The 121,896-nt window shown below is 51.9% G+C and overlaps 5 protein-coding genes across 12 annotated transcripts; 2 read left to right on the top strand and 3 right to left on the bottom strand.

Moving 5' to 3' along the window:
- The first annotated feature begins 35,615 nt into the window (after window positions 1–35,615).
- Window positions 35,616–48,988, top strand: CUEDC2 (CUE domain containing 2). Of its 2 annotated transcripts, XM_069864299.1 has the most exons (10): window positions 35,616–35,703; window positions 36,711–36,838; window positions 41,989–42,082; window positions 42,884–43,027; window positions 43,324–43,385; window positions 44,802–44,935; window positions 46,057–46,227; window positions 46,563–46,624; window positions 48,253–48,313; window positions 48,694–48,988. In XM_069864299.1, the coding sequence occupies exons 3-10, from the start codon at window positions 42,009–42,011 to the stop codon at window positions 48,838–48,840; spliced, it is 855 nt and encodes a 284-aa protein (XP_069720400.1). In that variant the 5' UTR covers window positions 35,616–35,703; window positions 36,711–36,838; window positions 41,989–42,008; the 3' UTR covers window positions 48,841–48,988. The 2 variants fall into 2 exon arrangements, with proteins under 2 accessions (XP_069720400.1, XP_069720401.1); XM_069864300.1 differs by lacking the exon at window positions 36,711–36,838 and having other exon boundaries at window positions 35,632–35,703.
- On the bottom strand, window positions 47,513–53,319 carry FBXL15 (F-box and leucine rich repeat protein 15). Of its 3 annotated transcripts, none has more exons than XM_069864298.1 (4): window positions 53,301–53,319; window positions 52,109–52,359; window positions 50,858–51,360; window positions 47,513–50,457 (listed from the first exon to the last, which is right to left on the bottom strand). In XM_069864298.1, the coding sequence occupies exons 2-4, from the start codon at window positions 52,289–52,291 to the stop codon at window positions 50,268–50,270; spliced, it is 876 nt and encodes a 291-aa protein (XP_069720399.1). In that variant the 5' UTR covers window positions 52,292–52,359; window positions 53,301–53,319; the 3' UTR covers window positions 47,513–50,267. The 3 variants fall into 3 exon arrangements, with proteins under 3 accessions (XP_069720399.1, XP_069720397.1, XP_069720398.1); XM_069864296.1 differs by lacking the exon at window positions 53,301–53,319 and adding an exon at window positions 52,715–52,764; XM_069864297.1 differs by lacking the exon at window positions 53,301–53,319 and adding an exon at window positions 52,678–52,704.
- Window positions 53,320–55,690: 2,371 nt separating this feature from the next.
- Window positions 55,691–100,441, top strand: PSD (pleckstrin and Sec7 domain containing). 5 transcript variants are annotated; one of them, XM_069864269.1, is made up of 17 exons: window positions 55,691–55,810; window positions 65,442–66,324; window positions 66,404–66,506; window positions 66,990–67,458; window positions 73,258–73,701; window positions 82,783–82,977; window positions 83,477–83,557; window positions 84,114–84,226; window positions 85,030–85,088; window positions 85,601–85,690; window positions 95,453–95,496; window positions 96,824–97,002; window positions 97,835–97,905; window positions 98,469–98,626; window positions 98,959–99,103; window positions 99,447–99,590; window positions 99,847–100,441. In XM_069864269.1, the coding sequence occupies exons 2-17, from the start codon at window positions 65,569–65,571 to the stop codon at window positions 100,084–100,086; spliced, it is 3,291 nt and encodes a 1,096-aa protein (XP_069720370.1). In that variant the 5' UTR covers window positions 55,691–55,810; window positions 65,442–65,568; the 3' UTR covers window positions 100,087–100,441. The 5 variants fall into 5 exon arrangements, with proteins under 5 accessions (XP_069720370.1, XP_069720371.1, XP_069720372.1 ...); XM_069864270.1 differs by having other exon boundaries at window positions 96,827–97,002; XM_069864271.1 differs by having other exon boundaries at window positions 82,783–82,971.
- A 1,071-nt stretch (window positions 100,442–101,512) lies between these two features.
- On the bottom strand, window positions 101,513–109,862 carry NFKB2 (nuclear factor kappa B subunit 2). Its single transcript, XM_069864274.1, is given in 24 exon segments — window positions 101,513–102,091; window positions 102,180–102,291; window positions 102,369–102,541; window positions 102,643–102,712; window positions 102,874–103,076; window positions 103,215–103,317; window positions 103,468–103,637; window positions 103,728–103,935; window positions 104,126–104,240; window positions 104,386–104,527; window positions 104,662–104,844; window positions 104,927–105,046; window positions 105,123–105,261; window positions 105,383–105,468; window positions 105,607–105,711; window positions 105,818–105,976; window positions 106,110–106,216; window positions 107,036–107,187; window positions 107,430–107,528; window positions 107,633–107,673; window positions 108,164–108,242; window positions 109,283–109,378; window positions 109,380–109,397; window positions 109,663–109,862. Coding segments are annotated over 24 exon segments (2,847 nt in total). The 5' UTR covers window positions 109,708–109,862; the 3' UTR covers window positions 101,513–101,969.
- Window positions 109,863–112,942: 3,080 nt separating this feature from the next.
- On the bottom strand, window positions 112,943–121,619 carry TMEM150A (transmembrane protein 150A). Its single transcript, XM_069864302.1, has 7 exons — window positions 121,518–121,619; window positions 120,016–120,063; window positions 117,728–117,799; window positions 117,515–117,582; window positions 117,267–117,394; window positions 116,155–116,332; window positions 112,943–114,570 (listed from the first exon to the last, which is right to left on the bottom strand). The coding sequence occupies exons 1-7, from the start codon at window positions 121,580–121,582 to the stop codon at window positions 114,326–114,328; spliced, it is 804 nt and encodes a 267-aa protein (XP_069720403.1). The 5' UTR covers window positions 121,583–121,619; the 3' UTR covers window positions 112,943–114,325.
- Window positions 121,620–121,896: the final 277 nt, after the last annotated feature.

Raw genomic sequence — 121,896 nt, forward strand, 5'->3', positions numbered from 1 at the left:
CCACTAAGAAACACGTTTCACATCAACAAACGCTAATAGAAAATGTTCCCCACTGCTCACATGAAACTGTTATGCAGATGAAACATGTTTTGTGCCAATAACGACAAGTTACCTGCAGTTAAAACAGCAGCTAATCAGCTTTCCTCACCATTACTGTGAAATGAACACAATGCTAAGACTACAAAATGTTGGATCAAAACAACGCTGGTAGTGAGCTGGCTATACTAAGTGCAAAGTTCTTACCATGTTCTCTAAGCACCATAAGCACATGATTTGAAGACTGCTTTGTTACACTTAAGGCATTACTGGTGAAAGATGCTTATTCATAGTATCGGGCAGGAGGAGACTTATCTGTGGCTTTCACTTGCTCTCCTACCTAACATGCATTACCCTTTATTTTCCCTTCTGGTAATACAAGCTGCTTACAGGGTTGTCCTATCCACAGACACTGGTGACCAACAGCCTCCCCCACTCAAGCCAGACTGCCTACTTGAAAACAAAGTTGAAGGCATTTCACTCCCCAGAAGCGAACAAGTAAATTAATGTCCAGTTCTTTATCTTAGTTCAGCATTTTGATCCAAATGAGATGATTACAAATTTCACATATGTCAGGTGGCATTTTGTCAAGAAAGATGACATTTAATCATAACAGTTGGCAGTAGAAGTCCTCTGTAAAAATCTAACTCCAGTGTCCCAAGTTCCTTGCTACAGCCATTCATGTTACAAATGTAACTAGCAGCACTGGAACAGGTCATGATCAGACATGCCAATGCCACTATACTTGATACTGAATTAAAAACAGAGACACTTACAGTTGTTCCTTCAGTCTCTCCAAGCTCCATGACACCTACCCCACCGCATTCTCCAGATGCTGTTCTCACACGCTAGCTCACACCTCTGCCCAGAATAAATAATACACAAGCCCAGCAGAGGCACAGGGATATAGCCAAAAGCACATATCATTTATAGATCAGTCTCAATTTTTACTCAGCAAGGCTCTACATACACTCCGGCATAAAAGCACAAGGATCCTTTAACCCTTACAGAAAAGCAGCTTTAGGCACTTTCACTCTGTATGTACCAGACCATATCTACCAGCTGGCATAAATCAGCACTGATCCCCTTCAATACAAAGAAATTACATTACTTATTCACCACTCAAGGGCTGAGATCACTTATTTTTTGGGAACTGAATTTTCTCTTCTCTGTAGCCAAATCTTTGAATACACAGATTATCTGTACTAGAGTCACTCAGACAGCTCAGGTTAAGTAGGGTCATATCTCAGGTGCAAGGCTCTCCCTTAACCATGCAAACACAGCACTCTGGTGTCAGTTGACTCAAATGTCTTATTCCCAGTTTTGAAGCAAGGGAAAAATGTTTGGTCTGTAGTAAAGGCTGGAGTTTTTGTTAGGAGCAGGATTAAAGAGATGTGGACAGAGATCTGGATATTTGTTGAATTCTGCAAGATAAGATAGCACAAGTAGATTCACATTGTCTAGTGGCAATAAGAGTATAGTGCATAATGCTGGCATGTTTGGGATTTGAGTTAAAATCAGGGACAGCAGGACCTGAAGAGCCAAATTTGTTACTGACCTCTGTCAGACCTCTAGAAGAAAACCAAGGTCTGATACCACTGGATGAGAATGCCAAATTCCGGGTTTCTAAGCTGTGGTCAAAAGCAGGATTAGAGTTGGGGATGGAGTCTGGAACAAGAGAGATTAGAGAGGAAAATTAATTGTCTAAATCTTTAAGACTCACAAAACCGGGTGAAAGTTGGTGTCGCTACAGTCAAATATTTATTCTTTATTTTCCACTGATAGCAAGTGTCTGGGCAGAGGTCAAGGCAGGGTTAGGATTACAATTAGGCTCTAGCTTAGCATTCCAGAAATCAGGATCCGCTAAACAATTTTTATTGCTCAGTTCTGCCAAACCTGCTCAGAGATAAGTACATTTAAATGTATCATTTTTAATTGTCAGACAGAATGGGATTACTGAGCCATGATCAACACTGGAGCCAGAATGGCATTGTTGCTTGAGGTAAATCAGTGGCAAAATCAGTATCAGCATATTTAAACATCTTCTGATTCACTTTTGGACATAACCAAATTTCTACACCATCACCCGTGCCAAGAATAAATTGAGGACTAAAACTAAGATTTAGCATAAAGTTCTGTGCAGTCAGGTTTACTGATGAATTCTGTCCAGCCTGTGGTAGGATTGCAGCCTGCCTCAGTGGATTTGAATTTTTCATAGTTAACGTTCAGAGATCAATAGTTCTTTGGTCATAAATAACGCTGCAAGTAGCACACATTTAGGGTTTGGGACAGGAGGCTCTGCAGTCTCCATTGCAGAATTCACCTAGGTCCCCAGTGATAAGATAAAAGGCAGATAGTCTCAGACACTTTGAATTTAATTTTTGGGCAGCACTACATCCCTTGTACATGACCAGTGAGGTTAGGACTTGGCTTGGTCTCAGGATTCACGATGGGAGGTTTTAGTGCTTAATTTTGTCCGGTCCTTGAAGAAAAAACTAAGTGCAGCTGCCAGTACATTAAAATATGTTATGCTGAGGAAGCCATGCACACCCAGGCTCTGAACAATTTTCCAGTTAGAGATGGCATTAGGGTTTTATCTGGAGTTGAAGGCCACACAGAGACAGGTCCGTTGCTACATTTTCATAGATTCATAGATAACAGAGAAGAGCTCTTACCAGCAAATTCATAGACCTCATCCCTAAATTTCAGACACAACTGAATTCCCACACTATTATACAATCGCCTAGGTTGGAAAAGACCCTTAAGATTGAATCCTGCCTACTCTGTCAGATACCAGTGTTTGGGAAAGCTTCAGCAGAGGACTCTGGACAAGCAGGCACACAAAACAAGCCTTGTGACAGGAGCTCCAGTGTTGTACTGCTTCAGTATGTTTAGCCTGAAGAAATGAAAATGAGTGGTGCAGTCAGCAGGGTCGACGATCTAAGCCACACGGGTTTATGAACACTCCAGTAGGGTTCATGGGATTACTATTCGGGATAGGATGCTCAGCAGCGTGCAAGAAATTACTAAATTCTGCCTTGTCTGCTGAGGCAATTTCATGGCAAAACATAGAAATGTGCCTTAAAAAATACAAAGCACACCCAGCCCTGCCTTGCTTCTGTATCCTCTTTGTTGGGGCACAGTTGTTGAATTTCACACTTCGTGCAGGTCTTGCGAAGGTTTCACTGTGACGAGGCATTAAGAAGCCGTGTCTGCGCAGAGATCAATACCAGTCTGGCTCACTGCTACTTCAGACCTCGTTGCGTTGTTGAGACACGCACCTCGTTTTTATCTGGCATCCTAACCCCCGCTGGGCTCGGGGTTTGGGTCCGAGCGGAGCCCCCGGCGCAAAGCGCAGCCTGCGGCGCCCCCTGCTGGCGGCCCCGCCCCGGCTCAGCGCCCCCCCCGGAAAGGAGCGGATACCCCGAACAGTCCGGATCCCCCTCCCTCCCCCTCCATCCTCGTAGCGCTAAAATAGCAAGTTTGCATGCAAAACCCCACCTGGCCCCATTTCACCAGATGCACATTCATTTCTATTCCTTTTCATTCTTCACAGAACATGTTATAATCTTTGATCATCATTTGTTTAAATTGTATAAGTAATCTGCCCAGTTTTAATAGGATTTTTCTATGAATCGGCAACAAACCATGAAATGTGATATTTTCACCATGACCGACCCAGGAAATTAGTCAACTTTGTCCTTGATTTACATGGGGTCTGGCCAACTTCTCACACACCACAGTGGCAGGAGCTCACTGCCTGCTCCCTCTACATTTCCATTATTTCTTTATTTCCTTCCTCTTTTGGAGCAGTGTTATATACCACAGAAGCCCAGACTTGTCATCCATAAATAGAGCCTGAATTCAGCAATGTCTCCATGGCTGCTGAAGTAGCCCAAATTAATGAGCAAGACCCCAGAAAATGGAGATTGGAGAAAAGCACCAGAGATTTATTATTAAATACAATACATTGGGAGATCTTGTTTCCAGCCTTTGCTTCTGATCCTTTTAAGGCCAATGGGATAATTCCTTAGAATTTCACATAGCAAGTATAAGAACAGCAAGCTTCCTTAAAAGAAAGCTAAGATTCTTACATTATGCTTCATTCTAGGACTTGAGGCTTACAGGAATAATAAAATTGCAGCAGTACTCAAAATAAAATGTTGAGTCACTTCTGGGGCAGATACAAATATAGCTGTTTGAGCCAATCCTTCTGTCCATCCATCCACCCAAGTGTTTTGCTTTACTTCAAATAATGTCAAATTTCCTTCCTAGCCTATATGAAAATCACTTTTATTTCATCACAACTTCAGTTTGTAGGCTTGTTCTTTCACCTTGTTGTTTGATGGTGTGTGTCCATGCAGGATTTTGACAGAAAGGAAAGCTGCAAAGCAGTAATTTGGCACAGAGACTGTCATGCAAAAACATCCAGCATGGTCCCCAGCTGGGTAACAAGTTCCTTAGCCTGGGCACACAAGTTCAGTGCCCCTCATGCTGACTGGTTCCCAGTTCCCATGCCATACTGCTCTGCAGGAGACTGTGGCTGTACGGAGAAAGATGTTCTTCCAAACACTCAAGGCTCATGAGCAACTTCCCAAAGAATGTAAAGACACTGCAAGGCAGCCTGGACAAACACAGTACAGCCTGCAGGAGCCTACTGCTAGCTATTTAAACCGGTGGGACAAAGAAAAAAGTGGTCTTTCAACTACTTCCCCAGGCAGCCACAGGACAGACAGCACGTCTGCACTGAAAGAACAGGAGGACACATTCCCACTGATGTTCAGTAGTGCTCAGCCTCTGTGATCCTACCCCAACAGGCACCTGGTGTGAACAAGCAAACACTAAGAACATCCCCAGCTGCAATGTGAAATTATTACAGTAGAATATATCACAGCTATATTCAAAGTTTTCTTCCCTCTCCTCACACAAACGTAGTCCCTGTGCATGTGTTAGTAAGCAGCATTTGTTCTAGGTTCCCCAGTGCAGAGTCTAAGCCATTACAAGAGCTGCATCGGTGGTCTAGTAGGCAGCTCATGCAGCACTGGTGGAGCCAGGATTCCGGGCCACACTTTGTTCCTAGAGCCCCTTCTGAGCTCACATCGTCCATTTCCCTCCACTGCCTATTTCAGGTTAAAATCTCTTGCAGACAGGAGCTGTCTCTCACTGTACCCATGTTAGTTACAAAGCACACTAGGGACTGGCCATCAGCTGACTCCTGGGGTGCTTCTCGTGTCCCTGAGCTCTTCTTGGCTCACCCAGAGAGGCCACTATGTTCCTCGTCACCTAACCAAAACAGGAGTGCGCTCCTGCCCCTTCCTTCCCATACTCAACCTCAGCTCTTCGAGGTGACCAGATTCTGTGCCCTGGAGGCATTTACAATTGGACCTTCCAATCCAAGCCTCCCTGCCCCCACATCCCATGTGCCCCCCAGTGCATCACCCTTCTCTGCTCCCCAGCCTGTGAATAGTCCCTAAGGTTAGGTTTTATATTTCTTATCCGCTGGCCCCTCCACTCCCACCAAGTCAAACTTCAACCAAACAAAAAAGAAAACAGAGGGAGAGAAAGGAAGAAAGAAAGGCCCCAAGAGTCTCCCGGTCGTTCCAATCAGGTCACTGTTTCCATACCAATTAGGACAGATGCAAAGCACATTATTAAAAATAGGTCTGCAGACCCATCTATGTTGATTATTGTCCTCCATTTCCGTCCCCAGCCAACTCCGTTAATTAATAAAGAAACTGCCAGAGAAGGAGGGGGAGAAAGGGTGGCAGGGATTCCCCTGACTGGAGCCTCCTGTTCAGAGAGTTCAAGAGAGAAATTGGACACTTGAGCCCCTCTGCCATTTTCCATTGTGTGTGTTTTTCCTAATGAACGGTTTAGTGATGCAGGGCTGGAAGTCAGCTTTACCCCACCCCCACTAACTACCATCCATCATTAAGTGACCCAGTAAGAGGCATTTAGTACTTAACCCTCTCTAGAAAAAGTCAGATTGTTACAGGGCTGGCTTTTCCTTCTCCAACCATCCCTTCACTTCTCCTCAGTTTGTCTGTCTCTGAAACCATCTTGGCTTTTTTTTCAGAGGGCATTGTTCTTCCTTAGAGGAGCCCTAGAGAAAAAACAAACAGCAGTAGCCACCCCATAGCCAGCCTTTGTACAGAAAAGAAAGCACTCCTGGCAGAAAACCAGGGATGAGATCCTGGCTTTGTTGACATCAGTGGGGTCAGGATTTCGCTCTCACAACTGTAAAACCATCTACCTGTGATATGGCAGAGAAATTGATGGAGAGATGCCCCTGTAGAGTGTGCAAGGGATGTTGCTGATCAATATACATGTTGACTTGCAAGAGAAGAAAGAATACATAGTCAGTAAAAGGAGGGCTGTGAGAAACATAAGTGATAGATAATACTTGCAACAGAGAGCATGCTTGTCTCCTTCTAATCCTGCTAGCCCTGCAGGACTCTTCTCTGGCCAAAACTAATTTATCTTCATAACCTTTCCACAAAAAGCAGGACAGTGTTATTAGTCCCGTTTTGACAGTGGGGAAACTGAGTCAAGGACAAACTAACCTGGCCAAATCATTTAATGAGTCAGAGCTAAAAATGGAAGTGTGCAGTCCAAGGTTTCTCAGCCAGTGCCTTTGCTTTAAAGCAGAAGTTAGGGGGAGGCAGAGAGGTTAAATGAACCATTATCATAATTAGACTTGATGAAAGCAAATCTGGGGTTGGGCCCAAGATGGCAGATCACTTTTACCTTAAATGAATGTATGTCAGTGCATCTCCTAAAAATTCTCTATTAAAATGCCCTCACGAGCTCTGAACCTGTGAGGTAGAAGTCCCAGATATAATTTAGAGTGCAAAAGGCCCTGCATGATCTCGGTCGCATCACTTGATCTCTAATGACCTCTACAGGCTCTGTCCATCTCTAAAACAAGGGCTGTCACATCCATTTGGACTGTAAGCTATTTTTGCAAGGTCTGTTTCTTACTAACACACTTTTACAACACTCATTTATGTGATATTGGGAACTGCTGATACTTCTGGAATAAGAACAGCCACAAATTGCAGCCATGTCTGCACCTCTGAGCTGACAGGCAGAACACATTCACAAGCACAAGCAGGAAGGAGAACTGTAAAGCATAAGCAAAACACCCACCTGCAGATGCCAGCAAGGCTGCTCATCTGCAGACTGACTGCAATTTCTAATTAAATACCAAGCTACTTTCACACAGACTGTTCTTTCGTTAGACTGAAGGGTTTTGTTGTCCTTTTCCTGAGTCACTCTCTACTAGACTTTCCACATCACATGTTTTATTTTTCACAAGGGCTCTAATGCACCACATAATAAAAACTCATCATGAGTTCAGAAAATCCACTGAAGGCTTCAAAAATACACAAAAAAAGAAGTTTGGATAGAAGTTTGGGGGGGTTTTCAGCCTAATCATTTTTATGGCACCCCACACCCAGCAAACTGAATTGCTGGAAACATCAGATGATTAATTTAACTCCGAGGTGTGATAATGTGCTTTCCTACATGACAGAACTGAGCTTCTAGTCTAGTACCAAGCTTCCTGTCATGGAGAAATGCTACCACAAACAGAGAACCACTTACCCCGACATCCACAGTTTTGTAAGAATCACCACTAATAACTCACGATGCCAACAATCAACAGTTAGCATGGATACATTTGAAGTTCACCTGAAAAACATACATGATGAGAGATAAGGTACTACTAGAAATCAAGAGCATCCACAAGATGCCTATAGAGGAGAAAATGGTCTGGTAAATAACTGCTGCAACAACCTGTATGCTAGAAGTGAAATCCACCTGAGTATGATGAGACACTTCCATGTATGTAGGTGATAAATTGCAGTCAGTCATCTAGTCACAGAAACAAAAGCTACAGGAGGTCTGCATGTGCCAAGAAGCAGTCTTTTGATCCTACTATACTAAAGAACTGTTTATTTTCATCATTTTGGTTTCTGCAGGGTATAAAATACGTGTGAAGATGGGTACTACATTTTCAATAACTACACTGGAAATATACCAGCTCAGCCTTGACATCTGTGACTGAACCAACACCTAGAATTAGAAACAGGACCTGTATTCTTCATGACTCAAGTCCAGAGAAAGAGGAGAAAAAAAAAACCAAAACAACAAACCACAACCTGTAACACATGAAGGGACCACAGAAACATGGATTATTCTCTGTCCCACCTGAAACACATCCCAAGATTTGGGATGTCTTTCACTCTTCCAAATCTTTGAATATGGCCACTGGGAGCGAAAACTGTACGTGACCCCCTCCCTCATGCACAGGTTGCTGTTTCATCTCAACAGAGAGCTCTCAGAACACCTCCTTTTTCTCCTTCCCACAAGCAGAGCCCTTGCCCTGGGAGTGGGACTCACAGATTAACCTTTCTTTGGCTGTCCACAAGGTGCAGGGCTGGAAGAACCATGGGAGAATCTCTTCTTCCTTGGGAAAACTTTGTCCTTTGCGTCATTTTTTCTGGAGCCAAGGCCTGGAGTAGCCAAAATCTGATACTTAAATGAGTCAATGGGACACCTAATCAGATGGGGAAAACAGCATCATCCTGCCTTACATTTATCTTGTGGAGCCAATTTCAGGGGCACTTCATTTCTGAAGCACTTTTAGGCTCTAGTACAATTTACGCAGGGCACATTCTGCTCTCCAGCTAAGTAAACATTGTTTTGTTTTCCTTAGCCCTTGAGAGCTCTTGCCTCCAGCATCCCCCCAAGGGGAGAGGAGCAGAGCCTCTTGTGTCGGTTGAGTGCTCACATGAGAGTCTGGTAAAGCAAGTGGTCCCTCTTGGGTCATGTACAGAGGAAACACAACACATGATGCAGTAAAAGATGCAGAGCTTATTCTCTGTCTGGACCTGCTCACTGTCTGTTTGCTCTCCTCCTCCTATTCCGATTTGTGAGCAAGTCTCTGACTTGATTGTAACAAACCCTTCAGCAGATGCTTCTGTAACTTTCTGAGAGGCATGCTGGTGGCTCCTTGTTGGAGAGCCCTCAGATCAGGCTGAGAGCATCCAAGTGTGTCTAAAGCATACAGGAGGGCCCTTCAACCACAGAGAGCCTAGCCATCCTCCAGCTGCTAAATAAATACAAACAACAGAGTCAGAAACCCAGCACTCTGCAAAATTGTTACAGGATTTGCCAGAAAAACTTAATACCAGCAAGAGCAATCTAGTGCTGAGGGGGCCTAACCGCCAGCATACACATCCTACCCTGCCCCTCAGCCCTTCTCACTCACTACGTTACACAGGCGTCCATTCCCGTGTATAGCCTCCTAACATCTCTATGTGCCTGTATTTAACTCATATGTCTGAATTTCAGTGCAAACAAGCTGCCCAGAAACCAAGCAGTGCAAGGCCTAAGCTTTTTTGTGGATTCAGACCCTAAACTTTGTGCTTCATTTTCCTATCTCTGAAACAGGAATAGCAGCAGATAAAGATGGTGCAGTGTTCAGGTGCTGTCATTATGCAACGGAACTCCGTAACTAAGCTACCAAGTTTAAGGAAGGGAAAATTAAAATCCCAGTAAAACAGAGAGAGGAGAGATATTTCCTGATTCTTCAACCGCACCGTAGCCTTTGCAGCATACTGTCAGTTATGTGCTCTCCAGCACTGCCTCTCTCATACGAGAAGAACCACAGCTCCCACCCTACTCTAGTGAAATTTCAATGACAGGACAAAATAAAAGGGAAGCCAGAGGTTTTATTGAATTAAATATTATGGCATTGACTTATGACTCATTTTAGTACTCCAGTCCGTAGAAACCTCTAAAGGCAGCTGCTTTCCCAACATACTCATCTTTTCACAGAATCCAATACTATTACTACCACTTTTGCCACCTGCACACGCTGCATCAAGAATATTCAGACCTAATTTCTCATTACAGTTTGCAAAATCCCATCCCTTCCTCTTCATAATATATATACAAGAAATGTATCAACAAAATTGACCTTGTTATGTAGTTATGTCCTGGATAGGATTTGACTTCAGAGACCTGGATTCAGACACCCTGTGTAATAGCAGCCAGATGATCATGTTTCAAAGCTCAGAGTTAACAGACATCCTACTATTATTTCAATGGTTTTTGAATGAGACTCTTAAGTGTTTTTTTCCACTTAAAATGAATCGTGTATTTACAGAGTTAGCTCCCCCAGGCAGAGACTGTAACTTTTGGCACAACTGAAATTTAAGTGATACTTAACTATGCTCTAGTCCTGCTGCAGGGTACTGATTTGGGGACTGAGAAGGGACCAAAAGGGAGCCCATAATCTTTAACACATTTCCTGCCTTGAGTTGTATAGCCTTTTTTTTTTTTTGTAACTGAGTAAACAAATGCACTACAGAAACAAGTTTCAAAGACAAAATTTTAAGTCCAGTGCTCTATGATCTTATTCCTGCACTAAGGCCATTAGATCCAACAACTCCCGAAGGAAATTCAGGGTTGACATTGCTGCTCAGAACTTCAGGAAAAAAACTGTGAGTGTCTTATGTCAAAACATGCAGGCCATAAGAGTATAGTGATCTTTGATTACTGTTGGTTACAATGCTAATTCACGGCTCAAATCACAGTCCAGCCCTTGAAAGTAAACAGTTTTTGACCCTGTATCTGCATGTTTGCTCTTGCCAAAAGCATGTGCACAATTTAAGGAGAATTAGCTCCAGCACTCTCTTCACCAGCAATTTTATGTATGTTAAAGTAAACCTGACTTTTCCTTCCTCCCCAGTGTCACACCTTTCCTCCAGAATTTTCCCTGTGTTCCCACTCTTCTTCCCCTAGTGAATACAAACACAGCTTCTTAAGTCCTGCCAGAAAACACAAGGCTGAGCAAAGCCTGGCCCACACAAAAAAGTCCCAGAATGACTCCTGGGCTTCAACCCACCACCACCTGCCCCTGTGGCCCTAGCAAAGCTGGTGACATAACAGCTGGAACATCACCCAAATCTTCACTAATTATCCCCACAGACTTCAATGTCCTCCAGAACCATTTGGAGGATCTTCCTAATTACTAGCCAGACAATGGAGAGTGGAGTCAGGTCCCTGGGATCCTCCAGCCTGCCAGTACCAGCCATGCATGTTCCTATTTGGCCTCTGGGGCTGACTGCTCCATGTGGAGACCTCCACCCCACGCTCCTCTACTCCCATCTCCACCCAGTTCCCTCCCTGCCCCCCCCACCACCCCCCCCAGCATGTGGATTTTATGAATGAAACTTTCTGACAGTTATGGGGTTGGCAGAGTCCTATTCAGCAAGCTGGGGAATGTGTGAACATCAGGCTTCATTAGAGACTTCTCCCAGTCAGCTGATAGCTCATTAACTTAAAGTGGCCTCTTGTTTTAAAACCTCAGAGACCGGGAGGTGGGGTGTAGAGAAGGGGGGGACAGTTCTCATTGTTCCTCTTGCCTCTCTCCCCCTCTGCCCCCTGTGAGATTAGGCGCCCTTGGAGGGGAGAGAGAGAGGCTAAAACAACTTTAATTAGTTATTTTCAAAGATTTTCTCCCCCTTTCTTCCTTTTTTTGTGTGTGTGGGGAGAAGGGGGGGTCTCTCAGCTGGGTTTTTCTGCATGGAGGAGCTCACGTCATTATGCTTAAATCCAGCTCCTCCGTCCTTTGTCTCCTGGCCAACAATAGAAGAGGGCTTGTAAAAAGCTTCTTCCAAAACTCCTGGAGACTGTCTGAAAAGGAAGATGGGGTGAGGACTCCTCTCTTTCCTCCCTCGGGCACAAAAGTGACAGTCTGATGCTTGTGCCAACAGCTTTCCTGTGTTAGGAGCTAGTACCGGGGTAAGTAGGGCAAACAGAGTGCTCATTCCTAAGCTGCTGCTGTGTCAAATGAAAAGTGGAGCCCAGATTCACATCACAAAATGTCTAGTAACTGTTCTCTATGTGGATTTAAGGTCGGGCTAGAGCTCTGGACATCGAGGTCAGTTTTACAACTTTATCCTAAGTCCTGATCCTCCTCCGTCCTTTAAAGAGGTCACTGAAGCCCAGAACAGTACCCAGTACACTAGAGCAGCAGTTGCTAAGTGCCAGCCTCCAGCTTCTCTCATAGCTTGTCTCTCAGTACTGCAAAGAAACATTTCTTCAAATCAATTCTCTTCAGGCCCATCCATGAAAGAAATGTGTCTCTGAAGAGGATATTGGTTGAAGTTTCACAACATCTCCTTCTCCTGTTTAAATCTGGAATTCCCAAGAATTTGGACTAGTAGACTGCCAGCTCTCAAACTTTATTCTTAATATTCCAGCACAAACACAATAACGGATGAGTTGGTGAACGCTGCAGTTGAAGGTGATACCAAGGAGTAGGTGCAGATTGCCTACCATGGCTTCATGAAGCAGATTCAAAACCAACAGCGTGGACTATAGACTTTTCAGGGTAAAAATTTCTACCGCAGTTTTAAGTACTCTATACCCAATTTGGTCAGCTTTCTTACATGAAATTAAATCAGTTTTGCAAGTTCTTAGAAACAAGGATCTCCACTCCCTTCCACCTACTGCAAAAACAGAGCATAAACCTGTTCCCTTTCAAGTCAATGGCATTCACCTTTTACTTTTCTGGGGAAACGGAGGGCACGATTTTGCCTCAGTTTAAACACCTACAGGCCAAAGTGGTTTGGAGTAATTTGTGCTGTGATCCTGCTAGTTCTTACAAACAAAGTAAGACTGGCTGGCTCACTGCAGTCCTGCACAGAGCACTGTGTACAGCAATGCTGCTAAAGCAGTGAGTTGGTGTCTCAAATCAGTGGTAGAAGGCACCATCCTGCAGGACTTAAAGACTTCCCACTAAGACTGTAAACTTGAGGTTCTTGCAATGTTTGTTTTGCAAGTCTTTACAAGACTGTTCTTTTTGGAAAGGGTTGCAAGAATAATGACTCTTTCCCGCTGTTGTATGTCTTTTCTTCTATTTTTCACCTCATAGTTCATGGGGATTTTTTAAGAGAAAGACTTCCCACATCCCATCCTAGAAGTCACTGTATTTCAAAAGTAGTAAACATGATTCTCATATACTAATCAGAGGCAGAATCATGTTCTGTCATTGGATGTCTAATGAGCCTGGCATCTTTGAATTAAATAAACTCTGTGAGTATTACTTCTCTTTGCTTTAATGAAAGCACAATAAAGTCTCTTCCCTTGCTGACTGCAAGGATTTTAAAACAGATTCATTTGTGTTTGTGGAAATTTCAAATTCTCTGCCCACTGCATCAAAAAATGTACTACATTTTGTGACAAGTCACATCTATTTTCACTTGCCATGGAGGGGTAGACCCAAATATTTCCAGACAAGGCAACTCCAGAGATTTTGTTACATCATTGTTGAATTTAGAGCAAGGAAGCCTTCAGCTCTTTGCTGCAGTTACCACCAGAAACAGCTGTACTTATCAAAATACTGGGTTTTCCCCCAAGGAAAGCTTAAGGATTACTCACAAGACACTATAAATATGATTGCAATCTACTTATAAGAGGCAAGCAAAGACAGTAGTACTATAAAAGTTGACAGAAAGGAGAGAGCTCTACAACATTATGTTTTGTTTATCTCTCAGTGATACAGAAGCATGCCAATATCATAATGCATTAAGTACTACACATGTGCAGTTAAAAGACAAGCCAAAGATATATTTAAATATGGGTGGGGTTCCAGCCTTTGGATCTAAACCCAGAAGCCCACACAACCTTTTTTAGAGAAAGAAGTCTAAAGATGTCTAACTGAGAGAAGAGCAGCTCATCAACCCAGGCTGTGGCTCACTGATGGGAAAGGGACACTGCGCTGAGCAAGTCTGTGTTAGACAAGACAGAAAAGAAGAGAGGAGGAACTGTTAGCTTCCTCACTTTACATTTGGGAAATGCAAAGACAGAGCATGTCTTCTCACAATCAAGCAGCGTGGCCAGCAGGACCAGGGAGGTGATTGTGCCCCTGTACTCAGCATTGGCGATGCTGCACTTCAAATCCTGTGTTCAGTTTTGGGCCCGTTATTACAAAACAGACATCGAGGGCAATGAAGCTGGTGAAGGAGCTGAAGAACAAGTTTTACAAGGAGCGGCTGAGAGACCTGGGGTTGTTTAGCCTGGAAAAAAGGAGGCTGAGGGGAGATCTCATCACTGTCTACAATTGCCTGAAAGGAGATGGTAGCGAGGTGGGAATTGGTCTCTTTTCCCAAGTGATAGGTGGTGGGATGAGAGAGAACGGTCTCAAGTTGAACCAGGGAAGGTACAGATTAGACCTTAGGAAAAAATTCTTCACCAAAGGGTTATCAAGCACTGGAATAGGCTTCCTAGGGAGGTGGTTGAGTCACCATCCCTGGAGGTATTTAAAAGATGCGTAGATGAAGTGCTTAGGGATATGATTTAGTAGTAGACAGGTACGGTTGGGCGTGATGATCTCAAAGGTTTTTTCCAACCTAGTGATTCTATGATTACGCACATGTGTAACAGAACCAGAAACAAAACAGAATCACAGAATCACAGAATCACAGAATAACCAGGTTGGAAGAGACCCACCGGATCACCGAGTCCAACCGTTCCTACCAAACACTAAACCATATCCCTCAGCACCTCGTCCACCCGTGCCTTAAACGCCTCCAGGGAAGGTGACTCAACCACCTCCCTGGGCAGCCTGTTCCAGTGCCCAATGACCCTTTCTGTAAAGAATTTTTTCCTAACGTCTAGCCTAAACCTCCCCTGGCGGAGCTTGAAGCCATTCCCTCTTGTCCTGTCCCCTGTCACTTGGGAGAAGAGGCCAGCACCCTCCTCTCTACAACGTCCTTTCAGGTAGTTGTAGAGAGCAATGAGGTCACCCCTCAGCCTCCTCTTCTCCAGGCTAAACAACCCCAGCTCTCTCAGCCGCTCCTCATAAGGCCTGTTCTCCAGCCCTTTCACCAGCTTTGTTGCTCTTCTCTGGACTCTCTCCAGAGCCTCAACATCCTTCTTGTGGTGAGGGGCCCAGAACTGAACACAGTATTCGAGGAGCGGTCTCACCAGTGCCGAGTACAGAGGGAGGATAACCTCCCTGGACCTGCTGGTCACGCCGTTTCTGATACAAGCCAAGATGCCATTGGCCTTCTTGGCCACCTGGACACACTGCTGGCTCATATTCAGTCGGCTGTCAACCAACACCCCCAGGTCCCTCTCCTCCAGGCAGCTTTCTAGACAGACTTCTCCCAGTCTGTAGCACTGCATAGGGTTGTTGTGCCCCAAGTGCAGGACCCGGCATTTGGCCTTGTTAAACCTCATGCCGTTGGACTCTGCCCAGCGGTCCAGCCTGTTCAGATCCCTTTGCAGAGCCTCCCGACCCTCCAGCAGATCGACACTTCCACCCAGCTTAGTGTCGTCCGCAAACTTGCTCAGGGTGCACTCGATGCCTTCATCCAGATCATTGATGAAGACATTGAACAGGGCTGGACCCAGCACTGAGCCCTGGGGAACCCCACTTGTCACTGGCCTCCAGCTGGATTTCACACCATTTCCCACCACTCTCTGGGCCCGGCCATCCAACCAGTTTTCCACCCAGGAGAGTGTGCGCCTGTCCAGGCCAGAGGCTGACAGTTTCTCAAGCAGAACGCTGTGAGAAACTGTGTCAAAGGCTTTGCTGAAGTCCAGGAAGACCACATCCACAGCCTTTCCCTCATCCAGTAGCCGGGTCACTTTGTCATAGAAGGCGATCAGGTTAGTCTGGCAAGACCTGCCTTTTGTGAACCCGTGTTGACTGGGCCTGATCACCCGGTTCTCTTGCATGTGCTTCATGATAGCACTCAAGATCACCTGTTCCATGACTTTCCCTGGCACTGAGGTCAGACTGACAGGCCTGTAGTTTCTTGGGTCCTCCCTGCGGCCCTTTTTGTAGATGGGCACAACATCAGCCAGCCTCCAGTCCAGTGGGACTTCCCCAGTCTTCCAGGACTGTTGGAAGATGATGGAAAGGGGTTTGGCCAGCACATCCACCAGCTCCTTCAGTACCCTAGGGTGAATCCCGTCCGGCCCCATAGACTTGTGACTGTCCAGTCGGGCTAGCAAGGCTCTGACCACCTCAAAAAGCTACATTGCCTGACTCCCACCCCACAGACTTCAATGCTGGGTCCTGCACTTGGGGCACAACAACCCTATGCAGTGCTACAGACTAGGAGAAGTCTGTCTAGAAAGCTGCCTGGAGGAGAAAGACCTGGGGGTGTTGGTTGACAGTCGTCTGAACATGAGCCAGCAGTGGCCCAGGTGGCCAAGAAGGCCAATGGCATCTTGGCTTGTATCAGAAACAGCGTGACCAGCAGGTCCAGGGAGGTTATTCTCCCTCTGTACTCGGCACTGGTGAGACCACTCCTCGAATACTGTGTTCACTTCTGGGCCCCTCACCACAAGAAGGATGTTGAGGCTCTGGAGCGAGTCCACAGAAGAACAACAAAGCTGGTGAAGGGGCTGGAGAACAGGTCTTACGAGGAGCAGCTGAGAGAGCTGGGGTTGTTTAGCCTAGAGAAGAGAAGGCTGAGGGGAGACCTTATTGCTCTCTACAACTACCTGAAAGGAGGTTGTGGAGAGGAAGGAGTTGGGCTCTTCTCCCAGGTGACAGGGGACAGGACAAGAGGGAATGGCCTCAAGCTCTGCCAGGGGAGGTTCAGGCTGGACATCAGGAAAAAATTTTTCACAGAAAGGGTCATTGGGCACTGGAACAGGCTACCCAGGGAGGTGGTTGATTCACCTTCAATGGAGGTGTTTAAGGGACAGGTGGACGAGGTGCTGAGGGTTATGGTTTAGTGTTTGATAGGAATGGTTGGACTCTATGATCCTGTGGGTCTTTTCCAACGTAGTGATTCTGTGATTCACTTAAAAATAAAGATCCTGTAATAAAGAAAACAGGACAAGGTAGAAAAAAGCCTGGGTTTTAGACCAATGGATATACTGACATTATTTCAATCTACAAACTTAATTTACTCATATATTTAGAGCATCGTAACTGCACCAAAATACTGCTTCACTGAAAAACTGTATTCATCACCTCTTTTTTAACATTTTCCACTGTAAAATGGAAGCTGGGCAGAATCTGCAAAGCAGTATGACAGCTCCTATTAGGCTAGCAGTTAAGAGACTGAGCAAAAGATGGGTCAGAACATACCAAGTAGGAGGCAGTAGTTTTATGCATAACAGTGACATTCAAATAGGAATTGTCCAAAAACATACAGCACTAACATTTTAAAATTATTTCCCAGCATGAAGGTTGCATCATGACATGATCCAAATTTAACCTTGATAGGTTCTATGCGGCCACAGCTGGGATGCTCCCAGTTCCCAAGTTAGCTAATGCAGGCTTTGCTGGATTGATTTATTTCTTAGCACCAGTCAGAAGCCCAAAGCATCTTTTACTTCTCAATCAAATGCACAGTTTCTGCCATATAGAGGCCTAGGCTGTTATACTGAGAGACTTTAGCCAAGATGAGGACCGTCTCCCATGCTGGACGCATGCAAAGGAAGAAACACTTCTTACTCAAGAAGTTTGTGATATGAGCACACTAAACAGGACAAGTCTAGACAAACAAAGATTTTAAATGACTTTCCAAGGTCACTGGGCAAGACATTGTTATACCTAGGTCAGGGCTTAGCTGCCCGATGCATCTGCTTCTACATTAAGGTGCTCCCTGGAACACAGCTGCTTGGTGCACAAAAACTCCTCACTCCTCTGAACATCGTTTACCCAGTAATGGATCTGCTACACGACTGTGCAACACAATCAATCCCTCCATGCACCTGGCAGACTCCAGGATTAGCACATAGATAACCACTGCACCATCACAGGCTATGTATTATTGCTATGCTATGCCAGATAAGAAATTTACGTAGGTACTGGTAGCTTCCCTAAGGTATGCTCAGTAAAAAGATGCTAAAAATCTACCAGCATCTCCCAGGGCACTAGACCTCTCTTCACTATGAGCACTTTATTCCCCACCCCAAGCACTTTCTCATTTCAAATCCCCAGTCACAGGATATGAAGAATGGAAGACAAACCTAACAGCTGAACCAAAATTAGTGTTCTTGTATGAGCTGTTAACTGCTCTGACACTTGATAAGGCTACTAGTATTTGATTTTGGTTCTCTGTTCTCACTGCAGCTCTGGAAATGCCCCAGCAGGTGCTGGTCTAAGGTTTATAGGTATTGTCCCACTCATCTAACTTAGGAATTTTCAATGAGTATCACAGCTGTCTTTTTTCTTTTACACCAAGGTGTAACATTCACTCTTCTTTTTTCCCCCCCTTCCCTCTCATTCAGTCCCCCCAAAACAAGCATGGTACCAATCAGCATGAATCCTCTTATATCAGACAGTGCAATGCATTCATCTTCCCTGAAGATGAAAACGTGTCTCATCCCAAAACTGGCTAGAGGAGGAAGATGCTCTGTTTACTGAAGCATCTCCTAGCTGGTGGAAAGTGACATACATTCTCTGTACCCAAAACTACATGAGGATGAACTTTTGACTTCAACCCCTGCCAGGACTGAAGAACTTGAAACTTCTTTGTCATCTCTTCTTGTAAAACAATCCCTTTTTACTGTGATGTCTGTGCAAAGGTGGCAAGTAAGGCTCAGTCTTCTGTCATGGCCCATATCATTCCAGATTTAGCCTGACATCATCAAAGCTCATGCTGAACTGCCAACTTCTCTCCTTGTATTCATCAATTTGATGCTTTTTTTCTAAACATATCCATGTGTCACAACTCTGACGGCATGCCTTTCCTAGCTGTCTTTTCCTCCTCCACTGTCACTATTTCATTTATGTATACAAAGATTCCTAGATCAAATACAGATCACTCAACATCCTGACATTCTCAAGAGCCGGCTATGAACTCTGATTATCACGGAAAATTTATCCTAAACCAACTATCAAACAGAGTCTATTCTCTTTTCTCACTGAGACCTCAGCCAGCATAATCCTGACACATAGAACTTCCAAATGCACAGCCACTGGACAACACTAAGGCATAGGGAGACAGTGAGTCATCGCTCAGAGCTGCAAGTTTCTGCAGGTGTGCTGCACTCACAGGGAACGTTGAGGTCATAGCTAAGAGAATGGTACATTACCAAAAATTATACCAAATTGTGACAAAAGGCAATTACAAAACCCAGCATACTAGTAAAATGGAAAACAATGCTATGCCCTCACTCCCCAAAAGTGACTTAGGGGAGCTCAGAACCCTTCAGAGGAGATGGCATTCCCAAAAACACAACCCTTCAAGTACAGAAGAGCTGGCAATTGCACAATCAATAAACAGTGGCTGTATAATGAAATATTTTCCCATATCCCATCAGCTAATATTAAGGTGCAGTGGAATGCTTTCTATTCAGCCCAATTCAGGCAAGTTCTCACAACATTTGGCTAGTTATGAAATTCTACTAGGCAAGAGGAAACATTACTAGTAACACGCCTGTCACCAAAGAAAGCATAAGAAGAAAAAGTCTGCCATGAGGGGGCACTGAAAGAAAGCACCAGCACTGTAGCTAGGGAAAGGGTACAGACAGGATTCCTGCAGAAATATCATTATGAGGGATCAGGAAGAAAAGGCCATCTACTTGGTGCCTATTTTGAAGGATGGAATGTCATCAAGGAAGAAACCAGAGAAGGAAAGAAAGAAATAAATCAATATGAAGTTCTTTCAGGAATGCAATGAGCACAGGGGGTGCCTCTGTTTGGCAGCCCCAGGACACTTGCAGCCCTGGCTTGGATTGTGTGGATATGTTTTTGACTTGTCCCGGTCAGCAGATTAATGGCATTAACGAAGTTTCCATTAGCATCGGAGATTGGGGAGGAGGGTGAAGAGACAGAGGCGTCCAAGCGGAAAGCCACATGACTGCAGAATTGATAAGGCTAAAGATGAAACGGAGCTTCATTGGCAGAAGAGAGGCCAGGAAATGCCACTACAAATTAGCCCCAGGCCTCATTTCTTTTCCCTTCATTATCCAAACCCCTTCAGGAGAAGAATGGAGGAGGTTATGACCCTCTCCCAACACACACATACACAGATATTGAGTGAGTCTCTCTCAATGAACATAGACGTGGGTATATCTGTGTGTGTCTAAGGGTCTGTGTGTGTGGTATATTCATGTCTAGGCAAATCTGTATCAATATATTTAGTAAAAAAAAAATCTGTATCTGCATCAATATATATCTACATTTCTGTGTATGTAAGGGCATGTGTTCTCATATCTACCACCTTTGCAGCTGAAGCATGTATTTTTTTCCATATTAGTGAGCTTTTATTTAAAGTAATGCTATTGAAAGCAACACTATTGAAGGCAAAGCCCTTGCACAATTCAGTGAAAGTTCCAGCACCTGAACATGCTGTGTGCATCCTCAATAGCCTGTGTATGACTTACAGAGGTACTGGGCAGATACAAGTTTTGACATATGTTTTCCTGCAGACTTATCCCAGTACCTGCTTCTGAAGGTCTATGTACAGGGCGTTCTCTGGGGGCACCTACATTCTCCCACATTCTTCTTTTTCTATGTATGCTTCTGTATGCCACCAATTATGTGGTAGCTTTTATCTGTGTCCCAGCTATCTCTCTCTTCAGTGCATGAGTGCCTTTTTCAGAAGTCTGCATACCTCAAATAAGTTCTGGTCTGTGTATGCACCACTGTCTGTCTTCCTGTTTGTGCATCTTTGAGTTTATGTGCATGGGAATACTTGTGTCTGCATTTGTGAAAGTTTTTCTGTAAAACTCTGGACAAGTTTTGCTGCCTGTCCCTGCACATATCAATCTTCAGTAAATACAACAAAATTCTATTTGTTGTTATTGACTACTTACTACTCCTGAAAATTAATGAATACAGGTAAATACAATGGTGAATACTGAGAAATGTTTGCAAAGAAACACACAAATTCCATTATACGGGTATGATAACTAGCTAAGTAAACAGAGCAGAGGATGTGATCTGTTTTACCTAGTCATACATACTTGGAAAATGTAGGAAGAGGAAGATGATTTCCTGCATAGATTAAAGAATAACATTTCTCCAAGTCTAATGACATCTATGTGTTGTTAATAAGAAAGGTAGCTTCTCTTCAAAGAGACAGTTAGCCATAGGCTACTAACATGAGAGACAACTTTGCTTAGGGGTAAACAAGAAAACAACCTCCTCCTGCTTTGGAAAACAAAAAGAAGAGAGGAAAAAAGCCGGGGAAGGATGTGTAAATGGAGCTTTGTGCAATGGTGCTCTGTTATGTGAGCTGTATGTGACAATAGCCCTGAAACCCTATGCGAGCAAACTCATAAAAGAGGTCACTGTCTCTTTAATTAAAGCTCCCTGGTTTGAGGTTAAAAACAAACCCAGTGTTTTATGACCAGGTGTGCGTGTGAAAGAGATGGGAACCTGATACCCAGCCCAGTGGCACAGCATCAGAGAGGAGATAAGGGAGGAAAGGTTTTTATTAAGGTGTCGCTTGAATGCTGCACCACACAAGGGGCACACAGCCTCCAGGGCCAAGGCTGCAAGGGCACAGTACCATGCAAGGCAGATGTTGGAGAGGCAGGACAAGCCCCCAGAACCAAGCATTCCAAACCATCAGGAACAGGAGAGAGGGATCTAGGAGCATCAGCTGAAAAGGGAAAAGGAAAAGCACCAAGAAGGTATGGAGGAAATAGCAACTGTTACCAGTCTGTAAGACCTATAGAGGCAAAGAGGACAGTGACCATGTTGTGTATCTCTCAGTTGGCAAATAACAGGGGAGCAAGAGCAATTACAGAGCCCTTGTTGGTGTGGCTTGAAGGGGGCTAACCCTTCATAAAGCAGTCTGCAGGCAAGAGCTTCATATTGTTTGTGGAAACAATAGGGACTAAACTGATCCTAGCATCTAATAAAATGCCAAACCAAGATAAGAAGCAGAGAGGTTGCACCCTCTTCCTGAGCCTTTCCTGTCAGTGATGTATATGTTGCTCAAGATATTCATGCCCATGACACCATTACTGACAGCAAATCACACTTGGAAAGTGGGGCTTCCATTTGCTGTATAATCTAATCTTTAGATCTCGCTTCTAAGGTACCTGTCACTATAATATTGAACTCTAATGAAGTGCCTATATCCCATGGGTACATTTGGTTACGGGTCCTTTCTTTACAGAGCCTCCAGCTGTCAGTCCCTGTCCCTAAAACTTATCAACAAGGAAAACATCAGTCAGTTCTCTTTTATGCTGGCACTGAGAGCTACAAATGCTCAACTCAAAACAGGAGGCAGACCAGAACCAAGTCCCTGGGTTGCAGGCCACAGTCTCTCCTGGGTAGAAATATAACACAAGCCTTATATGCCACTGCCTCTAGGCACTTGAAACCATACGTTTTGAGGCACGAAAGCTGAATTCCAACTTCAGCATTGCCATAATTATTCCAGAAGTTGAAATGACACAGCTAGGAGATCCTCAGCAGACAAACTTGCTACCGTAATTATTAAAAGAAAGCTGAATGTAACATCGAACAAAAAAATTCTTGTGAACCTTCCATCTCATTACACAGCCATGTAAACAATAGCAACAAAATATGTTCTTGAAGTGTCATATTATGAACAAACAAAAGGGTAAGATATTTTTCTGATCGAATGCATGTGATTTTGTCTAATTTTTTTCCAATTTGTATTTTTCTTTCAGAAAACTTAGATAAAATTTTAGTAGATGCAATCAGAAGATAGTAGAAGGTCAGCATATCATTTACTGCATTCAGTAAGAATATCAGATACCTATGGATGGGCAATGCAAAATGAGAAATACAGAAGAACAAAAAGGATAAAGGAGATAGCCGACTACAATTAGAGTGATATTTTACTCACGTTTATCAGTATTCTGATGTGTATTTTAAGTTTATTTCCAGATGAGATTAAATATCCTATTTCCAAGGTATAGGCAGGGAAATTAGGACATAGAGATGAAGTTTAATGCTACAGAATTAGAAGCACAACTAAGCCTCAGCCTTGTCCAAGAAAAAGAACAATTGATCATTCCAGCAAACTTCTGCTTCCTCCATTTCTTGAGACCTTTCAATACAGAAAGATGCCTTTTTTTCAAAACATACCGGTTACTAGGTTTGATCCTGAGTGGATTGGGTGAAATTCTGCAGCCTGTGGCATGCAGCAGGCCATAGCACACAAGTTAATAGCCCTTCTGTGTCTGAAAGCTATGAAAACTGAAGATTAAAATACCTCCTGGTGTAAATCCTGGAATCAACTGAATCTTGCCAAGAATGGGTTTCAACCTGTTATGGTAACCTGTTCACTGATAGAAGACAGACAAGGCCGTGAACCGCAAGTCTATCATCTTTATTCTCTTCTAACACACACAATGATCCTACATAATGTTTCCACAGTCACGACTGTCCTTCTTTTTATGCCTGCTATTAAGTCCAACTTCTAATTTCCAAAGCAGTGGAGCTAATTCATTGGTGGTGTAACTGTCTTACTACCAGTGAAGGTAGACTGCAACTGAATTTACCATTTTCCAGTTTCACAACCTGTCTTTATTCAACAGTCTGGGCATAATGGTCCAAGCTGACAAGTATTCTGTATATGAAACAGTTAAGAAATAAGAACATAGATGATGTAGAACAAAGATTTGTTTGTCTAAGATGTAAGCACTTAAAATACAGATTTGCAGTGCCTGTAAGTTTTCTTCAGAATTGTCTATCTATTTCAGAAGATGCAAATAATTCAGTTTGATAAGCTGAATAAGAAACGTATACCCCTTTAAACTCAAATCTGGACTGCTTTCTTAAGATGTAGCTCAATACTATTTTTTTTAATCAAAAAACCAACCACACTAAATGTAAAAATATGAAGCCTAAGGAAAAATGCTTGTTCTAAACAAAAAGAATTATTTTTCTGTTTGCTCCATACCCTCCACTTTTTTGGTGCTGCAGACACACCAACAGATCAATCAATGGAAATATCCTACTTTAACAAGTGATAGCTCGCCTGGTTTTCTTTGGGCTGAATTTTCTAAGCTTTGCTCACTTCTACCCTGCTTCCCCAGCACTGAAGCAAATCAAGTGGAGCCTTTGTACCAATGAGTACCAGTTAACGTGGATAACCACTTCCATTTACTTTGCGCTTGTGTAAACAGTCACATAAAGCGTGGGACTTGGGGCATATGGTTATAGTCCCATGCTGAGCAGAAGCATTGCCAGCATCTGCTTTATAACTGATGTTGGGTCTCCTAAAGCAAGGTTTTAGTGGCAAGAGCAAGTTACTTGTTTGTTGGGTTTGGGGTGGGGTTTGGGTTTGTTGTTTTGTGGGATTATTTGCACATCTACCAGCTTTGCTTCTCGCCTCTTCCACCTTCCTTCCCAAGTTTGAGGAAAATACTATCTCCTGTCAGTACAATGTACTAATTTATACACAATTTCTTTGTTTTTCTTGTTTTGGGGAAAAAAAAAAAAGCAGCTTGGTGGGACAGTTAGGACCACATCAGTGCAGCTATGCTGATTTACACCAAGAGATTGTCAGAGATTGACTCTTTGGAAAGCTAGGTACAAGCTTTAATCCCCCCTCCCCCAACATTACTGAAGTGATTAAAGCAGTAATATAGGTTGCTAAAAGATGGAGCTGCAAAAGCTGTGCCTTTACCATACCTTCCTAGCCAATGATTATAGCTACTTGGACTTTTTGACATATTTTTCAGGCTGAAAATGTAGATACAGCACAAACAAAACTTTTTTCAGAGAACAAAGACTTTGAAAAACTACATTAAAACATTTGATGAAAAAATATTTTAAAATTTGTATTAAAATGTCCAGTTTTCACGTCCAAAATTATACCCCAAACTAATCTCTTTTTAAAAAGCAGTTCTTTATTTCCATTTGACAATTTAAGATCATCAAAACCTTCAATTATCTCCACAGATCCAAATGAATGTTTGACATTTTCTCTCACTGTAGTTCATAAGAACTGCTCACAATTCTAATTTCTCATCCTTGCTTAAGAAATAACAATTTCTCAGAATTTAGAGTTTTTTCATAGAACAATAAAAGTGTTTCTCATCCAATTTACCATAATTTTGTTATACCACTCCACAAATATCAGTACAAACCGAATCTTTGTGCCTCGGTTCTTTAGCTGCAGAACTGGAATAAAACTGCCCTCACTTACTAAGGCCCTAAAAAGCAAGTAAGTTTCTTAAGATATTTAGATATTATAAGCTTTGAGGAATGGAACTAATGTAAAGTTGTCCCAAAGTTACAGCTAGCCAATCTTTGGCATCTAGGAATTTAAAAAAAAAAAAAATAGTACAAATTCACCAATTAAATCATAGGGACCTAATAGTCTAATAGACTAAAATTAAACTGGATACCAGACAGCGACTGAAATTTCAAAAACATCTTGACTACCATAGTCACAGAGTCTTAACTTTTTCTTTCTTCTCTCTAGCACTATCCTGAAGTTGAGAGGCCTTGCTTAGGTATTCTTTGTGTAAGGTTCTGAAAGGAGAAGACACATCCTTGGGATTAAAGGTAGCTATATGAGACTGTACAATATAAATTCATTGCCAAACTCAGCTACAGTTCCCTGACAGTAAACAAGCCATTTGCTTTGTTCCCCAATTTCCTTCAGTTACCTCAGATTTTTTTTATCAGTCCACCCAATCATTTTTTATTCTTATAAAGATCTTGTAACGTGCTTCTCAAATCCCATACTCTGTGTTTGTATGGGTCATTCTAGATGTTCCCATAAAGTAATCAAGAGCAGTAATAACTCCAAATACTCTGGACAGGAGAGCCAGAATGCATTTACTCTGAGCAAGGGATTCCTGCTACAATGCCTCCAAGGCTCCCCATTCTCCTGCCAGCTATCTCGAGGACCAGGCTGGTGTGTCCCACAGCATCCTCCCTCCCTATCAGGGTGCCTACCTGCCTCTGCAGAGAAACTAGGAGGACAAAGTGTATGCTTGGGCCTTGCCCCTCTCTTCCCATATGGGACAAAGACACAAATGAGACATGCTTGGACTCTAAAGTATTTCTGGGCTCTCCAGCTTGTACATATCCATAGCAACCAAAACTAAGATGTAAGAAAGAGTCGCTCAGAAACAGGCATGGGAGAGGCCGGGAAAGAAACCAACTTATTCTTAAATGGCTTACAAAGAAACCCACCAAAATATCAGCATCACTTTGCTCTGAGAAAGGAAAAAGTGTCACACCAAGTTTCCCTCTTTGTTGTTTTCCCCTACAAAATTGAATTAATATAGTCCCTCACAGACTCTTCTTCTAAAAGCCTGACACACCATCTCTTTCTTGTACAAACCTTTTACCCTAGAAATGGAATTACAATATTTCCCTTCTACCTTTTGTCCAAGAAAGGGAATTAAGATTAGTAAAAGCAGGGGCAGCACTATGAAGTGACAGGCATTACCTACTCTGTGCTACAGCTAGTATACAACACTGATACTAGGATATCAAGTCACTGCGGAGATGATCCTGTACTGCTTCCCTGCAAGGGAAAGAATGGCTGATGTAATATCCCCTTTTACATCTCTCATTCTCTGCCTCCTGACTCATCACATTGTTGCTCTTCTCTTCGAATAATTTCATTTCACAAACTGTATGAAGCACAGTGAGGCCATCACAAATAGAATTTAAAGGCAACATCACCTGAAATTTCTAGAGAGGTGGGGTTTCCCTCCCAGTGTCCACTGGCTTTTTGACAGTACTTCGAACAACAAAGTAGAGGCTAACAGTTCTTACCCATGCTAGTACAAGTCCTAACAAACCAGCTCTCTTCATAATCCAGTCCTCCTCTGTCTCTGTTCCTACCTCTTTCTTTTTCTGCTGCTATTCTCCCCCTGGCTTTTGCTCATTCCTACCCATGTCTTTCCTCCACTTCTGTTTCCCCTCTCCCCCACTTCCATTCCAAAAGTTCTCAGTTAAAAGTATTGCCTGAAGCAAGATCACATCTCCAATAAGAGAGGCAACTTCATTACAGTTTAACATAAAAAGATCAGCTGATATCGATCCATAATTTGGACAAGTGCCATGCTATTGACAGGAAGACAAAGTAAGTTAGAATGGCCATGTTTCAAAAATTCTGTATGTACACTCAATCACTGGAACAGAAATTGCAACCGGGTATATAATAACACAGCCATGTTCTCTATTTCCCCTGTAGATCAATGCTAATATGAGGAGGGCCACAGAAGATGGATGTTGCCGACAGAAAACCTTGAAATTCCAGGTTAGGACTTGGGTGGCTTTATGGATAATAGAGTGTGTGTGTACAATGGCAGTCTAATTTAAATACCAAAGACCAAACTCCTTCCTTAATACCTGAGAATGCACTACTTCAAAGCAGTCGCTTCTGCATTTAAACTCACGTTAGGGAAAACGGAAACTGACCCAACATCCTGCCTTAGATAAGTACACAGGCTTTGGTTCACACACCTAGGGGATCCCAGCTAGATTACTTTGTGGGGTTAGACACCCATAGGACAATATACCCTCAAATACTCATAGATATAGATACACAGAAAAATACATAGGAGCTTTCCATACATTACCAAACAACCACTCTGCTAGGCAGTAATTTTCCCAGAAGGTAGGGTAGCAGGAGAGACAGAACGCTTCTTTCTGTTACTTTTACTAGAAACTGTTCTGCTGCCAGGCTACTCAAGGGCTGCAAAATTTCAAGCCCATGCTGGCTGTGTTTCACTAGTTAGGATTATGACCCCCATGCAACAGATGTTTCAACTGGTCAGTAAGGAGCAAATACAGGAACTTCAGCACCGAAAATACAGTCCTGCACCACCTGAGCTAACTCAAATGCTTGCTGTAACGGATATTTATTCTTTGTACAGATCAGTTGGTACAGAGAATAAAACAGCCAGACATGGCATTTTACTTGCATTTTACCAAGAGCAATTATTTTTGATTCTCTAACCCTGTTAAGGTCAAATTCCCCACCTTCCCTCCCATAAGAATGTTGGATCCAATCATGCTTCATATGGGAGAATTGTACACGAAAAGCAATGCCAGTGCCACCATGAAGTTCACATTCAAAAAAACCTAAGCCCTGAGACATGTACGTCAACCCTTCCTGCCTAAAATACTCCGGTAGATAATAGCAGCAAAGACCTTATTTTCTCTATAAGCCCCCTATTTGAGGCCAACATAACTCATTTAGCAATGCATTGCACACTACTCCTGATTATGTAGGAATGCCAAGTAATTGAAGAGAAATAATACACATCAATGACTAGGATTTTTACCAGGATTTATCCCTTCCTGTTTCCTCCAGATTGACATGTTCATCTTCAAGGCTGAGAACTACAAGCCACACAGTTAACTCAAAACTCTGATGTCACATTGGTAAATCCTTCCATTCCATATAAAAGGAAATCTATAGATATATATGATTATATAGGCATACATATCTTTCTCTGCTTTCACAGCTCCTACTCAGGAAGCTTCTTCAGTACTTTGAAGCAACACATTCATGTTTCTAACATTACACTGCATGAACACGAAGTATTTTATAGAAGATGTATAGTCTGGGTCATTAACACAAAGCATTCACTTTCAAATTGTTCAGTAAAGCAGACTTGCTTCCCAGAAAAGATGCTGCCCCGATCTGAATCCGAACTCCACAACTAGCCTTTATCTTGACAACAAGCCAAACCTTTCTTCAGATACTCTTGCATTTTCTGAGCTGTACAAAACCCATGCTGAGGTTTGTGACTCATGCTCATTATTAGTTCAGTCAGATTATAGACAGTTTTGATGTCCGGTTCTCAGTACAATGCTGCAATATTTAGGACATATATGGGAATGGCAAAGGCAGGGGCTGTTAACCATATTTCTATTGATCACAGACTTTTACACACCTACCTGCAAAGGGGCTGTACCAGCAGAAATGCTGTAAGAGCTACAGCTCTTCAGATCATCCTTAAACTCTCATGAAATCCCATCCAGTAAGCTATAACTGCCCTTTCACCTCACTCCTCCTGAGCCCATCTGGCTAATAGGTCAGAAGTGAGGACACCTGTGCACAAAGCCATTGAAGCTGGGAGATTATTTGCTAACTCTGGAGTTCAGTTCCTATCCGAAGCACCTGCCGTTGGCCCTGACTCACACGGGGGCCGAATCCACTTACCGGTGGCCCCTGATTCACCTTTTCGGCGCTTGTTCTGTTAGCGTCACTGGAGGGGTATGCAAGGAGCACGGCCCGTCTCCCTCCCACACAGGGCTTCCCGGGAGCTAAGGCTCCCAGCCTGCTGCACCGGGATGCTGCAGCGGCAAAGCTCCTTTCGCGGCCTCCGAGTGGCACCTAGTGCTAGGTTGCCGCACTGCTCCTCGGCAGTGCCTGCTCTGACACGGTTCCCACGCACATCACTCCACCTGCTGCCCGAAAACCAGGGTCAAGGATTAAATCTTGGACAACAAGCAAAATAACCGGGCTACCTCAAAGAAATGAATGCACTTCTCAAACTGTAGCACTAATTGATCCACGGGAAGCAATCAGCAGTACAGTAAAATAAAAAAGTGAGTTAAGTTTACCCTTCTGGTTAACCAGACCATGCTGTAAGAAGAGGATAATTTCTATACAGCTTAAACTAGGAGATGGCAGGTTCAATTCAACAGCATTCACCCTTCACTGTACACTTGGAACAGGCTGCTCAGGGAAGTGGTGGAGTCACCACCCCTGGACATGTTCAGAAAACACATAGACGTGGCACTTCGGGATGTGGTTTAGCAGGCACGGTGGTGCTGGGCTGACGGTTGGACTTACCTCAGAGGTCTTATCCAACCTCAATGATTCTATGACTCTATGATTCTGGTTACAGTGGTTTTACCAAACTTGTACCTATGGAAACCTGACTGAAATTACAGAGCATTTCTTCCAAGCCCATGCCTGCTCCCAGATACTGCAACATTTGTTCACTGCTCTTCAGAAGAAATTTGTCTAACTGTAATTTTTTAAACTAATTTTTATTCTTTTTCTATGTGCCAGCCAAATCAAAAAAGCAGAACCCTCCAAGAGCAGGACATCAAAAGAAAATGAGGAAGTGGATGTACATCCAGGGAATATTTTCCAGATAATCAGAAATAACAGCCATTAGAATTCAGAACAAACAAATTGCCTGGAGCTCTTGAGGGAACTCCTGAAGGCAGCATCCGGGGCTTTTTTATTACTGTTTTTTTCTTATTACATGATTTACTCGAGTATAATTTTATGGTATAGAATCTAATCAGAATGCTCTGCAGGCAGGTACATTATCCCAGCTGAGTATGTTTCCTCTTTTCAGTCTGGCAGAGATAAAGTGATTGGATATGTTAAAGAAAAGCTACATAATTGTATAAGAAGAGTTTAGCTTTTTAATACGCTTTTCAGTAGCAGGTCTCAAAGTGTTTTAAGAAAAAAAAAAAAGGTCAAACATTGCTTGCCTTACTTTGTCTATCTGTGAAATGAGGATAATACCTAAAGACAGAGAAAGAGGAGGATCAGAACCTGAGCGTCCTGAGTTCTTTCCAGCACAGAAATAGTTAGATTTTTCCCATTACATCCAAACAAAAGAAACATATTTGAACAAAAGAAATTAGAGATAGCAGTAAGACAGAGTGCTTAAATCATGTTCTGATCCTCTCCATATTTTAGTTCTGCCAACTGCAAAAGTCAGGCATTTATTATGTAAATTCAGAGACCTGCTCAAATATAGCTAGATAGGTGGCATAATTTTCCAGTTCTTAAAAACCTTCCAAATTAGAGAAAGCCTTCACACTTGAATTCTGGCTGAGTTAGCTGCTATGAAAAACAGAAGACAGAAATTACTTTCACATATGAATGCAACAGAAGAACAGATCCTGTCAGTATTTTATCTATAACAAACTAAAAATCTTCCAATAAATTAAATTTAAAACAGTTTGCCATTGGCCTAGCAAACTGTCCAATATCTACACTGGAACATGGCTAAGAAGGATTCTGGGGTCAAAAAGTTCTTGGCAGTAGGGCCTGCATTCACAGGTCAAATGGAAGAAATCACAACAGTGTTGATGCTCTAAATGTCAGTTGCTTCAGAACAACTCAACATCCATTGGCAGCACACTGTTGTCCATGAGTAGAAAAAAAAGAGAAAGCCCTGTGTCACATCTACAAAGAAACTTTAAAAGTGTGCATTGTGAGCACCGTATAAAATGACCAAGACCCAGCCTGTTACCAAACTCTAACTAGCTACACCTACAAGAAGCTCAGAAAAGCTGATCCAATGGAAAGCAACTGAGCACTTACCAAGATCTGCACTCAGCACACTATGTCCAAATACTCTGTAGTCTAAAAGCTCCTGCTATGCGATCATCTGACATTGTTAGCTGGGAAGCTGTGTTTGCTATAACTTTCACCAAGTTAAGAATTAAATTTTCCACTGGCATAAGTACATCACCATCCTATATAACAGCATCAAGGGCCTTTTCAGAACAAAATCCTCTCCGGGGCTCTTCCAGTATTGTCTTTCCATCATTCTTCTACAGTTGGCCGAATTGAAGGAGCAGCTTGAGACACCCTGACCCATTATAGACTAGCTTTGCTCAACTTGTAATCAGAGACTGAAGAAAACCTTTGTTCCCCAATTATTTTCATTTTTTTACGTTCTCAATAAATGCTCCTGAGTAGCACACTTCTAGCTGTAGGATGTGCTAGGGAACACAAATTCCCAATTTCTTTTTCTGGCTCTGCTACAGACTCATACTGAAACTTTTGGAAATACACGTAATCTTTCTCTGCTCCAGCCTACTGTATATAAAAATAGAAGACACAATTGTAATGCACAGTGAGTTCCCTGGCAGAAAGACAACAAACAAATTATTAATTTATTTGTTACGCACTTTGCTGGGTTTTTTTAGATAAATTGGTCATTTATTTGCCACCAGAAAAAGAAGTTTTATACCTTTGAACACTACACAGCTGAATAAGTCACAATACAGGAATGAAACAAATTTGTTTCTCACAGACAAGCTCAGAATTATGTGTTTGACTATGAGACTTTTGTAACTGTAATAAGATGTACATGTAGCAGTAAATAAAAGGAGGCAAAAAGTGACAAAAAGAACCAAGGAAATATTCACACAGAACTTTCATGTTACCAAAGAAAAGTTAAGACCAAAAGGTTCTAATAGATCTAATTGTAACCCCAAGATATAAATTAATTTACCTGCAACACTCTGAAATTATAACATTAATTTTCTCAAGAGCAACAGAAATGAACACCTTTTGGTTTTCAAATTAAGCACATTTGTAATCAGCTGTGAAAGAAATACGAGAGCATGACAATAGCATTTTCAGAGTTTAATGACTATGCTTTCAGTTGTCTGCCTTCCATAGCAAACCCAGCAGAGGGCTCCACGACCCCAGTATTGTTCGTTGTCCCGAAAAGCAGCAATCTTCCGCAGTTCCTTCAGGTTTGAAATCAGGGAGTCCCCTTGGGTTGATCAGAAAATCAGGGAATGGTGTGTGCTTTCAAAGGGGTGTACAAAACTTGTTTATATTTCTGTACAACTCTAAAAATGAACACCTATAAGGAAAGGAAAGGAAAGGAAAGGAAAGGAAAGGAAAGGAAAGGAAAGGAAAGGAAAGGAAAGGAAAGGAAAGGAAAGGAAAGGAAAGGAAAGGAAAGGAAAGGAAAGGAAAGGAAAGGAAAGGAAAGGAAAGGAAAGGAAAGGAAAGGAAAGGAAAGGAAAGGCTTCTGAAAATACACTGATTCTAAATTGCAAAAATGGGTCTCTGCATAGGACTGAAGATAAATCACAATTAAAATGGAGTTTGGTTTAGTAAGAATAAAAGCAGTGGACAAAAATTAAAGCTATGCACTCATATTCTAGGCTTAATAACAGGGAAGAGAAATTATTTGAACAGTTTCAATGACACATATGAACATATGATACGATTAAATGAAAAATAAAATGGGAAATGATGCCAGAATATCAATAAATATATCCCAGTAATGAGCTCCTTTCTTCAGATTAAGCCCCCTCAGTGGAGCATTTAAAGACAGAGAAGACAAAAACTGCAGAATACCCATTGTAGGGAACACGCCTGCATTAAGCAGAGGGCAAAACCAGGTAGAAAGGATACTTTTTTGGTCTCTTATCTCAATTTAAATGCAGAAGACAAGCATGTGTAACAGTTAAAATTACTTACATACAAATATAATCCACCTGCATATTAAAATGCCACAGAAGAAACTTATTTCAAGTACATTATACAACAAGGAGTTAATAATAAGCTGGAGAAGGAACAATTTTCCTCTGGCTTGATTCAACACACATGCATTATTCATCACGTTTGTGAAAGAATATGAATCCCATCAAATAATTAGATGGTGTGTTAACCTCCCTGCTTTGCAGCAGCCTGTGACTGACAAGTAGAAGGGCTCTCCAAAAATAATTTCCTGCACTGTGGCTCCCTTCCGCCTGGACCTTTGGTGAAAGGTGTTTTGTGTGTTTGTATAGGGAATCCCTGGGGAGTTTTTATTGAGCTTTAGGTCAAAACCCTCTGAATTTAGCTTACAATTGGGGAGCTATTAGATGTCATATTTGTTCCGGTGTCTATTACCAGTTCTACAATACGGGTCATCTTCCATTAGTGTAAATAAAAACAAACAAACAAAAAAAGGAACGACTCTCTTAAATTACTTTGAATTAGAGTATTAGAGTATGGTTGGAAGGTGAAACATCAAATTGCAGCAAAGTATGCTAAAAGAGAGACAGCTAAGTAGTTATAAGAGACTTTTACAGGCATTTTAACTTATTTAGATTTTCTCAGACCTCTGCTTTGAAGCACAGTGTGGTTTTCTCCTCCCTTCATTACCCCCAGGATAGACTGCCCTGATCATTAGAGAGATTGATGGTTAGCTTCCAAGTACTTGTAGTAGAAAACAAAGCAAACAGAGGTCCTGTCAGTGTCTGTTCTGAAATCTGTGACTTACAAATAATAGGATTTGTAAGGATTTACAAATTGTCTGAACTGATGGCATCTGAGAACTCTCAAAATTTCTCACGGGAGTCAAGGTTTCCAAGCAATTCAAGGAAACTACAAAGCAGACCGAATCAAAACAAACAAACCCTTAAATTCTGCTGACAAATAGGTTGTTGTAAACCACCTGTGGAAAAATCTGGAAGAATCTCACATGGTCTAAGAACATAAATTAGTTTCAGAAGTTCTGTTCTAGTTCTATCAAGAATTGACAAGTGAAGTCAGGTCAGACAATGTAATTGTAATTGATTCTCTTAGCTTTAAAGACTACTAATTTCTGGGGGTTTTACATGTGCTGCTTCATCATCTTCAAAAATTTTCCTTCCACTTCACTGTGATGTAATCCATTTTCCACTGTGTACTTGCCCCAGAAGCAGCTGCACGTCACTATGTATTTGGGTCACAAAAGCCAAAACTCATCCTAGGAATTGGAGACTGCCAAGGGAGAATTTCAAGCTGTTTTCCAAACTAAGGTAAAATCACAGATTGCAGGACAGACAACGCAACATATTTGATTGGTTTCAGTTAATGTATAGCTAAGTGCAGCACAATTCCCAGTCAAAAATGGAAGAATTTTAAGACGGTGAATACTGCTACAATGAATTATGTTCATAATTAAAGGAGGAATGCATATAAACAGTGGAGACTGACTCTCAATGACACCAGAGTGAGTGTGCTGTTCCTTGCCCAGCTGGTGTTACTCTGGATTTTTCCTGGTACCACCAAAGGTGGAATCAGATTCATCTGTTTGGTATTTAGCAAGACATTACTGAGGAGCATGACTCAAGAGAATACTTATGCCTTGCTGTTTCAGGATTTTTATGACAGATAAGCATCTGATACCACAGAATTACTTCTCCAGAGCCACTCCAAAAAGCACCTGCTGTCATCAGAATCAAGTGAATGGGCAGGCAGCTCACCTGATTGCAGAAGAGGGACAGCGAGCAGGGCAAAAGCCATAGTCCTGACCCACAGTGACTTCTCCAAGAGTCCAAGGGCACCCTAACTTACTGCAGCCACCCACAACACGAGAATAAAGGAATAAGCAGGGGCTTGTCACAGCCAGGGTGCAGCAGGAAGGTTTAGAGCAGAGCCAGGAGACTCCACACCCAGCTCCCAGCGTTTGCCAAGTCAGCAGTTTGGGCAACACCCCCCAGATGGGGCCTCCCCACGGCAAGGGCTTCAGAAGAAATGCTTCAGGAGAAGCACTCCAGAGCAGGGCAGCTTCGCCCAGACTCTTGAAAATGTACTTTTTTTTTTTTCATCAGGGAACACATCTCTTGCAGCGGGCAGGAAGGCAAGTTTCACTTGGTCTTTACCAGGGCGATTTCACAACCCGAGGCCGCGTCTCCGGGCCTCACGGCCCGGGCAGCCCCAGCTTCCACCCTACACCGCCTTCTTTCCCTTTTCCCTGCCCCGGGGGTACCGAGCGGGCGCTGAGGCCTGAGACGACGCCGCCTCGCGGCTCCCGCCTGGCGCCAAGATGGCGGCGTGACGAGCGCGGCGGCGCGGGGCCGCTCTGCCCTCCCGCCCGCGCCTCTGTGGCTGGTGGTGGCCGCGGTCACGTGACGCTTTCAACCGCGGCCGCTGTCACGTGACGCTTTCAACCGCCCCGCGCGGGCTGCGCGCCGGGAGGGAGCGAGCGAGGCGGTGGCGGGCGCGCGCGGGCGATCAGGTGACCCCCACACTCCCCCCCCACCTCCCGCGGGGCGCACAGGGGGAGCGGGGCGGGGCGGGTGGCAGGGAGGCGGCGGCGGCCTCAAGGGGGGACCCGCGTCCCCCATCCCGAGGCGGCGGGGGGTGCGGGCAGGCGGGGCCTGGCGGCCTGGCTCCGTCCGACAGCCCCGGGGCGGGGGCCGTGATGGTCAGAGCCCGCCGCGGGCGGTGTGAGGGCTGGAGAACGGATTTGAGGGCTGGCGAGGAGGCTGCTGGCACGTCCAGCGGGCCTTCCGCGGGATAAAACGGCACCGTTGGTGTGAGAGGGAACAGTCACAAGCGACAAAAGCAGCCTGACTTGTAGCAGAAGCGGGGAGGCCGGCAGGAGCAGGGAAATGATGGTCCCCTGAACTCGGCCCTGTGAGGCCGCAGCTGGAATCCCGTGTTCGGTTCTGGGCCCCTCGCTGTGGGAAAGATGTTGAGGTCCTGGAGCGTGTTCTGAGAAGAGCAACAAAGCTGGGGAAAGGGCTGGAGAACAAGTCTTGTGAGGAGCGGCTGAGGGAGCTGGAGTTGTTTAGGCTGGAGAAAAGGAGGCTGAGGGGGGAGACCTTATCACTCTACAACTGCCTGAAAGGAGATTGTAGTGAGGCGGGTGTTGGTCTCTTCTCCCAAGTAACAGGTGATAGGGCAAGACGAAACGGCCTCAGGTTGCGTCAGGGTAAGTTTAGATTGGGTGTTGGGAAATGCTACTTCACCAAAAGGGTTGTCAAGCATTGGAATAGGCTGCCTAGGGCAGTGGTGGAGTCACCATCTCTGGGGGTATTTTAAATACATATAGATGTGGTGCTTAGGGACATGGTTTAGTGGTGTACTTGGCAGTGTTAGGTTTACAGTTGGACTCAGTGATCCTAAAGGTCTTCTCTAACCTGAACAATTCCATGACGTAAAGCATAAAGACACCAATATACAGAGAACAATTCTTTTGTGCTCCCATTCCAGCTAATTCAGCTTTCCTTTCCCATAAAGGGCTTCCTTGTGCTTGGCTTGGGCCAAGCAGTCATAGGATGGACCATCAACTCTTCTGTAGGCACTGAAGCTATTTGTAAGCACCGTTCGTGAGCTAAAGTCTTCATACAGGTGATGCTTCTTCTCAGGTAAGGGCCCAATGTCAGCAAACCGCCACTCAAGTACAGCCGTCCAGCATAGAATTGGGGAGAGGAAAAGTCTGGCACCTCGTGTTACTTTCTTCTATTACTGTTGTTTACTGTGACTAAGTTATTAGCAAGTCTTATTTTAATGTTAGAACATTAATAAGTTAATTGTGTTAACATGCATAATGACCTCAGCCTGTTTACCCATAGCAGCCACACTGTGAAAGACCTTTTAGGGACTTCATATGCAAGCAAAACAAAAAATGGGAACATTGAAATTACATCTGTAAGGTGTTGCTCTGCCTGGAAAGCTTTCTTTTAAGCCAGCAAAGTTTCAGGAGGTAAAGTAGTTCATTGGAATATAGCTATAGCTTGCACTCTCTGTCCTGCAGGTCTGGTTTTTGAGAGATTTCCTCTGAGGCTGTATGTGACAGGCTGCACTGCGAGCTCCCAGGGATTGCGCTTCCACAAGCATAGTCACACATGCACACACACACAGAGCTGCATGAGATGGGCTCTGTGCTTTCTCATAATGAGTTCTCAGAGGAGTAGCCATCCCTGTCCCTTTACTTAAGAGCAATTACTGAACCCTGAGCTAAAGGAACTTTTTCAAGGTATTAATAGTCAATGCCTCATCTGAATCAATTTTACCTAAACTCTCTCTTTCCTGTTCTAAGAAACGTCCTAAGTGTACAACACCTGTCTCCTTCCACTTGCAGAAACCTCAACTCTTTGCTAGGTAAATTTATGATGTCATAAAAGTTGATATACATCTGAATGGCAGTTCCTCTTAATTCAGAAACGTTTTCTCAAATTACTCTCCTCAACTCTGTCTTGTTAATATAAAGTCCAAGGCACAGTCAATCACCCTTATCCCATCACACTGACCATTTGAGAGTGATTACTGAAATTTAAGTTGGAAGAGCCTTCAGAAATTACCTAGCTGTGTGGAAAATTTCAGACGTTCATACTTCTATTTTTTTTTTATTAAGGAAGGCAGATTCATATGAATTGTACAAAAAGAAGCTAGCTTTTCTTGAACAAAGCATCAGTAGATATTTCAGGCACCACAAGGATAATGGTACTTCCAGAAGAGTATTATTTCTGCAGCTGTTTTACAAAAAAATCCAACTTTGATATTAACATGTTCGGAAGGAAAATGCAAGTGTGATGGAGATTACCAGGTTCTCAAGACAGACGGTAGGGTAGCGAACACTGTTGAGATGCTGGTCAAAGTATCTAGTACAGAAAATGAATTATTTTCGTGTTCACATTTTGAGAACTGATACCAATTTTCCTGAGGTGAAGAAATACATACGCCATGTGATATTATGCAGATCTGGTACTGCTGGTATTTCAGACCAAGCCTGCTCAATCTTTAATAATAAAGCCTGGTGTTTGAAGACTGAAAAGCAATAAGGATTTCCAAAGGCTGAAGGTCTTTTCTGATGCTGCAAAACTGTGAGACTACAGCTGAAGGCAGAGCTTCTTCACCATATGTCTTTAAAAAATAGATTCTGTGCAGCATGTTAAGCAGAGCCCACATTATAATAACAAGAAATGCAGAAGGACTTTCATAGATCAGTTTGAATCAGCTGACAGCTACCAAAGAGATCTTAAAATCCACATTGTAATTATGGCTGGAAGTTTAAAACGATGGTTACACCTTTCCAGTAAATTCTGCTCTCAGGAGAGTGATTGCTGCTGCCTTTCAGTTTCTGATCGTTCTGTGCATTATAAATCACTCCTCCACAAAACTGTGTGGAGGATAGGATAAGCCCTTCTAGTAAATCTCCCCCTTCAGTATTGCAGGTCACTACTAGAAAAAATATGGCATTTGAAGGCATAATGCATAAGGTGGTTTGATGTCTTGAGTCGTATAATTCTAAACTTGGCTGTGTGGGGAAGAATATGCAGCAACGTCAGTTTATTCCTTGAAGAATTCATTTTGAAATATTTGTACACAGGTTCTTAGTCAGCTCCCTCTATTTCAAGAAAATACCCACTGAATCTGTAAGACCAGAGGACCTTCAGGACTTGTCTTCCGCAAGCCTCATTCAGCCAAGAACTTGTGCACTACATGTTCCCTAGATGTTAAGCTTCAAAAGGACTGTTTATTAGGGAATAAAATCTGTCCCCTGTGGCTGTAAATGAGCAAATGCAAGTGCATTTGTCTCTCTTGGTGCCTCTGATTGTATAGGACTGGAGGTGGGTTCTTCAGGTGAAAGGGCAATGGCTGACCCTTGAAGAAATGCTTACTCACATAGCTGCTTCCTTCAGTGTTAAGACTCTGCTTTTGTCATTTAAAGGGTCTCCTTTCTTCAAAGGCAGGCTGAAGGTGGCAGCTTCCCTTCTCTGCCTGTAAGCCTTAAATCTGAGTGTGCTGGTGGATGGATTCATCTGAGACGCCAGAGAGAATTTATACCCGGTGGTTAAAACCTGCTCCCTTCTTTCCTCTTGGAGACATAAGAAAATAGATTTTGTTTAGATACAGCATGGTAACTTCACAGGAAAATACATGGATAATTTCAAACACTTCACACCAGCATTTCTTGTGGTTGTCAGAAGTTGGGGAATGGATTCAAGGCCAGTTAGTGACTGGCTGTAGCTGTAATACTCCTGTTGCTGAATTATTTTTTCCTGTGTTTCTCTTGTCCCGGTCTGGCACTTGTCTGCAAGTGCCTTTGATTAAGGAGATGAGTGACTTTGCCTGTTCTATTGATCGAAATGGATTACCAGCAGCTAATTTATGGACCTCACAAAAGTGCTTTTGACATGGTGAATTGTGCTGTGTTGTTCAGGTAATTGGGTTGTCAGGAAATGTTATTGGTTACTATATGGTTATCTCTTATAGAATATTGGCCTGTTTCATGGAAATGGACAAAATCTTTTAGACTTCTGGTTTCCAGGATGTCACAAAGGCTCTAAGCAAGAAGGAAAAAAGCGTTCTTCTTGATAGTAGTGATGGTAGAAAAAAAACATTTTAACTGCTGTATGTTGATTTTCCATCCTTGATTTCTGTAAAAAAGAAAGTGCTCACAAGTTCAGTGGGCTTGGTGGTTGCCAGCATTTGCAGATCCAGCTTAAAATGTGGGATAGACATGCTACTTATGACGGTATTCTTGCCAACAGTAGGACTCAGAATCTCATTGTTGGCTTTTGATGTCTCAGAAAGATAGAACAAAGCTCACCTTTTTTTTCTGGGTATGTTGTAAAGATTACAAAGATAAACTTGGTTCTGTCACACCACTACAGAACACACAAAACACAGAGAAACATCAAATGGGGAGCCAAAAAGGTGTTTCTAAACGTGATAGTTTTAGCAGCCAGCTTCTACACTTGCAGACCATGACATCTGCAGAAGTGAGAAAAGTGCAAATGAAAGATCCTCGTGCGGCTGAAAAATAAAAAGAACTCAGGAGCTCGCTTGGGCTGTTGGCTTGAAGAGCTCCTTCCTGAAAAAGTCTGGATTGTTGTTTTCTTCTAATGCTGAGAAATAGGAACTTTCTAATTGAAATTACAGAAGGCAAAGAAACTTTTTATCTTGAGACAGAAACAAATAATCCTTTGTGATTATGCCCTCCCCTGGGTGTTTCTGCATGTGCTGTGTTTGAATACATGTATGTTGGTCACACAGTGGTAAGGCATTTTTAACTTGTTGCTCATTGCTGCTGTGAAAGTCTTTCAGTATTTGTCTCCCTTCTGCCCCAAGGGAATGGCACTGACACAGAAACTCAGTAAAAGGTGGTCTCTCAGGTAGCAAAACCTACACCTATTCAAAGCCCTAAAGACTAGAAGAGCACAGGCTGGGGATGTTTGATGGGGAACCACTGCAGGGAGATGCAGTGTGGGATGCCATGTACACAGCAGAGCACTTTTGCATGAGCCTGTGTCACAGCTGGAATAGGCCCCAAAACTGCAGATAGGTCTGCCAACAGGCTGCTGGGCCTTGGTTGTCTCTAGGTCCCACAAGAGCAGTGCTCAGCACCATAGGGTGTTTCTTCTTTATATCCTGCTAGCTCTGGAAGTCTTATCTCTGGAAATGCCAAACCTTTTTGACTCCCATGGGAACCGTCTCTCAGCAGCCTGTGTGATTGCTCTGTGAGGTCTGTGACAAACAGACCTTGTCAGATCCTGCTGTGGTTGGGATGAGGGAGCTGCACAGGTGGGAGCATGATAACCTTTGAAAGCTCTCTGGCTGATGACCACATCGGTTTCTCTATATGCAAGGCTAGTTTCCTTCCTTGGGAAGAACTCAGTGCATACACCAGGAGTTTGTCCACCCAGCAGCTTTGTAGACCCAAGGGGAAAGGAATGGTTAAGGAATGACTTTTCTTGACCCAATTCAGTCCAGGCCGAGTACTGACAGCTGAAGGAGGCCTGTGGGCAGTCCCGCCCCCCCCCCCCCCCCCCCCCCCCATATTTCTTCTGTAGGAGCTCTGTGATTCTTAAAACTCCCCTGAGTTTTGGGTTATCAAGTGCCCCTTGTTGCAGCTGTATCATCTAGAGAATGGCTCATTTACCAAGCTCAACAACAGGCTCCTATTTGGCCAGGATTCCGCTGGCAGTCTATGCCTGACCTGGAGACCTTTGATATTTTGGCTGGTCTGTGCCCTGCTTGGTATTTCCCTGTAAAATACACTCTAGATTCTGATTTCTTTAGGAGACATTACCCTTCTTCCCACTCATTTTTGAGTCCAAGCACTACGGCAAATGCTCTTAGCTCAAAGGTCCACCCCTTTCTGCACTGAGCATGCAAACCCACCACCCACTGCTTCCTTGCCGGAGAGCACAGTATTCCAGCTCAGGAGGTATCTCTGAGGTCGGGCAGCTGGACACATCTGTATTGCAGCTTTGCTTCCATGATGGGATGTTTTGAATGTACCCTGACAGCATCAACGCAAGCAGGAGAGGCCCAAGAGATTGGGTTGCATTGGAGTGCTATTTCCAGTGGATCCTCGTACTGCTGCTTTTTGCTGTTATCTTTTCCTGCTTTGACCCAGGGATGATAAGATGCATTGAAGGAGTTCATGAATTGTTCTGATGAGAAGAGTGTACTTATTATACCATGCCTATCTTCTGATCTTGTTGGAATTTTGATCTGCTTCTTGTCTGAAATTACATGGAGTTTTCTTTTTCATCCTTCTTTTTAGAGAAGAAGGTTTAGAGAGACATGGAGCTTGAAAGAATCATTCGAGACACACTGACACGCTTCATCCAGTCCCACATCCCTGCAGCAGACCTCAGGTATGTTGAGATGCAAAGATCCAATATAATTGGTTTACTTTGAACTCTGCATTAATTGTCTGTATGTTATACTGAACTCCAAGTGGAGCTCTGTAGCTTTCCTGTGCTTTGTGTTCCTTAACTCACATCCAGGATGCAGGTAATCTGCGCAAGCTCTGATGTGAATGCTTGAACAACTGTCGTTTAGCATTGCAATCTAGCAGTGTCATTTCTTTGACAACCAAGATGATTAATTTCCTGTCCAGTAATATGTATTTGAATATGGAATTCCCTACATTCCACAGTGCTCCCAAAGGGCTTTCTGAGCAATATAATGCTATGTCAGGGTTCTCCCTATTTTAAACTGCCTGCAACAGCCACCCTGAGGCTGGAACACGGCAGTTAGTTTTGCAGCTGGAGGCAGCAGTGACAGTAGCATGGAGAGCAGCAAGCAGAGAGCACTGCATCTTACAGAAACTTCAACTTGGCGGAATATGATGATATCACCTGAAACACTAGTGAGCATAGAAAAGTTGGTTTGAACACTTAAAATATTTTGATGAGCTCCATTGAAGAACCTACAGGAGCACAGCCTAGGCATATGCTGGGGCTTCCATTCAGTGCTGCTAATGCCCAATCACTAACCACCTGCTACCTGGCTTTACTGATGGGATCTGCCATAAGATACAGTCCACATAGGTCCTTCTATTGCTCTGTTATAGAAAGTCACAAGGTTAGAGGGAATGGGGATGGAGAGAAAGAGAGATTAAAGAGTGGGCCTATTAACACTCCTGCCAAGTCCTGTGTTCTTTCTGTCTCCAGTGGGATGGATGATGTTTTCTTCTCTTATATCACGGGTGTCCTGGAAGAACTGGGCTCACCAGAGTCCTCTGAGGAGACCTTTGACATGGACACTTTTGTGGAAATGATGGAGGCATATATTCCTGGTTTTGCAGAAATCCACAGGTATGCAAATGTTGCTGCTTTGTATGTGCATGTCATGCAGTTGGGGGCTGGACTCAGTTGGACTCAGTTGAAAACATATTAGTACTGAACCTGTGCCATTATGATTAAGTCAGGCTTTGCATGAATACACAGATGCTAATCCCAGTATATTTTGCAAGTAAGTCCTTGATGCTCTGAAAAAACGCTTCATTTTATTGAGCTTTATATCAAGCCTTGTCTTTCTATAGGGGTGGCAAAGTAGGATAGGCTACTGCTTTTATTCCTCGCACTAATTACACAGCTTCTGTCTCTTGCAGTGGGGATGTTTGTGAAATGATGTTCTCTCTGTCAGAAAGGCTTGTTGAAGCTCGCAACAAAGGTGAGTTACACGATTTCAGTGCAAGAAGGTATGTTCTGCAAATGTTTTAAGTCATAGTGTTTGGAATTGAGCAGTGTCACAGGGTAGAATACAATCTTGTTTGCCACAGTTAGCGGCTAGGTTGACTTTTTTTTTTCTTTTTTTTCCTAATATTCAGTCAGGTTTTTGATATTAACACAGGGGAGGCTTGAGTAATATGGAAGACTGCCCAAGACATGCTGGGGTGAAACATACTTGATCAGATCTCCAAACACCTCTGCTGAGAACAATTCCAGAGTAATAAGGGAGAAATAGCAGATACAGGGCTGCTTGTTGAAATTCTAGTGTAGATTAATTCTGAAAGTGGAGATTTCTGCCTCCTGCTGATAGTCATCTGCCTAAAGGACAGTACCACTGGGCAGCCCATGTCAGGTGCATCATCAAATAGAGAATCCAGCTAATTATGTGTATCACTTCTAGACTTTGAGTGTCCTCGAAACTCACTTCCCATTCACACATGAACCTTGGCACAAATGCAAATTCAGCGGTGATGTGCTCTGGCCTGCATTATGCAGGACTGCAGAAGACTTGGTATCCCAGTGACCGTATGCAACCTCAGCATTCACAGATCAGCTGGATGGCTATATTAATCAGCCCCAAAGGTACTTACCAGTAAATAACAGAAAGTTGAAGTGCCTGGATATTAAACCTTTGAGACATATCAGTGTGGGGTTTGCTTATCTAGCAACATCACTGCTGTCTTGCCAGAAAGCTACTCAGTATAGAACAGACAGTCCTATCTTTTATCTTCCTTGCTGCTTTCTTGAACTTGACCAAACCTTCTGCTCTTCTCTGGTCCCCAGCATTCTACCCTTTGAGGGTCCCAGTGTAGCTAGAGTGTGGAAGCACAACACCATCACAGTTCTAGAGAGGACAGGACAGAAGTGAAATGATTCTTCTTACAGTGACACAGAAGCAAGCTGTAAAGAGAGATGCATCAGAGTAACCTGGATCACAGGATGTGCTGGCTCACATACAGCCTGGGAACTACCAGTGTGTATTCCCAAATTTAAAATCAAAACCACACCTTAGTTCAAAGAGCAAACACTGGGGAATTCTTTGAAAAGAAACAAAAATACCATAAGTATTCAGAGCCAAAGTAAAATTCAATTTGCAAGCACTCCATGCCCAGTTAAGGCATGGAAATGCAGCACTCGGGCATTCCAGCGTGCACTAGCATTGCCTTCCTGCAGGTCAGTGAGTAGAGCTGTGGTTGTCCCTGCTGGGGGCAGGAGGTGCAATTTTTTTTCCCCAGCCTTGTCACTTAAGGGATTTGCTTTGGCACACAATGTACTAGCAAACAAATGCCAACAGAAAGCACAGAACTCTATAGCCTTAGTGGGACTGTTCCTCAGGAGATATTACTGTGTCTTTAAGAAAAACCTGGCCAAAAGGCTGTGGAAAGTGGGAGTGAAACACCCTCTGAAGAACTGACCAAAGGCCAGGAGCCTGGAGCCGGAGCATGCAATGGGGAAAGGCTGTGCACTCCAGCAGACGGAGCTGGGTCCCAGGTATGAGCACCCCACAGAGGAGCAGGAGCACTGGGGACAGTCACCCAGCTCTAGGCTACCAGCACCACCTGAGGGCATTTACTGGCTCTGGAAGGAACATAGGCTGTGACTCACCATCACTGGTGTCTTTGATCTCCTCTGTTGTATGACCTGAGCAAAACTGTTTCAGTGCGTCAAAAAATAAAATTAGACACTGCCAGAAGAGCATGAGCCATCAGTCTGGTTCATCCTTTCCAGCCACTGAGGTAGTAGGGCATGAAAGAGCCTGTCCCAATGCCCTCGGAGATCCCACAGCAGCACCACGGGGACACCTTTGAAGTATTAGCCAGGCTCCACCCCACTTGATCCTGTTCCTCACACCACAGTTCAGGCTGGATCACCACTTCTCTCCCCAGCTATCATGCAGTATCTGCACAGGAAGCAGTCACATCTGAGTGCTGGTCCCAAAGTCGCTGGTCCTACTCTTAATGGCCCTCTGTGCTGTGCATCTACTGAGCTATAGAGCACTGAGTCATTGGCCCAACAGTCCTGATCCTGCAGCACCATCCAGCATGACCCATGCTACAGGAATTGTGGCACCTGCCAGATTCCTCCCACCTCCTTCCCCCCAGGTCTGCTTGTGTTTCTCTAGTACTGATCTCTTCCTGCTCTGCAGCTTAGTCATTCTGTGTCCTCAGCCTTCAAGCAAATGCTGCTGCTGCACTTTTCTTCTGATGTAACCACAGGTGACTGCTTAGCAGTCCCTTCCCTTTCTGATCAAAGCATGAATAAATACACAAGGTGAGGGTGAGTTCAAGCATTTGCACCTCCACATGCTGTCCAGAAAGCTGACTCGTAAGGAGACATAAAGCATGGCCATGCAGATGGGCCAGTTCACAGAAGCCCAGCTTTAAAGAAAGTTGAAATACAGGGGGAGAAGATAAAGGAAGAGTGATGTTTTGTTCTTGCAAAGAAAATCCCCTATTAGCTTCAGGAATGGGATTCAGACATGCTTGTAAGGAGAGAGAGCCTTTAGCTAAGAGCAAGCTGAATTTCCTGATAGTGCAAAACTAGAGAGACCCTTTTCAATAGCCCTCTCCCCACTGTATCTCCAGCTTACCTCTGTCTTTTGCTCCAACTAGGAAGGTGATGCCTTGAAGGATGGGGTAGAACTGCTACTGGAGATGTTCCCAGCCTGTACCATGAGACAGGCAGAGAAGGCACTCGCCATGGCTTTGGGGAACGTGGAGGAGGCAGTGCAGTTAATTGTGGAGGAGAAGGTGGAAACCGGCCCAGAAGGTGTGAGCGTGAAGGTACTGTAGGTACTGTGATCTGGGTGGCAGCAAGGCAAAACTAAAGGACATACAAGACTCCCAACTGTCTGCTGCAAACACAAACTTTCTGTACAATTAGCCAGTAGGATCACCCAGAGCAACAGCCCTTCTCCCTCCCTTGGCTTTCTCGAGTACATGCTGTGTCCACAGCTGAGCCAGCATCCCAGCAGAGCTGTGGCTGGCACCCCCCTTCCCACAGGAGCTGCCACAGGGGCTGAGGTGCTGGACCAGCAGCTCGGCTCAGCAAGCTAGCAGGGGGTAGCTGTACGCCTCACATGTTGCACAACTCATGCACCTGCTTTGTCTCTTCCCAGGAACTGGCACGGCCCCGCAGAGTGCCCAACCACGAGGAACTAAAACAGGTTATCCTGCAGAAGTAAGTACCCAGCAGCAAAGAACCCCTTATTCTGCCGCCAATAAAGGAAGAGGTAGCAGTTTGGGAAAAGCCAGAGTGACAGTATGGTCTATAAAGACAATGCTTAGTCAGGATGCCACAAAGCTGATATGGGTATAGCTGAACACATCTAAGCACAAATATAATCATCAGGTTGTTAAAAAACAGGTTTGAGTTTCTTTATAGCTCTGGAACAGAAACAGGATACCTACACCAGCTGGGCCACAGCACTGGCTGTGTGTGAGGTTTCGGCCTCTTACAGGTACAGTGTAAATCACAGTACTGTTAGCTGAGGTCCTGGTTAAAGGTTCAAGGCACAAACATGGGACTGCAGCTCAGGTAACACATGGTGACTTGTAGAACTACAGCAACTCATTCATGCCTCCATCCTTGGAGACAGTCCCAACAAAGCTAAAGGCTAAAGATATCTTTAAGAGACTGTTTGTACAGCAACACTGGAAGGATTAAATCTCAGTTGCTGAAGGTGTGAATTCAATGCACGTGAAGAAATCGCTGAAGAAATCGCTCTGAAGTCCCCCGTGGACTTCTTGGGAATGAAAGTGGCTTTAAATTGGTTTACCTTTATTCACTTGCAAAAAGCATTTAACTTTCACTAGAACCCACACTGTGGTTTCATTGATCTGCTTGAAGATCTCAGATTTTGTGAATAACCTCCTTGCGGGCATGCAGATTCCATGTCTCCGTCTAGCCAAATCTTTTCTACCACTTTACATCCTCCCAAGTGACAAAATATAAGTCGATGGGCTAGGGAAGACTGAGGCAGAACTGGCGGTCCCTGTCCTCACCTGTCTCCTCTGCAGGCTTGTTTCCGAGTCACATGCAAGGGAACAAAAAAGCACCAGCTGCTAGTTATGTTTCTGGGAGCTTAACTTTAATGACATTTTGGCAACATCCTGTACTTTAAACGTCACTCAAGCACAGGTACAGAGAGCAGATCACCATAGCTGAAGATACACAGGAGCAACTACAATAACTACTGAGGAAGAATTCATGGTCAGCTGTGCTGTCTGCCTGCTAAACCAGCCCCAAAGGCTCAAGAGTAGTAACTCAGCAGTACAGCAAGCAAATGCTTGGACCCTGATGTTTCAGTCACATAGTGAATGAGGTGATGCTTTTATGAAGCTGCTTCCAGCACAAACCTGTTTCATAGTCAAGCAGTAGGTGAAGTGTGAAAGGAACAGTATCTTCACAGCTGAAGCAGCCACCTTCGTCCTGTAATCTCGCTTTTGTCTCCTTTAGCGGCCATTGCTTGGCCTGAGAAGGAACAAAGCTGCCCTAAGGGGAGAGCACACCAGACCTTGGCACCTCTCGGTTCTGCAGGGGCTATTGCCATTCTCAACAGCCTGAGTCTTCAATACCTTTCACATACAGCCAAGGATGCCACTCCAAGAGAATCCTGCTGGATTCTCACTAGAAGGATGACATATTTTTTTTCCATTTCATCCAGAGGGGAACATTAAGTGCTTCTAGCTGCAATCTAGGCAAGTAGGACACGCTGCACAGCCATGAACCAGCCATGAGAGAAAGGACGTATGGACTGAGAATAGCCCCAGGCAATGCATGTTCAGTACATGCTTCTTGTGTTTCAGATACATGATGGTGGATAGTGCAGATGATCAGAAAACACATCGGCCAGCTCCACCGAAAGAGGTAAGAGCAGCACTCCCAGCTCACTAGCAGTTTGAATGTCCTTTGGATACAAGGTTTAAAAATCAGGCTGCAGGTCCAAAAAGCAACAGGGCAGGCCAAAGGCAGGACTGTTCACTAGTCAGCAAAGAGGGAAGATTGGCTTAGCTACAGCATCTGTCAGTTCCTACCATTCCTGCCTAGCACAACTCCTGCTTTCCCCCCATCAGACAGCTTCCTTCTCAGTGTTGGTCAAAATTCCCAACACTAAGGATGGGTAAAGCAGCTCACCCCAGTCCTCCTGCACCCACCCTCCAGAGCACATGTCTGCTTCTGCTTGCTCCTGCTCTTTACCTAGCAGTGTAGCTGTCCATCCACTTGGTGTTAATGTCTTTCCTCTACAGGCTCCCAAGAAATTGATCCGCTATATCGATAACCAGGTGGTGAGTACAAAGGGAGAGAGGTACAAAGACATAAAGAAGCCTGAGAGCGAGGAGATGAAGAGAACCTACATCAGCCTCAAACCAGCCAGGAAGTACAAGTTCCACTGACAGCCAGGTCCTCCTGTTCTTCAGCCTCCACCTCACTGGCCAGGCATGGCAGGATGGACATTATGGCACTAGGGATGAGGGGACCCCTCCAACTGGAACTAACCTGGGAGCCAGGACACTGCTTTCAGCTTCTTCAACTAACCTGGGTGACAAGGAGGAGACTTCTCTCCTTGTGTAGCTGTCCCTCTGCTGCCGGGGGCACACCACAGTGGCTTTCTGGGGCCTGGGCATTCTCTGCTATTCCTTGCATGGGACATTTTTAGATCCAAGACGTGGCTTGTGCTTTGCAGCACGCTTTTTACAAGTCTGCGTGCACCATTGCTTTAAATTGAGTGCCAGTAATAAAGATGATGTGAGTTGGTGTGTAGTTCAGCTGGGAGCATGCATGTGCTTTATGGACGCACCTCAATCCCTCCCAGGGCACAAGATAGGAGCAGGGCTATCCTTTCTTCCCCTAATTACTGTCTTCATCATGTTCGCCATAAGATGTGGCTGCTATTTGGTTAACAAGAACACAAGGACTGTGGCTGAACTCCAGACTAGAGTTAGGCTCTCCCTGCCAACAAAACCTGCAGTGCTCCATAAATTCCAGCTGAGAGCATGGCCAGGGCTCCTGCCATTTCTCACCACTGTTAAATGCCAAAGCTCCAGCCGTGAGACATGGAGCAGGGCATAGTAGCAGACCTGGGTGCTACTGAAATGTAAAGTCAGATGCTGGAAGTAGTGAATAGCACCAACCAACAGCGACAGCACATCTAGTTTTGGTGGTTTTGTCAGTGAAACTGCAGTTAGGAGCATGTTCCTCCCAGAAACAACTCCCACCTTGCACTAGCCTAAACCAGTACCCTAGGCCTGGACAAACACACTTCCTGTGCCGGGGCCATGCCAGGCTGGCCAGTGGCCATAGGCTGAAGCTGGGCTCACTCTGCCCTCCTCCTGGAGCTTAGAAGGGCCTGCCCTCTCCCAGGAGGAGGGCTGGTGACTTTTCGCCTTTCTGCTCCAGCTGGCCTGGTTTGTTCCACAGCTCTGCTGGCATGCCCTGCACACCCACCCCAGGAAACAGCCCCCATCAAACACTCTCCTGCTCTCTGGACAGCTGCTGCTTAGAGATTTAAAATGCAACAAATAATAATATCTATTAGCTGGCCTGGCCAAGGCCTGTTCAGCACCACGGTGTTCCAGCAAGTCACTCGCTCTCTCCACGCCACTGCAGAGGGAGTTATTTTCCCCAGAGGCACCAACAAAGCCCACCCACGAACACCCAGTGACTGCTAAACAGCCCCAGAGGAAGGAATGAGCCCCACTCAGGCAAGCCTCACCAACAGGACCAACCTCTCCCTCTGCATGTCTTCACAGCAGCTGGTCCGGCATCCTCCCGGGATCCCAGTGTCACATCAGTCCCTCCCTCCCCAGCAGCAGCAGCAGTTCTAGATCTGGAGGTTGATGAAAGGGGCAAAGCCAACCACATCCTGCAGGAGAACAAGCGCCCTCTGCAGTGGAGGCTCCACATCCAGCTCCACCCCACGGCTTCGGAGGATGCTCAGGCTGGATTCGGCCACGTTGTGGCAATGCTTCACCTTCAGTGAGCGCAGCTTGGGACAGTACTCAGCCAGGACCCTGCCAAGAAAGAGAGCACATGCGGGTTGCAAGCCAAGACTCTCAAGTGCGCTACTTGCCCTCTTCACTGCTCCCAGCAGCCTAGCACTCACAACACATAATTGCGTGTGGTTCTGTGTAACTGCCAAACATGCACCATCATTTGGGACCAGCACCCTTGTAGTCTGAGAGAAACTCAAAGGACATGATCAGATACCAGACCTACCCTCCATGACTTGCTGGGAAATTTGCTGTTAGCAGCACACAGTGCCTGTCCAGAAGGGCCTGGCAATGGCTTCTACAACAGCCTGAGCTCTCATTGCTTTCAGTATGAAGAAATCTGACTTTTCTCTCAGGTTCTCTTCCTCTCCTCACCCAGACACCTGCCATTCCCACCCTGACTCCCCATGTTGCTCAGCACCTGATGGAATCATTCTTGACTCGTAGACACCCCGTGAGGTCCAGATGCTCCAGCTCAGGACAGCACTTGGCAATCTCCTCAACTGCCACATCGCCCACGTTGGCATTGACAGCCAGCGACAAAGACTTGAGCCTGCTGCACTTCTGCACCAGGTAGCAGATGGCGTCGTCCTTCAGCTGGCGACAGGCTGTCAGGTCCACAGCCTCCAGTGCCTTGCAATGGTCAGCCAGGCTGCGCAGGGACAGGCTGTCCACCCACTCGCAGTGAGCCAGGGAGAGCCGGCGCAGGTTGGGACAGCTCAGTGAGATGGCTACCAGTGCATGGCGGCTGAGCTGGGCACAGCCCTTCAGCTGGATCTGGTGCAGGTGGTGGTTCTGCCCGATGACTGGGAGCAGCTCCCTGTCCGTCAGCCAGTCGGAGCAGTTCTGGAGTGCCAGCTGCTGCAGTACTTCATTGTCCTTCAGCAGGTTAATGAAAGCAGCTTGAGGGATGGCAGGTCCGATCTGCACGGGGAACCCAGAAAGAATGAGGCACCCCTTAGGGTTTCAGATCAGCCTGATCCTCACCAAATACTTTCTTCCCCTTCTCTCTTCCACAGTGACAAGTAGTGATCAAAACTGCACCCTGTCCTCATCCCAGTGCAAACCCTGCCATCAGGCTCTCCTCTCATGCCAAGGCTACTGCCACAAGCAAGATGCTCAGATATCTCCATCCACCATCACCATCTCTACATTTATATACTTGTGATGAGCTCCACACCTCTGCTTCCAAAAAAACTTTCCTAGGCTACTCTGTGTCCTTGCAGAATAGCAGCTACTCCTGTCTTTCCAAGCCCCAGGTAGTGTCTCTCAGGCTCAGCACAAGTTCCTACTAAAGACCAAGCAGCAAGTTACCCCTGTCAGACCCACCCTATTACACAGCTTCCATGAGGACTGACAGGCCAGGCCCTGCCACTCCAGAGCTGGCTTATGTTTCCGCCAGCTGGTGCCCCATAATGGCCTGGGTGGAGCTTCCGGACTCACTCCTCCCAAGGCCTCTTGCTAAAGACAGTAGCATTGCTGGGCCCTGAGTCACCACCTCTCCTCCCTGAGCCTATCAATCCAGTCCGACTCCCAGAACATAAACCCAAGTTCCCAAGCAGAAATCAGCCTCCTTGCCAGGGGTTTCTACTCCCCACATAGCCAAAAGCTCCCCATTAACTTCAGAGCAGTAGGGACATCTGTGTCTCCCCCAGCCTGAGCCATCCCATACCTGGCTTGAGTCAAAGCAGCGCATGTTGGCGAGGTACAGTTGGATGAGAGACTGGAATGACTTGCTGACCCTCTGCAGGCTCAGGAGCTGCCGCAGCGGTAAATGACAGAGGATATGTGGAACCAAGATGTCTTCCCAGGGCAGGTCCAGGAGGCATCCCCTGGAGGGGGTCAAACTCATCATCACACAGCGGCGAGCTGGCCTACGGTGACAGCCAGGCCGGATCACCTCACAGCTCCTGCCAGGTGCCTCTAGGAGGAACGGCCAGAGAGAAAGACTCAGCGACATCTCCCACGGTCAGCTCAAAGCCAGAGGGGCAGCCGCCACGCCTGCCACCCCCTCCCCGGCCTGGGACATTCGCTGCCTCCCGGAGAGCTCGCCGGGGCCTTCCCACCGGCCGCGTAACGAGTCCTCGGCCCTCGGCGAAGCCGCGAGCGGCTGCCGCAGCATCACCCCCCCCCGCACCCTGGGGTCCCTGGAGGAACGGGGAGACCGCACCGCGGCGGAGAGGAGGGGCGCGGGGTCCCGACAGCCTCAGGGCCGATCCCCCCCTTCTCCCCGGCCGGTACCTGCCCCGCCGCCGCCGCTCCATCCCGCCGCACTCACCCCGCCCCGGCGTCCGGGCCCGACGTCACGCGGCCGGGCGGAAGTGCGCGCGCCCCACGCCCCCCGGCCCCGCCCCCTCGCCGGTACCGGCAGCCGCGGGCCGGGGGCACCGGCCGGGGACGAGAGCGGCTCTGGCGCTGCGGGCGGGGGCAGGCTCCACCGGGCCTCCCGCTGGCTGCTCCCCGCGGCGCTCGCACCGGTCCCGTACACCAGGTCCCCCGTGAACAACACCGATCCCAGCTCCCTAGTGCATCGAACGCCGTGTTTTAGGGCCCCGCGGCTCTCCCGGTTCCCGGCTCTCCCGGCCCCGCGGCTCTCCCGGTTCCTGGCTGTCCCAGTTCCCGGCTGTCCCGGTTCACGGCACGCCGCCTCCCCCCGCCCCGCTCCCCTGCCCCGGCGGGCCGCATGGCGCATGCGCGGCGCGCGGCGCTGTCCGTTCAGCACCACGCGGAGCCGGGACCCGCGGGACCCGCCGCTGCCGGTGAGCGACGCCGCCGCCCCCGGTCCCCCGAGCCCGGACCCCACCGCTCCCCCAGCCGCCTCTGCCGGCTCGCACCGCAGGAGCAGAGGGACCCCCGCCCCCGACCGGCAGCCGCAGGGCCCCACTCCTCCGCCGGTACCGACTTTGTCCCCGCCCCCTTCCCCAGCGCTCGGGACGAGCCGCCCCTGCTCGCCCCCACCCGGCGGCTCCTCGTGCTTCTTTCTCTTCCCCGCCGGTGCCCCCTCCGCCCCGGGGAGCCAGCAGGGTCCGTGCCCTCGCCGGCAGCCCCCGCGGAGAGCGCAGTTGCCATAGCGGCCGCAGGCGGGGCTCCCGCAGGGGCAGGGGCTGCGGCTTTCCCGCCGCTCTCCTCCCGGTGCTGGTTTGCGGGGCGCTCCCCCGGGCTGCCGCCACACCTCAGAGCTGGCCCTGGGTGGCTGACCCCATCCCTGGCTCGGATCTGAGCCCTTCCGCTCCGTGCTGCATCGAGCTGCCGATCGCTGCTGGCAACAGGCACTATAAAAAGATCCACTTGGCAAGAGCAGGGCCCACAGCAGCAAACGAGTCCCAGATTCCTGGTCCTGAATTCCCTGGAACGAGTCCCAAGTTCCCTGGAAAGCAATGACCTGTCTTTGCACCCTGCTCTGCTCATTCCCTCACTATGCAGAGGGGAAAGATCTTCTTAGCCCCGTGACTGTCCTCTAGGGCAGCTACCTGCACTCCCCATCTGCCCCGCGACGTGTAGCAGCTGCCCCTTGAGGGTTCCAGGGGCTCCCTGAGTTAGCGTGTGATTTTGCTCATTTACAAGACAAGTGAGGCAGGGATTTTCAGGTTTCTAAAGAAGCTGAGAATGCCCCCAGCCATGGCCCGGGACAGCCCATCCTTCCTCTGCGTTGGGGGCACAGAAAGTTCTGGAAGTGCTGGTCGTGCTTCTAAACTGGGAGGATTAATTTTGCTGTTCTGGAGGTTTCAGACCTGTGCTCACTCCATTCTCGAGTTCCTGCTCTGAAACAGAAGTGTGGCATCTAGTAGGGACTCCCTTAATATTGCTTCTGTAAGTGAGTGACTGTGACTGTAATTGGCTACAAGGAGGCTTTTTGAAACAGTGGTCTTGCTCTGGATAGGAAGTGAGGGAGCACCAGCAAGCAAGGGAGTGCAACACTCAGTTATGTCTTGCCTTTGCTGAAGACTTTCTGTGCCAAAACCAACTTGGCTGGGAGCCCCCGGCTTCTGTTAAGACCTTGCTCAGAGGAGCTGTGTTGTGGATTGCTTGTTATCCTTCCTGAACAACATGGGTGCTGGACTGGCAAGCAGGCCCAGCTCTGCTCCCACACCAACCTCTGATTATGTTTTTTATTTAAACTGATCCAGCTTGTTTAGCTGAGTCACATCCCTGGGAGCTTGCTGGTAGCAGGGCTCAGAGGAGGGCTGGGAGTCAGCCCAGACAGATTTTGGAGACCACAAGGAGGTTAGGAGGTACTGTTATAATAGAGGCAGAGGTGAGATATGGTTGTGTTTGTTTGGTCTCTGTTGCATCCAAACCTTTACCCAGCTTGTGCTGAGCATGGAGAAGGTGCAGGCTTCCATACCTTTAAGACCTGGTGCCAAGGCAGAGGATCAAGAGTTCGTTAGTGCAGAGCCTTCTCCACTAAACCACTTCTTGCACCATTCAGGGATCACGCTTAATCCAGTTCCCTTAAGCTTGCTTGCAGGACAGCAGTCACTGTGCCAGGGCTGGAGCACTGCAGCCTCTCAGGCGGTGCTGGCTTAACTCCAGGTGCAGCTCTAAGGGTCAGCATTGCCCTGGGCAACAATGAGCAGCTTTTGGATCCTGCAGCCTGAAAACAAGTTCCCTAGCATAACACCACAGCAAGTGCAGTGAGGTGCTTGCTCTGATAAGCCTCTTTAGCACCTGACCCCAGTGCAGCCCTGAGTTTGCTGTCTCAGCATTTAGGGGAGCGAGCGCAAGCAAGAGAGAAGGGAAGGGTGAACGTGCCAGCCGTGTCAGGGCACAGCAAGGGTGGCTGTCCTTGAAAGGGCAGGGGCCTCCACAGCCACTCAATAGCTGACCAGTGCCCAGCAGAGGTAACCAGGGTCAGACACAACCCTATGACCCACAGGCAGGGCCATGATTGAAGTCCAACTAGGATATCAGCCTACAGGGGAGGGTCCAGACCAACAGTGCCCATGGCTCAGCATAAAAATAGCTTAACTAAGCTAGAAACTAGAACTCCTACAATATTGCTATTTAGGAGCTAAGAACCCCAGGCTGAGCTTAAATAGGACCCCTGGACCCCAGACAGGAGCTGATGGAGGCTCCAGGTGAGGCTGGTTAGGGCCACTAAGGTTTATGTATGCCTTAGGGCAACTATTGGTCTATGGTGGAGTTCATAGGTAGGTTTGAAGCTATGGCTACTGAAATGTATGTGCCGTGTACTAGGAGACATGGAGAGTTTCCAGCTGTGAAGTGCTCAGACTGTTCTCTTTCTTCTCCTCAGGTTTATTGCAGATGCAGGAAGAATATCAAGAGCCTGTTACTGTATTGTAAGGATGTATGCTGAGACATAGCTTTACACCATCAGGATGTCAAGTAGAGCTAGCAATGTAGGACACCAATGGTAAGGATCTCAAACCAGTGCTGGGTTTGTGCTCACATCTGTAAAGTTTTCCTCTATGCAAAGTGGTTGTGGTATGGCTGTACAGCACTACTATACAGGGCTTGGGTGGTGGTGTCCACTGTAGCTTAGCAGTGAAGGGACAGCTCAAAGCAGGCAAGCCTGAAGAACCTGAGGTTTGTTCTGCTCTGCCCAGTAAAGCAGTAGGGTGAGGGCAGAGCTTGGGCTGAAAACTTCCTGCAATAAGCTTGGATAACTGCCAGTTTCTAGGTTTTAAAGAGGATGTGGGAAAGATTATCACAACTGCTTCTGTAAGACTGACCAACTCTATTAATTCATCTTCTAAAAGGAGATGAAAAGGGCTGTAGTCCTGTTCATGTGCAAGTCTATGAGTTCAGTAGTAAGCCTGGAGGAGACAGGACATAAGAGCTGGGGAAATGGAGCTGACAAGCACTTATGTTAACCCAGCTGGCCTGGTTTTAGCATATGTTCTGTTAGCTCCATGGCACAGTGCGTGTCTGGTGTCATTTAGGCAGCCCCAGCTCCTAGCTTAAAAAGGCTGCCCCTTTGCCCCTTTCAAGGCCAGTGAGGTGAGCTTTACCACTTTCTGGCCTGAACTTCATCTGTCATGACTCACCAGGCACATGCCCGCCATTTCTGTTTTGTCCCCTCGTAAGACACTGTTTTAGACAAAGTGCCTCTGAAGCTGACTGTTCCCAGAGCCAGTGCTGTGCTGTGACACCCACGCAATGTTTAGGGCAGCGGGAGAAGTGTATTGCACAGGTACTTTCAACAAGTAGGGGACACTGGTCAGCCCTCTGGGTGTCCTGTTACCCTAGTGAGCACTGATGTCCTGTGAGGGACAGCAGGGCTCCCGCATCAGGCTTTGAGCTGATCTGTAGTGACGAGAGACCAAGCTGAGCCCTGGGGGGAGGAAGCAGATTAGCTCACAACAACTGCTGCTGCAGCTTTCTTGTATCTTCCCTGAAAACATACAGTGCTGGCTGCGCTCAGAGCCAGGGCATGGCCTTGGATCCAATCCTGCTGGCATCTTCAACCTCCTGAACACCCCCCTGATGCTGAACAGAGGTTTCAGTCAGCTCCACTGCTGCAAGGCAGTGCTGGTGTCTGGCTGTACTTTTGAAGAGGCTAGGGGAACAGTTTAGTCTTGAACTCATCCTTTGGGAAGCAGGGATGAGGTTTAGGGAAATAGAGCCTGAAGTGCGGGGAATCCTGTTGTTGGAAGAACTGACCTCAAGTGAAGAATCCCAGGCATTTGTTCCCAGAGATGCTCCTGATACGCTGACTGATCTTGGGCAAGTCTTCTCCACCCATACCCCTTGACTTTCACTTGCGCTGAAAAAGCAGTTATTTCCATACCAGAAGTGTACTAAGAAGATGTCTGGGTTTCCTCAAGCCTGCTGGGGTCTTTTGGAAAGTACAACTTATTTTCAGGAGATTGATACAGTGCCAATCACTAACCTGCTGTCCTATCACCTTGTATGATGGCTTGGCTCCTTGCTGCATAAACATATTTAGCCTTGCAAAGACTCTGAGAGCATTTCCTTTACAGTTTTCCACTAGCCTTAAGTGGGGCAAGAGACAAGATTGTTTTAAGGACACCAGAAGCTCTGCAATTTTCACTTACGATGTAAGAGCTGGGTGCGTGTAGCACCCCTTGAGTAAAATGTCTCAACACTGATTTTCCTTGGACTCTCACCACATTCTTTCAAAGGATATGGCACCATATTCTCTCTGGCTACAGGATAAATCTGACACCCTCCATCACTCTCAGAGCTGGAGTGGACCACAGCTAGTCTTCTTGGTTGCATGGGAGAAGGTGTTGAGCTCACAAGGCAAACTCTGCTCTTAGTGAGTGCTGAGATTGCACGGTACCACCAGGAGCCACTCTTAAGCTGGTGAAACAGGAACCCATGATGCCTCTGTTCAGCTTTTCCCTGTACACGCCACCTCCCCTTTCTCTTATTTAGAAGAAAATCTGACTATACAGTTGAAGCTTAAAAAAAAAAATAGTAAAAAAGCAAAGCAAGGCCCAGCTGTGTAAGTTAGGTTTGGAAGAGGAACATGCATGAGGAGCTCTTAGATACACACTGATGTGGGTCTGTTCTGCAGCATCTCCTTTACGAATCAGCAGCTTCCAAGCTTTCAGCATGTCCTTTGCATGTGGTTCCACACATCTCCATGGTGTTAAGTTTTCCTTAATTTCCTCATTATGCCTGTAATTACTCCTCCTTAACTGACTTTTTGGGGGTTCCCACACATTTTATACAATTCTGTGTGTAAGCACATCCTTCCTGTGCTGGTTCCAGCTGTGTGCCCAGGGCTTGCTGTTTCTTTTATGCTTAAGATATTCCCTGTATCCATTGCTTTTACTCCCCCTTATGCCCTTTCACCTTTCCCCATGTGAATCTTGAGGCTGAAGGTCAGGAGGAGGGATCACTTCTTACTGTTACAGAGATTAGCTGGAGAGCAGCTCCAGAGATGATCTCTGGAGCACAAGTCGTGTCCTGGGAGGGTCACCAAAGAACTAGTGATCTGGGTTGTTTCAGACTAAATTTGCCTCTTTGATGCAGTGACTCATCACAGTGAGGTGGGTCTGATGAGTGACCTGTTGGCACCCAAGAAGCTCCAACCTCAGTAGCGAGCGCACCCCACCAGCCAGAAATCTGCTTTGCTTCAAAACCATCTTTTCCCTGAGCATCTTTTTACCAAGAGATACTCCCACACAATTGTTCCCCTAACTGCTGTGTAGGGAGATTATTTATGGCTCAAGCTGTACTGAGGCCCCACCTCCCACATCCCCAGGACAGGTTTTACCATGCTGGCATTTCTAGCTTCATCCTGACAGAGCGATGCTGGTGCAAGGGGAAGCCCACTTGCTGCATGGGTGCTTCCCAGGGCTGGGACAGGCTCAGGGGATTTCTGCCATAGCAGATGGTCTCAGGGTGTCATAGAAATATTTTGTTACAGCTCACTCTGAGTCCCACCATACAGCTTTCACTGCCTCCTTTCCACGCCTCTGCTCTTCCAAGCCTGTGTCCCTCCTGCGGGAGGGGACAGATCCAGGTAGGAGCTGGAACACTGGGAAAGGTGCTGGCAGGCAGGCAGGCAGCAGCTATCCTGTGCATAAGAAGCAGTCCGCACTGCCTCTTCTCTCTGGTAACACATTTTGCTGTCAGTGTCCTCTTCCAGAGTGTCTTTTGCCCTGAAAAATCCTTCTGTGTTCCCATGTTCCCATGCAAGAGAGCTGCAAGAGGCACAGGATGATGTGGGTGCTCCCCCAAAAGCCAGGTCTGGGTGGAAGCCTGAGGTTTGGCCAGGGTGGGCAGGCAGGATCTCCAGCACTGCCTTTTTGCCCTGAGTAAGCTGTAAAGCAGCATTTGTATAACAGACTGTCAAGGAAGGGTGTTTTCGCCGTTTATCCTTAACCACCAGCTTGGTGAAATAACAGATAAGTACATCAGCCCATTTAAGTCTCAGCTTATACTGCAGTGGCTTTTTTAATACACTGCTAGGATGTGGTTGGGTGTTGGCACCAGAGGCAGAAGGCATTAATTAGAGCCATGTAGTTAAGTCTAGGCCCCAAGGGAGCGCGTGCAACTTAATTGGTTGCCCTGGAGCCCTCAATGCAGAGATGAGGGGAGTTCAGCTTTCCTTGCCCTTACAGGGACCCATTCCTGCGGGACTGTAGTTGCTATTTCCGAGGTGCTTCCAGTGGGCTGGGTGAGGAGCACCTGCCTGTTGATGGAGCAACTGTCTGCACTTGCAGGGCTATGCTGTATCCTGAGGCTAATGCACATTACTACTGACTTTGGCAGCAGTGAGTCAGACCATGGCCCTTATGCCCTTTGCAGTGGCTTATGCACAAGCTGCACTAAAGGAAACTGCTCTGACAGCCCCTCTGCACTCAGGGGAGGTGCCCAGAGGTGCACCAGTGTGTTTACTTCAAGTGGAGCTGCATCCACAGAAGATGTGCCTTTCTAGAGACTGATCTCTGTACCCTGGGACAGACTGAACATCAAACACTCCTGGAACCAGCTGGGGGAAGAAGCCCTGGTCTGTCCCCTCCCCACCCAAGTACCTAGGTCTGTACAGTTGCCAGGACACTACAGCATTCCAGGTTAGTCTGTTCCAAGTAAGAAGTTCATCCTTGTTCTGCCCTAGTAACACTCATGCCCTTCTGGGCTCGGGAGGGAAAGGTGCATTGCATGTTTGTTAAGATGACCAAGGGCAGTAGTTAGAAAACTCCTGGAAGCTGCCTGTGGCCAGACTTGAGGAACTAGCAGAGACCAGTGTGCTGAAAGGGATGACATGGAGCCAGGCAGACTCTGGTAGGAATGATGTGGTACCTGCCAGCAAAGACCAGAGGTGCTGCAGTGCCCAAGTGATGGTAGATTTCCCAGTGCATGGCAATCCTGGCGCTCTAGATAAGCTCACTAGGTTGGGGCTGTAGGGCACAGCATTGGAGACCCTCCCTGTCCCCTTCTTGTTCCTCTGCAGAGGGTTTTCCTGCTCCCTTCTGGTCCGCATCAGCTAGGGGGGATTTTGCAGCAGGAGGAACCAGGGGATCCAGGGCTAAATCCTGATCCAGTGGGACTTACATCAGTGCTGGCCAGATCTATGTGTGTGTGCACATCCTTCAGGAGGCACAGAGCTGTGGGAAGGTGAGAGGGATATGGAGGAGAGGGCAGTAGGGAGAACAACAGCTACTGTGGGGAAAACGGGCATGATTTGGAAGGAAATGTGTTTTCTGTGGATGGTCTGGATCTCCAGCCAGGATGGTAGAAGACCTTTCCCTTGCCCTCTGCAGCTCTCAGCAGGGCTTCCTGCAGGTGCTGGGAATGCACAGGCATGCCTCGCTCTGGTACAGACACACTGGGAAAGCACTGAGCTCTTCCACTTGGTTAAATTTGTCGCTCAGGCTGCGACTTAGAGAAAAGCCTTCCCCCTCCCCATCCTCCTGCCATCAAGAAGCTGCTGAAGGAATCAGGTCGTTTATCCTGCAGCAGCGAGGCCCTTAATTAGCCCGGCTTCTCGGAGCTTGCCAGGAAAGCTGACTGTGTGCGAGGCAGCTCAGGAACCTGTGGTCCCTGGTGTGGGGGAGAGGGGCCCCGCACAGGCAGAAGCCAGGAGAAGGAGGGAGAAAATGGCAGTGCCTCAATGCATTAAATATGAGGAGAGCCTGCCTGCCCAGACTGCTGCATTCTCCCTGTGTCCCTGTGCCTGGGAGGAGAGAAGGGAACACACTAGGTGGGCATGGAGCTGGGCTCCCTGCAGGCAGGGAAAGCAGCGAGGAGGGGCAGCTTTCTCCAGATTCGTTTCGTAGGCACAGTGTGCTCACGAGGCCCTGGCTCCCCTGGGCCTTTCCTCTCGTGCACATTTAATAATGATTGCTGGGCTGAGTAATAAAGTGCTGTTTAATAGCAAATCGATCTGGCAGCCTGGACGGGCAGGGAGTGCTGGCTGCCAGCCCCGGCATCCGCCACATGCAGACTCAGCGTGGTGGAAGCCCCGTGGCCCTGTAACACCCCTCACCTCCGCACCTGGCTGCCCCATGTGGGCTCTGCTCACACCCACCTCCAGTGCCATCAGAGCAGCTGGGCATGACACAAAGGAAGGGTGTTTTTTTCCCTTGTAGCATGAAGGGGTTTCTTGATAGCGGAGAGATGTTTCCCATCCTTGGGGAAACAGTGGAATCAGGTGTCTTAGAATCACAGAATCATAGAATCATTAGGTTAGAAAGGACCCACTGGATCATTGAGTCCAACCATAATACCTTGTGGCATGGGACGCGTTGTTACCTTGGCTGTGGTGTGCTCGGGGTGAGACTGCCCTGGAGAGATGAGTCTTGGGCACGGGGGCTGCTCCCCAGGGCGAGGGCCAGTAGCTCGCTGGCAGTGGCCGGTGTCCCAGGACACAGCAGCTTTTCTCTTCTTATGCCCAGGTAGTGTGGGGGTGCAGGGCAGGCTGTGCCCTGCAGTACCGACCATGACACATGTGGCCGTGCACCTGCCCACCGTCACAGGGGAGTGAGCAGGACACACCTCGCATGGTGCTGTGTGTGCTGGGGAATGGGGACACGTGTGGCATGACAACGGGATGTGCACGGTGCCGTTCTTTGGAGCGAGTCCAGAGAAGAGCAACAAAGCTGGTGAGCGGCTGGAGAACAGGCCTTATGAGGAACGGCTGAGAGAGCTGGGGTTGTTTAGCCTGGAGAAGAGGAGGCTGAGGGGAGACCTCATTGCTCTCTACAACTACCTGAAAGGACGTTGTAGAGAGGAGGGTGCTGGCCTCTTCTTCCAAGTGACAGGGGACAGGACAAGAGGGAATGGCCTCAAGCTCTGTCAGGGGAGGTTCAGGCTGGACATTAGGAAAAAATATTTCATGGAAAAGGTCATTGGGCAGTGGCAGAGGCTGCCCAGGGAGGTGGTTGAGTCACCTTCCCTGGAGGTGTTTAAGGCACGGGTGGATGAGGCGCTGAGGGACATGGGTTAGTGGTTGATGGGAATGGTTGGACTCGATGATTCTGTGGGTCTTTTCCAACCTGGTGATTCTGTGATTCATTCGTACACGGGGACGTGCACGGCGGGACGGCGGGACCCGCAGTGGGTGACACCGGGACACCGGGCAGCGCACGGAGCCCCACGGGGCCGCGGGACACGCCCGTGTCCCGATGCCACCGGCGGGGCGGGGCCGGCGGGGGTTCCCATTGGCTGCCGGGGCTGTCGGTGGGGCGGAGTGACGGGCACGGCCGGGATTAGCGCGGCGGGGGGCGGCGGGCAGGGGCCGGGAACACCGCGCCGCACCCGCGCCGAGCCGAGCCGAGCCGAGCCGAGCCAAACCGAGCCGAGCCGCGCGGTGCCGAGCCGGCAGGATGCGGCGGCGCTGCTGGTAGGCGCGGGGCGCGGCGGGGCTGGCGGTAGCAGCGGGGGAGCCGGGAAAGTTGGAGCAGTTGTTGCGGGGACCCGTGGCCCCCCGGCAGCGGGGAGCCGGGATGTCGGGGCGGGCTGGGGGCGCTGGGGGCGCCGGGCCGGGGCGGCTCCGCGGGGGGAGCGGGCGGCCCCCCGCTCATCCGGATGGATGTCACATCCACTCAAGGCTGATCCCGCCGAGACAGGAGGCGTGAGCTGGAGCGGCAGGCTCGGCACCCCTCCTCGGTCACCAGGGGAGGTTTAGGCTGGACATTAGGAAAAAAATTTCACGGAAAGGGTCATTGGGCACTGGCAGAGGCTGCCCAGGGAGGTGGTTGAGTCACCTTCCCTGGAGGTGTTTAAGGGACGGGTGGATGGGGTGCTTGGGGGCATGGTTTAGTGGTTGATGGGAATGGTTGGACTCGATGATCCTGTGGGTCTTTTCCAACCTGGTGATTCTATGATTCTCCTGGGGCCATCCTGCCCCCGTCCCTCAGCCCGGTTGCCCCGCTGGCTGCTGTGCCGTGTCAGTGTGAACGCAGCCCCCCAGCCCTGCACCCCTTAATTCCCTCCCATCCTTATTCCGTTCTTTGTCCATTCCCTTCGCATCCTCCCCCGGCTCCTGCGTGTTGTCCCCGCACACCCTGGCCGTGGGTGTGCTCTTCCCCCGCAGCACAAGCGGTTCCTGCTGCCTCCTGCCTTCACCCCGCATCGCCCCGCTCAGCCCGCACGGGGAGCGACCATCCCGCGTTGTACTGCTCGCATCAAAGCCCAGGGAAAATCCCTGGACGTCCCTTGGCTGCTGAGAAGGGACAGCCAGGAGGAGCAAGTTTCTTGTATGTATGAGATGTTCTATTTAACAAGTCAAGTCCCCCACTGATGTGCTGCCCCCGGCTATCACACTGCAGCTTCTGAGTTTTTCTCTTTGAATGTGTGCCCTGGGTTGCCTGGTCAGCCTGCCTGTGGCTTTCCTTTGCAGCGCTTCTGCCTTCAGGCAGTAGGACCAGCAAGGATCCCTCCAGCTCACCAGTGCCTTACAGTCCAACCCATTCATCGCAGTGATTTGAAGAGCATTGATTCACAATTTAAATCAGCAAGCAGGAATCCTCAGTCTATCAGTGATTTTTCATCTCTGTAGCATTTGTGCTTTTTACCTTTCATTACTAAAGAAAAGCTCACCCTGCTGGATGATGTAGCTATCCAACTTCAGAGGCTCACAGGCAGGCATGGCCTTTACTCTGAATTTGATAATTTGCCTTTGATAACCAGGAGGACACACTGTGCTTATCCCATTTTTTTTAACAATAACTCGCATGTGTTGAGATAGGCTGTTTTTGTAGATTTGTTATGTTAAAGTGAATGCCAACTATTTCTAGTGATAACTTTTCTTTTCCTTGGCATGTGTGTCAGTCTGCATTGAGATAAAAAGTGAAATTTCATTTTAAATATATAAATCCCACATTTTTATTATTTGTCAGTTATCTTCAGCAACCTTGAACGCGAACACACCATAACAGGGGGAAAAGATTGTAAAAACATTGACATATTAAACAAGAGAGTGTTGGGGTTTTTTTGTGGCGAGTGAATTACAGATTGCTGTGCTCAGCAGGAGACAGATTTTTTAGCAGTATGATGGAGCAGATAGATGGGCATCTGACCTGCCCAGTGGACTGTTTTATTAAGAGTTGTATTTCTGCATCTCTGGAGCCTAAACACTTGAAAATCTGCCCCACATCCTTCAGGAATTTAATTCTGTCTGGTTTGTACTTGGAAAGAGGGAGAAGAAGTCATGCTTTCCTCCTTTTGCAACTGGCTTTTGGTTTCTCACTTTGAAATTATGAGATCTAAGTGAGGGACTTGGTATCTTGGCATCTGTCAGAAGGCAAGAAGCAGCTAAGGCAGACTCTTCTGTGCACACCAGGAATTCAGAGAAGCTTGGGGAAGGATAAGACAGGTTTTAGCTCCCCTGGGAGAAAGAAAAACATTGGCAGCCCTGCCAGCGGTGCCAACAGGGGTCTAGGTCCTGCCTTCCCCTGCAGCCGACCACCTGCCACTTTGGGGTGGCAAATCTCACCTCCGGATCAATGGTGCCTGGGCAGAGGCAGGCAGGCAAGCTGCATGTGGGGTGGGCGTGCTCTCACACCAGGGTGAGATTGTTGTAACCACAGCTTTTTGGATCTGCGGGTGTTGACAGCTCTGTCTGTGCCACTGATAGTGTCTGCGGCGTGTGCTGGTATGACACACTTTAAACTCAGGCTGACTTCCAGAGAGAGAGGCTTCTTGCCCATGCTGCTCCTATTAAGCTGCTTGAGCAAGTGTAATTGGGGGATGTCTCAGTGATCCAGTTTATAATTTTCCAACCCCTTATTGAAGTGATTTTTAGTAGGTTGTGGGTAGTAAATATATTCAACCAAAAGCAGGATGAATGAAACCCATTTTGAATTGCAAAGCATGCTTTCCTGCTGTGCCTGGGGTGCTGGTCTGTGGGAATGCCTGAGCATTCTGACGCCCTGGGAAGGAAGCAAATACCCCAGGGGGCCTGCGGACTGAGCAAAGGATGCCGGTGTCCATGCAGTGCTGCTAGTCTAATGCCTGCAATGAACCTCGCCTCTTCTTGCAGTGGAAGGGAATTTGAAGGGGGTTTTCTCACCTGGGGGTTTTGTTCTGCCTCCCTTAACCAGCTCTCCTTGCCCTTGTTTCAGGGCTGCCTGAGGATACGTCGCCCCTTGACCTGGCCGTCATCTCAGGGGTGCCGCAAACCCGCCTCGCCGTCCCCGTGCCACCCCGCCAGGCTCTGGACCCGACGCCTCCGTGCCCTCCTCCGGTGGAATGGCCCAGGCGGGGGGACCCGTCTGCCTCCACCCTGAGGAGGGCTGTGCCGCTTCGCCCCCGCCGCTCGCCTGCAGGGTGGGCCGGAGGTCCTGGCTGGCTGGGGGGAGCCCCGAGGCTGGGAGGCACAGCCCCCCGCGCTGCCTGACCCCCAACCTCAATGCTGGCCGCCTCCACCTTCTGCGCAAGGGCTTGGCCCCCGACGCCCACCGCTGCCCCGTCGGCCTCTACAACAGCACCGGTTCCTTGGCCCGCAAGCCAGCAGAGGCGGCTGCCTTTGGCAGTGGGAGCTGCCCGGGCGTGGGGCGCCTGACAGCCCCCTGCACCCCTCGGCGTGGCCAGCCCGCTGCGGTGCTCTGCTCCCCGGGCAGCCGCAGCCCACTGGTGGCCGCAGCCCCAGAGGGACACAGCTCTGTCGTCACCTTTCGCTTCATCGAGAAGGCCAGTGTACGGACCCTGGGGCCCTGCTGGGAGAACAGCCCCCACCTCAGCTGCAGCCTGGAGCTCGGCGGGGATGTGGGGTCCCCCCGTCCCCACTCCCTGCCCCAGGAACGATTCCTACGCGCGCTGAAGCTGGAGGCCTCCGCGTCTGACCCTCTCCTGGCTGGGGGCAGGATCCCACAAGGGACGCATCCGTGTGGGAAGGAGCCCTGCACCCTTGATGCCAACTGCCTCTGCCGCTCCCTCACCAATGGGTTGCCGGAGGATTTCCCCACCTTTGCCAGGAGCCCCCTGAAGCCGGACCCCCAACCCCAGGTAGGTGCCGGAGTGCCCTGCACCAGGTGTGGGCTATGACCTGCTGCCCATCGTCCACTCACTGCTCTCCCCTCTGCAGGGCAGCGCATGGCTGTACCCCCGGCAGAGCTCAGCTCATGCCCAGCGCATCGCGAAGGCCAAGTGGGAATTCTTCTATGGCTCCCCAGACGCCCCAAAGACAGGTAAGTTGCTGGGGAAACACCCTCAGCCAGACCAACCTCAACCTGTCCTTTGCAAGACTGAATCTCTGCCAGGACTCCCTCTGGGGCTGCCAAACCTCAGGGCTTGTTGGAGCCCACTCGGCAGCTGAGATGCCCCCCAAGATCAGCCAGTCCATGTCCGCCTGGGTCCAGAGCCTGCACGCACCAACCTCCTCACAGAGTCCCCTGCAGCCATGCAAGACATTGTGCAAAGGGGGTGGTTTAGAGCCATGACCCCCAGCAACCCCACATTGTCTCTGCAGGAGGGCTTTGGGCTGCCTACGCCTGCATTTCCCCTCTCTGCTTCTCCACACCCTTTTTCCTTCTGGCTGCCCCTCTCTGTTTGCTGGTGCCCATCACACGCATGACCCTGCACTCGGGGTGTATGTGATGCTGCAGAAGCAGCACTCTGATGCTCCCCAGCACAGCTACCCACAGCTCTGAGTGCTTGGGGCTCCCTTGCAGGCTCCTCTGTCCTCGACTCTACTTCCCTGGCTAAGCCGTCCCAGAAGCCTGTCTGTCCGCTGCCCACCAAGCCAGCAGCGTCAGTGCCCGAGCACAGCTTGAGCCACGTGGAAGTGGAGATAGAGATGGCTCCTCCAAGTGGGCAGAAGCCTGGCTCCTGTGAGACGGGGATTATAAGGAGGACAGTGAAGTACTCTGAGACAGACCTGGACACCGTGCCACTGAGGTGCTATCGTGAAACCAACATTGATGATATCTTGGCTGAGAAGGAGGAGGTGGATTCAGCGATTGAGAGCCAGAAGGACAGCGAGAGCAACCCAAGCTTTGGGGGCACCCCAGGCAGGAGGAACAGCACAACAGAGGAGCACCCTGCCCTGGGCGCCAGCTGCCCAAAGGATGGGCTGCAGAATGGGCACACGAATGAGGATGATGAGGTGTTTGAGGCAACGAGGAAGGAGAACAGGGACAGGTGAGGATCTGTGTATGAGAGCAAAAAGCTCCTCTCACCCTCCTTATTGTCCCCTGCATGGTAAAATGGACTCTGCTGAAAGAGTGCCTGAATTAAAATTCCAGTTGCTCTGTCTGAGCTGGGTTGGGGCCGGGGGGGCAAATGGGGTCCTGGATTACCTGACCCGGGCTGGGACTGGGACTGGGACTGGGGCTGGGACTGGTAGAGAGTCCTCATCACCCTGTGGGAAGCATGGGGCAGGGGTAGTGATCCAGCTCCAGGTGCTGTGCCATGGCCCCCACTCCACTGGGGTGACCCATGTCGCTTGAGTCACCCAGCTGAACTGAGACTTCCGAGCATGAGTCCCACCAGGTTAATGACATCCTGCACCTGTGCTGCTGGGTGTTTGAGTGATGGTGATAGGGCACCTGAGCCCAGGCTGTGTCCTGGAGCTGCTGTGTTTTGCTTGGCCTCAATAGGTATTTGCCATGTTGGGGAAAGAGTGGAGTGTGCATCAGACTGGAAAAACCGTTTTGATGTCTTTTGTGTCATTTCTCACTTACGTGGTGAAACACCCTATACTGGGAGGCTGATGGAGTGAGTGACATCCAGCTGCCCTCCCTTGGACAGGTAACACCATTCAAGCTGCTGTCTGTCCTGTGCCAGGCACTAGCAGCCAGCACTAAGGGAGATGGCATTTTGGCCATGAGACTCTGCTCATGGAGTGCCCTCTGGAGTGGTGGTTTGACCATGAAGAGTGACAGGCATTGTCAGCCTGCTTTAGGAGGCATCAGGAGGGGAAGGAGCTTCAGAGCACTGTGTGGGACAGCTGCCTGGAGGGGAAAGGCCCTGGCAGGGAACCAGAGATGTTTGTGCAGGCAAGTGGCAGCCAAAGCATCTACTAATTGTGTATTGGCAAAAAGTCTCAAGTGAGATGATGGGGCTCAGCATCATCAGCCCGTGCTCCACAGGAGTGGAGAGAGGTCTCACTTTGGAAACGCAAAGCCAGAGCAATGCTTAGGATGCTGCATGGCAGCATGCACTCACTTTGGTGTGCAAAAGGCAGGTGTGAGCATTTAGGTAGAAGAAAAGGGGAAGGGAGGTTTTGATATCTGCAGTGGGAAAATATAATGAAAATGTAGTCGTAGAATCATAGAATGGTTTGATTTGGAAGGGAGCTTAAAGATTACTTAATTCCAACCTCCCTGCCATGGGTAGGAACACGTCCCACTAGATCAGAATGCCCAAGGCCCATCCAGCTTGGCTTTGAACACCTCCAGGGACGGGGCGTCCACAACTTCCCTGGGTAACCTGTGCCAGTGCCTCACCACCCTCATTGTGAAGAATTTCCTCCTTATGTCTAGCCTAAATCTGCCCCTCTCCAGTTTATAGCCATTCCCCCTAGTCCTATCACTACATGCCTTTGTAAACAGTCCCTCCCCAGCTTTCTTGTATACCCCAGCACTGAAAAGGAGAAGCATGTAGGTGCTGGGTTGATGTGGAGGGAAGATATGTGTCCCAAAGCGAGCTAGGTTTCTGCCTGTTTGTCCAACCTTTGCATCTGTTGTGGAGGGGATGAATGCATCCCTCCCTGCTACCTACCTTGTCCTCAAAACTTTGGGTTCTATAGAAAATCTGAAAGTAAGTTATTTATTATGTATTTTCTTCCAAATGAATGGTGATGGAAATTTTGAGTGAGGTGTTCTTAACACTGCAAGCATGTTCTTCAAGTTACTGTAAAAATTGTCTTGCATAGTGATATTTTGTTCCCAAATATGTACTAGGTCACTAGTCCTGTGAGCTGTAAGCCTAGACTTGCTTTTTGTCCTCTGAGGCACCTTAATGTAGCTCCCCAAAGAGCGACGGAAAGCTTGGATGCATCATTAAATGCATTGTTGCTCCTAAAGATGGTGCTCCCAATATAATTACCAATGTGTATATAGGGGCGTCATCTTCATTTTACTGTAGACCAGTGGCCATTTTGATTTTCAGTCCCTTGAATGTTCCCCTGGCATGTGCAGACTCTGAGAGCAGTGTCTTGAAAATCGGGAGCCTCAAAGCTCGTTTAGTCCCTGCATCACAGTCCTGGATTTTTGCTTACACACTGTTTCTGAGCTCTGCAGCTGCAGTCCTTCTCCCTGTTTACCAGTCACCAGTATTGATGTTTTCTACTTCAAGCTTATCCTTTGGATGCTCACAGGACAAGTGATGCCGGGGTGATAAAGCAGCCCCTCAGGCTCCTGAGAGCAGACACTGTTCTGCTGCTGCAGAACTGCTGTACCCCAGACCTGGCCCAGTAGCTGGGAAGGACCAGCCCTACAAATTTACTGGAGCACCTTTGGATGCTGATTTGCGGCATTTAGACATGTAAATACCTTTGAAAAATCTAGCCTTAAAGCTTTAATACCCTCTGCAAGGGGGATTTTGGCTTGGTACTATCTTGTCCTTCATATTTTGGCCAAAGGGCGTCTTCTCTGGTGATTTACTCTACCAAATGCTAACAGCTGGCTGGACATAGGGCTAAAGAAAAAAAGCCAACACCAAATCAACATGATGTGGAAAATGATGGAAGAAACAGTATCTTCTTCCAGCAAATCCGCTCCCTGAATATATTTAGTCAGATCTACTGACTCTAATGACTAGTCTAAGCATTTACTGTCTTTATTCCCGTTAGTCCCAGACACCTGTCAGCGAGAGCGGGCTTGGTTTCCTTTCTCCTCGAGCACAAGCAGACATGGTGGCTAAGCTGGAGGCTGCGCCTGCCTTGGCCCGCAGCCCTGGTGCCTTGGGCTGATAAGAGAAAAGAGGCTTTGCTGGGGCTGCGGAGGGCTGGGAGGAGGCAGAAACACTTTTTCTCCTTGCAAGCACACTGGCCTCACTCAGGAAAGCCCGTGGATCTGCCATCTGGGGAGGCTTTCCAGAGCTGGTTGATGGAGAAAAGAATAGCTGCAGGGCAAGACTTGTTGGGGATTAAAAAAATTATTATGGCCCTGACTTCATCAAACGCTTAAGCATAGGCTTATCTTGCCTCGGTAGCCACAAGCCTCTGCTAAGCGTCCACCCCAGAGCCCAGCTTGGCCACAGAGCAGCACCTTGGGCTGGTGCTCCTGTGTCCCGCAGTGTCCCAGTGGTGGGGCTGGAGAAGGGATGCTCATGGTGATGAGCTGGGTGGGGATGTCTGCAGCTCACAGGGGAGAACTAAGGGCAGCGTGACACCAGCATGACAGCATGGACAGGGCAGGGGAGTGTGGGCAGCACCCATAGGCAGCTCCTGCAGCTGAGCATGGGACGGAGTTGAACACTGAACCTTAACAGCAGGCAGCTACCAAGCTGGAGGAGATGTGTGAAGGAGCCTGGGGGGTGCAAGGAGCCGCTGGGGCTGGTCTGAACAAGATCTTTGTTCAGAGAGGAATAAAGCAAGGGGCTGCTGGGTGGTGCTGTGTGGCCCCATCTTCTTTGGGCTGAGCTGGGGCCCTTGCACAGTGCCTGCCGTGCCGATGCAGGCAGGAGGAGTGGGGCATGGCTGGGGCAGTCAGGGGTTTGGAGGGTCCCAGGAGCATTTGGCAGAGAGAAAAACCTGCTGAGAGCCTGAGGAGGGAGATTTTCTTCTCCCCAGACTGACGGGAATGGTGCAGCTCTGTAGCAGCGGGCAGGGAGAACGGGGTAAGCCCCTCTCTGCAGCTGCTGAAGTACAGGTTGGCAGCCCCCTGCAGCCCCCATGGGCAGATTTTTACCTGAAGTGCTGCTGCCTTTGGTGCTAACATGCAATGCAGCGTGGCTGTCAGCTTCTGGGATCCAATTCCCCTCTTTACCTGCCTGGCCCTCTCCCAAGGAAGGCTCACTGCCTCCCACCCCAGCTCAAGGCTGGAAACATTTGATTTCCTGCTGCCTGTTACTATTGCACAGATGCTCGATTACCACCTCTGTGTCTCCTCCCCTCCTCTGCTTCTCCCAATTGCATTTGTCTGGCTTGGCGACAGGGCAGCGACTCTTCCTGGGGGGCTGGACTGGGGCACAGGGGAAGCTGATGAAGCATCTAGGTCCAAGCAGGAGTGGTGTGTACAGGCAGGATTGTGCCCATGCTGCTGCAGTTAGATCCTTCTAGATCTGAACAGCTTTGCTCTTGATTTTTCAGATTAGAGATTTTGCTTCCAGAGCTCATATGGTGTGAAGAAAACCAGCTGTGTTTTTTCTGTGGCTTGGTGGCAATATACTTCATCACAAGAATGAGCCCAGCTCCCTCTCCTGGGAACAAGTTCCCTTCTGTCCACTGCCATTGTCCTCCCCAGCACAGCCCATCACACTCCTTATGGATTCAAGGTGCAAGGCAAAGTCAGCAGCATTAGCTCGGTTTAGTAGCATGCAGCTGTGTGGGAAGGACAGTGAATGCACATTCGCATCTGAAAGGTCAGCTGCAGATCTCCCTTGGCCTCACCAGAAAGCCACCCTGGAGGTGGCTGCTCCTGAGGGTCCTTTGGGAATGGTAAGAGCACCGAGTGGTGCTGCATAACCAGGGAAATGCTGGTGGATGGGTGAGAGCAGCCTCCATCTTCTTTGCTTGCCGGCATTTGGCTTCACGGCACTCCCATTGAAGCCAGCCAGCACTCTGGGAGAGCAAAGCTGCCAGCTCTTGGCCTGCTGAAGTAATTAGGGTCAGATTTTTGAGTGCTATGTGAAGAAGGCTCATGAGTGAAAATCATTTGATGCTTGTAACAGCGATGCATCTTCTGAGCCCTCTGTATGAAGGTGTTTGTTCATAGCAAATGTTATGACAGACTGAAGCAGTTCCTCACCTTTAATCAGAGGAAAGAGTGGCATAACAAGTGCTTGCTTTTCTGCCGCTTTAATAAAACCATAGTGGCTTATGAGTAAAGTAGTCTTTTAGAGCTATGTTTATGCTTGTGCAGCTGAAGCATTGATGTTCCCTGGGTTGGAAATGTCCCTATTGTCGTGTGTTCAGACAGATGGGGAGGTTGCACTTCACCTCATTTACAGGACAAAACACTTGGGGCTTCAGGATCTGGAAAATCCTGTGTTGGGCTAAACCAGGACCTGTGCTGGAGACAGGCTGGGCCTTCCTGTGGGGCTTATCCTTGACAAGATGATAAGCCAGGACCAAGCCTGGCCTCTATGACATGGGCCAGCTCCAGTCCCCAAGCCCAGAGCTGGGTGTGAGGCTCCCTCCGTACTCTCTGGGGAAACCTGGGGCTCAGCATTGCCTCATGCTGAGTCCCAGATGTCTCCTGGAACTCATCATTGCTTTGTGCTGGGTTCCAGACCTCTCCTGGGACCAGCCAGCTTGCAGGTGGGTGTTTATTGTGCTCTGAGCACAGTGCTCAGCAACCATGGTGATGTGTTCATGGAGGAAGGTGTTGCACTGTCCTGAGGAGTTTCAGAAGGAGTCTTACGGGTGCCAGGAGTTCTGAAGGGTTGTGGAAAATTCATCAACTTCCAGATTTGGTTGGAAGTGGAGCTGAACCACATCCTGCTTCTGGTGGTTGAGCCTTTTATTGGATGTAAGCTCAAGTCAAGTGACTGGGAGCAGTAGCCATCTCATAAGCTTCTTAGGAGGATGAGCCACTAAAGGGAAGAAAAGTCTGTGGTCCATTAAAGGAGAAGCATATGTCTGGAGTGAGGTCAGCCCAGTCCCTCTTCCCATGATGGCTTGGGCAGATGAGACATTTCCTTGAAGGGCTACAGACGTTCAGAGGAGATTTCTGCCCTCTCCGCTTTTCTTCTGGAGGTGTGTGGGACTTTTGTTTTGAGGCTTTGATCCCTTGCTCCTCAGTGACCTATTCTTCTCATTTTCTTTCCCCCTAGGAATGTGGACCAAGACACACAGGGTATGCTTAAGTCTCCAGTGCCCTTCCTCCTAGGGCACAGCCTCTCCAAGGATGGCATGGACTCTTTCAGCAAGCATTTTGAGAGCATCATGGAGTCCCATCGAGCCAAAGGCACATCTTACACCAGCTTGGATTCCATTGACATCCTCTCCTCCCCAGCCCGCACCCATGGGACCTTTTTCACTTTTGACCTCCCAACACTCACCCCAGAAATACAGGGACAAATCCGAGACAGTGCCAAGCTGATCAAGGAGAACTTTGCTCCTCTGGCTCACTTGGAGCTGGACTCAGGGACTAGTTCAGCCACAGATGCCCCCTGGACGGAGAGGGAGGAGGAGCAGGGAAGACGAAGGAAGGGTGCTCAACACAAGCCTTGCTGCTCAGAGGACAGCTTTGGTACGCCCTTGGCCTCCAACCTGAGGTGAGTGACCAAAGTTGCTTGCTGTCCAGCTGGTCCACAGAGGCTTATTGTGGAGTTTAACCCTCTTGTGGTGTGTTTTGCAGCCAGAGCCTAACTTGCTGCTGGGCAGGAGGGGAAGGGTCAGGACTCGGCGTGCTGGATTTTCTGTGAAGTGGCCGATCAGGCCAGTGATCACCATGGTGTTATGGTAGGCGTGTCATTGGGAGTGCATCTCCTTTTTCATCTTTGCCAGCTTTGTTGGTGTTGAAGAGCTGAGAGGCTTCCTCCAGCCTAGCAAGCAGGGAGACCCAGGACTTCGATCCTGTAGTGGTTCCCATTGCAGGACAGTCCATGGTGGCTGTGGTGACAGGCCAGCCAGAGGTCAAATACCAGTAGAAATACAACAGCCTTTTCCTCCTGGAGGCCAAGACTTCCTGATACTACTGTGTCCCTCACCATCCAAGCAGCAACCTCTTGTTTCTTGACAGCAGGAGTCCCATGGTCTTGTACCTATTGTCCTGGCCTTCTGAACCTCCTGAGCCTTGTGTATGTTGGGAGATGGAGGGCAGAGATGAACATAGCCCACTAGAGGCTCCCTGTATGTTGCTCTGAACCTGCCTGCACCCCAGCTCAGGATGGTTACCCCATGGCTGGGGGTATCTCTGATATCTGGAGTGGGCTGTGGGAGCTCAGCCCTGCCACTTTCAACCTGTGCCCGTGTGAGACCATGTCCAGGCTGAGACACTATGTTCCTGCGCTCCTTCCCCTTCCAACAAGGTCTTGGGCTGAGGCACTTGTGGTGTGGCAGGTTGGCAGGCTGAGTCTTTTACCTTTTCCAGGATGCACTTACCTGGAGAGTGGTCAGGTCTCGTCTGGAGGTCAGGTCTGGTCCAGTGGTTCAGCTGCAGAGCTGGCGGCTCTCAGAGAACTTGCTGTCTCAGTCATGCCAGTGCTGGCTAGCTCTCTCTTAACTGGTTGCTTGCTGTGCAATGCCAGAGCCTCCTGAATCCTTCAACCACTTAAGTTTTGGTCTTTGCCAGACCAAACTTTATTAGGCTTGGTCTTTTCCAGACCACTTCTGATTGCAATCTGTGTCATCCTCGATGGTCAGCTCGGGGTGGCCAGGTGGGAATCTGAGCTTTGTGACCTCTTTGGTGTCTGCAGTCGAGAGAGGAGAGTAGGGTATCGCATCTTCTCTGTAGTCTCTGGATCATTCCAAGGGCATTCTGGGGCAGAGAGATGCTGGTTTAGGCCTTCCTTTTCTTTGGGGCACTGAAACCAAGTCCATGGTAGCACACAGGAGAGACAAGGTTTGTGCAGTGAAATTGGTGATGTCCAAGAGGCATGAGAACAGCGAAGGGTGGCAGTATCCAGCTATGATCCGTGCACTCTGCAGGAAGAATTAGCTTCCTATTCCTCTGCCAAGGCAAGGAACAGAAACAGCTCCCTGTAGAAACCAAGAGGACAGTGACTGGCTCATTGCCCACAGGCTGTCATCGTACCATAGCAGCAACACCACCACAGGGGCATGGGGAGGTGCGAGTGTGCTGGAACGACAGGAACGACAGTAACATGCCCCAAAGGAGATTTTTCCTCACTGGTTTATAGTCAGTGGAGTGTGACAGCCGTGCTGAGGATGCTGCAGCACTGTGTTCCCCTCCTGGCTCAGGTTTTAGAGCAGCCCTGGGCTGTGGTAGAGGTCACAGAGAGATGTTATCCCCCCCAAAAAGCTGCCCTGGATCTTTGCTGAGCCCACCTTTGCTGAGCCTCTTTTCTTCTCCTCTTCCAGCTCTCTCCTCCGCTTTGGTGGGAGGGGAGCATGTAGGAAACCCAGCTGCAGCCTTCAGTGCACTCCCTGGTCTGGTTACCCTGAGGCTTGGGCTTTCCATAGTACCATAGGTGTTAACCTTGCCTTCTGTTACACACACAAAACATCCCAAGCAATAGTGTTCCCCAGTTAGAAATGATTACTTTGGTTATCAGTTGGTACTTGCAAAGCTCTTTTCTTACTCTGGTTTCTTGCCCACCTCCTGGCCTGTGGGTGACGTTCAGATGCACTGTGCTGCCCTGCAGCAGGTGAGCAGGTGCCCTGGCTCCAGCAGTGGCCTGAGGCTGCAGGAAGGATGGTGAGAAATGGGCCATGGGAGAGCCTGGCATGAAGCAGGCCTTCCCTTGCAGTCCCTGTGGGCAGTGGTGGACAGGGAGGCTGGTGTGGTTGGAATCTGGTGTCTTGTGCGATGGAGAGGAGTGGAGTTTGGGACTGGCAGCATGAGCTAGGCTAGGAAGCAGGGGAGGTATGGTGTACCAGGGCTTGAGGCAGCCCCTCTTCTGCAGGGTCAATCCCCAGGCAGCAGGGCTCTCTGGCAAGGGAGAGATGCAAGAAGTTTCTTCTTTGCCCATCACTGGTGCTACTAACTTTCTAGACTCTGAGTGGAGTCAACCATGAATCTGAAGCTTCCCAACTAGTTTGAAGAAGTGTCTGGGCTGGCTATCCAAGGATTCCCATGAGATGGAATCAGCAGCTGCTGTTACCTGTCAGGGTCGATCTGCTCAAGCAGGGAGTATCCTTGTGAGGAATCTTTAATGGAAATTGCTGTGGAAAGGAGCTCAGGAGCCTCTGCAGCTATCATAGTGCAGCATCACTCGTGCCAGCAGGGACAAAGGAGAGGATTTGCCACCACCTGTGGTCACAAGCAGTACAGACTGACCTCCAGAAGCACAGGTGGAGTGGAGACCCTGGGCAGAGGGCTCTGTGGTGGCAGCTCAGCTTTGTGCTGGCTTTCAGCCTCAGGGTTGCCAGAGGTGACCTTAGGCAGCAGGTCTTTGGCATGAGGGATGACTGGTGATGAATGCCAGTGGGTCTAGACCTCTGTGTGCTGCTCTACGGCTTTCCCTCTTGTGCCCCTGAAACCTTTGATGTTATTTGTTGCAATGATTGTGGTCTGGATGGCCCTGTAGCCTGTGACTTTGTCTCTCTCGGTCGCAGGAACAGCCAAGCTGGCGATGCCCCCTGCATTGCTGGGGAGACATGCTGTCTGCTGGGGAGACACGGTGTCCCCTGTGGCTGGCAGCCTTGGTTCATGCAGCCTTATTCCTCACGCTAAGGCCCCAGTGTCCCTCGGGATGCAATAATCTGAGACCATATTTTTATCTTGACCTTGCACAGGGGGAATGTGCCAAAGTGCAGGCCTGGAGAGGCCTCCCCTGGTGCCGGGATGCCTGCAGTTCCTCTCGTGGCCTCGGCTAAAAGAAAAGGATCAGTGGCTGAAGAGCCAGTGTGGGACCTCTCCACCCTTCCACAGCGGTGCCATGGTAGCACCAGTGTGTGAGCAGGTCATCGCCCTGCTTGGGTGAGAGGTGAAGGTGTGCAGGTCCCCCACGGAGGGCTGAAGTTAAAGCAGTCTGAACCCAGGGCTGTGACAGTGACCCACAGAAGAGGGGAGGAAAGCGGAGCCCTTCAGGGCTGGCAGGGTCCCTTGGCCATGCAGCCATCCAGCGCAGCCCGTCACCTGCCACGGGGCTGTACACAGTCCCACGGGCACGGGGGCGGGGGGGTAGTTCCCCTCTACAGCTCCCTGAAAGGAGGTTGTGGAGAGGAGGGTGCTGGCCTCTTCTCCCAAGTGACAGGGGACAGGACAAGAGGGAATGGCCTCAAGTTCTGCCAGGGGAGGTTTAGGCTGGACATTAGGAAAAAATATTTCATGGAAAGGGTCACTGGGCACTGGCAGAGGCTGCGCAGGGAGGTGGTTGAGTCACCTTCCCGGAGGTGTTTAGGGCACGGGTGGATACAGTGCTGAGGGACATGGTTTAGTGATTGATGGGAATGGTTGGACTCGATGATCAGGTGGGTCTTTCCCAACCTGGTGATTCTCTGATTCTGTGAACTCGAGAGGCTCCTGCGGAGCCCGCCCCGGCGCCGGGGGGCAGGCTGTGCCGGGACCCGAGTCGGGGCCCTCGCCCGCGGCCCGGCGGCAGGGAGGGCGGGGGAGCCGGGCGGGGGGGCTGCCGAGCGCAGGGCGAGGGCCGGGGGGGGCCGGCGGCGGCGGGGGAGGAGCGGCGGCCCGCGGGCTGCCAGGTCAGCCCCGCCGGCGAGCTCTGTTCTGGCTCTTTATAAGGGCCCTTTTGTTAGCGCAGCAGTCGGTGAGCCCCCGCCCCTCCCCTCGCCGCGGCCAGCGCAGCGCTGTCCCGCTGGCACTGGGCGAACCGGTGAGGTGACGCCCTGAGCGCTGTGCCCGGTTTAGGGCCCCCGGGTGGGTTCGGGGTGGGAGCGCTGAGCAGAGGAAGGAGGGCAGTGAGGGAAGGATGGAGGTGGGGAAGGGATGCGGTGGGGTGGGAGCGCGGGAGGAGGAGGAAGGTGTCTCCCCACAAGCATGACACTGCAAGAAATGGGGCACGACCCTGGGGGGAATCTTCCCCGCACACCCCCCCGCCCCAAGCATTTCCATGTGGAGACACGAAGGGCAGCAGGAGCCGGGACACAGCGCCTATCAGCCCTCCACGGCACGGAGGGTGGGAGCAGCAGGGGATGCCAGGGCTTGCAGAGCTGCCTGCAGAGGCTCGGGCAGCTGCGCATCCCTGTGGGATGCAGCCCCTCACGTCAGCTGTTAATTCCAGCCCCCGGGTCTGACCCAGAGCCCCGAGGCTGAGCTTTTTGCAAGGGTCCGAGAGACCTAGGTTTCCGTGCACTGACCCCATGGCATCTGTGTCTCTGAAGGAGAGGACAGCCCTCCACCCAGCAGGTGAGTAACTGGATTTTAAGACTCTCGAATGGCTCCAGAAATTGGTGAAATTGCAGAGTCAGCCCATGACCTCTTCAGGAGTGGTTGTGCCCCCCACAAGAGGGGCTGGTAGGATGGGGTGATAAAAGGCAAGCAGCCGTCTCCAGAGAGGACTGATACTGCAGGGGAGGGTCTGGAATTCTGCAGAGAAACAGGAGTGAGGAGGGGCACAGCTGCCCAAAGTTCAGTTCTACATTGATCTGGCATCAGTAACACTGGCGGGTGCCGCTATGGCTGCGTGATTTGAGGACCAGGTTGGACTCCAGAGCTGCCAGAAAGCAGGACCAGCCCCTCCTGTGGTTGGAGGCTGGCCTGGCTGCCCTTCAACTGTCCTCCCAGCCTTAACTTCAATTCTGTGAGGAATGAACAAGCCCAGATCCTGGCTGTCATAAATCAAAGTCGTTCCACTGAGACCGATGGGGGGAGCTGCGTTTATTTAGCTCAGCCGAAGATCCGGTCTGGTAAATTCTGAGCAGCTCTTAGGCAGGCTGGGCTTGCTTGGTGGAGGCATTGGGCATTTACCCATGCATCCAGGGTATCAGAAGTTGAGGGCAGTGTGCTCCTCTGCCCGATGCACGTGTCCCTCACAGACTCAGACCAGGGTCCTTGCCCTGTCCCTTCATGGTGCAGGATGCAGACCAGACTCCTGTGGGAGCCAACTGGCACTTGGATTATGGTTGGAGGTTTTTAATTTCCTAGAGCAGGTATCCCACCTGGAAATGTGTCAGGCAGGACCTGGACAACCCAGGGGCTCAGCTGAACACCCCTAGCTGAAAACAATGGTCACCTGGCCCAGCCTGTCTCCAGGGATATCTCTCCTTCTGAGCTTCTGGGAAGCAGGGTGTTGGTACAGGGAGGGTCCTGCCACACAGATACTTCCCTGCTGGCAGCCAGGAGCTACAGAGGTCAGCTGTCTGGGGCAGGCTTTGCTGAGCTAGTGCCTTATTGCAGCTCCACATCCAGGAGAGAAGATTTGCTCTTGGTTGATGGTAGCTGTGGAGAGAACATGGTGCCAAGTGAGCCCAGTTTGTGATGGCATGGTAGAGAGGATGTCAGGGCTCCTGCAGTGACATGCTGCATTGCAGCTAGGGAAGGTGCTGTGGTCTCTCCTGCTGGGCTCTAGGCAGTCAGCCAGAGGAGGAATATTGGGGCGCGATGAGGCTCTGCCTCCAGGAAAGGAGCATTTGGCCCTGAGAAGAAACATTTGGGCCCTGGAGAAAGAGTTTCTGTGTTGCAGCGGCCCCAAGCAGCAATGCAGTCCTGCAGTAGCACCCCAGGGCTGGGACCACAATGTGGTCCTCGTGCTGAGCTGGGATGGAAGGTGGCTGGTGAAGAGCCTCTGTCCCCAAGCAAGCCCTGAGCTGGATCACGTGCCTTCTTCAGAGATCCCCAGAAGGACCTTGCTGTTGCTGACACGGGTGCTGGGAACCCAGCCTCTCTAGTGAAGACCTCGGAGGTCACAGGGGGACCTGTGCTCCCAGCAACACTGGGGGTGGCAGTGGTTGTCCTAGGCAGGCAGCAGGGAGAAGGATGAGCTAGCACTCCGTCCACTCAGGGATGACTCATTTCAGGCACGCTGAGGATACTCGCACAATACCAAATTTGATCTTTATTCCCTAAGTGTGGGCCAGTTCTCAGATTGAAAATTTATCTAATGTAAAAAAATATTATTTCGGTGTTTCTTCAAGCCAAACTGAAATGTCACTTTAAAAAGTACACTAAAAAAAATCCACCCTGAGACATTAGCTCATTGGCAAGAAAATTAGCATCACCTCAGTTGCCTCAGACATGGATGCGTCGCTTTGCTCTGTTCTCCATTTGCTTGAGGATTGTGATCTTGGTTTTCTGTCTTGAAGCTGCACATTCTCCAAGCTAGAGCTTGGAATGCTAACATACGGGTGCCACAAATAGGGCGCTCCCAGCCTGTTGAGGCATGAGAGTGGCTTGAGTGGTGGAAGAAACCCCATTTTATGGCATGGCTGGGTAGCGCCTCATCCTGAGAGGAAGGTTATGCTTTGCCGATGTAAAACCCCAAATCAGTATGGGTGCTTGGTGACAGAGGGGGGACATCAAATCCCATTGGTACAGCTGCTTTGAGTCCCAGGCTGTGATCTGGGTGTGACTATTGCAAGAGTTGCAGCCACGGGTTGGGAGCTTGCAGGGAGATACAGATACTGAAGGATAAGAGAGGTTTTATAACTGGCCCCATGCCTGGATAGTCAGCACTAGGTGGGAAAGCTTAGGACCGCAGGTTGGGAAGAGAGGTTACAGGGGAAGAGTTACAGATAGAGTTTTAGAGTTACAGGGGAAGACTCAGAGGTCTAGGTTAGCTTCCAGATGCTTCAGGAATCAGCTGTGTGAGGGAGGACAAACTCTCAGGCAGGATAGGCAAGGTTCAGAAGGGTATTAGGAGTTTTTAGTTATGGTTGAGAAGAATGAAAAGGCCTTCAGAGGGTGACTGAGCAGCTGCTTGCTCTAAAGGTGATGTTGGAGCATGGGGAGTGGTGGAAGAATAGTTTTGGGTTTTGTAACTCAGCCTGTGGGTAGAAAAGCATACTTGAGGCTGTTGGACTGTTGGACCATAATAGCAGATGGAGTTTTAACAAAAAATACAATCACTACAACTCATGGCTGGCAGGTACCAGTTACTGGGGTGGATTTATCTTTTCTGCTGCTGGGAAGCAAAGAGCCTGTGAGCCCTACCCTTGGCTTAGGGCACAGTGGCTGCAGGTGGATGAGGAGTCAAAGAGGGGCTGAGGTGTGTGCCCAGCACTGGCCCAGCAGCATCCAGCCTGTTCTGCTGTTGGGCGCTCCCTGGGGCGGCTTTGGCCTTGCTGGCTGATGCAGGCACAGCCAGGTGCAGCTGGAGGGCAGTGGGCACCGTGCCAGCAGCACCTTTGGATGCTGCCACCCTATTTTGGGAGGAGGAGAGCTTTGAGGCAGGTAGGAGGGATGCCTGTGGGACAGGGTGGGCTGGTGACATGGATGGTGATGCTGGAAGCCTCCTGCCCAGTGCAGATCCCTGGGTTTGGAGCAGGTGAACTAGTGACCTTGTGGTCCTTCTCGTGGCTGCTTCCACCAGGGTGGCATGAGGTGATGCTTGAGTTCCTGGGGAAGGCTGGGGCCTAATAGGCATCCATCTGCCCTGGGCTGTCTTAACCACAATTGTTGTCCTGCACTGGCAAGCTCAGTGGTGGTCAGAGGCATCTCCCCAGGGACCTGCAGGGTGTCAGAGCTGCTTTCACGAGGGAAGCACCTGGCCCACGGGTCAGAGCAGCTTCCTGCACTGCCCACAGGCTGGTATGGTCAGGATGGTGGGCACAAGGCGCCTGAGAGCCCTCCGAGTCATGGGGCAGCCTGTCAGTGCCAGGCAGGGCTGCCCTGTGACAGGCAGTGCTAAGGAGCAGCAAGGCTCGTCCTTCGTCGAAGAAGTGGAGCCTCAAGGAGATTGGCCTGGGTAATAGGCTCAGGAGAGCAGGCCTCTTAAAAGTCAATTAGAGACTTTTAAAAATAAATCAGACTGGAACATTGTGAAGGCGGCCAGAAAATTTGGGCGAGGTCACAGTTGCTTAACGTTCGTTGTTTATTAGATTGAACCATTTTTTTCATTGGGATAACTTCTGTGCTGCTGAGTCAGACTGCTTTGGGGGCTAAGCCAAGAGCATCTCCTAACGCGGCCATTTAAGGCATGGTGGGCTGAGAGCTGATGCACAGCCTGAAGAAGACAGTACACCCCACTGTGGGCTGGGAGGCCAGGGTGGGATTCTTTTGTCTTCACTCTCTCTGCCTCAGTTTTGCCTTCTTTGTATTGATTTCAAGAGGGAAATGACAAATGAAGGAGTTACAGTTGTCTGGTCTTGAGCAGAAACTGCATTTGAGCAGCACAAGGAGTTGTCCAGGTTAAAAAATGAGTGCAGATCTGTAGGACAGCATGTGATGTTCACATGTTTCTGCTCAAAGTCTCTGCGACAGCTGAGCCTGGCAGAGCCTGAGCCCACACATGCAGTTTCACAGGCTCAGTGTGAGGGACTTTTGAGCAGTTGTCTGGTTTCTCCATACCCAGTTTGGACATGGGTTTGTGTTCTTTTGCCCTGTCATCAGTCACTGGAGCTGCCCTGTCACCCAACCTCTCTTCCACATCGCCAAACCTTCCGTTAGCTCCTAGACCTGACCTTGGAGTGTTTCTAACCCGTGTTGTTCGTCCTAGGTCACAGCCGTGAGTAGATGGTCTCCGATGCAGGGTGAGGTGCCCGCATTTCCTGTGGAGCTAAACGAGGAGAGGATCTGTAGGCAGGCTAACGTGGAGTGTCCCTTCCCATTGCAGCGACCACCCCCTAAGCCAGCTGGACTCGGACTCGGAGATGGACAGCATGGAGCAGCTGGCTCTGGGCAGCACCGACACCCTCTCCAATGGGCACAAGGCTGACCTGGAGGCCGCCAAACGCCTGGCCAAGAGGCTGTATAACCTGGATGGCTTTAAAAAAGCCGATGTGGCCCGCCACTTGGGGAAGAAGTACGTGTGGGTATTTGCAAGGAACATTCCATTCTGCAGGGGCCCTACTGGCACCCATGGTGTACCCACAGCTGCCTGTGGGGCACCAGGCTGGCAAGGAATATCTGGCAAGACCCTAAAACCCACTCCTTGTGACTGGTACATCTGTACCAGTTGTTCCCTCTGAAGGCCTTAAAACCTAAGAAACATCCAGGTTTTAGTACCTGCCTACTCTGGCTGCATCATGGGTGCTCCAGTAAGGTGTTGGGGTAGGGGGATGGCTAGCTGACCTCTTATGGGCCCTTCCAGTTCTAGCTTCTCCAGTTTATCTTACGTGCCCATTATTTGCATTGGATCTCTGAGTGACTCCTCTGAGTTTCATGGGAGTGGGGGGTCTCTATCCTCAGCACACTTCCCACAGCCCTGGGGAACTCACAGCCTCCTAGAATCCACCCTACCTCTGTGAGCTTTCAGATGTCCCACAGTCTGGTTGATCCCACTCTCGCCCACTCCTTTTCTATTTCAGCAACGAGTTCAGCAGAATGGTAGCAGGGGAATATCTGAAGTTCTTCGTGTTCACAGGGATGAGCCTGGACCAGGCTCTCAGGTTAGACCTGAGTGTGTGTACATGTGCATGTGCGTAGTGGCCACCTGAGTGAGGTCCCAGCAGACTTGTACCCTCCACAGCTCTGCACCTATGTAGACATCTGCAGGAGCCAGCAGACCCCACGGCTCCCACCAGGAGATCCTGTTACCTCTTAGATGAGGAAGGGTTGTTCCCAAAGTGGTCTCTCAGCCACACAACTGAAAAAGAGCATTCCTGGTCTTAACTCGATGGTCAATGTAGTGGGATGACAGTCAGGTTCACCTAGGACTGGCTTTCCAGTCCTTGAGCCCAGACCTTCCTGGTGTTACTCCCAGCTCCTTTCCCAGTGCAGTTCTTGGTGCTGGTTGTAGGTCTCTGTGATGTGCCAGCAGACCATGGTGCTGTGAGCTTGGAGGGGAGTTCTGCAGTGGGCTGGGAGGGATGTGTGTTCACAGGGCTTCATCCAGCACACAGGAGCTCTCCAAACCAGAAAGAACTACTCCATTCCTGTGCAGAGTGTTTTGGAGAAGCTGCTGGTGGTCTTCATGTGTGACCAACACTGCTGCTGCTTCTTCAGGTCCTTTCTAAAGGAGCTGGCCTTGATGGGAGAGACACAAGAGCGAGAGCGAGTGCTGGCTCATTTTTCCCAGCGTTATTACGAGTGTAATCCAAACACCATCTCTTCAGAGGGTAAGAAACTGTGCGTGTCCATGTGTGCATGTGTGTGTGTTTCAGATGAGGCTGTGCGTTCGTCAGCTCCATGAAGGTACTCAAACTGAAACCAGAGAACAGGCTGAGAGCCTGTACTGATGCCTTCGGAGATAGCCCTGGTTACAGATATGTCATTTCCTTCAAATGACAGATGCTTTATCTTTTTTTTTAAAAAAAAAAAAACAACAAACCATAAACTCCTATGGTTGGATCATGCATAATTAGGGCTCAACCCATCCTTAATTCTGACCTTGAGCAGATTAGCACAAGAGGAGAGAGAAGGCCTTCCTCACAAAAATAGACTTCAGCTGAGGGAATAGCCAGGTGAGAAAACTCGGGTGCCCAGCACTTGGGGTGGCGCAGACACCCACTTTGTACTGTTTTGCGTATTTCTGCCTCTCCTCTGTGCATTCACGTGCTGAGTTTGCTCGGGGTTGGCTCTGGGACAGGTAAGGTTTGAGCTGCCTGGCTGGCAGAGTGCTATGCTGGTCCCACCTTGCTATGCTAGGAGCTCTGCAGGATCAGCTGCAGCATCGCTACCTGGCTGAAGGGGCTGCCTGCCTGTAGGCTTGGAAGGGAGTTTGTATGCTCAGATTCAGGACCAGCTTTTAATTCAGTGGCCTCCTACTTACTCGCCTGTGACTGCTGTGTACCCTGCGTGCCCGGGATGGGAGAAGGGGGCTCAGAGCTGTCTTGGGTGCTGCTTGAGGTGCTCAGGGTTGGAGCACCGGCTGCGGGGCTGAGCCACGGGCTCTAATTCCTGTCCTATGCTTGTGCTGCAGATGGAGCCCACACTCTCACCTGTGCCCTGATGCTGCTAAACACAGACCTGCATGGACATGTAAGTCTCCACTGCTGTTGGCCCCAACTATCCCTCCCTGTCTGTCCCCACTGCCCTGAACTGCAGATATGGGACCCTGGGTCCATGAGGGCTGGTCACCCTTCCCCTGTCCGGGGAGCAGAGAGGAGAAAGTCTGCGTGAGAGAGGGAGGTGGTGAAGGAGAGAGTGGGCCTTTGCAAGAGACAGGCTGAGCTAGAAGATGTGGAGATGGGATGAGGACAGAAGAGGAAAGTGGACAGGGTGACAGGGTGGGAATGAGATTCCAAACTTGTTGCCATGGGAGCAGGTAGCACCCAGCTTAGACAAAGGAGGGTATTTAAGGCTCCTGGTGTCTAGGCAAAGCCAGCAGCTTCCCCACATCTTCAGGCAGCTGCCCTGAGACCTGGCTGGTCCCTTACCCTACCGCAGAAATGGGGGGGATCTGTTTCTGAGCTGTGGGATTGACTCCAACCAGTGCTGGTCCCCTGGCTCAAAGGTAACCCCCTGTATTTCTCTCTTCCCAACTCCCCCAGAACATTGGGAAGAGAATGTCCTGCTCTGACTTCATTTGCAACTTGGAGGGTCTCAATGGAGGCACTGACTTCCCCAAGGAGCTGCTCAAGGTAAATTTGGTCACTCTCCCTGGTTAGCCAAGCAGCAGGAGCAAAACAGAGAGCTTTGGGTGGGACCACATGGATGTCTATGTGAGGTGCAGTGAAAGTGTCCATCCTTGTGCAGGAATATCCTTGGCCTGCAGCTTTCCTCGTGCCTTGCTGAGGGGAGCATGGGCTGCCTTGTTCCTCCAGGAGGACACTGGTGCTCTGGCTGGGGTCCTGATGCCCTCACTGCTCTTGCTCTGCCTACGTCACAGGCAAAAGGGCACACATGGGGGCAGCATATGAGCACTGGTTTGCTCTGCCGCATCCAGAGGCTTCTTGGCATTGACCCCGTGGTACTTGGCCCTTCCTGGTTCTCTGGAACACTGGAGCCCAAGGCCATGGCCAGGCCTTGGCATTGGAGGTATCTTGGGTGGCAGGAGGAGTGTTTCTGGTGACACGGGCAAGGCATGGTGATGGGAAGGGTGGGCTAGTGATTAAAGTCCCAGAGCTGGGAACTAACCACACTGTTGTGACAGGGGGATTCTTGTCTTCTCCTTGCCTGACCCAGTGTCGGATGGTGCATGGCTGAGGAAGGCAATATTCAGCAAGCACCTCCAGCCTCAGACTTCTGTGTTTCTCCAGCATCACCTGTTCTCAGGAGGGATTTTTCAGCTGCCCTGTCCCCATCTTGGGCTTTGGGAATAGGATTAGCTACATGAGACCTGCTGGGCAGAAACCATTGCTGTTTGTAAAGCACTACAGATGGCAAATACTCATGATGAAGAGGATGGGTTCCCACAGGGTGCCAGAGCCATGATGGGAGACATGGTCGATTTAAAAAGGCAATGGAAGGTGAAAAGCTGAGCTCCTTTTTCTGCCTCTGTGGGTCTATTCCTGGCTGTGTCGCTCACCCCATCATTATGGGGTTACCAGCAGCTCTCAATAGGGCTCTCCTCCCTCTCAGCCCACGCTTCTCCAGGAAAAGGAGTTGCTCGGGAAAAATTCTCCTCTAATTTTAAACCCAGTTCCAGAAAAGGCTTTAAGCACTCAAAATGAAATAGAAACATCCAGAATGAGGATCCTGAACCCCTACCCTCCGGTGCTGCTGCACCCTGGAGCGTCCAAGCTCCACAGGCTCCTTGGCATGCCTGCTTTTCAGCCCCCAGCATCTCATGGTTGGACACCTCTGCACTTCAAGCACCACCACATCCCTGTTAAACTTCACCCCCAAAAGTACCAGCAGTTTAAACATGTAAGATCAAGTTATCCCATTAGATCCCAGCCAGTGGGAAACAGGGCAGCGAGCAAGTGCCAAGAAACTACAGGTATTCTCTCCTGGGTAGGAGCTGGGTGTAAAGCAGCAGAGGGAGGCTGTGGTGCTGCAGCACAGCCCCACACAGCTGTGCAGCAGCCCAGCAGCAGGGAGGCTGCTCTGCTAAAAATGGCCTGTTCCCTCTGCAGCTGTGCTGCTTCCCACTGCTGCTTTTCAGCCGCCTCTGTATGGGAGATGTGCTGGGGAGGGGGAGCAAAAGGCAGCGTGAGGAACCGTGCACGGGGCAGGCTCCTCACCTGAAGCACTGCTCTGTTTCAGAGAGCCCCTGCCCATGCAAGGGGGAGCAGGGTCCTGGGGCAGCTGAGATGGGGAAAGTTCTGTCAGCCAGTGCTGGGGAGGGGGGCAGCAAGGAACAGTGCCTGAAGGGGCTGTGATGCTCCTGGGCAACCTTTGCCAGACACCTCCTCTCTTCTGCCCACTGCTCTCAGCTGCTTGGTGCTTTGGTTCCCGCACAGGCTCAGGGGGCAGAGAAATGGGGAAAGGCTTTCCCCCTGCGTCAGCCTGTGCTAGCCCCGTTACCCCAGTTAGGATGCTGCCTCCTCGGGGACTGAGGCTCCTCAGCAAGCGTGCCGCACAGCTGGCTGGCTGGCTAATTTTAGCGCTCCAGGAGCACACACATTTCCTAAGGGTAGCAGGGGAGGGGAAGGGCTGGCAGGCTTCACAAGAGCTTCCCAAAGCTCAAGGCTGGGTCTTGGGCAGCTCCGGCAGCACAGAAGAAAGGTCCTGGTATTTCTTCCGAGCCTTCCTGGGGAGACAGAGCAGGCTGCTACCCCACAGGCTTCAGAGCTGAAAGGCTGGAGGTGGCCCCACCACACAACACTCACCACCGGGGAATGGGGACAGCAAGGAAGGACCTAGGTGGCTGCAGGGGATGCATGCCTATGACTCTGGGCTCAGCATCAGGAATATACCTGCAGGGAGCCTGGGCACTCCCCTCATCTCTGGCTGCAGGGAGTCCCAAGACAAAGACAACACGATGCCTGAGAGCGGGTGGCAGCTTGAGTCAGATGAGAACTTTATCTGCTAGTAGATAATACATGTAAACAATCCCAATTTTATGCAGAAGAAATGAAAACACTTGAAAGCTTGTGCTTTCACAGCTGAGCACCACGTCCCCCTCATTGGCAGTGCCTTGCTGTGCCCTGCACGGCACTGCTGCTGGAGCTAACGTAGTGATGTCTTACTGGCACTACTGCTGGAAATCCTCTCCTCTGGATCTGAAAGCTGTATCGGAGAATTGTACTCCAGCAGCCAGGCTGCCCAGTTCTCCAACTCAAGTGTCATCCCACCAGGGCAGGGATCCATGTGGGGGATATAAGAACCTGTGTAATACCATACCAGAGGATGCCCACGTGTGCAGGCTTGGATCCATATTCCTGTGGCCAAATGAACGTAGCTGCCCGAGGAGGGAGGCAAAGCAGGATCGATGTCCTAGAGCTGATGGTGTTCTGGTTAGCTCTTGAGATGTTTTTCTTCTCATATTAGTGTGATTTTTCCCCCTCCCCCCCCGAATTTCACTCACTGTTGCTGATTGTCTGTGATATTTCAGATGTGGATTTGACATTTACATGATTGATCACTTTGCGGAGCCCTAGCTCTTTCCCATCTCCCTTACTTTTTTAGCTTAACCTTGTGCTTTGCTGGCTGTTAACAACACAGTAGGGCTAGATCAGACCCCATTTCTCCCTGGTGCTGCTTAGTGATTGCAGCAATGAGCCAAATCTGTGCTGCCTTCAAGCCTAGGAGCCACAGTGCTTCACAGATGTTAATGAATTAAGCCTGACAATGCAGTCGGGTCCCTGGAGGAGGAAGGTAGGATGGGCCCCCACCTTCCAGCTTTGGAGGCACAGCGGCAGGGCTCAGGCACTCTACTCAGAGTGCTGGGTACATGATTAGCAGTGTGGGAAGAAAGCCCCAGCTCCCACCTCTGAGCTATAATCTCAGGAACGCTCGCTCAATCTAATCTCCCAGGCTATTTTCTTTTGCCTTTTTCTCCTGGGCGTGATACGTGTCCCTGCCCTGTCTCCCATGCTCCCCCCAGCCTCAGGAGCAGCCCAGCACCTCAGAAGGGCTGGGCACTCATGGTCACTTCCTCACAAGTTTTGCCCAGTGATCACCATCCCAAACAAGTGAGGACAGAGTGGAAAATTTCTCCTCCGCTGGCCGAATCTCCTATTCAGTTAAGCTGAACTAAATTACACATCAAACCTCGTGCTTTCTGCAAGGATGACCAGCCCTTTGCTTCTTCATGGAAACGGCTGCCTGGAGCATCCATATCCCGCCCTTAACCAGCCAAACAGCTCCAGCTACTGATTTTTCTGGTCTGACCTCGAAGGAATGGGCAGGAGGATCAAGTGTGGGATGGGCACTGGAGGTGGAAGGCCTGAGAACTACCAGCTCAGTGAGGCTGGGCTGCAGCGGCAGCTCTGCAGCCATCCGGCTGGTACCGAGCAAGGAGCAGCCTGCCGGGTGCAGCCCAGGTTGTCACCGCTGCTGCCCCTGGGGCTCTGGGAGCGCTCACCACCCGCTGTCACTGTCCCTGCTGGGGCACCTGGGGAAGCTGTCCCACCAGGGCAGACGTGCACCTTTGCCCTGTGGCTGCTTGGATCAGGTTGGATTGGATCGGACCGGACCAACTCAGTTCGGCTGGGCTCAGCTTGGCTTGGACTGCCTCAGCTGGGCTCGGACTGGCTGGGCTTGTCTTGGACCAACTCCAAGAAGGATGTTGAGGCTCTGGAGCGAGTCCACAGAAGAGCAACAAAGCTGGTGAGGGGGCTGGAGAACAGGCCTTATGAGGAAGGGCTGAGAGAGCTGGGGTTGTTCAGCCTGGAGGAGGCTGAGGGGAGACCTTATTGCTCTCTACAACTACCCAAAAGGAGGTTGTGGAGAGCAGGGAGCTGGCCTTTTCTCCCAAGTGACAGGGGACAGGACAAGGGGAAATGGCCTCAAGCTCCACCAGGGGAGGTTCAGGCTTGACATCAGGAAAAAATATTTCACAGAAAGGGTCATTGGGCACTGGAACAGGCTGCCCAGGGAGGCGGTTGTGTCCTCGTCCCTGGAGGTGTTTAAGGGACAGGTGGATGAGGTGCTGAGGGACATGGTTTAGTGATTGATGGGAATGGTTGGACTCGATGGTCCTGTGGGTCCTTTCCAGCCTGGTGATCCTGTGAGTCGGCGGGGCTGGGCTCGGGCCGGCTGGGCCGGGCTCTGCCCGCTCGGTGGGCTCTGCCGGGCGGTCTCGTCCCGGATTGGCCGCGGGCGGGGCGGGGCGGGGCGGCGGCGGCGGGAGCGGCGGGATCGCGGCCCGGCTCGGCCCCGCTTCAACAGGCGGCGGCGGCGGCGGCGCGGGAGGGCGGCAGGGGGTGCTCCGCCGGGCCCCGCCGCCGGCAGCAGCGGCAGCATGATCGGCGTCAACAGCATCAACAGCAGCGCGGGGCGCATGCGGTCCCGCTCCATGTGCTCGGTGCGCTACGGGCGCAACTACCGCGGCGCCGAGACCTTCTGCTACGGGTGGCCGCAGCGCTCCCGCACCCTCAAGCCGGTGCTCTACACCGACCTGGTGGTCAGCCGCCTGCAGAGCCGCCGCAAGAAGAAGCCGGTAAGCGAGGGGGCGGGGGATGGCGGCGCCCCGCGGGGCTGCGGGCGGGAGGACTGACGGACGGACAGAGAGAGCCGCACGCCGCGAGAACCTCGGCCCCAGGTCCCTCCACGGAGCGATTTCTGCGGCACCGGGTCCCCCTCCGCCCCAAGGAGCCCGTCTCCGTCCCCGCCGCCCACCCCGCATCCCACCCGGACCGGGGTGACATTGGCGCTGCTCGCGGTGCTCGGCGGCCGTGCCTGCTGGAAAACGGTGCTGCGAGAGGAATCCGGGACAGAGCCCGTTCCGCTGGGACCGGCTTAAGCTTAGCATTAGCGACCAGCCCTGCGGGCTCCTTGCCAGGGGCTGCGCTGGGGTGTCGGGGACCGCCGAGCCGGGCTGGAGAGGATGGAGTGGCTGCCTGGACTGAAAAAGGGGATTTTACTGCCAAGAGCTCACTTGCTGCAAGCCAGCGTCCTTTTTGGAGGTGTTACACTGGTGTGCATCAGCCCTAGGTGGGGAGAAACGAACAGGCTGTCCCTGGGCACGTCCTACCTGGATCGGGTGCTGAACAAGAACCCTCGGGCTGGAGCAGAGCAGGCAGCGTACCCCAGAGCTGCCCGGTGGGGCCATCGGGGCCGAAAACCATCCCCGTGGGGCCACTGGGGCCGTGACAAGCAGTGATGCTGTCATAGCGCAGTACGGTCTGGCGGCAGCATTAACTTGTGACGCACTCAGATGGAAACATGCAGTTGGAAGGAGACACTAGGTCGCTGCATCCCATATTGTAGGGCTGCGATGGGAGGGATGGAGAGGTCTGCCATTCTGGGGCAGGTAGTTGGCAGAGCAAGAAATGTTGTTACGAGGCTGGTGCCGGCTCATGATGTTGCTGAGTCGCAAGTGTGGGGCATGGACAAGTAGCTATCGCCCGCTGCCTGCTGTTGCTGCCTGCAGCAGGGAGGAAGGTGACACGCAGGACACTGTCCCCATGGCAGCCTACCCAAAAGTGGAAAAAAAAGTCCCCAGGTCACTCCACTGTGTGTGCACACGGCAACCCCTCTGCAGTGGAGGGGGGGACGTGGAGTGTGCGCAGCGGGGTTGGTGTGTGCCAGGTGATGAGTTGTTCTTGACCAGGGGTTTTGTGTGTTGGGCAGGGAGCGGGGGTGGAGTGGGTGCTGTGAAGGTGAATAAGGGGCCTGGTGTAGGTACGGTTCCTGACGATTTACATCTCTAATCTGACAGTGCGGTTTTTATCTGCGCAGCTGGGGTTCTGGGTGTCTGGGGGACCCAACAGAGCTTTGTGGCCGGGTGTAGAGAAAGGTGTTTTGCTAAGGAAAAGTTGGGGAAAGCTAGCAGCTAAGCTCTTATATTGAAACGCTGCCAGGCATGGAGAGAGGGAAAATGACTGCAGGGAGGCTGCTTGGTGGCTATGAAGTCTGTTTTGCAGAATGTCAAGCAGCAGTGGCTGGTTTTAGGGCTAGCAGGAGGAAGGGGAACTTTGACCTGCACGGGGAATTTTGCAGTGCTGAAAGCCAGTATGTTAGTTAGGACAGGAACCAGCAGACTGGAAAGAGAACGTGGCCATAAGAGTTGTGATCTATAAAAGAGGCACCTCAGAAAGGGTTAAAACCCTCTGTCAGATGCCTAAATTCCCGCTTTAGCACTCTTCTGTTGCTTGGATGCTGGGCTATAGCCCTCAGTACAGTCTCTTCTGTGCCAAAGCTATGTCCAGGCCATCTTGCTGCCCGGCTCCCCAAACCAGCCCCAGCTCTCCCCTCTGGCCTGCTCTGGGCTGAGGAGCTGAAGGGGGATGTCTTCTCCCTGCCTGGCTTGGGTAGCCCGGTCCCCAGCAGAAATGGCAGTAACGCTGGGCTGAAGTATCAGAGCCACCTGCCTCTTGCCTAGTGCAGCCCTTCCTGGAGATATTTGTGAGGGCAGGACTCTACTCAGCTTGCTTTTGGAAGGCAAGGCACCAAAGAAAGATGTTGATTCAGTTAGAAATCCCACTGGGACATTATATTTGTAGGTCTCTGGTCTTGTGCTTGTCCAGGGCAGAGCTGGCTGGCTGGCCCGGCATGCTGCAGCGGTGAGCTCATAACCTGGTGATGACAAAAAGCACCAACCACACTTGGAGTTGGCTGTGGTGGCGTGGGGCCAGTGCCCTGCTTTCTCTTGGGTGGTCACTGCAAGTTCAGAACTTGCAAGAGGTGCCATCCTTTCAATCCCTTAGGAATGAATCCATAGAGCAAAGGCAGTCTGGAGAAGAGAGACTTGCTGAGCAGTGAAACTGGTGTCTCTGGTCTTTGCTGACATGGTTGTGAATCAGGCTTCAGGAGCCTGCATGATCCGTGCTTCCCCAGCAGAAACAGTCTGTGCACCAAAAAGTCCAGAATCTAGTGGACTGACAGGAGTTGGTGCCACAGGCCCAAAAAGCAGGATGAGCTTTGTGTCTGGAGTGCATCTTCTCGGCTGGGACTTGGCCTGAGTCCACCAGCTTTGTTCCTGACACTGGTGTCTGCTGTGGATGGCATTTAGCCAAGCAGAGACTTGGCAGGATGTAGATGTAAAGCTTTGCATTGTCCACTCAATCCCTCCAGTCTCCCCGTTTGCCTGTCAGTGTCCCCCCTCACCCAGGAGTGCTGAGCAGCTCCTGCTCCCCATCTCTGAGGGGGGGGTTACTTGGCAGCCCCTGCCTGCAGCAGGCTTGTGGGATGCTGTCAGGGCTTTGTAGCAGGGTGGATGGAGCCTTTTGAAGCTACAAGGCAGTTCAGCCTTTGAGGTGTTTACCAGCAGTCCTAGGGCCCAGGTTTTTGTAGCGCGGTGCTCTGACGAGCTGTTTTCTGGCCCTGTGCTATCCAGAGTTACTCCCTGAGGATCTTCTGACATCAACTCATTCCTCCTGCAAGTGTGGCTCCCTCTGGTGCGATGCCTTGCCCTCTCCTCCAAAATCCCCACTCTGCTGGTTCAAGGGTCTTTTCCTTGGGGACAGGGAGCTGACCACTCTGTATCGTCACTGAGCTGGGTGGGAGCCAAGCCACACGTCCCATCCTGCCTACTCTTTCGGAGAAGCTTTTCTGCAGTTCCCAGTCTCCAGCTCTGTGCCAGTTTTCCTGTCTCCTTTTTGTGTCTGTTGATTCTCAACATCTCTTGTCTATGTCCCCAGCAGTGAGTAAAATCCTTTCCCTTCTGTTTCCTTTGGTGACTCCTTATCACCTACATTGCTCTGAGATGCCTGTTTCTCCCCCTGCTCTGCTCCCAGATTATGTTCTGCAGGACTTTGTGTTCTTATTTTTTTTTAATCCCCAGCCTCTTCTCTAGGTCTCTTTGCAACCCACGCTCCTCTGGCCACCTGGCTCCCAGCCCAGAGGCGGAGGTCCCCTGCTCACACCATGACATCCCGCCCCTCCACTGCCCGGGTAGGGTGGGCCAGGGCATAATCTCCTCTCAGACGCTGAGGCCATACCTGCCCTGTGAGCCTCCTGTCTTCCAGGAGACAAGTGAACCCTGCTTTCTGCCTGCTAGATTGAGGTGATCCTTTTCCTCCTCTGAGAAACAGTGTGTGGTGGTGCCAGTGTCTCCCTGGCAGGGAAGTGCAGGAGTAGCTGGGTCCCCGCTCCATCCTGGCCGCTCAGGGGCGTGATGGATGTCCCTTCCCCAGACACTGCTGGGGCCTGTCTGGCTTTCTCGGGCCCCTGCACGCCTCCGGTTGTACTTTCTCAGCCACAAGCCAGGTCTTTCTGCAGCAGTCTCTGGCCCAGTGATGGATGTTGACAGCTGCCTGAACAGCCTGTACGAGACTCAATTATTTTCCTCCAAGGATGATGCCTTCCAGATCTTGCTCCGAAGCAAGGACTGTGTTGAAACCCTCTCTGGAGCCTCTCTGGCTGGAGAGCCATGCTCGGTGCCTCTGGCTTGCGCCCAGCTCGAACCAGACCAACACTTGGGAGTGAGGCCCTGGAGCATCCTGCTGCAGGCAGGCTCAGCTTGTTCCTGAGCTGAGATGCAGGCAGCGGGTCCTGCCTTACTCAGTTTTGCAGTGTTTGGGCCGGCAGGGAGGGCACGGTGCTTGAGGGGTTAGGGACAGGCCACAGCCACCCCAAGCAGGAGCAAAGCAGCAGTAGGCAAGCACCTGCTCTGCCTTGACCAGCTACAAAGTCCTTTGATGTCTTCATGAATAACATTGTGCTGATGTCTCTGCAGGTTTAGGGCCAGCGCCCAGCTGAAGTGTCTCCCAAAGCTTAAGCATGCTCTGGGCAGCCTCCCACAGGAGCATCCCATCACTGTGGAGCTCTGGGTGCTGCCACGAGTTCTCCTCTGCCAGCCCACGACAGGCAGCTGATGGCAGGGGGGTTACTGGCTGTGGGGTATTGTGGCATGGAGCGGCTGGAGGCTCCGGGGCAGGCTGAGGTCCTGCCGAGCAGGATGCAGCCATGCACCAATGAAGTCCAGCCTGAAGGCTTCTCTCTTGGGGCCTGGGCCTCCTGAAGGCCATCCTTTTGGCCAGCCTGGGATACCCCAGAGCAGGGAGAAGTGACTCTCCCAAGAGACTGGAAATGTTCGGTGTCCCTCGCTGTTAACTGTGCCACTGTTGTGGGCAGGAGGGGAGAGGGGTGAGGAGAGGAGAGACAGCCAGCCAGTGCTGTGCCCCAGGTGTGCATGGGGTTGCAGGTCCCATGGTTCCCAGGAGAAAGTACCTGTAGCCTTGAAATGAGGCTGGCTGGCTTGCCTAGCCAAGACAGGGCTGGACCAGGATGAAGTGGCCTGGAGTTGCCTTAACCTCTGAGCCAGCCTGGGATGCCCCTTCCATCCCTGGAGCAGCTCCCCTGACCTGACCTGGCAGCGCTCTTGTGCTGACCCCCTGCTTTTCTCTTTGCAGACGCTGTATGGCTCCATCAAGAATGAGAAGCTACAGTGGGCCATGTGAGTACCCCTCCCAGGGAATGCTGTTGTCCAGCACAAGGCAGGCCGTGGGGCCATCATGCTGGTGGAAAGGACCTCCCTGCCTCTGCCACCCTCCCCAGAGCATCACCCTGCCCTAGAGGCCCCATCAGCTGTGATGCTGCAGGGCTGTGAGGATGTAGGGTGGGATGAGTTGCAACAGGATGGGAGGTGGAGAGCTGCAGTGGCAACCCCTGGTTGCCCTCAGCACCTCCCTGGGGACCTATTCCTTCACGTGCTAGGGGAGGGCTGCCTGAGGCCAGCTCCCCGCAGCTTTGGCATCACTTTGTGGCTTGGCAGCCGTGCCTGGAGCGGGAGCAGGCAGGCTCTAGGGTAGCTGTGGCTGTGCTGGGGCCCCGCAGGGTGCCTGCACCCTCGCCCACAGCTGCCATCTCCAGCGGCAGGAGCGGCAGCGCCTGTGCTGCGGGGATTAATCAGCCCGGTGGTACCGCCAGCGCTGAGCCAATGCGCTCGGGCTGCTGCCATGGAGACGCCAGCAGATGCTGAGGGGTTTAATTAGCAGTGAGCGGGTCTGAAGGAGGTGTAGGGGGGGCAGCAGCTCTGGGCTCACACAACTTCCTGCTGGGTGGAGGGAGCAGCACTGATGCAGCCTGCTCACAGTGCAAGGGGCCACAACCAGGGTGGAGAGTGTGAGTGGGGGCCTGCCCCTCCTGCTGCTGGGGCTGCCTGTGTCCTGCCTATCTGTGCTCCTGCCTCAGGACTGGTGCTACCCAAGGCCTCCCCACCACGGGTCCCCTGCACCCCTTTGCCAATGGCTCTGAGCCCCATAGCAAACTGCTGCACTGAAGGAATGGGGTCTGAAGCCTGGGTCTCTGTCTCTTTGAGGGGATTTCCCTCCAGACCCTCTTCTCCTGTGGGCTGCTGCCTGCAAGCCTGTACGTGGTGGGCCAGGGGGGCTGTGGTGGTGCCACGCCCCAGGGCACTGCTCATCCACAGCCCCTGGCTTATTGGCTTGGCCAGCATCAGTCCCAGCCCTGTCCATAAAGGCTCCTTACTCCCTGCAGCAGGCAGGGCTCCCAGCCCTTTACTGGCAGCAGACACCCCCTCACCTTGTCTTTGAGGGCATGGGCAGCACCTCAGCTGCCAGCCTAGAGGGGCAGTGGCACAGAGTCATGACTGGGTTTGGGATGCTCTCCAGTGGTGATGGGAGATGGCTCAGCCTGCTCTGCTGCTCCTGGCCTCCTTTTCAGAAGCCAGACCTAAAAGTGGCACCAGCAAGTAGGAGGTTTGGTGTTTGCTGTCCCAGTCAAGGTAACAAGCCGCTTTACGCACCCAAATCTGTGCCTAGCAGAGATGAGGAGGAGCTGAGAAAGTCTCTCTCGGAGCTGGCAGACCCCAACCCTAAGTCCATCAAGCGCATCAGCTGCAGTAACCCTTTTCTGGACTTCTCCCAAGACTCCAGCATTGCCACCTACAAACATGGACTGTTAGTACGCAAGATCCACGCTGATCCCGACTGCAAGAAAAGTAAGTGCCTGGGGAGTCAAGGGGAAGGACTTGGAGGCAGTAGGGAGCTACAGGAACCCAACAGGCAGTAGGGCAGAAGTCACTATATGAGGGCTGATGCATCATGCCAGCCTCCAGCGTCAGCTCCCTGTGCCCTGTCTGTTTGGCTGTGCCCGGCATAATTCAGCTCTCAGCCTGAAAGCCTGTCCCTGCCCGTTCACCCCTCCACAACCAGGGCTGGACGGAGGCCAAGGTGGCAGCGCGGCTGCTGGTCGTGGCAGAGGGAAGGGAGCAGGCAGGGAGATGCGGTTACCTCCAGGGGAGATGCACCCTTGCCACAGGATGACGGTGATGAAGGGAGGTGTCCTGTGGTGCAGTAAACAAGCTGCACAGTGGGCTGCTGCAGATTGGGCGCTGTCAGGCACATTCATTGTTTCTGCTGTAAAATCCCCTCTAAGCCCTGGCCATCTAATGCTGCCTTGATCTGATTAGATGCAGCCGCCTTCTGAAGCCAGCATTACCTGGCGGGCAGCACCGCTTCATCCTCGTCCAGGAGCAGGGAGGCAGTGGTGAAGCTGAACGTGAGCAGCGAGGCAGGAAGCGCAGCGGTGCTGGCCCCGGGAGGCGGCAGGCGGCCCCCCCTGCCAGCAGCACCATCTGCTAGCCACGCGGCCGGCACGGGCTCAGGTGTGCGGGGACAGTCCTGGCATGCCGCCTGTCCCCGGGGTGGGGTGACATGCACTGTGGCAGGGCTGGCTGGAAGAGGATGAGCGGCGGGGGGCGGGGGGGGTGGGTGCCTTCCTCCTGCTTGGTGCCATGGCTGATGTCTGGGCTGCTCTCTCGTCCCTGGCAGCGCCCCGAGGGAAGCGCGGCTGGAAGCCCTTCCATGCCATCTTGAAGGGGATGATTCTCTACCTGCAGAAGGTAGGCGGCAGTGGGGCCTTTTGCATCTGTGGCAAGGAGGGGCCCAGGGTGGGAGGTCACAGCAGTCCCCACAGCAGCGAGAGAGACACTTGTGCATGGTATTACGAAGCCCATCCTAACCAGAATTAGCACCGTGCCTCCTTTGAACCGTTGCTCGGGTCCCTCGTGGCATCTCTGTTCCCAATGTACTTGGGCTCTGAGTAGGTGGTGGAAGCGTCTGCTAGCTGAAGGCCCTGCATGTTGGGCTGGGCTGGGGAGACAGGAGGCACTGAGGCCTTTGCCTTAGGGGCAGTATGAGCCGCAAATACAGTCTCCTGCAGGCGCACATGCTGCCAGCTGCAGGATAGCAGGAAACAGCCACCATGCTGCTGCCAAGCTGAGGCTTGCAGCAGGTGCAGCCTCTGCCCAGTGGGGATGGCATGAACTAGATGCAGAGCCTGCAGCAGCCTGGTGGAGGTGATGTCTAAGCCCCACCGCTGCAAGCACTCGCCTGCAGTCTCACAGAGCTGACTCACAGTGGGGTGCATCCCTAAGCTGGCTCTGAAACACCCTGCGATTCACAGGAGGAGTATAAGCCAGGGAAGGCACTGGCGGAAGAGGAACTGAAGAATGCTATTAGTATCCACCATTCACTTGCCACGCGGGCATCTGACTACAGCAAGCGGCCCAATGTCTTCTACCTCAGGACAGCTGACTGGAGAGTCTTCCTCTTCCAAGCACAGTGAGTCCCCCAGGATCACCAGCTGGGCTCTCCGCTCGTCCAGCTGGGGCAGAGGGTGGGATGGGGCTTAGGGCCACATTGTTCTCTCATTCCTGGCTCTTTCTGGAAGGATAGAGACCTGGTGTCAGCACTGTGCCTTGCCTAGCGCCTCTTCTTCTTCACACACCAATGGACTTGCGATGGCCTCGGCCACTGGGGGCAGAGCCGCGGGTGCTGTGGTTGGCCTGGGCCAGGCCTAGAGAGCCTGGGTCTTTTCTGCAGGGCAGGTCCCTCTGCCTGTGACACGGATAGTGCTACTTAGAGCCCATCTGTTGTTTGGCCTTTCCCCCCAGGAACCCTGAACAGATGCACTCATGGATCACGCGCATCAATGTGGTGGCAGCCATGTTCTCCGCACCCCCTTTCCCTGCAGCCATTGGCTCCCAGAAGAAGTTCAGCCGCCCGCTGCTGCCCAGCTCCTGCACCAGGCTGTCCCAGGTAGGCCATGGCGTGGAAGCAGCCAGGAGCATGGGACAGACTCCCTGGATCTGCTGGTGGCCCTGTCTCCTCTAGCAGGACCCATGGGCTGCCACATGCCCAGCTGCTTCTCAGTGGGGTACAGGGCTGAGTGAGGGTGGTCAGGGAGACATGGAGCAAGAGCTGCTGAAGCTGGGGACAGGCAGCAAGGTCTTGTTCCTTGCGAACAAACCCAGGAGCAGAAGCTGAGATCCTGGCTGGACCTAGGAGGAGAAAAACCTGTTCTGGTCCAAGCTGGCTCACACTGCCATGGGGCAGAGCAGAGGGCAGAGCAAGGCACTGATATGGTGCCACTTTTCCTCAGGAGGAGCAGGTGAAGAGCCATGAGACCAAGTTCAAGAGTATGTCAGCAGAGCTGCTCGAGCATCGCTCCTCACTGCCCGAGAAGAAGGTGAAGGGGAAGGAGTACGAAGAGCTGAAGCAGAAGGAAGAGTACCTGGAGTTTGAGGTGAGCTGGGATACTTTCCTTGCCCCCAGCCCCTCTACCCCTATCACTTTTCCAGGCTGAGTGATGGGACACCCTACCTCCCTGTCAGCTGCACTGTGCTGTGCTACTGCTGTGCTCTGAGACCACAAGCACCCCCCGACCCTGGGATGCTGGCTGGGACATGGAGGGACCATGAGCATCCCCCTACCCTGGGATGCTGGCTGAAGGGCAGTGCCCAGCTCGCCAACACCTCTCTCTGCTGCACTGTGCCCTCCAGAAATCCCGTTATGGTACCTACGCTATGCTGCTGCGGGCCAAGCTGAAGGCAGGCTCCGAGGACCTGGCAGCGTTTGAGTCCACCCTCTTTGATGCAGCGGGTGGGGAGGACGATGGTCTGAAAAAGTCCCGCTCCAGCCCCTCGCTCAACGCAGAGCCCTCCAGCATCAGCACCAAGGTGAAGCGCAACATCTCAGAACGCACCGGCCGCCAGCCCCCTGGCCACCCCCAGAAGTCATAAGCAAGGAGCATCAGCCACCCACGCTGCAGCTCGGTTCCTACTCCTCTGGCACTGGGATGAGGGCCACGTGCCTGCCGAGACCCTGCATGAGTACGTCCATGGGGGGGTGTCAGCCCTTCCCTGGCCACCAGCGCTAGCCAGGCAGGGCTGCGGCCTCTCTGCTGGAAACAGTGGCAGAGCAGGATAGTCCCTGGTCCTTGCCTGCAGGAGCTGCCAGCACCATCAGACTTGTTCATGCCCCTCCTTGTCCTGCATTTGGCTGCAGGACCCAGTCCCCCTCCCCTGGGGAGGGGGAAGAACCAAAACCCACCCACTGGGCTCACTTCTTCAGTGGCTAAAAAAAAAAAAGACAAAACCCCACCACCCCTGCAGTAAAACAAAGCCAGCGGCTGCTTCTTCAGCTCCGTTGTGCTGTGGGGGCAGACAGGAGGGGGCCAGTCCTGGTCTATCCCCTCTCCTGGGGCTGGGGGCCAGGGGAGCCAGGGTGATGGCACCTGGGCCCCTCCCTGTCCCACACCCTCCCTGCTTTCTTACAACTTTTGAATGGTTTTTGTGATACAGTTTTGCACTTTTTAGTACCAGATCAAGCTGACCACCAGGGAGGTTTTTTCGGGGGGCTACTTTTGATGCTTTTTCAGAACTGTTTAAAAAACACACAACAAACCCAGCCATGTCCTCTAGGCAGCACTGCCTCTGTGGGGAGGAGGTTTTTTAACACTTTCCCAGCCCTGCAGCAAGCTGTGCATGGGCTCCTGTGTGTGCTGCTGCCTGCTCCCCAGCCCTGCTTTGACACCAGCAACCCTTCAGAGAGATGGACACAGCCCTGTGGCCACCGGCATTGAGGACGCAGCCTTGGGATGACTTGTGGCTGTGCCATTGGGTGGCCTGATGTGCCAGTGCTTTACGACCCCTTCCAGCAGCCTGAACCAGCCCTGTTTGTACTCCCTGGGTGTGAGAGCATGGTACCTGGGGCATGTTGGGATGTACTCCCAGTGGGAAGGTGACCCCTGAAATGAGGGTTGACCTGGGGCTCCCCACTGCCCTGCAGGGCTGGCACAGACCCAAACCAGCTTTCTTTCCCATGCCGCTTCTTTAACATATGGCTGGGGCCTTGGAGGCTGCCAGCAAAGCCCGGGCTGCAGCAATGCAAGGTCGTTGTGCTGCAGCAGCAGTGGTGCAAGCCCTTCCCCAGCCATGAGCTGCCTCCATGCCGAGGGGAGGGCAGGCTGGGGCAGCCCCCACCATCCCGGGGGCCTGGAGGATGCTCATCGGGAGCAAGGTGCTGGTGGGGGAGCATGGCCACAGGGATGCCCAGGGCGTGCAGGGAAGGGCCTGGGGACAGCAGAAGGGCTGCAGGTGGAGGCTGTCACACATGCTTTTCTCGGCTGTCTGGGACCTGGGCTGGTTTCAGCACTGACTTTGCGAATGTGTCAAACTTTTTATTCTGCTCTTTTGAGTCTATTGCAAAAAAAAAAAAAAAAAAAGAAAAAAATTAAAAACTCCATCCTTGCCATAGGTGGCTCGGGGGGAGAAAAACCTTTGTACAGCTTCATCTTAGTTACTGAAGTAAAACTTGCTCTTCACTTCTTGTGTATGCAGTGGTTTCTTCCCCACAGCTGGGGACAGCCCTGGTGTGGACAGATGCCGAGGAGGGGGCAGCAGCTGCCTCCTTGCTGCCGGACTCCCAGCCCCAGGCAGAGCCAGGGCTGGAGAGAGGGAGGGCAAAGGCTAATAGAAACTGTCCATTTATTCAGAAGAGGGACTGTTAAATAAGAGCAAAGAGGGGCAGGATCTGGCTGCGTCCCATCCCTCTGAGTCCAGGCAGCCAGGCCCCAAGGCTGGAAGGCACTTGCGTGGGCAGGGTTGGGGGGCAACGCGGCCCCTCAGTGCACCTGCGGCTGCTGGCTGTGGGGCAGCTCACTCCCCGGCCCTGGCTTCAGGGCCAGTGTGGGCACCTGCTCCTCCTCCACTGACTCGCTGCCGTAGGCGCTGTCTTCCTTCAGCTCTGCAAAGCAAGCCCCAGGTGCTGTGAGAAATGGGGGATCAGGGAGGCGGCAGGGACACACACCCCACCAGCCCCTCACTTCCCGTACCTGTGCTCTGCAGCTTCTCCAGCGCTTCGGTTTTGTGGAGCATCCTCACAGCCTTGCGGAGCCCCATGGAATCCAGCGCCTCCAGCAGCCCCCCGAGGCTGCCTCCTGCCAGCTGCAGAGAGAGGGCACTGAGCAGAGCTGGCAGCCAGATGGGCAGGAGGGATCGGAACGCTTGGGCTGGGCACTGACCTCGTAACTGCGCAGGAGGCTGCCGCTCGGTGAGGGAGTGTCCTTGTAGGTCTCCACCAGGCTGCACAGCCCCAGCCGCTTTGCCAGCTCGATCCAGTCAGACCCGCTGCAGTCCTGGTTCAGCAGCTGCTCGAGCTCCCGCAGCGCCTCACTGTCCAGTGACAGGACCTTCCCTGGGAGGGAGAGTTGCCTCCATCACCTGCTGCCCATTTTTGCTGCTGGAGGGTCCTCCCTGCCTGGGCACAATGCCTTTGAGTAGGAAGGGGCTGCTCACCTGGCCAAGGAGCAGTGGGCAGCTCTGCCTCGGGGCCCTGCTGTGATGCTTGCAGCAGGATCTCTCTCACCTGTGGACAGAAGCACAGGCATCAGCATCCCCCAAAGTACTGCCTAACCCACACCACCCTGTGCCACGGCTCCCCCGAGAACACGCAGGGGTACAGGCATCCTCACAGGAGCATCTCCAGGAGCTCTGCCCCAACTCCTGGGGGATGGACACCCCACACACCTTCTGGCTCCGAGTCAGGTCCAGGGGTGTGTGGCAGCGGCGCTGCCTGCGCTCTGTCTGCCTGTGCTCCTGCACAGGGGGCTGAGGGCTGGGGCTGCACTCCATGGCCACCTCCTGCTCCTCGGGGTCAGCGTCTGTGTCACTGCTGGACTCCGACGAGGATGGGCTCACAGGCTCATCGTTCTCGCACAGCACATCTGCCCCTGTCAGGGAAGGGTGGACAGAGCCCCCAGCAAGGGCAGGTTGACCCAGGGTGCTGAGCTCTACCGTGTGCCCTGGCTCTCCCTGGCCCCGGCAGCTGGGACTGCGGGGATGGGTGGGGAGGGATGGCAGCACCTTACCAGCTTTGAGGAGCAGTTTGGTGAGCGTAGGGGAGCCCAGGCCAGCAGCCAGGTGCAGGGGGGTGTTCCCAGCAAAGGTCCGGCTGTTGACATCTGCTCCCAGCTATGGAGGAAATAGTGAGGCCATGAGGATGAGCTGCCTGAGCACTCTTCCCCCACTGCCCCAAGGCCACAAGGGACTCCCATCTCCCCTAAGGGCCCTGGGGAGCCTGCACCCCATCCCTCAACCACCAATTGCCCATCCTCCCTCTACCTTCTTCACCAGGTGAGTGGCCACGTTCAGGTTCTCCATCTCCACAGCCAGGTGCAGCGGGGTCCTTCCCCCCTGCCTCTCCACTGCATTCACATCCGCTCCTTTCCTGATCAGCAGGTCCAGGCAGGCCAAACTCCTGGCCTTCACAGCCAAGTGCACAGGCAGGAGGCCTGAAACAGGGGGAGAGGCTCAGCAGCCCTCAAGACAAGCCCACGACAGCGATGCCAGGCTCCTGCTCATCATCTCTCAGCCCAACTCACCATGGAAATTTGGCAGGCGGAGCAGGTAAGGGGCAGCTGAGCCCAGGTGGGCCAGCAGCATCCTCAGCATCTCTTCATCGCCAGCCTGGAGTGCCAGGTGCAGCAGGGAATTGCCATAGCGGTCCAGCAGGGTGGGGTCAGCACGGGCTTGCAGCAGGAGCTCGACCACCTGGGGCTGCTTGGTGATGACTGCCAGGTGCAGCGGTGTCTGCGGGACAGCAGCACCCTCTCAGCAGTGCTTGCAGAAGGAGTTGAGTCACGCACCACCATCCCAACCAGCATGACTGCACCGTGCCATGCCCTGCAACTTCCCCCCAACAGGAGCAACGAGCCCTGGGGTCAGGAAACCAGAGCGAGACCCAGACCAAGGAAATACGGCTGTCCTGGGAAACATGTACCTGCTGCAGATTGTTGGAGATGTTGATGATCTGCTGGCTGGGGATGCTAACGACAACCTCAATCAGCTGCTTGATCACAGCCGTCTGCTCATGGATAATAGCGAGGTGCAAAGGCCTGTGGACAGAGCAGGGATGGCCCCTGGCTGAGCTCCACACCAATCTCAGTCCTTCCTGTCACTTCTTACTCCCAGATCCCCCATAATGGCTCTAATGGCCAACAAAGACTCCTCACACTCCCCCCAAGCCCCTCATGCGCTCACGTGTCTCCATTCTCATCCTGTGATGCGGCCAGGTGCCTCTGGACTGCCAGCAGCATGCGGGGGTCGGCAGTAACTGAGTAGTCAAGCAGGGCGTGGGCGTTGCGACGGGCCAGTGCCAGCATCCACAGCTGGCAGAGCTGAGCTAGGGCGTGAAGCAGAACGTCACCTCTGGGAGCAGTAGCCCCATCCACCCTTCTGCACCCCCCTGGGTGTAGAGGAGCATGGAACCCTGCCCCAAAAGGTCCCTGACCCACACCCACTCTCACTCCTCCCTACCATGCTTCTGCAGCTCCTTGCAGGATGTGCTCTCAGCAGGCTCCTGCCTGTCACTCCCAGGCCCCTCTGCCTCGGGGCCCTTCATCTGCACTCCTCCCTGGTAGCCCCCCATGGGCTGAGGGCCAGGCGAGTAGATGCTGTTGTAGGTCAGCCCAGGGGAGTAGGGGAAGTTGAAGTTTCCCCCTGCGGAGCAAGACGGGATGGGTGAGGCTGGAGCAGAGCAGAAATGCCCCAGGGCTGAGGGGAAAAAGGCATCCCCACTCACCTCCTCCAGAGCTGAAGCCCCCGGCACCCCCGCCAGCACCTCCCATGTGCGAGCCCCCGCCAAAGTGCTGGGGAAACTGAGGCAGAACTTTCTTGCGCTTCCGCTCCACTTCTTCCTTATCTGTGGGAGAGAGTGTATCAGGGCGATGGGCAACCCCGACAACAGAGGGCAGCCGGCCCGCCAGGGGGGTGCTCACCTTCCACTACAGGGTAGTAGGTGAACTGCTTGGAGTCGCTGACATCACCCCCCCGCTTGCGCTTCAGCTGCAGGAAGACGGTGACAGGACGGTCGATCTTGGGCTTGTGGTAGGGGGGTGTGCGGAAGACGATGGCGTACTGTGGGCAGGACAGAGGGACATGGGCTGCCGCTCCTCCCTGGAGACGGGGCTCCCTCACCTCGCAGGGCACCCATCTGCCTCAGGGCACAGCAGGATGCCCCCAGTGCCTCCCCCAATACCTGCTTGTGCACATCAGTGGGTGAGAAGTCCCCAAAGGCCTGCCAGCCATTCTCATCATCCTCATAGAAACGCACCTCAATGTCATCTAGGGAGAGAAGGGGCACAACCTGTCTCCCCATCCTGACCAGGTTCCAGAAACATGTACCCCTGTCTGCTCAGGGGCCCCAGATCTCTCCTGCCACAGCCCATCTGAGAAGTTTGGGCTGAGCAGAACAGCTTTTACCTTTCTGAACTTTATCACACAGCAAGTAGACCTCATCCCCTCCTCGCACCGAGCCTGCCGTCTTATCCATCCGCGAGATCTTCAGATTGGAAGCCCCTGGGGACTCTGCAGAGCGAGAGGAGCCATTAGGAGCCATCGTGGCAGACAGAGCATTCCTCATCCCCTCACCCTGTTCTGCCCCATCCGCCCCCCAGCCTGGCCCCATGCTCACTGCTGTCATGGATGGGGTCTGAGATGACGGGGTGGAGGGCACGTGTGAAGTTCCCGCTGCTATCACGGAGGTAGGCGGTGAATCGCAACCGTACGATGCTCAGGTCCATCACCTTCTTCAGCTCCTTTGCCTCCAGCTCAATCTCACGCAGTTCAGCTTCTGCCAGGGGAGGAGGAGATACCATCAGGCTGGGCAAGCGGACAGGGCTCTAGGTCTCCCTGCCCATTCCCTACCAGCTCATCTAGTTGCCACGGCTGGTCCACACTCCCCTCAGCCCCTAGGCTGCCCTCACCTGTTAGCAGATGGCTCCTGTTACGCATCTTCTGCTGCTTCAGCTTTTCCTTCATGATCTCCATCATGTTCTTCTTGGTGACATGGAGCACACCCAGGTTACTGAACCTGCAGGAGAAGAGGGATTCCACTGGGATCTTAGGGGCGCCCTGGCTGGGAGCAGGTGGCCAGGGGTGCAGGCAGGCTTCCATGTACTGAAGGGAAGGTGCTGAGCAAAGCAGGGAACAGTGCCTCTCGGGGCAGCAGGGGCTCAACGTGTGCAGGGCAAAGAGGATCAGCTGCAGAGGGGAGGGAAGGAGCCCAGAAAAGAGGTGGCTGGGAAACCCCAGGCTCCCAAAGGTGACAAATCCAAAGTGGGGGACCAAGAGGGCTGGAAGCCAGAAGGATGTAAACAGGACTGGGCTGGGCCAGCAGCTGGGGCTGGATTTACAAGAGCTACAAGTAACTTCATATGCAGTAGTAAAGCACAGACAGCTCTGGCTCCTCCTGTCCCACTCCAGCAGAAGACCCAGGGAAAACACTCTCTTCTCCAAACTGTGCTGCTGAGCCAGCAGTGTCAGGGCACACGGCCACCCAAGCAGCCAGGAGCCTGCCTGCTCCTGCCTCAGCAGCTGCCTGGACAAGGAGCCACCTGCCACTGCTTACCAAATAATCCCACAACTCAGGCTGCCTACAAAAGTCACTTGCAAAGCTGTGGAGCTGCAAGCCCAAAAACAAGCTGCAGGTGCTGGACTCAGAGCTGTGCAAAAAGCTCAGGGGACAGAGCTGTACCAATGACCCTGTCTAAACCTACTCCCGGCCCCATCTAGCAAACTCAGCTCCTGGATGCACTAACCTCCCCTCCTCTTCCCAGCCCATAAGCCGCTGCCAGCCCTACAACCACCCCATGTAGGCAAGAGACCACCCCGGGTGTCCCTGCACACATACTGAGCTGTCATGTCCTTGGGTCCCACGATGACGACGCAGTTCCCAGCCTCATTGCACTGCTTGCCCACCAGGCTGTGGGCGTGTACTCGGGGAGGGTCACTGTGTGTCACCAGGTCCACCTCGATCCGGGCCATCCCTGTGTAGTTGCAGATCTGCACGGAGAAAGGAGATGGGAGTCAGGTACAACATCCTGGGACCTTGCAGGACTGTGCAGGTGCCTTCTACTCCTCCTCATGGCCACCAGCCCTCCTGCCGCAGCCCTCCCACCCCTTCAGCACCAGGAGATGTGCAGAGCTTAATATACAGGTCGCGTCCTTCCTTTGAGGAACCCTCCTGGTGCCTACGCACGTCAGCTGAAGACACTGCCTCATCCCCACCCGGGGTCAGTGCTCACTTTGACAGTGGGGTAGGTCTTGCGCCCCTTCTCGCTGGATGCTCCTGGCAGCCCCCCGTGTGAAGGGCCCTCACAGCCGTATCGAAATCGGAAGCCCCGCTGCAGAGGCAAAGAAGGGGAGTCAGCCAAGGGTGGCCCACGCTTGACACTGGGAGAGCAGGGGGTGACAGCTACGCTTGCCCTTACCTGGGTGATGTCCTTACCTGCTTTGGCTGCTCGATGATGACAAGGTAGGGACCTTCCACTGAAGGACAGAGGAAAGAGAAACACAGGATAACCAAAACACTGGTGAGAAACATAGGATATCCGAAGTGCCTGCTCCCAGTAAGGATGATGGAGTTAGGGATGGTGCTGAATATGAGGTGACCCCTGTCTGTTCCATGGGGGTCCGCAGGGTCCCTGGACCCTGTGCTGTCAGAGCCCAGCCAGGACCAGAAATCAGAGTGGCAGAGAGAGAAGTGAAGGGCCAGAGGATGCTCTGGCATTCGAGGAGCGGGGAGCCCTTGGGAACCTGCCACAGCCCAACCTCAGGTCCCTGGTAGACACAGCAGCAGCGCCAGACCAAAGAGTCCCTGTCCCAGTGGCACGAGGCAGGGATTCCCAGCCAGCCCGCAGTGGGGCCAGTGGGGCCAGAGCCCGTGGTGCTGCTGGGAACTACAAGGCATGAGTCAGCCTGTGGGAAACCCCGCTGCTGCTAGGGACCCCTGAGAGGGCACAGCCAGAAGGACCCTTACCTGTCTCCATCGGGGGCTCCTTCTGCTCCATCATGTGGGAGCCAAAATTGAAGTCATCATAGTCAATTCCATCCAGACACTGGGTGGCGGGAGGAAAGATGATTGTGATGAGCGTGTTGGGGTTGAAACCCCCACTGCCTTGAGCAGGCACAGACCCCCAGCTCCCACCTAGGGGGTGTGGGGGAGCGGTCTGGCACAGACCTTCGTTGCCCATCTTGCGGGGGCAGGCACAGAACCCCCTCCTGGGGAAGAGAAGTGGGCAGATGCAGACCCCTGACTGCCCACCCTGGGGGTAAACACAGGACCCCACACCTCCCACCCTGGGGCAGACACAGAACTCTCTATGTCCCACTCAGGGGGCACACACAGTCCCCCATCTCCCAGCCTGGGGACAAATGTAGACCCCACACCTCCCATCCTGGGAGCAGACACAGGCCCCCTATCTCCCACCCCGGGGCAGACACAGAGCTCCCCATCTCCAACCCTGGAGCAGACACCGAACTCCTCATGTCCCATTCAGGAGCAGACACAGACCCCCATGTCCCAGCTTGGGGATAAACGCAAACCCCACATCTCCCACCCTGGAGCAGACACAGACCCCACATCTCCCACTCTGGAGCAGACACAGAACTCCTCATGTCCCTCTCAGGGGCAGACACAGAGCCCCCACCTCTCACCGTGGGGCAGATACAGAATTCCCCATGTCCCATATCCTGGGGACAAATGGAGACCCCACACCTCCCATCCTGGGAGCAGACACAGGCCCCCTATCTCCTACCCTGGGACAGACACCAAACTCCTCATGTTCCACTCAGGGGCAGACACAGACCCCCATGTCCCAGCCTGGGGACAAACGCAGATCCCACACCTCCCACCCTGGAGCAGACGCAGATCCCCCTATCTCCCACCCTGGAGCAGACGCAGACCCCCATCTCCTCCCCCGGGGCAGACACCAACCCCCCATCTCCTACCCTTGGGCAGACACCAAACTCCTCATGTCCCACTCGGGGGCAGACACAGACCCCCATGTCCCACCTTGGGGACAAACGCAGACCCCCCCATCTCCCCCCCCGGGTCAGACACCGACCCACCGGCGCTGGCCGCCCGGCCCGCACTCACCGAGTGGAACTGCTCGTCCATGTCAGCGCGGGGCCGCCCGCGGGGCTGCGGGGAGAGCGCGGGGGTGAGCGGGGGCCCGGCGGCGGCAGGAAGGCACCGCCGCTCCGGAAAGTCCCTAGAAACCCCGCCGAGCCGGGAAATGACGGGACCGCGCGTCACCGCCCCGCCCCGCCCGGGGCTCCGACCGGGGACCGGGACCGGGGGTCGGATTGCGGACCGGCTCCCCCGGCCCTTCGGGCTCCAAATCCCGGCTGTGCACCCCCGCAGGTTCCCGGTCGCCGCCCCCACCCCGCACTCCGCAGCTCCCACTCCCGCAGCGTTTTCCATCCCTCTTTCCCGCATCGGGTTTCGAAGCTCCCTTCCCCGCACCCCCGACTCACCGCGGAGGAGCAGGCGGGTCTCAGCAGCCGGTCCAGCCCCAGCATCGCTGTGGGGCTGCCAGGAGCTGGGGTCCTGCTGGGGCCGAGGTCTGCCTGACCCCGGGACACCCCCGGAGGCGGCTGGGAAAGCGGCAGGATCAGAGCAGAGCCGCTGGGCACTCTCTTTGGCTCCGCATTTCTCCTCGCTAAGCAATGGAAAGAAAAAAAAAAAGAAAAAAAAAACCCCGTATCTGACTCCGCGGTGCCCTCATATCATGAATTTCTGAATCAGTGGTTGCTGCAGGTCCCCACTCAGGGGATTTTGGGTGTGTAGGAGAAGAGGGGAAGGAAGGGGATTGTTCAACCTGTGCCTGACTCATATTCTTCAGAAGCTGAAAAGAGCCTTTTCAAGGAGATTTTCCAGCCACTCAAGTCCTCCAGAGGGGCTGCCCTGTGTCCCCAGGCTGGCCAGTGAGCCCAGCGGAGCTCCAGCAGCCTCTGCCCAGCCCGCCTGCAGCGCTGCAGCCTGGGACATGGGGTCTGAGAGACCTGCAGGTACAGCACGGGGTGCACGGAGGGTGATGGTGGAGATCCAGCACTGCAAAATGAGGTGGAATCGTCCTCCTGCCATTCTGCAGGAGCTTCTGAAAGCCTGAGCGCACAGACACAACTCTCGCTGGCCTGTAGGAAGCAGCAAATACTGCCTGCTGTTAGGATCCTGCTGGGCATCCCACCTGGGCAGCTTCAGCTTGCTACCACATCTGCTGGTACAGATTTCTCAGACAGATGAAGGAACAAGCATCCTTCCTCTGTGTGCCAAGAACAGCCACCTCAAATTCTACCTGCTGAGCTAGGCTGTGGGAATCCAGGCCTGAAGATGCTGGAGAAGAACAGACTGTGCCCCTTGTACAGAACAGCTCCCCTTCTCCAGTGCTGTCAGCCCCATCCTCTCTAGAGGGGTTTTCACAGTTTGCTCATCACTGCCCCAGACACTTCCACTTGTAGCAGCAAACAGCATGACTAAGGAATGTCACAGGGTCATGCCTGCCCTCTCCCCAGCCTCTGCAGCTCTAGCTCACTCAGGAGGCTGCTGGCCATAGGCCTGCACACTTCCACAGTTCATGTCAGAGGAAACCAACCTTGCTTCTTGAGCAGAGCTGGAGCATTGTCACACACTTCCTTGTTCCTGGAAGGGCTCAGACAATCTCAGACACGCTCAGACAATCTCAGACACGCTCTCAAGGTAAGTCCTGCCTCCTGTGCCAAGCAGCCATGCCCTTCAGGCCCCCAGGACCCTGGGTTTCCCCTAGGATCATAGCACGTTTGGCTTTTATCCCACACACATCTCAGAAGGGGATCTATCTCCCCCTCCTGCCATCAGCAGTATCTCCTCCTCCATTAATCCAGCATGTCTGGCCTAGACCCTGAGCATGCACACACACTGCAGTCTCCCTTTGCTGGGCTAATTCCTTCCTACCTTCAGACCTTCCTAGGGCTCAGGAACGATTCTCCCATTGCTGGGAATGGGTGGGAAGAGCAGCAACCAGACTGTGATGCGCTGCCCCAAGCAACACCAGCTCCCTGCCCTGGAGCACAGCACTGCCATAGCACCTCTGCTGGAGGGCGCAGCCTCTCCATGCCAGCCAGATTGCTACAATTAAGGGCCAGCTGCTGGCAAGCAGCTAGAGCTAAAGCCACTCTTCCATGCCCACAGCTCCTAGAACGTGACCTAGTAGTGCAGGTGCTATTTTCTTTCCTCCCATGACAGCCAGCTGACTTGCAGAGCCAATGCCCTGCAGGCAGGAGGGAAATGTCCATCTGTCTGTCTGCTGTGGGAGTGTTTAGCAGCCATGAGAAAGCCAGAAATGCAGGAGGCAGGATGACTGTGGCTCTGCTCCAAACTGCCCTGGTGTACATACGACATATTCCAGCCACCCAGCTGGCTGCTCCTCTAACATACTATTCCCTGCGTGTTCTCCCCTACAGCCTCCAGGGCCTGTTAATACCACTGTTCCCAAGAAACCTCCAGGGTGTACTGGGGATGCTGAGATCCTACTGTTTCCTTCTGCGAAACCAAGAAGGACTTGAACCCTTTGGCGTTTGCATTTACAGTCCTGCCTGATAGCCCTAAAAACCTGACCTTGCTTTCTGCACAAATCCTGTGCTCTGCTCCATCCCAGGAGGCCCATCAGCTCCTGGCAAGAGGCTAGCAAGAAGCTGCGGAGTCCCTCTCACACGGCGTTCACAGGGACTTTGTTCTGAGGCCTTTTCCTGGAAACTGAGTCCTTGACCTGCAAGCGTGGTGGAGAGAAATCCCCTCTCCCTGAAGGCTGTCCAAGCCCACCCTTGAGCTCCGAAGCCATTTGTATCTCTGCGTAAAATGCCATTACTGCCATTATGGCTATCAAGTCGGTTTTGGCAAACCCCAACCACCCACTAATCTGTTTTTTGTCCTCTAGGGCCTGTAAATCGGCTACTTTGCCATCGCATTATGAACCATCAGCTCCGGTTATGTACGTGTTCCCCCTCAGAAAGCCCCTCTGAGTGCCAGTCGGGCACCGGCCGCCCCTCGCTCTCCCTGGTTTCCCCTGTCTGAGCCATCGCTGCTCTGCTGGCGTTCACAGCTCCTTTTCAGGCAGAGCTCGCTGAGCCCGGGCCGCGGATCTCGCAAAGCCGCGGGGTGAGGGTTAGCAGGCACAGGGACAGCCCGGGACGGGGCAGGGAAACAGCAAAGCAGCAGCTTCCCCACAGGCAACGGAGAACGGGTGTCAACGCCAGCCCCGGGACTCGCTCTGTCCTACACTCTCCCCTCAGCCTCCCCTCTCCCGGCAGACGGTGACCAGCAGGGCTCCAGGGGCCCCTCTGGGCCTGCAGTGGGGACGGGCAGCCCCGACACTTCAAACCTGTCCACCGGTTCGGCTCCCTTCCCACCGGGAACCGGGATCACGGCGGGACCGGGGGGGCTGCCGACCGAGACCCCGAGACTGCCCGGGCAGCGCCTCCCCCGCTCACCCTCAACCCCGTCCCCTTCCCCTCACACCCCCATCCCCGTCCCCTCTCACACCTCCAGCCCCGTGCCTCCTCTCACCCCTAACCCCGGTCCCGGCCCCTCTCTCACCCCCGCTCCCGGCGCCGCCGCCTCGCCCCGGGAAAGTCCCGTTCCGGCTCCTCCTCCCGGGGGTTCCCGGCGGGGCCGAGCTCCGCTCCCGGGAGGAGCCGCTTCTCCGCCCGGCACCGCGACCCGCAGGGAGCGGCGCCCCCGGCCCCTTGCGCGGCGGGAAGGACGCTCTACCTCGCCCCATTTTCACGTTTATTATTGTAAATTCACTGTTCTCTCTCTATATATTTTTTTTAAACATATATTAGATATAAAAGTCAGAAATGCTCTTCTTGGAACTACATATACTGGTAGTTTTCTAGGCTGGTTTTGAAAAGGTGGGCGAATTAGCAAGCCCAACCTGATCAACGCGCAGAGCAGCAGCAAACACCCCTCTCAAAGGGCGAGGGAAAATTTATATATATATATATGTGCATATATACATACACACAGGCACATGTTCACCCCTGCTCACACCCTTTCCCCCAGCCCGCTGCTCTCGGCCCCCACACAGACCCGGGGTAACCCAGGCCTGAGCAGGACAGGCTCTGGCCAGGCAAGCGCTGGCTGGGCTGAGCGCCGGGAAGGCACCAGAGGATGGATTTGGAATTCCTTGGTTCCTCCAGGAGCGCTTACTCTTTCTGTGCGTGTGCTCCCCAGGCTGGGGTGCGCGGGCTGGCAGCACGAGAGGGGAAAGGTGCCACCCCGCAGGCACCGCGCTGGCGGGACATCCCCAGTGCGACACTAAACGTGGAGACCCATTTCCCAACTTAGCCGACCACCAGGGAGCACGGGAATGCTACGGCCCAGGAGGTGAAACTTGCCTCAGCAGTTCTCCTCCAAGCAGAGAAAAATGTGGGGAAAGTCATCAGCTGGAGGCATGGAAAGCCCTGAGCAGCGAGAGCCCTGGCTGGGCTGCTGGTGTCAGCCTGCAGCAGTGTGAGGCAGTGTCCCAGCCCGGGCACGCAGGCACAGAGATGCCCGCTGCCATCCTCCAGACACACCGGCACTGCCACAGCCTCCTGAGGAAAGGAAAAGGCACTCTGGGTTTTTGGCTTCTCTGGCAGTCACAGAGGCCAGCTGGAAGGCTTGCTCTGCTGAATGCTACCCTTTGGCCATGGAAGAGGAAGGCACAGCAATCCCCCTGCTCCCCAGCATACTAGGCTTGCGTGGGGAGGGGAGGATGAGCTCCGTGTTCCCCCACATCCCTTACAGACAGGGCCTCTGCATGATCACCTCTGATAGCCCTCAACCCACATGGGGCAATCCCAGAGGCTCAGGGGCAGGTCCCAGTTCTGTCGAGGGTGGCACAGGCTGACACCCCTGCACCCCCAAACCCTGCAGGCTGTGAGGGAGCAGCTCCTGCAGAGACACCAGCTGCAAGAGGAGCTTTGGCCGCAGCTCCCACCAGGAGGGGAGAGCATCACGTCCCCAAGAGGGCACTGCACACCACGTGTGCACACACACACGCACACTCAAACCTCAAGGCAGCTGGGATCTCGGAGACATTCAGGACTGGGGAATCGCCAGCAGAGCTCAACTTGGGGTTCCCCGCTGTGAGCCTTGAGGCTGAGGTCCCCACGGGAGTCAGGCCATGGCGAGGCCCTCCACGTGGCTGTGGATGTGAGCTGTGCTGGACATGCCACTCTCGCCTTTGTAACTTTTGGGGGCCCGGCTGGCTTTCAGCAGGACCAGGAAGGTTTCTGTGGAGATGGCCCCAAACTCAAAGGTGAAAGTGCCATAGAAGACCAGGACGTCGATGATGAACATCCACTCACATAGGGCGGCCACGTGCTGCAGCACGAAGCTCTCCTGGATGAAGAACACACCACCTGAAGGCAACCCCGTCAAGGAAAGCACAGCTGGACCCCAACCACTCCATGGAGGAACTCGACCCACTGCATGCTGGGGCAGCCATGAAGCCATGAGCATCCCTCCTCTACCACCACCATCCCTGAAATGAAGAAAGCCCAGATGCTTCCCCCAGCACCAGGAGGGCCCTGGCATGGGTGAGATGGTGGCACACATGCACAAACCAGCCTCAGTAAATCAGGGGACCCAACACCAGGCAGGGATACTCTGAAGAGGCTGGGGCAGGGGCAACTCAGGCTGCAGCCCTCAGGACGAGCCGGGGGCCCGGCTATCTCACTCTCCCCACACCCCTCACCTCTTCCTCAAACCAGACTGATGCTATCGACCCTCCTGAGAATGCAGTCAAAATCGACAAAACACATTATCTCTCCATCCTCTCTATAAGGGAGTTTGGGCTGCTACGTCCCAGCCCTGCAGGATCCCCCATCCCTCTGCACTGCCAGCTATATCACCCCAGAGTGGGCCTGCTCCCTCTCTTCAAGGTCCTAAAGCTGTCAGAGCTTCCTTATGCTTCTCTCATCCCCACAAGGGATATCTAGGGAAACTTACTGCCAGAGCCACCACAGGTGAGGGGAGAAGGCAGGCACACCCCTCAGCCATCCAGGTGAAGCATCTGGCAGTACCCTGCCTTCTGCCAGTGAGACCAAGACCTGGGAGAGCCAGAGAGACAGGGATCTGGCCTGCACAGGGTTGAGTCCTCTGCTCTCTTCCATGGGGAGAAGTCCCAGCCCTTTCCCCACAGCATCCCCACCACAGCTTGTTGCTTTCCCACTTTCAGTCCCCAGTGCTCACTGAGCAGCTTGGCCATGGCAGACGGGCACCAGTCACGTCTCCCTTGTCCTTAGATGCCCTGCCTGTCCCTCCCAGCTGGCATGGCCTCACAGCACTCCTGCCCTTCCCCAGCTCCCTGTCTGCTTCCCATACCACCTGCCTGCTGCAATGGCAGAGCGGGACCTCCTGGCATGTCCCAGGCCTGCCAGCACCTCCCAGACTTCTCCTGTGCTGCTCAACCTGGCCAGATTCCAGCAAGGCTCTTTGGGACCTGTGGATGCCGCTTGCTTTCTCCCCTTCCTGCCCAACAACCACTACCTTGTTTCCCAATTTATCCCTAACCTCAGTCCTAAATAAGCCCTTGGTTCCCCAGCCAAACACTTGGGACCATTCTTCCAGCCCCACTCTGCCTGCTGCCATGCCCTCCCTTCCTGGCACGGTGTTTGCAGACCCCAGTGCCAGCTCATCGAGCCCTCCCTCCTCCCACGGGCAGGTTGGCTGGTGGCTGCTGGCGAGCTCCAGCTGGCAGTCTGGCCACAGCTGGTTTGGGGCATCCCAGCACCTCACGAGATGCCCACCAGCATCCCTGCCCCAACTTAGCCCATACAACTCCAGCTTCCCAGCACAAGCCCTGATATCGCTGCTCTCCCAGCTCCTGCAGCGAGCTGCCTGGCCTCAAACCAAAGGATGGAGGACATGGGATCCGTACCTCCTGGGAGTACCATCTTTTGCCACTGTCCCAGATCTGCTCCCCACACCCTTCAGAAGGATACTGAAGATGAGGGTGACGAAGGCCACAGCAGTGAGGATGCTACGTAAGTGACCAGCCCAGTACTGCCCACGGGATTTGGCCATGCGGTAGGTGAGGATGGACTGCAGGAGCAGGAACAGCATGCTGGTGGGAAAGGCCACCCCGGCCCCAATGTAGTGCAGCACCTTGGCGTGATCCACCTGTGGAGGAGAGATCACGAGCACCCTGGGACGCTCCTCCAGCACCAGGAGTTGGGCTCAAACCCAGGCAGTGGGGCAGGCAATGCCAGGAGTGAGTACAGGCAGTACATGGCCAGCTCCTGGCTGAAGAGCAGATTTGGACCCATTGGCTGCTATTGAGATCTCAGAGTGCTCTTGTTTCCTTCATGCATGGGGTGGTAGCTCCTGAGCCCGCTGGGCCAACAGCCCTGCCGTGCCTGAGGCCACAGGGCAGGGGCTGCTCTCTGGCCCTGAGTATCACTAGGGCTACCTGCACCCCATCCAGGGGTCACAGCCCTGCCTTCAGCAGAACCACTGAGCCACAGCTAGGGCACGAGCGGGACTTGGGCCAGCCAAGCTTTTCCTGGGGGCAGGCCAAGCGGAAGGGACCAGCTGCTGCAAGCAGAGGGCAGGCAGCTGCTGGGAGCCCCGTGCCTGGCAGCGCAGGCTTGGGGGTGAGCACTGCTGGCTGCCGCCAAGCCCTGCACTGCTCCCAACCTCGCAAGCGCAGGCTCTGCCCAGACACATTTCCTGGCACTGCCCCCTGAGCAGCAAACAGCAGGACCAGCTGGGTAGCGGGAGCATCGGCAGCTTGGCCAGGTCTCTCTTGCCCGGATGGCTTGTCCCTGCCTGCATAGGGTCGTGCTCCCATGGAGGGGATAGATCATGCAGCGGGTCTCAGATAAGGATTAAACCAACCCCGGCAGTTTAATATGGACCTGAAATGATGAGTGCACAAGCAAAGAGGAGACTCAGCGCCTGGGGAACCATTGTGGTTGTCAGAAGTGAAAGAATGCACAGAGATCAGGGGACTGAAACAAAACCACTGCACTAAATCCTACATTGCAGAATGCTCCCACCGCCCTGCTCCAGCCAAGGTCCCCTCCTGCACCTGGGCACCAAGGAGACGTCTTACCTGGAAGTTGCCAACCATAGTGAGGCCAGCAGCGCAGACCCAGCCGGTGGCCAGCCCCAGGGTGTTGAGGAGGGATGGCCCAAGGCACTCCAGGAGGTGGGCGTAGCGCAGCAGCCCCACCAGGATGACTGCAAGAGGGAGACACAGCCCTGTTGCTCATTGCTGCCTGAGTGCTCCAGCCCTCCCCGTGCCCCAGCTCCGCAGGGCACCCTGCTCCCAGCCCCGTTCCCCCAGCAGCAGGCACTTACCCATGAAGGAGCCCAGGCTGCAGATGAGGCTGAAGAAGCAGCTCTCAGGAGGCAGGGTGCCACACTTGCTGTGGGGACAAGGCAAGGCCCGGGGAGCCCTCAGCACTCGGGTGTGGTGCTCGCTCCCCTGCTCACAACACGCTCCTGGGTTGCCCCAGTGGGGCTCTTGGAGCGGCTGTGACCCATGGCCAGTCCCACATTGCGGCTGCTCACCTGACGAGCGGGATGTGGTCCAGCGTGCAGCATGAGCCGGGGCTGTCCACACCGCATGACTGGTTGTAATTCCTGTAGGGAACAAAGGGACAGGCTGGGAGAGCCATGCTGCTGCCTGGGACCCTCCTGTCCACTGCCCACAGCCCCTGCAAGGGCAGCAGCGTTGCTCCCCAGTGAACACAGCCTGACCCCAGAGACGTCCCTGCACTCTGGGAAGTGAATTGGTGCCCAGCAGGGTTCCTCAGGAACATCATGCCCTGGCTTTCCACTGCCTGTCCCCCAGTGTGCTGGTTCTGCAGACCATCCTGAGTCCTGTCAAGGCAGAGGCCACAGCAGGACAGGGACTGCATGTACCCTCTGGGTGCTGGGCTGGGGGGGTTCTCACAACCCCACACCCCAGGCAGGAGCAGGAGCACCCACATGCCAGCCCTGGCACAAACAGCCCCAGGGTGGGACTGTGGGTGGACCCAGGCAAGCAGCCACCAACAGCTCTGGGCTTGCACGGCACAGGCGGGAACGCTGAGTTGAGCAGGAAACAGCCCCCACAGGCACGAGCACCCCAGGGTAGTGCCAACCCCAACCCACTTGGGAGGAAGGTCATGGCCTCCTGCAGGGGCCAGGAGCTGCTCGAGCAGCAACACAACAGGAGCAAGCCCCCAGGCTGCCCTGAGGAGCTTGGCACACCAGCAGGGGAGGGCAGCTCTCTACCAGGGCATCTCCCCCGGACCTGGTCAGAGCCCCGGGACACAGGCTCTGCCGCATGCAGCCACCGCAGAGCCCTGAAGTGCCTCCATCGGCCACAGGCTTTGTGAGCTCTTATCAGCCCAGGACACCTCCCTGTACCACAGCTGCCTACCTGCAACCATAACTGAATTCCCTCCCAGATCTCCTGGGACCTAGCACACAGTGAGTTTTTGCGTGTCCCTTCACTGTAGCGTCACACAGGCACCCAGCACCTCTGCCTGGCACAGCTGGACAGGGCCCCTTCCCCACCCCGCAGGCAGGGACCCCAAAGAGCCCCCTCAGACACCCCCAGCCCCATGGCGGGGACAGGGCTGGGGGGCACCAGCGCCGCTCTGCCTCTGGCCGAGGCTGACCACGGGTCACCTCCAGCTGCTCAGCAAGCACACAATTAAAAAGGCCTTTTTGGAAAGAGCTGGGCTGGGCTGTATTATTTTTTCAGTCTCCACATTTACTGGTGGCTTTTTTTCCAGCCATGAAATCCCACCAAGGCGTGGAGCCTCACGGCCTCCTCAAGGGCTGCTCCTCAGGCCGTGTTTGGTTTGGGAGGTTTTTTTATTATTATTATTTTGTTTAAAGCAAGAAGCCAAAGACTGGGAAGCATTATTCATCATTAAGGGCTGGCTGTGTGGTGGAGACAACCCGACACACATTCTTCCCAGGGCAGAATCAGCCATCAGGCAGGAAATGGCAGCAGGACTTCTTTTTTTTTACCCCTTCTCCTTCAAACACTCCAGCAACAAGTAAACGAACACGAATTTTTCTGGGCAGATTTTTAAGGAGACACAACAAGCCAAAAGCCCTGCAGAAGAAGCTGCCAAGAGAGCAAATAGAGTTTTTTAGTTCCCAGCCCTCGCCTCTCCCATGCCTCATTCCCCACCCCAGGGTGCTGCAGGCAGCTCTGCCTGTGGGGTGGCTGGGCACCAGGGGACATCCCATCCAGTCCTGTCCCCCTAGCACTGCCAGATTTAGCCTCAAGCAAGAAAGCTGCAACCTTTTCTACAGAGACACACGGCTCTCTGTAATTCCCTGACCGCTTATTTTCATACTTTCTCCAAGCTGTATTTTCAATGGCCTCCTTCTCCCTGCCTGGTTTGCAGTGGGGCTGGACCATTGACCGGAGCAGCCCTAACCACAGACTGGGGGAGGGAGGGCGGCTTTCGATAGCGGCCTTGGCATCTTCACTGCTTTGCAAACATGGGGCCCAACCCTGCTGGCAGCTGATCCCCAGGCAGCTCTGCTCCCAAAAGCTACTCACAGGGACAGAAAGGAGACAACATGCGGTTGTGCCCCATCACTGTCACCACAATACCTCTTGGGGGAGAAGGTGGCTCTGTGCCCCACTTGATGCTCCCACCTCTCCTGCCACCTCCACACCTTCCCCAGGCCAGCCTGTCTGCGACCCCCTCTCAGCACAGTGATGGCACAGTGGGATCTTGACTTCCCAGTGGTCCAGTGAGACAGGCCTGGAGAGGACTTGGCATCAGTAGTGTCTTTAACCTAACCAGTCCTTGGCAAAGGGCCCCTCCTGCCCACCCAGGCCTTACCAGTTGTGGACGGGGCAGATGTGGTTGTTGGAAAGGGCCATGGCGTACCTGGGGGAGAGACAACAACAGGGGGGTTACTGCAGCCGCTTGCCTCTCTGCACCCCGGCTCCCGGCCAGCTGCCTGCAAGGGGCCAGTGCTCACCCTTGGGCAACTCTCAGCTTGGCAAAGCAGGAAAAAAAAAAGCAAGTACATGAGCCCAGCCCATGCTCTGGGGAACTCTTACCCTGGAACCAGGTCCCCCTGCCTGGTACCCCCATAACCCCATCTCTGCCTTCTGCTCCAGTTCAGTGTGGCTGTGACTGCTCCTGCTCTTCCCCACCATGCGGCCTGGGCTCTGGGGGGCTGCTCTCCACCAGCCTACAGCCACACAGGGTATCACTCAAGGGCCACTGGGCTCTGCCAGGCTCCCTCCTACCCCTCCCTGGCTGGCGCCTGGAGCTAACAGGATCTGGAAAAGTAGCTGATAAGCCAGCAGGGTATTTTGAGCAAATCAACTCCATCAAGGAATTCACCGTGGAGTCACTCTGGAATCTTTGTTGGCATAACAAGGGGAACTCTCAGAGAGACCCATTGGATGTATGTGCTCCATCCCATGCCCAAAAAAGTTCCACCACATATGCTGGGGCTTCCTGTGCCTTTGAGATAAGTCCATCATCCAGTACCCCCACCCCTACAGCAGCAGCAGCACAGAGGGGCTGCTGGGGCAGGACAGCCCTATTGACCAGCTGAGATCCCAGGGCCAAGGTCCAGCTAAGGGACTGGCAGAGCAGGCTCGGGCCGCTCACCCAGGTGAAACAGCTTCTGCCCCCACCACAAGGGACGCATGTCCTGTGCCCTCCTGTCCATCCCACCTGGGGCCAGGCCGGGTGCCCACGTGCTGGTCGCAGCCCTGGTGCAGCAGGACCTGGGCTGGCGGCATCGCTCACGCCTGGACAGGGGTGGGTGACCTCAAGGGGTGTTGGGGACGCAGTGACCACCCGGGGTGGCTGAGGGGGCACAGGGAGGCGTGAGAGCAACTAAGCAGCAGAGGTGCCCGACAGGAGGCAGGCTCAGTAGCGCCCGCAGCCCCTGCCCCGCAGCGCTCCACAGACTAGGAAAACCCATCTCTCAGCCCTCTTTTTCACAGCTGCCTTTCCTGCAGCCCCATCTCTCAGCCCCCTTTTTTTGCAGCCCCCGTCCTGCAGCCCTTTCAGCCCCTAACCTCTCAGCTCCCATACAGCTGACCCCTATCTCTCAGCCCCTTTACCGCAACCTCCAACCCGCAGCTCCCCATCTCTCAGCCCTCCATCTCTCAGTCCCATCTCTCAGCCCTCCATCCCTCAGCCCCTTCCCGCAGTAACATCTCTCAGCTCCCATCCAGCTGACCCCCATCTCTCAGCCCCCACCCCACAGCCCCCTATCTCGCAGCCCCCAACCCACAGCTCCCCTTCTCACAGCCCCCCACCCCACAGCCCCATCTCTCAGCTCTCAGCCCGCATCCCGCGCCCCGTCGCGCACTCACACGATCCACATGCCGGTGATGGTGAAGGCGGGCAGCGTGACGGGCAGGATCCCCCAGGCGGGCATCCTGGGCCCGCGGGGCCGCTCTCCCCGTGGGGCCGGGCCGCGGCCGCCCCGCCCCGGGCCCGGGGGCTCCGCTCGGGGCAGGGCCCGCCCCCCGCCGGCCCGGGGCGCCACGTGGCGGCGGCGGCGCTGGGGTCGGGGTCCCGGGGCCCGGGCGGGCGGCGATCGGCTCCTGCCCAGCCCCGCCGGGAGGCTCGGCCCGGCCCGGCCCGCAGCGCGGCCTCCGCTGCCGCAGCACCACCCAGAGCCCGGGGGAGCTCCCGTTCGCCTTGCGTCTTTGGGAGAAGTAGTTGATAACTTTTGCTGCGGTTGGTTTG

Source organism: Phaenicophaeus curvirostris, chromosome 9 (genome assembly GCF_032191515.1).
Source record: "Phaenicophaeus curvirostris isolate KB17595 chromosome 9, BPBGC_Pcur_1.0, whole genome shotgun sequence".
In the NCBI taxonomy this organism is placed as follows: Eukaryota; Metazoa; Chordata; class Aves; order Cuculiformes; family Cuculidae; genus Phaenicophaeus; species Phaenicophaeus curvirostris.

Bases quoted from the DNA above. Each gene is read 5' to 3' on its own strand.
- CUEDC2 (XM_069864299.1), top strand. From the start codon at position 42,009: ATGGAGCTTGAAAGAATCATTCGAGACACACTGACACGCTTCATCCAG. The intron at 42,083-42,883 runs GTATGTTGAGAT...TTCTGTCTCCAG, and splicing joins ATCCCTGCAGCAGACCTCAG to TGGGATGGATGATGTTTTCT. The intron at 43,386-44,801 runs GTGAGTTACACG...TGTGTCTTTAAG, and splicing joins TGTTGAAGCTCGCAACAAAG to AAAAACCTGGCCAAAAGGCT.
- FBXL15 (XM_069864298.1), bottom strand. From the start codon at position 52,291: ATGATGAGTTTGACCCCCTCCAGGGGATGCCTCCTGGACCTGCCCTGG. The intron at 51,361-52,108 runs GTATGGGATGGC...TTCCCCGTGCAG, and splicing joins GCTGCTTTGACTCAAGCCAG to ATCGGACCTGCCATCCCTCA. The intron at 50,458-50,857 runs GTGCTGAGCAAC...CTTTCTTGGCAG, and splicing joins GTCAAGAATGATTCCATCAG to GGTCCTGGCTGAGTACTGTC.
- PSD (XM_069864269.1), top strand. From the start codon at position 65,569: ATGGCCCAGGCGGGGGGACCCGTCTGCCTCCACCCTGAGGAGGGCTGT. The intron at 66,325-66,403 runs GTAGGTGCCGGA...TCCCCTCTGCAG, and splicing joins AGCCGGACCCCCAACCCCAG to GGCAGCGCATGGCTGTACCC. The intron at 98,627-98,958 runs GTGAGTCCCCCA...CTTTCCCCCCAG, and splicing joins GTCTTCCTCTTCCAAGCACA to GAACCCTGAACAGATGCACT.
- TMEM150A (XM_069864302.1), bottom strand. From the start codon at position 121,582: ATGCCCGCCTGGGGGATCCTGCCCGTCACGCTGCCCGCCTTCACCATC. The intron at 120,064-121,517 runs GTGAGTGCGCGA...TCTCTCCCCCAG, and splicing joins ATCACCGGCATGTGGATCGT to GTACGCCATGGCCCTTTCCA. The intron at 117,583-117,727 runs GTGAGCAGCCGC...TTGTCCCCACAG, and splicing joins GACCACATCCCGCTCGTCAG to CAAGTGTGGCACCCTGCCTC.